This window comes from Hyla sarda, chromosome 3 (genome assembly GCF_029499605.1).
Source record: "Hyla sarda isolate aHylSar1 chromosome 3, aHylSar1.hap1, whole genome shotgun sequence".
Taxonomy (NCBI): domain Eukaryota; kingdom Metazoa; phylum Chordata; class Amphibia; order Anura; family Hylidae; genus Hyla; species Hyla sarda.
The window spans coordinates 215392241-215536419 of NC_079191.1; positions in this window are offsets into that span (position 1 = coordinate 215392241).

The window sequence follows — 144179 nt, forward strand, 5'->3', positions numbered from 1 at the left end:
CAGCATGAGGAGCACATAAGCACATATGGTGGCAGAATGAGACAGTCTGGAGCTGGCATCATCATGAGGAGAACATATGGTGGCAGGATAAGACAGCCTAGAGATGGCATCAGCATTAGGAGAACATATGGTGGCAGTATGAGACAGCCTGGAGGTGGCATCAGCATGAGAACATATGGTGGCAGAAGGAGACAGCCTGGAGCTGGCATCAGCATCGGGAGAACATATGGTGGAAAAATGAGACTGCCTGGATCTGGCATCAGCATGAGGAGAGCATATGGTGACAGAATGAGACAGCCTGGAGGTGGCATCAGCATGAGAACATGTAGTGGCATGGCAGAATGAGACAGCCTGGAGGTGGCATCAGCATGAGAACATATGGTGGCAGGATGAGACAGCCTGAAGGTGGCATAAGCAGTTCTGAAAGGTGACAGAGTGGGCCAGTGGCTGGCAATACCAGTACCAGGTGACGAGGTGGGTGAAAGAAGGAGAACTTGGCATCAGATGTGTGGCAGGATCATGAAGGCATAAGAAAACGGTCTCTTTTGGAAAAATGTTAGTGTGCACAAGTCAGTATTGAGGATATGCATTACGTAAAACGTAACTTTTAATAATATTCCTAGGATAAAATATATGTACCCCAATTTTTTTTTATTTAACAAAAGGAAAGGTGTGCAAAAAACGCCATGTGCCACCTACGCCACCAAGGAATGATGTGATGCAAAGACCTCTAAAAGGATGAAGGGAACAACGTATGGTCCATTGTAACAGGTGAGGGTAAAAACTTCCCCTGTAAGGCCCTACTCTCGCACTATTAATTCCCTTCTTGGCAAGTGTCCCTAAAAAGGGCGGCCCCACACAGCAACCTCTCCCCTGCAAGGCCCTACTCTCACCCTATTAATTCCCTTTTTGGCAAGTGTTACTCACCCTAAAAAGGGCAACCCCATGCCCTAAATGGCAGTGTTTTTAGGTGGAAATAGGGAGAGGTTCCTGTGTGGGGCTGCCCTTTTTAGGATGACTAACACTTGCCAAGAAGGGAATCAATAGTGCAAAAGTAGGACCTTATCTTTTCTTAGATATAAAAAAAAAATTGGGGTCCATATAATATATATATTAAGTTTTAGTTAATGCATATCCTCAATACTGATGAGGAGGAATTTCTGTAACTGGGTAGCAGCTCTGTTTTGCACTATCCATATTTGTGAAGTGTTGGTGTGGCACCATGGTCAATCTACTTTGATGCATCAGGCATTGGCGGGTGGAAATCCTGGCTGATCCATGCCTGATTCATCTTCACAAAGGTCAGTCTCTCCACCTTTTTGGTGCACATACAAGTTCTCATTGGGGTTACTATGGCACCCACTGCACTAAACACCCGCTCTGATGGCACACTACCGGACGGGCAGGACAGCTTTTCCAGGGCAAACTCTGCTAGTTGCGATCACAAATGAAGTTTGGCTGCCCAGAAGTCCAGCGGATCTTCAAGGTGTGTTAGCATGGGCATGTCAAGGTATGCCACCACCTGCTGGTTCAGGTCCTGCTCCAGGTCTACCTGCTGCTGATGAGTTGTTTCACTATGCGGGTGAAGAAAGTTACTCATCAGCGACTGTAGACTCAGGCTGCTGCTGATGGAGCTGGTACTGCTCCTGCCACCCCACCCCTCCCCAGTGGCCATGGCAGTGGAAGGTGAGCGCAGAGGCCCCACAAGTCAGTCCTGCGAGAGGATGGACGATGGTGCAGATAGACATCGGCCAACTAACTACGTAGAATGTCTCTGTATTAGGTCAGTTTGTCCTCCCTGTCAGTGGGTGTAAAAAAGGCCCCCATTTTGTGCAGGTAGCGAGGGTCCAATAAGGTGGAGAGCCAGAAGTCATCCCGCTGCCGAATGGTGACAATTCAGCGGTCACTACGGAAGCAAGTGAGCATGCACCTTTTGTGCAAGTGACTCGGAGGGACTACCTGTCTCCATCTCCACTGCATACTGCCACGGTGTGTCTGGGTTCTCTATCCCGTCTTCCTCATCACCCTGTAGCTCCTCTGGCTGCTCCTGCTCCTCCTCCCCTGTCAGATGACTAGAAAAACCACCCATTTGGCAATGTGGTCGTGAGATGTAGGCACCATGTCTCCAGTGCCCTGACCAGCCATCGTTTCCGACACGTGTTGTAGCAAATTAAGCAGTGGAATGACGTCGTTCATCTCTTAATCCTGGCGACTGACTAATAATGTGGCTTCCTCAATGGTTGACATTGAAGTTACACAGGGTAGTCCACCTATCCGCTTGGATCATCAAGAAATCGGTAATGGCTTTTCTCTGTTCGTATAGTCTGTCCAACATATGGAGGGTGAAATTCCAACGTGTGGAAACGTCGCAAATCAGATTATGTTGGGAAGATGTTCTTCCCGTTGTCATTCACCATGGTTTCCATTTCCAGTTTTCTTGGTACTGCCTTTTTCGCAAAGAAATTACAACTTGCCGCTTTATGGTGACGCTGCATATGGTGACGCTGCATATGTTTACGCAGGGCCGTGCTGCCAACAGGTTAACAGTGTTGAGCGGCATAGGCCCTATTCGAATTCGCGAATATATGGACGAATATTCGTCATATATTCGCGAATATTCGCATATTCGTAATATTATCGTTTTATTTTCGCATAAGCGAAAATTCGCGAATGCGAAAATTAACATATGCGAAAATTAGCATATACAAAATTAGCATATGCGAAAATTCGCACACACAGTAGTGTTAGAGCCTTCTTTACACCACACAAGCTGGAAGCAGAGAGGGATGATCACTGGGATGTGTACTGTGAAAAAAAAATAAAAAATATGAATATTCGTAATTACAAATATATAGTGCTATATTCACGAATATTCGCGAATTCGCAAATATGCGATATTCGCGAATAAAATTCGCATTGTGAATATTCGCGAGCAACACTAGTTAACATCCTCTGGATGCTTTATGAACAACTTTTATACCGCCGAGTAGCTGATTTCCCCCCCAAAAGTCTGCACTGATTGACTGCTACTGCCGCCGTCTCCAGGAATCCATGTTCCACTACCTCCCGGGATGGTAGGCTGCCATGAAGCAGGTGGTCTACCCCGGGCACCAGACTTCCCACTTCTGCCGCCATGCTGACTGCCAACCATGCTACCACCTTGCTGGCTCAGCTGCTGCCTCACGGGCAACCTGCAACCCTCTTCTCCTGATGATGATGTAGCCCCTTCTGCACCCAGCTCCAAAGTGCGATCGGCTTCATAATCATCGAGTTGTGTCTGCACGTCACTGATGTCCTCCGTGTGATCTGTAGTTTTTATCAGTACCACTTTTGCTTAGGTATTATTTTTAATTAATTCTTTATACTTTTTTTCGGAAGAAAATGTGACAAAAAAAGCGGCAATTTAGTATTTTTGTAATTTTTTTATGTTTACGCCATTCACCGTACGGGATAATTAACAATGTATTTTGATAGTTGAGACTTTTAATAATTTTTTTACGCTTTTTGGGGGGCAAAATGGGAAAAACAGATGATTTACATTTTTATTGGGGGAGGGGATTTTTTTTCTACACTTTAATAGTCTCCATAGGGGACTATTTATAGCAACCATTTGATTGCTAATACTGTTCAGTGCTATGCATAGGGCATAGCACTGATCAGTGTTATCGGCTATCCTCTGCTCTGGTCTACTCGATCTCAGACCAGAGCAAAAGACCCCTGGAGACGGACGGAGGCAGGTGGGGGGACCTCCGTCCGCCATTATGGATGATCGGATCCCCGCGGCAGGCGATCCGATCATCCATTTAAAGTATCGTACTGCCACAGATGCCGCGATCTGTATTGATCATGGCATCTGAGGGGTTAATAGCGGATGTCCGCCATTACCGGCGGGTCCCTGCCGTGCATGACCGGACCGGTGCTCGCAGTCATGGCGGAGCGTAAATGTAAGTCATGGTGCGTTAAGTACTATGGCACCACTACGTACATTTACGTCCATTGTTGTTTAGGGGTTAAACTTATGAGAGGAGGACTATGCGCCCTACTTCAAACTGTATAAGGCTACAGAAAAACGTGGGTAGCGTTGGCTGGCCTTTCACAGTAACTAGGCCCAAATTAGTTTTTCATGGAAAAAAAACGTAAACCACGTAGGTGTATGTACCGTTTAATCTTTTGAGAGGAGGACTATGCGCTCCACTACAAACTGTATAAGGCAACAGAAACAAGTGGGTAGTTTTGGCTGGCCTTTCACAGTAACTAGGCCCAAATTAGTTTTACAGGAAAATATATAAATGACACCACGTAGGTGTTTGTACAGTATAAACTTATGAGAGGAGGACTATGCACTCCACTACAAACTGTATAAGGCTACAGAAACAAGTGGGTACCTTTGGCTGGCCTTTCACAGTAACTAGGCCCAAATTAGTTTTACAGGAAAAAAAAACGTACAACATCTATGTACGCACTGGCTACACTTATGAGAGATGGACAATACGCTCCACTTAAAACTGTATTAGACTACAAAAACAAAGGTGTAGCCTTGGCTTTCCTTTCACAGTAACTAGGCCCAAATGAGTTTTACAGGGAAAAAAGAAAACGTACACCACCTATGTACGCACTATGTATTTTTTTACAGTACCCACTCTGGGCAAGGAACGTATTACCATATTTACTTATAGTAAAATCAAGCATTCATATGCCAATAACTGCGGCCTGTGTGGAGGGATGTATCTATTTTTCATCTGTATTATCCATCTTAGACTCTGCATCATCGTGCAGCTATTACACTTATGTATCACGTGTGCCTCACTTCTTTTTTACTACAATTGCTGTATATAGTGTTTTGTTTATTGTTTATTATTTGTAGTGGTATGTTGACTGCTCCTCCGAGCCCTGATGAACCCTAAACTATATGTTGGGGTGAAACGCGTAGGTTATTAGGAGTAAGAGTATATACATATTATGTTATTCTACTGTATATTTCTTATGTATGGTTAACTTTTTATATGTATATTGCTTGTATCCCTAATCCCTGTCCACACGTATTGTAGTGAGGGCAAGGGGTTAGACCAGGTAGGGTTGGTCAGGTCAGGTTACTCACCTGTATCCTACACCCCTCCCCTGGATTTGTGTTCATTATTTAGTGTTATTTATGATTTGACACTGTTTGAGCACTTTTTTTGTGAGGCATTGTCTTCCTTTTATTGTAATCTTTAATAAAAGTAAACATTTTAGCCTAGTGTGTATATATTTGTGGCCTCATTGGTAGATTTCAGTTGATTTACTATGTACGCACTGGTTACACTTATGAGAGGACAATAAGCTCCGCCACAAACCTGTATTAGGCACTGTAATCAGGTGACTATGGCTTTTTGTGCTCACCCTAACTGTCCCCTATAGCTTTAGAGTTGCGGTTCCTCACTGCAACAGTAGAGTCGCTGTATATTACACCCAAAAGTGTACTTTCTCTCCCCCTTCCATGTCAGTGCTTTTCTGCAGTGATTTGGGCTTGTGCTTAATCTCTGCTGTCAAGCTGTTTTTCTGTGCAACGAACACTCTGCTCTATCTCTCTCTGCAATGAAACGCTCTCTCTGAAATTTAACACTGCAATGCCTGGCCACAAGATGGTTGCTGATGATGTAGGGCTGTGACATCACAGGGGGGGGGGGGGGGGCTTGCTGCTGATAGGCTGCATGCTGCATATGATTCAGGGTCATCCCGCCTACCCGCCTTGCTGCCTTCCCAGAGTTCCTTGCCCCATGTCCTCACATGTGGATCCGCCATTTTAGATGCCCTGGAGCCTGGACCGCACTAAATGCAGTTTAATGAAGCGATTCGTGCAATCAAATCGCAGCAATATTCGGATTCGTTGCAAAGCAAATTTTTCCTAAAGTTCATAAAGAATTCGGATTCGTCAGATTCGATTCGCTCATCCCTGATTGTGTTGTCTGACATACAAGGGGATCAGGGCAAGACCGAAGGCCACTTGGAAGAAGGAACCCATAGGGGGACATTTATCATTGTCTTCAGATCCTTTTTTTAGCCTATATCTGATCAAAGCACTTTTCTGCGACTTTTGGTCATACGCAAAAAGCAACAAATGATCTTGCAAGAGTCAATTTCAGTTCTCACTTTGCAGTGGTGACTGATTTATTGAGCAAGAATGTCGCACAAAAGGTCTGAAACCCCTTAAAAACACCACAAATCTACCCCCAGCCCAAACCTGGCTTACAAAACTGCCTTTAGAAGGGACTTTTAAAAAATCACACAAAAAGTAGAAGAGAAGAAAATGAATAATACGAAATGGTGTTCTGAAGCAATTTACTATTTTTTTTATAAAGTGCGCCAAATTTATCAACCCCCCTGTTATAGTGTAATAAATATGTCACACATAAGCAAAACCAAAGCAACATTAAATTACTTCAAAACTCACTTTCAACAATGATAAATTTCCCCATAGTCTCTGAGCTTAAGTTGAAAATGAAATGTCTATAAAACTAAATAAAAAACAAAAACACATCGATCGGACCGATAATAAAACCGTTTTAAAACGCAACCTTTTGAAACAGCTGAAGTCTCTTCTTCAGGCAAACTTAGTCAAGATGAAATAATTTTGAGAAAGTCACTGTCTGTTCTTTAGGCAATATGTTGTTACTAAGAGTAAGGTTACATGCTTCAATTCTTGAGAACAATAAGTGAGGTATTCTCTAAATATTCTTGTTTGCCTGGTCTTAAACAAAGAATTTTAAGCCCTTATGCCCGGGCTGCTGGAGTGAAAATAATAAATATTAACTTATCTTCTACTGCTCTCCTGGTGCCGCCAATATTGCCATCCTGCTGTCCAGCTCCAGCCTTCTTCCAGATTTTGGTGCCGGACACATAAATAGCTCACTTGAGCTGTTTATTGGCTAAGCGCCAGTTTCATGTTACAGGTCTGGGCCCAACCTTCCTCCTGGTGCCTGGGCCCATTAGATGACACTGCAGCCCAGCCTATGACTGGCCAAGACGGGACATCACTGCAACCGGCGACTAGCTGAGCCACAGTATTTCATGTCAGGCACCAAAAGCTGGAAGAGGATTGGGTCTGGAGGGTAGGATTTTGATATCGGCAGCACCAGGGAAGCGGCAGAGGGTAAGTTATTGTTTATTGTTTAAACAATAACTTACCCTCTGCCGGCAGACTGGGCATAAGGGATAAAAAAACAATTTCCTGGATTGAAGACACTAAAAGCACAAACAAAAGGAACACTCCCTTATGTGGAATCCCAGAACTTTATGAGCGCGTTTTAAGAGGTACAAAAAATGCACTCACCTGGAAAGGTTGTGCAAATGAAGGCACAACACCTAGATGGCATAAAACAATAGACAAGAATCTGGCTGCTGCAGCTTTCCACGTTGACTCACAAACGTGTAGACATAAAAGGAACGGCTGAAAATGGAAGATGAAAGTTGGAATTGCGTTGTTGGTGGATATTGACATGGTCAAACCAAACAGAATACATTATTTAGTTCACACAACAGGTTTCAAGGCTGGTATAGCCAGATGAAAAGGCTGTATCAGCCTTGAAACGCGTTGCATGAACTAATGCTTCCTGTTTGGATTATACATCCGTTTGTCCATATCAATATCCACCAGCAACACGATTTCAACTTCCGTCTTCCATTTTTAGCTCCTTTGATATTCTGAAGTCTAGATGGATAGTACTGTACATACCAGACCATTTGGTGATTGCATTTAACTGCAAAGATTTGATCTTCCGTTGAAAAATTGTTTGTTCTTCTGAAGATTCACAATCGCAGTTTTGATTTTCTTGTACAAATATGTGCACAATTGTGAGCAGCAATTAAAACCAATCTAATGGTAATATTGAAGAGTGCAAAGGCTCTAAAATAATCAGCTGAAATCTTTTGTTTGGGCATTAGGTGATCACCATATATATTCAGCAACGCCACTATGCAAAATTTAGAAACATAAAAAGCAAAAAATAAAATAAAAATGACAGTGTACAATAATAAAATAAAATACAATAATATATAAACATTCAAACAAATATTTATTATTGTATAATAAATAGAAAATGTACCCAATGCTATCTTTCCTTGTCAGTGTTCATACACTAGTACAGTGATTCCTCAACATCCAATGGTAATCCGTTCCAAACGGACCATCGTTTGTTGAAACCATCGTATGTTGAGGGATCCGTGCAATGTAAAGTATAGGACAGTGGTCTACAACCTGCGGACCTCCAGATGTTGCAAAACTACAACACCCAGCATGCCCGGACAGCCAACGGCTGTCCGGGCATGCTGGGTGTTGTAGTTTTGCAACATCTGGAGGTCCGCAGGTTGTAGACCACTGTTAGACGAAGTTGTCCCCCTCACCTGTCCCCGCCGCTCCGGACCATCACCGCTGCCCTGGATGTCGCCTTCCATTGCTGTCCCCGGGTTTGCCCGACCCTCCGGCAAGGCCTCTGCTTCCCCGGCATCCTTGCTCTCCGTTGCCGCCATCACGTCGCTACGCATGCCGCTCCTATTGGATGACGGGAGGGTGTGCGCAGCGACCTAATGATGACGATAGAGAGCGCCGACGATGCAGGGGATCCCGAAGAGGACGGTCCGGAGCCCCGAGGACAGGTAAGTGATCGTCAGCAGACCACATGGGGCATCGTAAACAGCTATCCGGTGGCAGCTGAAACAGTCTGTCCTGCCGGATAGCCGTTTATGTGATGGCCCCAATATACAAAAGAATCGTATGTTGATGCTGCCTTCAACATGCGATGGCCTCTGAGAGGCCATTGTATGTTCAAATGATCGCATGTCGGGGCCATCGTAGGTCGGGGAGTCACTGTACATGGTAACCATGCCAAAACTCATTAAATGGATGTGAAATCTGGTAGAATTGGGAGAAATGTAAAAATGTAAACTTCCTTTTCTGTTGCTGTGTTTTTGTCTTAGACTTATTGACTGGTTTAGATTATTTCATGTTTTTTTTATGTATCTTTCTGGCTCTTAGGCAGGAAGACACTTGAAGCCATTTGTATTATTGTTAAATGTCACATGTAATTCATAGAATTGTTAAATGTGACAAGGTTCTTGAAGGAAAAAATAGCTCACAAGTCACATAGAATTGTAAAAGTCATAGCTTCAATAGTCACTGGATTAAATCAGACCTCTGCCTCACCGAGATAGGATCTCCTATTTATACCAGAGCTTACTGCAACTTTTGCCTGCTGGCAATGATAAGGTAAAATGTTGAATTGGCCGACAATATCTTAAGACTATTTTTCATCCTGTTATATGTTTAATAGTGTTAGAGGAAAGTAAAAAAAGAAATGAGACTGTGATATATATATCAGTCAGCTGTTTCACATATCAGATTGGTTCTTTATTGACTAGTATGATATTTAGGGATTAATGGGCACCTACATTTTAAAGGGGCCATGCATGAGTATGAAATAGGATTGTTTGAGTGTGAGTGCTTCAAATACTTGCACTTTTGTAGTTTCCAGTGTTCATTCAAATGTTGCCAGTTTGTACGTGTTGTATGTGTATTGTATGTAATTAAAAAACATTTTTTGGGGGAAGAAAATTAGTACTCACAGAAGCAGGGACTTCTCGGGGGTGTGATTGAGGTAGTTTGTACACTTTGGCACAGGATCCCATGTCAACAGTGTTGCCTTTACTGAGACCTCTTCCACCTGGCGCATCCTGATAGGTATCCCTCGAATCAGAAATCAATACTGCTAATAGGACAAGGACCTTGAGGCAAGTGATGCCTGGTTTTCATCCGTGTGCTATCAGGTATTCTGCAACTTCTCCTGAATACTCCCTCTTGAATGTAGTGGACAATGGATATCCTGTAAGGTGACAGACTTGGTCTCTCTCTCTAGTTCTCCTTATGTATCTCTCTGTCACAACATGTGCTTAGCTAAGAACAGGTAGGAAGGTACTTTAATACCCTTTGCCTCACGTGTTCCTGATGTGTGCTTTGGCTCTAAAAGGAAAAACACTAAACACACACCACACACACACACACACACACATATATATGCCACGATTCGGCAGGCTGGAGGTGGATCCTCTGTGCCAGAGAGGGATTGGCGTGGACCGTGTTGGTGGACCGGTTCTAAGTTGCTACTGGTATTCACCAGAGCCCGCCGCAAAGCGGGATGGTCTTGCAGCGGCGGTAGCAACCAGGTCGTATCCACCAGCAACGGCTCAACCTCTCTGACTGCTGAATATAAGCGCGGTACAAGGGAGTAGACAAGAGCAAGGTCGGACGTAGCAGAAGGTCAGGGCAGGCAGCAAAGATCGTAGTCAGGGGCAACGGCAGGAGGTCTGGAACACAGGCTAGGAACACACAAGGGAACGCTTTCACTGGCACAATGGCAACAAGATCCGGCAGGGAAGTGCAGGGGAAGTGAGGTGATATAGCCAGGGAGCAGGTGGAAGCCAATTAGGCTAATTGGGCCAGGCACCAATCATTGGTGCACTGGCCCTTTAAGTCTCAGAGAGCTGGCGCGCGCCCTAGAGAGCGTAGCCGCGCGCGCCAGCACATGACAGCCGGGGACCGGGACGGGTAAGTGACTTGGGATGCGATTCGCGAGCGGGCGCGTCCCGCTGTGCGAATCGCATCCCCGCCGGCAATGTCAGTACAGCGCTCCCGGTCAGCGGGTCTGACCGGGGCGCTGCAGGGAGAGAGACGCCGAGAGCGCTCCGGGGAGGAGCAGGGACCCGGAGCGCTCGGCGTAACAATATATATATATATATATATATACATTTCTATGTCCTTTGTGGGACATTAAAGGGGTACTCCACTGGAAAACATTTTTTTAACCCCTTAAGGACCGGAGGTTTTTCCGTTTTTGCATTTTCGTTTTTTGCTCCTTGCCTTTAAAAAATCATAACTCTTTCAAATTTACACCTAAAAATCCATATGATGGCTTATTTTTTGCGCCACCAATTCTACTTTGTAATGACGTCAGTCATTTTGCCCAAAAATCTATGGTGAAGCGGGAAAAAAAATCATTGTGCGACAAAATTTAAAAAAAAAACGCTGTTTTGTAACTTTTGGGGGCTTCCGTTTCTACGTAGTACATTTTTCGGTAAAAATGACACCTGAGATGTATTCTGTAGGTCCATACGATTAAAATGATACCCTACTTATATAGGTTTGATTTTGTCGGACTTCTGGAAAAAATCATAACTACATGCAGGAAAATTAATACGTTTAAAATTGTCATCTTCTGACCCCTATAACTTTTTTATTTTTCCGTGTATGGGGCGGTATGAGGGCTCATTTTTTGCGCCGTGATCTGAAGTTTTTAACGGTACCATTTTTGCATTGATAGGACTTATTGATCGCTTTTTATTCATTTTTTCATGATATAAAAAGTGACCAAAAATGCACTATTTTGGACTTTGGAATTTTTTTGCGCGCACGCCATTGACCGTGCGGTTTAATTAACGATATATTTTTATAATTCGGACATTTCCGCACGTGGCGATACCATTTATGTTTATTTTTATTTACACTGTGTTTTTTCTTTTCTGGGAAAAGGGGGGTGATTCAAACTTTTAATAGGGAAGGGGTTAAATGATGTTTATTCACTTTTTTTTTGCACTTTTTTTTTGCAGTGTTATAGGTCCCATAGGGACCTATAACACTGCACACACTGATCTTTTACATTGATCACTGGTTTCTCATAAGAAACCAGTGATCGATGATTCTGCCGCATGACTGCTCATGCCTGGATCTCAGGCACTGAGCAGTCATTCGGCGATCGGACAGCGAGGAGGCAGGTAGGGACCCTCCCGCTGTCCTGTCAGCTGTTCGGGATGCCGCGATTTCACCGCGGCTATCCCGAACAGCCCACTGAGCTAGCCGGCATGCTTTCGGTTTCACTTTAGACGCGGCGTTCAACTTTGAACGCCGCGTCTAAAGGGTTAATAGCGCGCGGCACAGCGATCAATGCCGCGCGCTATTAGCCACGGGTCCCGGCCGTTGTTAGAGGCCGGGCCCGACCCGCTATGATGCGGGGCCACGCCGTGGCCCCGCGTTATAGATCGGGAGTAGACACATGACGTTCCAGTACGTCATGTGTCCTTAAGGGGTTAAATGAACTGGTGCCAGAAAGTTAAACAGATTTGTAAATTACTTCTATTTAAAAATATCAATCCCTCCAGTACTTATCTACAGAGGAAGTTCTTTTCTTTTTGAATTTCCTTTCTGTCTGTCCACAGTGTTCTTCTGACACCTCTGCCAATGTCAGGAACTGTCCAGAGCAGGATGGGTTTGCTATGGGGATTTGCTCCTACTCTGGAAAGTTCCTAAAATGGACAGAAGTGTCAGCAGAGAGCACTGTGGACAGACAGAAAGGAAATTCAAAATGAAAAGAGCTTCCTGTTGAGCATGAAGCAGCTGATAAGTACCGAAAGTAATACAATACAGGAATATGGGTGCACTACTGTGGTAGATGTACACAATGACATTGGCTATCCCTCAACACTGATGTTAAAATTGAGACATTCGCCAGTGTATCCTTATATGAAGGACACATCAGAGCCCGCACACCAACGCCAAGGTTTCTCAAATTGGTGCGAGACCTAACGCTAATCCTACCTGTGCTTGATAAGCAAAACAGGGGCCAGTGGGCAATTACGGCAGCATTCGGTTGACTCACAACTTCCTCCCAGATACCCTCCAGCGTGACTGAGCACACATACAATGGGAGGAGGGAGGCAAGCTGAAAGCCCCACCTGAGTTGGCTAATATGGGTGCCTGGCCTCACAGGTGCTACCTTAATGCTGCCTTGTAGATATTCAAGGCGCATTAATTTTGGAGTTTACACACCTCCAAATATAAAATTTAAACAAACAACAAAAAACGTGGTCTCAAATGGCTGGAGGTGCTCAACCCCAAATGCGGTTGTGCATTTATACTGGGGGAGCAGATCCTGCCCTTGTAGTCCGTTGCTAAGGGCGATCCCCAGCATAAAAATGCATACAATGGAGGATGCCTGCAGCGGACTACAAGTGCCACAATAGAATCCTACACCAGATAAACGGTGTGGATGTGTAACAATTAGAATACAATACAGGAATATGGGTGCACTACTGTGGTAGATGTACACAATGACATTGGCTATCCCTCAACACTGATGTTAAAATTGAGACATTCGCCAGTGTATCCTTATATGAAGGACACACCAGAGCCCGCACACCAACGCCAAGGTTTCTCAAATTGGTGCGAGACCTAACGCTAATCCTACCTGTGCTTGATAAGCAAAACAGGGGCCAGTGGGCAATTACGGCAGCATTCGGTTGACTCACAACTTCCTCCCAGATACCCTCCAGCGTGACTGAGCACACATACAATGGGAGGAGGGAGGCAAGCTGAAAGCCCCACCTGAGTTGGCTAATATGGGTGCCTGGCCTCACAGGTGCTACCTTAATGCTGCCTTGTAGATATTCAAGGCGCATTAATTTTGGAGTTTACACACCTCCAAATATAAAATTTAAACAAACAACAAAAAACGTGGTCTCAAATGGCTGGAGGTGCTCAACCCCAAATGCGGTTGTGCATTTATACTGGGGGAGCAGATCCTGCCCTTGTAGTCCGTTGCTAAGGGCGATCCCCAGCATAAAAATGCATACAATGGAGGATGCCTGCAGCGGACTACAAGTGCCACAATAGAATCCTACACCAAATAAACGGTGTGGATGTGTAACAATTAGAATACAATACAGGAATATGGGTGCACTACTGTGGTAGATGTACACAATGACATTGGCTATCCCTCAACACTGATGTTAAAATTGAGACATTCGCCAGTGTATCCTTATATGAAGGACACACCAGAGCCCGCACACCAACGCCAAGGTTTCTCAAATTGGTGCGAGACCTAACGCTAATCCTACCTGTGCTTGATAAGCAAAACAGGGGCCAGTGGGCAATTACGGCAGCATTCGGTTGACTCACAACTTCCTCCCAGATACCCTCCAGCGTGACTGAGCACACATACAATGGGAGGAGGGAGGCAAGCTGAAAGCCCCACCTGAGTTGGCTAATATGGGTGCCTGGCCTCACAGGTGCTACCTTAATGCTGCCTTGTAGATATTCAAGGCGCATTAATTTTGGAGTTTACACACCTCCAAATATAAAATTTAAACAAACAACAAAAAACGTGGTCTCAAATGGCTGGAGGTGCTCAACCCCAAATGCGGTTGTGCATTTATACTGGGGGAGCGCCTTGAATATCTACAAGGCAGCATTAAGGTAGCACCTGTGAGGCCAGTGACCCATATTAGCCAACTCAGGTGGGGCTTTCAGCTTGCCTCCCTCCTCCCATTGTATGTGTGCTCAGTCACGCTGGAGGGTATCTGGGAGGAAGTTGTGAGTCAACCGAATGCTGCCGTAATTGCCCACTGGCCCCTGTTTTGCTTATCAAGCACAGGTAGGATTAGCGTTAGGTCTCGCACCAATTTGAGAAACCTTGGCGTTGGTGTGCGGGCTCTGGTGTGTCCTTCATATAAGGATACACTGGCGAATGTCTCAATTTTAACATCAGTGTTGAGGGATAGCCAATGTCATTGTGTACATCTACCACAGTAGTGCACCCATATTCCTGTATTGTATTCTAATTGTTACACATCCACACCGTTTATCTGGTGTAGGATTCTATTGTGGCACTTGTAGTCCGCTGCAGGCATCCTCCATTGTATGCATTTTTATGCTGGGGATCGCCCTTAGCAACGGACTACAAGGGCAGGATCTGCTCCCCCAGTATAAATGCACAACCGCATTTGGGGTTGAGCACCTCCAGCCATTTGAGACCACGTTTTTTGTTGTTTGTTTAAATTTTATATTTGGAGGTGTGTAAACTCCAAAATTAATGCGCCTTGAATATCTACAAGGCAGCATTAAGGTAGCACCTGTGAGGCCAGGCACCCATATTAGCCAAGTCAGGTGGGGCTTTCAGCTTGCCTCCCTCCTCCCATTGTATGTGTGCTCAGTCACGCTGGAGGGTATCTGGGAGGAAGTTGTGAGTCAACCGAATGCTGCCTTAATTGCCCACTGGCCCCTGTTTTGCTTATCAAGCACAGGTAGGATTAGCGTTAGGTCTCGCACCAATTTGAGAAACCTTGGCGTTGGTGTGCGGGCTCTGGTGTGTCCTTCATATAAGGATACACTGGCGAATGTCTCAATTTTAACATCAGTGTTGAGGGATAGCCAATGTCATTGTGTACATCTACCACAGTAGTGCACCCATATTCCTGTATTGTATTCTAATTGTTACACATCCACACCGTTTATCTGGTGTAGGATTCTATTGTGGCACTTGTAGTCCGCTGCATTCATCCTCCATTGTATGCATTTTTATGCTGGGGATCGCCCTTAGCAATGGACTACAAGGGCAGGATCTGCTCCCCCAGTATAAATGCACAACCGCATTTGGGGTTGAGCACCTCCAGCCATTTGAGACCACGTTTTTTGTTGTTTGTTTAAATTTTATATTTGGAGGTGTGTAAACTCCAAAATTAATGCGCCTTGAATATCTACAAGGCAGCATTAAGGTAGCACCTGTGAGGCCAGGCACCCATATTAGCCAACTCAGGTGGGGCTTTCAGCTTGCCTCCCTCCTCCCATTGTATGTGTGCTCAGTCACGCTGGAGGGTATCTGGGAGGAAGTTGTGAGTCAACCGAATGCTGCCGTAATTGCCCACTGGCCCCTGTTTTGCTTATCAAGCACAGGTAGGATTAGCGTTAGGTCTCGCACCAATTTGAGAAACCTTGGCGTTGGTGTGCGGGCTCTGGTGTGTCCTTCATATAAGGATACACTGGCGAATGTCTCAATTTTAACATCAGTGTTGAGGGATAGCCAATGTCATTGTGTACATCTACCACAGTAGTGCACCCATATTCCTGTATTGTATTCTAATTGTTACACATCCACACCGTTTATCTGGTGTAGGATTCTATTGTGGCACTTGTAGTCCGCTGCAGGCATCCTCCATTGTATGCATTTTTATGCTGGGGATCGCCCTTAGCAACGGACTACAAGGGCAGGATCTGCTCCCCCAGTATAAATGCACAACCGCATTTGGGGTTGAGCACCTCCAGCCATTTGAGACCACGTTTTTTGTTGTTTGTTTAAATTTTATATTTGGAGGTGTGTAAACTCCAAAATTAATGCGCCTTGAATATCTACAAGGCAGCATTAAGGTAGCACCTGTGAGGCCAGGCACCCATATTAGCCAACTCAGGTGGGGCTTTCAGCTTGCCTCCCTCCTCCCATTGTATGTGTGCTCAGTCACGCTGGAGGGTATCTGGGAGGAAGTTGTGAGTCAACCGAATGCTGCCGTAATTGCCCACTGGCCCCTGTTTTGCTTATCAAGCACAGGTAGGATTAGCGTTAGGTCTCGCACCAATTTGAGAAACCTTGGCGTTGGTGTGCGGGCTCTGGTGTGTCCTTCATATAAGGATACACTGGCGAATGTCTCAATTTTAACATCAGTGTTGAGGGATAGCCAATGTCATTGTGTACATCTACCACAGTAGTGCACCCATATTCCTGTATTGTATTCTAATTGTTACACATCCACACCGTTTATCTGGTGTAGGATTCTATTGTGGCACTTGTAGTCCGCTGCAGGCATCCTCCATTGTATGCATTTTTATGCTGGGGATCGCCCTTAGCAACGGACTACAAGGGCAGGATCTGCTCCCCCAGTATAAATGCACAACCGCATTTGGGGTTGAGCACCTCCAGCCATTTGAGACCACGTTTTTTGTTGTTTGTTTAAATTTTATATTTGGAGGTGTGTAAACTCCAAAATTAATGCGCCTTGAATATCTACAAGGCAGCATTAAGGTAGCACCTGTGAGGCCAGGCACCCATATTAGCCAACTCAGGTGGGGCTTTCAGCTTGCCTCCCTCCTCCCATTGTATGTGTGCTCAGTCACGCTGGAGGGTATCTGGGAGGAAGTTGTGAGTCAACCGAATGCTGCCGTAATTGCCCACTGGCCCCTGTTTTGCTTATCAAGCACAGGTAGGATTAGCGTTAGGTCTCGCACCAATTTGAGAAACCTTGGCGTTGGTGTGCGGGCTCTGGTGTGTCCTTCATATAAGGATACACTGGCGAATGTCTCAATTTTAACATCAGTGTTGAGGGATAGCCAATGTCATTGTGTACATCTACCACAGTAGTGCACCCATATTCCTGTATTGCATTCTAATTGTTACACATCCACACCGTTTATCTGGTGTAGGATTCTATTGTGGCACTTGTAGTCCGCTGCAGGCATCCTCCATTGTATGCATTTTTATGCTGGGGACCGCCCTTAGCAACGGACTACAAGGGCAGGATCTGCTCCCCCAGTATAAATGCACAACCGCATTTGGGGTTGAGCACCTCCAGCCATTTGAGACCACGTTTTTTGTTGTTTGTTTAAGTACCGAAAGTAACTTTCTGTCACGAGTTGATTTAAAGAAAAATGTTTTCCAGTGGAGTACCCCTTTAAGTTCTAAGAATCCTTTTTAGAGTACCTCCATAATATATGGAGTGTGGTACCATTATTTCTAACTGTTACTTTGTTTGTGAGTACCATGAAACTTGCTTAAATTCTTTCTCGATTTAACTTTATTTACACTATGCCTGCTGCTTTTGATGGTAAGAATTGCACCTATATGTTCATAACTGTGCATTGGGAGGCTAAGCTTCCTGCTCTATTTCCATAGCACCCATAGCAAGTGCGAGACTCAATACCGTAGAATCACTTTACACCAGTATTTCCCAGCCAGGGTTCCTCCAGGTGTTGCAAAACTACAACTCCCAGAATGCCTGGATAGCCAAAGGCTGCCAATAGCTGTCCAGGCATGCTGGGAGTTGTAGTTTTGCAACATCTGGAGGCACCCTGGTTGGGAAACATTGCTTTACACTGTGACACTCTGTGATGCCATTTTGCATAAAACTTTACAGGTGTACCATAAATCTTACTTAATGCTTCTCTTTTCATGTTCTGAGTAGCATGATGGCTCGCTGCATTTATTCTTTTTTTCTTTTGTTTTAATAAGAAAGAAGACATTATTTGAAATTACAGAACATATTTTCAGCAAAGTTAATTCCCCCTACCCCCCCAATAGCCCCCCAGACCAGAGAAGGAGAGGAAGAAAAAGAACACAAACATCTCACTTTTCACTTTTTTGTTTTTTATCTTTTCTGTCATCCAGGCCACCCAAATTCATGTAACCTCTTTTCCCCTCTTTCGATGTCCCTTAGCAGAGAGAATTTCATAATTCTTTATCTTCTCTATCATCTTCAACTATTCTTCAACCCTAGGGAGTTTATCTGACAACCAGGTCCTCAAAACATTGGAACAAAATAACACTTTCAATAAAAGTACATTGTTTTTAATCTTCTCTACTAGGCCCCTAAAATGACCTGCGTAAAGGGGATTTAACCTCTTGACCTAGGATAACATTTAAGTACAGAAATATCACCCTCCAATAAAAAGCGATTTACAGGCAATTGCATATAATGTGCAAAAAGTCAGCGGGCCATTTGAATATGAAGTGCAGAGCTTCAAAATTACATAGCTGGGAAGCGGAGCAGCACAACATGCCACCCGCTCCATTGGTTAATAACTAATGATTGCAGGGGTTCTCAGAATTAAGAACCGATGTGATCAATCCATCAGCCCCTGTACTACTACTCCCAACATGGAACAGACTCTGTTCCAGCGCTAATGTTTCCTGCAGCCGGGGAAACTACTACTCCTATAATGAAAAAGAGTATTTTCCATGATGGGAATAGTAGTAGTCCCGCAGCACTGCAGGAGTCCCCCGCTGCATAGAAAGAAAAAAAAGTACAGAACCGTGCACAAAACTGTGGTAGACTGCGGTTTTGTGCATGAAAAAACTAAAAACGTACACATACAAAAACTTACATAACCAGATACATTTAGTTGTGTAAGTTTTTGTATAGTAAGTCAATGTATACATTTTTCAATACGAGTGCATCCAGTTTCCAAATTGAAAACATACGCTGCAACAATATAGGAAAATCGAGATGTGAATGCACCTAAGTAATTTGTAAACGTGCACCATTGGATGGCTCACTGTTTAGCATTGTTGATGTGCAGTGCTGAGGTACTGGGTGCAACCATGTGCAACATCTAAATGGAGTTTTTATGTTCACCCCATATTTGGGTGGGTTTTCCCCTATTCTCCAGACACATACTGAAAGACCATATTTTTAGAGAGCTGTGTTATCTGTTGGCGCTATATAAATGAATTCAGCAATAATAAGGTCCTTCCAAACTCATGCTCTCTATTCTAACATTTCCTCAATATATGTATTTTGGAGAAATAAGTGTATTTTATTTACGGTAAGTAAACCAGCGCATTTTTCAGCTTAGCGATTTTAAAATATGCTAAATGCACTAAACAACATTGTTGTCCTTAATAAAATAATAGCATAAATGGACCATTATTTTCATCTATTATAATCCTTGTTTGATTCCATCAAAGGAAAATCTCAGTAATGTCAAATATTTCAGCTCCCAGAGACCCTTTCATGTTTCATTTTTGCAAATCAAATTCTCTAAATTCTTTCTTCTAAATGTCACACTACTTCCTTCTGATGTAAAGCAACTTACTGAGCTTTATGGTTGTATTTCAAATGCAAAGTTTATGGGCAAGTAATATTATAAGTAGAAAACACTGGAAAATGGAATTGTCACGATGCCGGCTGGCAGGTAGTGGATCCTCTGTGCCAGAGAGGGATTGGCGTGGACCGTGCTAGTGGATCGGTTCTAAGTCACTACTGGTTTTCACCAGAGCCCGCCGCAAAGCGGGATGGTCTTGCTGCGGCGGTAGTGACCAGGTCGTATTCACTAGCAACGGCTCAACCTCTCTGACTGCTGAAGATAGGCGCGGTACAAGGGAGTAGACAGAAGCAAGGTCGGACGTAGCAGAAGGTCGGGGCAGGCAGCAAGGATCGTAGTCAGGGGCAACGGCAGGAGGTCTGGAACACAGGCTAGGAACACACAAGGAACGCTTTCACTGGCACAATGGCAACAAGATCCGGCGAGGGAGTGCAGGGGAAGTGAGGATAAATAGGGAGTGCACAGGTGAACACACTAATTAGAACCACTGCGCCAATCAGCGGCGCAGTGGCCCTTTAAATCGCAGAGACCCGGCGCGCGCGCGCCCTAGGGAGCGGGGCCGCGCGCGCCGGGACAGGACCGACGGAGAGCGAGTCAGGTACGGGAGCCGGGGTGCGCATCGCGAGCGGGCGCCACCCGCATCGCGAATCGCATCCCGGCTGGAGGTGGTATCGCAGCGCCCCGGGTCAGTGGATCTGACCGGAGCGCTGCAGTATCGAGAGTGTAGCGAGCGCTCCGGGGAGGAGCGGGGACCCGGAGCGCTCGGCGTAACAGTACCCCCCCCCCTTGGGTCTCCCCCTCTTCTTAGAGCCTGAGAACCTGAGGAGCAGACTTTTGTCTAGGATATTCTCCTCAGGTTCCCAGGATCTCTCTTCTGGACCACAACCCTCCCAATCAACTAAAAAAAAAGTTTTACCCCTGACCTTTTTGGATGCCAGTATCTCTTTAACGGAGAAGATGTCCGAGGAGCCGGAAACAGGAGTGGGGGAAACAAGTTTGGGAGAGAAACGGTTGATAATGAGTGGTTTAAGAAGAGAAACGTGAAAGGCATTAGGGATACGAAGAGAAGGAGGAAGAAGAAGTTTGTAAGAGACAGGATTAATCTGGCACAAAATTTTGAAAGGACCAAGATAGCGTGGTCCCAACTTGTAGCTAGGGACACGGAAGCGGACATATTTAGCGGAGAGCCATACCTTGTCTCCAGGAGAAAAAATGGGGGGAGCTCTTCTTTTCTTATCAGCAAACTTCTTCATGCGTGATGAAGCCTGTAAGAGAGAATTTTGGGTCTCTTTCCATATGGTGGAAAGATCACGAGATATTTCATCCACAGCGGGCAAACCAGAGGGCAAGGGGGTAGGGAGGGGGGGAAGAGGGTGACGGCCGTACACCACGAAAAATGGGGATTTGGAGGAAGATTCAGAGACTCTGAAGTTATACGAGAATTCGGCCCATGGTAGAAGATCTGCCCAGTCATCCTGGCGGGAGGAAACAAAATGTCGTAAATAATCACCTAAGACCTGGTTAATTCTTTCTACTTGCCCATTGGATTGAGGATGATATGCAGAAGAAAAGTTTAATTTAATCTTGAGTTGTTTACAGAGAGCCCTCCAAAATTTTGACACAAATTGGACGCCTCGATCCGAGACGATCTGCGTGGGCAACCCGTGAAGACGAAAAATGTGTACAAAAAATTGTTTTGCCAACTGAGGCGCTGAAGGGAGACCAGGAAGAGGGATGAAATGTGCCATTTTGGAGAATCGATCAACGACTACCCAAACAACAGTGTTGCCACGGGATGGGGGTAGGTCTGTAATAAAGTCCATACCAATCAGAGACCAAGGCTGTTCGGGGACAGGCAGAGGATGAAGAAGACCAGCGGGCTTCTGGCGAGGAATCTTATCCCGGGGCACAGACAGTGCAGGCTCGCACAAAGTCCACGACATCCGTCTCCAGAGTCGGCCACCAATAGAAGCGAGAGATGAGTTGCACGGATTTCTTGATGCCCGCATGACCTGCGAGATGGGAGGAGTGACCCCATTTGAGGATTCCGAGGCGTTGGCGTGGAGAGACGAAGGTCTTCCCTGGAGGAGTTTGCCTGATGGAGGCTGGAGAAAAGGAGATCAGGCAGTCAGGAGGAATGATGTGTTGCGGAGAGAGTTCTACTTCCGAGGCATCCGAGGAACGAGAGAGAGCATCGGCCCTAATGTTCTTATCGGCAGGCCGAAAATGAATTTCAAAATTAAATCGGGCAAAGAACAGAGACCACCTGGCCTGGCGAGGATTCAGCCGTTGGGCAGACTGGAGATAGGAGAGGTTCTTGTGATCGGTGTAAATAATAACTGGAAATCTTGATCCCTTCAGCAGATGCCTCCATTCCTCAAGTGCTAATTTAATGGCTAGAAGCTCTCGATCCCCGATGGAGTAGTTCCTCTCCGCCGGAGAGAAGGTCCTAGAAAAAAAACCACAAGTAACAGCATGCCCAGAAGAATTTTTTTGTAGAAGGACAGCTCCAGCTCCTACTGAGGAGGCATCAACCTCCAATAGGAAGGGTTTAGATGGGTCAGGTCTGGAGAGCACGGGAGCCGAAGAAAAGGCAGACTTGAGCCGTTTAAAGGCGTCTTCCGCTTGAGGAGGCCATGACTTAGGATTGGCATTTTTTTTGGTTAAAGCCACGATAGGAGCCACAATGGTAGAAAAATGTGGAATAAATTGTCTGTAATAATTGGCAAACCCCAAAAAACGTTGGATAGCACGGAGTCCGGAGGGGCGTGGCCAATCTAAGACGGCAGAGAGTTTGTCTGGATCCATTTGTAGTCCCTGGCCAGAGACCAAGTATCCTAGGAAAGGAAGAGATTGGCATTCAAACAGACATTTCTCCATCTTGGCATAAAGTTGATTGTCACGAAGTCTCTGAAGAACCATACGGACATGCTGGCGGTGTTCTTCTAGATTGGCAGAAAAAATCAGGATATCGTCCAAATATACAACAACACAGGAGTATAAGAGGTCACGAAAAATTTCATTAACAAAGTCTTGGAAGACGGCAGGGGCGTTGCACAGGCCAAAGGGCATGACCAGATACTCAAAGTGTCCATCTCTAGTGTTAAATGCCGTTTTCCATTCATCCCCCTCTCTGATGCGGATGAGATTATAAGCACCTCTTAAGTCTAGTTTGGTAAAGATGTGGGCACCTTGGAGGCGATCAAAGAGTTCAGAGATGAGAGGTAGGGGGTAGCGGTTCTTTATCGTGATTTTATTAAGACCGCGGTAGTCAATGCAAGGACGTAGAGAGCCATCTTTTTTGGACACACAGAAAAATCCGGCTCCGGCAGGAGAGGAGGATTTACGGATAAAGCCCTTTTTTAAATTTTCCTGGATGTACTCAGACATAGCAAGAGTCTCTGGGGCGGACAGAGGATAAATTCTGCCCCGGGGTGGAGTAGTGCCCGGGAGGAGGTCAATAGGACAATCATAAGGCCTGTGAGGAGGTAGAGTCTCAGCTTGTTTTTTGCAAAAAACATCCGCAAAGTCCATATAGGCCTTAGGGAGACCGGTTACAGGGGGAACCACAGAGTCACGGCAAGGGGTACTGGGAACCGGTTTTAGGCAGTCCTTGAAACAAGAGGACCCCCAACTCTTGATCTCCCCAGTGTACCAATCCAGGGTTGGGGAATGGAGTTGAAGCCAGGGTAGTCCAAGGAGAATTTCGGAAGTGCAATTGGGGAGGACCAAAAATTCAATTTTCTCGTGATGAGATCCGATGCACATTAGAAGGGGCTCCGTGCGGAAACGTATGGTACAGTCCAATCTTTCATTGTTTACACAATTGATGTAGAGGGGTCTGGCGAGACTGGTCACCGGGATGTTGAACCTGTTGACGAGAGAGGCCAAAATAAAATTTCCTGCAGATCCGGAATCCAAGAAGGCCTTAGTAGAGAAGGAGAAGGCAGAGGCAGATATCCGCACAGGCACAGTAAGACGTGGAGAAGCAGAGTTGACATCAAGGACTGTCTCACCTTTGTGCGGAGTCAGCGTACGTCTTTCCAGGCGGGGAGGACGGATAGGACAATCCTTCAGGAAGTGTTCGGTACTGGCACAGTACAGGCAGAGATTCTCCATGCGGCGTCGTGTCCTCTCTTGAGGTGTCAGGCGAGACCGGTCGACCTGCATAGCCTCCACGGCGGGAGGCACAGGAACGGATTGCAGGGGACCAGAGGAGAGAGGAGCCGGGGAGAAAAAACGCCTCGTGCGAACAAAGTCCATATCCTGGCGGAGCTCCTGACGCCTTTCGGAAAAACGCATGTCAATGCGAGTGGCTAGATGAATGAGTTCATGTAGGTTAGCAGGGATTTCTCGTGCGGCCAGAACATCTTTAATGTTGCTGGATAGGCCTTTTTTAAAGGTCGCGCAGAGGGCCTCATTATTCCAGGATAGTTCTGAAGCAAGAGTACGGAATTGTACGGCGTACTCGCCAACGGAAGAATTACCCTGGACCAGGTTCAACAGGGCAGTCTCAGCAGAAGAGGCTCGGGCAGGTTCCTCAAAGACACTTCGAATTTCCGAGAAGAAGGAGTGTATAGAGGCAGTGACGGGGTCATTGCGGTCCCAGAGCGGTGTGGCCCATGACAGAGCTTTTCCAGACAGAAGGCTGACTACGAAAGCCACCTTAGACCTTTCAGTAGGAAACTGGTCCGACATCATCTCCAAGTGCAGGGAACATTGGGAAAGAAAGCCACGGCAGAATTTAGAGTCCCCATCAAATTTATCCGGCAAGGATAGTCGTAGACCAGAAGCGGCCACTCGCTGCGGAGGAGGTGCAGGAGCTGGCGGAGGAGATGATTGCTGAAGCTGTGGTAGTAGCTGCTGTAGCATCACGGTCAGTTGAGACAGCTGTTGGCCTTGTTGCGCTATCTGTTGTGACTGCTGGGCGACCACCGTGGTGAGGTCGGCGACAACTGGCAGAGGAACTTCAGCGGGATCCATGGCCGGATCTACTGTCACGATGCCGGCTGGCAGGTAGTGGATCCTCTGTGCCAGAGAGGGATTGGCGTGGACCGTGCTAGTGGATCGGTTCTAAGTCACTACTGGTTTTCACCAGAGCCCGCCGCAAAGCAGGATGGTCTTGCTGCGGCGGTAGTGACCAGGTCGTATCCACTAGCAACGGCTCAACCTCTCTGACTGCTGAAGATAGGCGCGGTACAAGGGAGTAGACAGAAGCAAGGTCGGACGTAGCAGAAGGTCGGGGCAGGCAGCAAGGATCGTAGTCAGGGGCAACGGCAGGAGGTCTGGAACACAGGCTAGGAACACACAAGGAACGCTTTCACTGGCACAATGGCAACAAGATCCGGCGAGGGAGTGCAGGGGAAGTGAGGATAAATAGGGAGTGCACAGGTGAACACACTAATTAGAACCACTGCGCCAATCAGCGGCGCAGTGGCCCTTTAAATCGCAGAGACCCGGCGCGCGCGCGCCCTAGGGAGTGGGGCCGCGCGCGCCGGGACAGGACCGACGGAGAGCGAGTCAGGTACGGGAGCCGGGGTGCGCATCGCGAGCGGGCGCCACCCGCATCGCGAATCGCATCCCGGCTGGAGGTGGTATCGCAGCGCCCCGGGTCAGTGGATCTGACCGGAGCGCTGCAGTAGCGAGAGTGTAGCGAGCGCTCCGGGGAGGAGCGGGGACCCGGAGCGCTCGGCGTAACAGGAATGTTGTCATATTGCTTTTTCTAGACATAATATACCGTATTTTTCGCCCTATAAGACGCACCGGCATATAAGATGCACCCAATTTTAAAGGTGCAAAATCTAGAAAAAAAAGGATTCTGAACCCAACAGTGATCTTCAACCTGCGGACCTCCAGATGTTGCAAAACTACAACTCCCAGCATGCTCGGACAGCCGTTGGCTGTCCAGGCATGCTGGAAGTTGTAGTTTTGCAACATCTAGAGGTCCGCAGGTTGAAGACCACTGGATAGGAGGTAATACTCACGTGTCCCCGCCGCTCCGGACCGGTCACCGCTGCCCTGGATGTCGCTCCATCGCTGTCGCCTCGTCCCTGGGGTGTCCCCGACGCTCTGGACGTCTTCTTCCCCGGGATCCACTCTCTCCGTCATCACGTCGCTACGCACGCCGCTCCTATTAGATGACGGGACAGCGTGCGCGACGACGTGATGACGTTGAAGGAGAGCGCCGGCCATGCAGGGGATCCCGGCATGGAGCAGACACCGAGGAGGCAGGTAAGGTCCCTCCCGGAGTCCTGTAAGCTGTTCGGGACACCGCAATTTCACCGCGGCGGTCCCGAACAGCCCGACTGATCAGCCGGGTTAGTGTCACTTTCGCTTCATACGCGGCGGTCAGCTTTGATCGGCGCGTCTGAAGGGTTAATACAGGGCATCACCGCGATCGGTGATATCCTGTATTAGACGCGGGTCCCGGCCGTTGATGGCAGCAGGGACCGACCCCATAGGTGTGTATTCGCCGTATAAGACGCACCAGTTTCCCCCCCAGTTTTGGGGAAGAAAAAGTGCGTCTTATAAGGCGAAAAATACGGTAGTTGACAAGAATCATATGTAAGCAAAGTACAGTGCAATTCCTGTAACCTTGCATAATCCAACATTTCTAATAATTAAGCATTGAAACATAATCTTATAGGAACAGATTTAGCATTAACATTTGTTGGCTGTCATCCAGAATGTTCTCTATTTATACTGTATAGGTTTCATATACTTTTCTATTCTATTTGCAAGATAATGGCCCTGATTTACAGAGTGGAGGGAAGTTTTCTTCATGTGTTTTTTTTCCTCTGACAGGTATTTTTCCATGGTATTTACAAATCTTTCCCTACGTTTTGCTTTTTTTTTTTTTACAACTGCTCTGAGCTGTCATAAGGGACACATCCCATTTCCCATCAAGATTTTTGAGTAAAACGTAGAGTTGGTTGGGTTTTTTGAATTTTTTGGACGTAAATACTGGCGCACGAAAAAACCCAAATATTGGGAACACATTAGTAAATAACCCCTAATGTCTTAAAAGAGTACTTCAGTGAGAAACACACAAGTATGTAATATACTTGTGTTGCCGATTCTGATTCCCTTCATGTCAATGCCAGTGAACCCCTTCTTTTAAGTCAAAGTTGGTAATTTTCCACTGCCAGAAAATGGTTAAAAAATTTAATAATCCCCTCATAAATGTTTCTTTACGTTTAACCACAATATTTATAAGACTTATGGTAGCACTGAATGATGTGAACTCCGTCTCACCATGTTCCTTGCAATATCCTTTATAATGACAATAACTTGAAATGCTATGAAGCAAGTTAATAACACTAAAGATGGTCTGGCGTGTCCCCAGGAAACAGTTAAAGGAGAAATCCAACAAAAGTAAACGTATCCCCTATCCACAGGAGGTCCTGACCCGAACCCCAACTCTCAGTGTGGATGGTTTTTCTCCATTCATTTCTATGGGAGCACCAATGACGCCCGAGTGCTGTACTCGGGTCTTTTCCATGCTCCCATAGAAATTAACGGAGCGTGCACCATCTACCAGTAGACAACACATGCTCCTCACTGAAAGAGCCAGGGTCCTGTCCCAGAGATCGCTGAATTTCTCCTTTAAAAATGGCATACTTCCCATAAAGTTGTAGGTTTTGTCATCTGGCTCTGAACAAAGCTAATAGCCTCAGTAAGTTCACATGGATTTGCTATGTATATTAGAATTCTTGGCATCTTATATAGAACTGTCTCCTCTAACAAACACAGCCTGAATTTATATGGAATGGTTTTATTATTTGCAGAGCATTGTTCCCTGGGAACCGAAGGAGGAATAATAGTTGTCAGTCATATTATTTGCACACATAGTTGGCCACAGTAACAAAAAGTGATTATTTACACCACACTGTCCACCATCGTAATATATTGATGTGAGAATTTCTAATAGAATTCATGGTATACAAATATGTTCTGTTTTAAAAAGGCAGTACATTTTGTCAGTAGACTATTGCATAATAAATATTTTTCTTATTATAACCACTGTTTTTATACAAAGCTTTTCTCAGTCTGCTTTCAAGGAGTACATAGAAATGTGAGTTTTTGTGATCTGTTCGCTTAGGTGTGGTATTGTCTGTGGGGGAGCAGTGTCTGGGAGCAGTGGTGTTGCCAGTCTACTGAGTTGCCACCTTATGGACACTGGTGTTGTGTTTTTCCATGCTGAGCTCCTGTCAAGCCAAAGGTGCAGGGAACTGCAACCAACCTTATTTGCTTGATGTCAGCACTGCACCCGAATTTTCCCAAAAAGTTTGTTCCGATCCGAATTTGTTCGTGGCGAATCGATATTAAAAAAGGCTATTTCTAGCCTACATACAGCCTCTATAGGGGTATAGAACACTTTGCTGTGTCCTAAAATGCATATGGAGTGTGCTGGGGTAGTGAAATAATACTGTTATTCAGAATAGCATGCAGATTACCGGCATCGCTCTTAGAATCACTGCCGCACAGAAGCACAATGACATAGCGTGGAGCTGTTGGCAGCATGAGAAGACCATTTAGTGACTGAATGGCAGAGCGTGGAGTTGGCTGATGCACTAGTACACTACACACCAGGGCTTCACAATCCCCCCCCCCCCCAAAAAAAAAAACAACACAATATATTACATTTTTGACAAAGATTTCTCATTGGTAGCACCCGCTATCCAAAAATTAGAAATTTCCAGACCCAGGCCCCACCTCTGCGGCATCAGGAACCCATATATTGCCTGAAGGACACAGCCTGGAGTTGGCTGATGTACCAGTACACACCCGGGCTTCACAATCCCCTCCAAAAAACAACCACATTTTAGATATTTTTTAAAGAAATACCTTTGTGTAAGAACAAGCGCATATCCAACAGTTCACAAGACTCTATAATGCAGGACTGTGGAGCACCCAAAGACATTCTTCTCAAAAATAATAAACCACACAATGTTTGAAATTTTTTTACAAAAACTAATTCAATATGTGTGTAAGTCCATCTGTCTCCAAAAGATCAGATCACCAAAGGACTTTTTTCGCCCAAAATGATGAAGCAGAGTTAATCCCTGTCCGTTTTTTTTTTTTCATGAAAAAATCACATGCAATAAGCGTTCCGTTGTGTAACGATTAGCATTCTGGAAAATTCAATTTTATTACAGATAAAATTATCAGTAAATAAAAAAAAAAACACTACCCAAGAGTGTTTAATTACCTCAGGAGTACGCCTCAGCAGTACCAAGAGGCTTTAATAACCCCCTACCTTTGCACGATCAATTGCGAGATCGAGTAATACCAGGTGTGTTATCCCCCCAGATTTCCGGGGCCGCAGGCGCGTTCCACTGAACGAATTAGTGTGTCTCTATCTTTCATCGACCGGTGCTGGTAACCCGCTAACTCCCGGAAAGGTAAGCTGCCGCAAAGCAGGTGGTCTCCCCCGGGCACGTTTGGCTCCAGAATTTCCACTACTGCCACACCACGCTGACTGCCAACCGTGCTACCGCCTTGCTGACTCAAGGGCAACCTGCAACTCTCTTCTCCCGATGATGAACCCCCCTTCTCCTGAGATCAAGCAATAACAGGTGTGTTATGCCCTCAGATGTCCGGGGCCACAGGCGCGCTCCACTGAACGGATTAGGGTGTGTCCATCTTTTTTGGTAACACCCGCAATCCCAAAAATGTTTATTCCCAGACCCAGGCCCCTCCTCTCCGACATCAGGAACCCATATATTGCCTGAAAGACACATCCTGGAGTTGGCTGATGCACGAGTACACACCCGGGCTTCACAATCCACCACAAAAAAAACACAACATTTTATTGAAATTGTCTGACAAAATACCTGTTTTTTAAAAACAAGCGCATATACAGCAGTTCAGAAGACTCTATAATGCAGGATGGTGGACCACCAAAAGACATGCTTCTCAAAAACAATAAACCACACAATGTTTGAAATATGGTTAAAAAAATTATTACATGTGTGAAAGCGCATCTGTCTCCAAAAAAATCAGATGACAAAAAGATTCTAATTGCCAAAAATGATTAAGCAGAGTTAATCCCTCTCCATCTATTTACCGTATTTATCAGGGTATACCACGCACTGGCCTATAACACGCACCGTCATTTTATCAAGGATATTTGGGTAAAAAAAGTTTTTTACCCAAATATCCTTGATAAAATGAGGGTGCGTGTGTGTGCATGTGTATACCCCGATACACCCTCAGGAAAGGCAGGGGGAGAGAGGCCGTCGCTGCCCGCTTCTCTCCCCTTGCCTTTCCTGGGGTCTAGAGCCCTGCTGCCGCCGCTTCTCTCCCGCTGGCTATCTGCACCGCTGCCCGTTCTCTCCCCCTGACTATCGGTGCCGCTGCCCGTTCTCTCCCCCTGACTATAGGTGCCGCTGCCCGTTCTCTCCCCCTGACTATCGGCACTGGCGCCCCATTGCCGGCGCCGGCAATGGGGCAGCGACGCCGACAGACAGGGGGAGAGAGGGGACAGCGGCACCCATTGCCGTGCCACTGCCCCGTTGCCTCCTCCATCCCCGGTTGTATAATTACCTGTTGCCTGGGTCGGGTCCGCGCTGCTTCAGGCCTCCGGTGTGCGTCCCATTCGTTTTTTGCTCCATGCTTTTAAAAAATCATAACTCTTTCAATTTTGCACCTAAAAATCCATATGATGGCTTATGTTTTGCGCCACCAATTCTACTTTGTAATGACATCAGTCATTTTGGCCAAAAATCTACAGTGAAACGGAAAAAAAAATCATTGTGCGACAAAATTGAAAAAAAAACGCAGTTTTGTAACTTTTGGGGGCTTCCGTTTCTACGTAGTACATTTTTCGGTAAAAATGACACTTTATCTTTATTCTGTAGGTCCATAAGATTAAAATTATACCCTACTTATATAGGTTTGATTTTGTCGGACTTCTGGACAAAATCATAACTACATGCAGGAAAATTAATACGTTTAAAATTGTCATCTTCTGACCCCTATAACTTTTTTATTTTTCCGTGTGTGGGGCGGTATGAGGGCTCACTTTTTGCGCCGTGATCTGAAGGTTTTAACGGTACCATTTTTGCATTGATAGGACTTATTGATCGCACGCCATTGACCGAGCGGTTTAATTAATGATATATTTTTGTAATTCAGACATTTCCGCACGCGGTGATACCATATCTGTTTATTTTTATTTTTACTTACACTGTGGTTTTTTTTTTATTGGAAAAGGGGGGTGATTCAAACTTTTAATAGGGGAGGAGTTAAATGATCTTTATTCACTTTTTTTTTTCCACTTTTTTTTTGCAGTGTTATAGGTCCCATAGGGACCTATAACACTGCACACACTGATCTTCATCATTGATCACTGGTTTCTCATAAGAAACCAGTGATCAACGATTCTGCCGCATGACTGCTCATGCCTGGATCTCAGGCACTGAGCAGTCATTCGGCGATCGGACAGCGAGGAGGCAGGTAGGGGCCCTCCCGCTGTCCTGTCAGCTGTTCGGGATGCCGCGATTAGCCGCGGCTATCCCGAACAGCCCGACTGAGCTAGCCGGCAACTTTCACTTTCGCTTTTAGCCGCGCGGCTCAGCTCTGAGCGCGCGGCTAAAGGGTTAATAGCGCGCGGCGCCGCGATCGGCGCTGCGCGCTATTAGAGGCGGGTCCCGGCTTCACTATGATGCCGGATTACTGTGTAACCCCGCGTTATATCAGGAGAGCAGGACCAAGGACGTACCAGTACGTCCTTGGTCCTTAAGGGATTAATTAGTGAGGTCCTCGGATCGGCCAAGGCGGGGTAGGAGAAGGCCCTGGCAGAGCGCCGAGAATTTAACGATCATTGTTGAAATTTGCATTAAGCATGTATTTAGCTACTGCTAAACATACAACAATTTAAGGCCCAAGGCCAGAGGCACCAGGGAGGCAAGTAGTTCCTGAAAGACACGGAATTAGTCTGGAGCATGCATTTGCAGTACCCAAGAGGTTTTCATAAACCCTTACATTTAAAGATCAATGTTTACATTTGCATTAAGCATGTATTTAGCTACTGCTAAACTTCAAAAAATTATAGGCCCAAGGCCTGAGGCACCAGGGAGGCAAGTCGTTTGTGAAAGACGCAAAATGAGTCTGGAGCAGTCATTCACAGTACCCAAGAGGGTTTCATAACCCCTTACATTTAAAGATCAATGTTGACATTTGTATTAAGCATGTATTTAGCTACTGCTAAACTTCAAAAAATTATAGGCCCAAGGCCAGAAGCATCAGTTTTCCCCATATTAGGAGCATAGTTGTCCCCCAGATTAGGCAGCATAGATGTCCCCCAGATAAGGAGCATACTTGTCCCCCAGATTAGGCATCATAGATGTCCCCCAGATTAGGAGCATAGTTGTCCCCCAGATTAGGCAGCATAGATGTCACCCAGATTAGGCAGCATAGATGTCCCCAAGATTAGGATCTTACTTGTCCCCCAGAGTAGGCAGCATAGATGTCACCCAGATTAGGCAGCATAGATGTCCCCCAGATTAGGAGCATACTTGTCCCCCAGAGTAAGCAGCATAGATGTCCCCCAGATTAGGAGCATACTTGTCCCCCAGATTAGGCAGCATAGATGTCCCCCAGATTAGGAGCATAGTTGTCCCCCAGATTAGGCAGCATAGATGTCACCCAGATTAGGCAGCATAGATGTCCCCCAGATTAGGAGCATACATGTCCCCCAGAGTAGGCATCATAGATGTCCACCAGATTAGGAACATAGTTGTCCCCCAGATTAGGAGCATAGTTGTCCCCCAGATAAGGAGCATAGTTGTCCCCCAGATTAGGCAGCATAGATGTCACCCAGATTAGGCAGCATAGATGTCCCCCAGATTAGGCAGCATAGTTGTCCCCCAATCAGCGCGGGCCGGTCAGAGCCAATTAAAGGGCCGTATGTGACAAGCGGGCCGTACAATGCCCAGGTCTGCCCCAGAGGGTTTCATAACCAACCACAATAGAGAAAATTTTGTTGTAGGAGCATGGTCAATCTACTCAGACCCATCTGTCATTGGTGGCTGGAAATCCTGGCTGATCCATCCCTGATTCATCTTGACAAACGTCAGTCTCTCCACTTTTTTAGTGGACAGATGAGTTCGCCTTGGGGTGACTATGGCCCCGGCTGCACTAAACACCCACTCTGATGGCACACTACTGGCTGGGCAGGACAGCTTTTCCAGGGCAAACTCCGCTAGTTGCGGCCATAAATCGAGTTTGGCTGCCCAGAAGTCCAGCGGATCTTCAACGGTTGTTGGCAGGGTCATGTCGAGGTAAGCCACCACCTGCTGGTTCAGGTCCTGCTCCATGTCCACCTGCTGCTGATGAGTAGCTTCACTATGCGGCTGAAGGAAGCTACTCATCAGCAACTGTAGACTCAGGCTGCTGCTGATTGAGCCGGTACTGCTCCTGCCACCCCTCCCCTCCCCAGCAGCCGTGGCAGTGGAAGGTGAGCGCAGAGGGCCCCCCGAGTCAGACCTGCGAGTGGATGGACCGTGTGGCCGATAGGCATCGGGCAACCGACTACGTAGAAGCTCCCTGAAGTAGGTCAGTTTGTCCTCCCTCTCAGTGGGTGTAAAAAAGGCCCCCATTCTGGGCCGGTAGCGAGGGTCTAATAAGGTGGAGATCCAGAAGTCATTGCGCTGACGAATTTTGACAATTCGGGGGTCACTACGCAAGCAATTCAGCATATAGTTACATAGTTACATAGTTAGTACGGTCGAAAAAAGACATATGTCCATCAAGTTCAACCAGGGAATTAAGGGGTAGGGGTGTGGCGCGATATTGGTGAAGGGATGAGATTTTATATTTCTTCATAAGCATTAATCTTATTTTGTTCCAGGAATGTATCTAATCCTGTTTTAAAGCTGTTAATTGTTCCTGCTGTGACCAGTTCCTGAGGTAGACTGTTCCATAAGTTCACAGTTCTCATGGTAAAGAAGGCGTGTCGCCCCTTGAGACTAAACTTTTTCTTTTCCAGCATGCATCGTGCCATTTGTGACAGTGACTCGCTGGGACTACCTGCCTCCATCTCCACTGCATACTGCCACAGTGTGTCTGGGTCCTCTGTCTCGCCTCCCTCGTAATAACCCTCCAGCTCCTCTGGCTGCTCATGCTCCTCCTCTCCTGTCCAATGACCAGAAACACCGGCGATCTCATCCACCGTAAACTGTGCTCCGCTCTTCCCCTCATCATCCTCCTCCAGTTCATCCCCCACATGACTCATGTAGCCTTCTGATGTAGGCGCAACATCTCCATTGCCGTGACCAGCCATGTTTTCAATCATTTTTTGGAGTAAATGTAGGAGTGGAATTACGTAATTCATGGCGTAATTCGAGCGACTAACAAAAAATGTGGCTTCATCAAAGGGCCTCAGCAAACGGCAGGTGTCACGTACGAGCTGCCACTCGTTCACATTGAAGTCACACAGGGGAGTACTCCTATCTGCTTGTATCATCAAAAAATCTGTGATGGCTTTTCTTTGTTCGTATAGTCTGTCCAACATATGGAGGGTAGAATTCCAATGTGTGGCAACGTCACAAATGAGACTATGTTGTGGGATACCGTTCTGACGCTGCAGCTCAAGCAAAATGTGCTTGGCGGTGTACGAGTGGCTGAAGTGCATGCACAGTTTCCTTGCCATTGTCAGGACGTCTTGCAAATGAGGTGAAGACTTGATGAACTTCTTGACAACCAGGTTCAACACGTGTGCCATGCAGGGCGAATGGTTCACACTTCCTTGTCGCAGCGCGGCCACAATGTTCTTCCCATTGTCGGTCACCATGGTTCCCATTTCCACATTTCATGGAGTAAGCCATACTCGGATTTCTTCCCTAATGAACTTTAGCAGTTCCTCCCCTGTGTGACTCCGTTCGCCAAGGCAAACCATGTGAAGGACGGCTTGACACCGCTGTGCCCTACACACATGGTACGATGAAGGGCCACCGAGATTTGGACGTGCAGTGGAGGCCGAGGACACGGGGGAGGAGGAGGAGGCGCACACTGTAAAAGGACCAACTGCCTGGGAGCCAGAGCGTGGAGGAGGAAGCGGTGTGACCTGTCCAAGTTGCTGTTGTGGCTGTGCAGGAACAACATTTACCCAGTGGGCCGTAAAAGACATGTATTGTCCCTTCCCGTAGTTACAGCTCCACACGTCGGCATTGCCGTGCACTTTTGAACACACCGACAGGCTCAAAGACTGGCCCACCTTCTCTTGTGCAAACTTATGCAGGGCTGGTACTGCCTTCTTCGCAAAGAAATGACGGCTTGGGACTCTCCACCTCGGCTCGGTACAAGCCATCAATTCCCTGAAAGCTGCAGAGTCCACCAGTTGGAAAGGGAGGGACTGCAACACCAGCAACTTGGACAGGAGCACATTCAACTTCTGCGCCGTTGGATGAGTGGGCGCATACTGTTGTCTCTTGGACATGGCTTCGCCGATCGATTGTTGGCGGAATGGCTGACTACGAGCGGAAGAAGCTGGAGCGCAAGAAGGAGGGTTTGACACAATGCACCCTTCGGCTGAGGTGGTGGAGCCTTGGCTGAATGACGGAGGGAGCGGATGGCCACTGGGTGATGCGGCAGGCTGGACCACTACCTCGGAGCCACGGTTATCCCAAGCCGCTTCATGGTGGCGAATCATGTGTTGACGCAGGGCCGTGGTGCCGAGATTGGGACCCTGGCCACGCTTCACTTTCTGCCGACAGTTTTGCATGTGACCACGCTAAGGTCCTCCGGATTCTTTATGAAGAACAACCACACCGCAGAGTAGCTGATTTTCCCACCCGCAGTCCGCACTATTTCACTGCTATTGGCGCAGTCTCCAGGAACCCCTGTTCCACTACCTCCCTGAATGGTAGCTTGCCGCGAAGCAGGTGGTCTCCCCCTGGCACGTTTGGCTCCTGAATTTCCACTACTGCCACCACCACGCTGATTGCCATCCGTGCTACCGGTTGGCAAAGAGCAAATCTCTTCTCCTGATGATGATGAAGCCCCGGCTTCTGCACCCGGCTCCCAATTGCGATCGGCTTCATCATCATCAAAAGATGTGTGCACGTCACTGATGTCCTCCTCGTGTTCCACAACAGTGTCTGCCTCAGGACCCTGAACAATTGAAACACCGCCTCCCACGTCACTCTCCGCATCGCTACTTGCCTGCCTTGCGGAGCAAGCGATGCATGTCTCCTCACATTCTTGGCTGCCCATTAGCTGCTGACTGTCCTCTATTGGATCGTCCTTTACTATCGTAAATAGTGGAGCTGAACCCAAAGCATGAGATACTTCTTTGGTAGAGGGAACAGCATAGGACAAAGGCAATGGGATTACGGGGACTGCTACCGGGCCATGCCAACTGAGGGTTGTGTCTGAGGAACCCACCAACTCTTGACTGGGGTTGTGAGATGTCGCTTGTGATGATGGGGATAAGTGTGCAAACCAATCGACGAGGAGAGATGGGTCGACGACACGACCGCTGGGTGTTAACGGGAGCTCAGGCCTATTGCTGCGACTCCTGCTGCCACTCGCCCCAAGTCTGCTGCCAACTCTACCTGACGTATGTAGGCCTCTGCCCCTTCTCTGTGCACGTCCTGGCACTTCCCTGCCTGACATACTTAGTGCGTTTATGAGGGTATAGAACAGCAGCAGGCGATTACTTACGGCTGTCCTTTCAAAGTATATAGGCCCTAGACAGAATAACAGTTACTAAATAGTACACTCCTTTGTTGTATGTATGCCCTTTGCAATGATGAGCGCACTGGTATGCGTATTTCTACGCAGAAAAAACACTTTTTTTTTTAAATACACCAGCAGGTATATACTAATGTGTGGAATAGCACTGAATTTAGCACATAGACAGAATAACAGGTAGTAATTAGTACACTACATGGTTCTATGTATGCCCTTTGCAATGATGAGCGCACTGTTAAGCATATTTATATGCAGAAAAAAAACACTTTTTTTGTTGTATACACCAGCCGGTGTATACTAATGTGTGGAATAGCACTGAATTTAGCACTGAGACAGAAATACAGGTACTAAATAGTACACTACTTGGTTGTATGTATGCCCTTTGCAATGATGAGCGCACTGTTAAGCGTATTTGTACGCAGGAAAAACGGCAGGTGTATAACGTGTGGTATAACATTGAATTTAGCGCAGAGACAGAAAAAAAGGTAGTATATGGTACGCTATTTGCTTGTATGTAGGCCCTTTGCAATGAGAAGGCCACTGTTAAGCGTATTTGTACGCAGGAAAACCTCTTTTTTCTTTAATACACCGGCAGGTGTATAACGTGTGGTATAACACTTAATTTAGCACAGAGACAGAAAAAAAGGTAGTATATGGTACTCTATTTGCTTGTATTTAGGCCCTTTGCAATGATAAGGCCACTGTTAAGCGTATTTGTACGTAGGAAAAAAATTTTTTTTCTTTAATACACCGGCAGGTGTATAACGTGTGGTATAACACTGAATTTAGCACAGAGAAAGAGTAACAGGTGAAAAATGGTAAAAAGGCACTAAAGTCCACACTAATATGACTTATTTCTGAACAGCAGCAGGACCCAACAGTGCAGCACCACCAAAAAAAAAATCCAGGGATTAAACCCTAAATTGCACTCTGTCACACAATTCTGAGCAGCAGAAGATTTGTGGAGCAAAAAAAACTCAATTGGGCTGAAAAATGAGGAGATAAGATGCTGCAGAAAGTTCAGGCAGCTTGGAGATCTGTATGAGGCAGCTGACAGCTATCTGCCCCTCTCTGCTGCAGTGCTCAATAACGTGAATAGGAGGTTTAGCTATCAATGATCCTTCTCAGAGTAATAGCACAGCACTCTGCACTCCTGCCTTTCCCTAATGCTGATGTGACTAGCAGTTGCAGTGTAACGCTGTGGTATGAGCTATTCACACACACGCAGTCCCATCCTCTCCATCTGAGTGCATAGATGAAATGAAGAAAGGCAAGATGGCCGCCGATTATATAGAGGCTGTGAAATCACAGGGGTCAGTGAACACTGATAGGCTGCATCTCATATGTGGTTCAGGGTCAGCCCGCCTACCTTCATTCTCGCCGCTGTTTCCCACCCTCCCATAATCCCCTGCACCATGTACTCACATGTGGATCCGCCATTTTTGGTCTCCAATAGCCTGGAACGCTGTAAAATGGAGTTTAATGAAGCGATTCGTGAGATAGAATCACGGTGATATTCGTATTCGTTGCGAATCAAATTTTTCATGAAATTCGTAACGAATTCGGGTTTGTCAACTTCGATTCGCTCATCTCTATTTATGAGATAGGAAAATCATTATTTCACAATGCAATGCTGTATCTAGGGGTAGGGGTAAAGGGGAGATTGTGTGGCACTTACCTGAAGTGCAGTTAGGTAAAAATAAGAAGATGGTACAAGATGTCATTCTTAAGTTTCCTCTTCACTTACAGAACCCTTCCTTTTTAGCCGTTGGTGCAGACATTTACAATAACTAGAGCTTCTGGTCTGTATGCATCTGAGCAGTATGAACAGGAGAGGGAGGGGGAGAAGAGAGTTGTGTGTAATTTGTGAATACACTGAACAGCAACTACTTTAAAACCACTGATAGGTGAAGTATTTATCCTCTATTATCTTGTGACAGTGACGCCTGTCAAGTCATGGAATACATTAGGGAAGATGCTGGAAGTTGATGTGTTGGAAGCGGAAAAAATGGTGCAAATAAAGATTTGAGTGACTTTGACAAAGGCTAGACTGTAATGGCTAGAAAACAGGGTCAGGGCAATATCAAACAGGCAAATCTTGTGTTACAGGTGTGCAGTGGTTAGTACCGGGGGTCTAAGTACCAGGGTAACCCCCCTGTGACCACGACCAGACCTGAAGGAAAAATTAAAAGTGTATGCCAAGAATTTTTTTTTATTTGACTATGCTACAGGGGCTGTAAAGTTAGTGTAATTCATAATCTAGTGTCTGTACCTGTGTGTGACTGTTTTCTCACAATTCTTATGTGATTTTCACCCCAATATTTATTTTTACCAGCATACAAAACGACTGTTGTCTCAGATTTTTCCTAGGTTGCAATGCAGCCGAGACCTGACTCACTAGTCAGCTGATGACAGGGAGCCTGTCTGCTTCAATGGGTGGAGTGATCGCTTGGTGGGAGATTGATCCATCTGAAACTAATGCAACAGCTGTAGGCACCCTGATTGAAAACCACAGGTCTTTTGAATGGATGCAGCTCATTTATGGAGTGGCTGATGTGTGGGAGGGAGGAAAATGGAATTATGAGATTTGTAGGAAAAAAAAAAAGTCAAACAGGAAATACCAGTTCACAAAAAGCTAGTGACAGTGTTATGGTAATCTCACAACATCTTCTCACTAGTGCTTCTCATTCTTGGAAACCCATGCCATGAAGCTTCTGGAGGGGGCACAGTTTTTGAGCTGATTTTAATGTCAGATGAAGTTTGGAACTCTGCAGCTGTTAAAATAGCAGAGCGATAGTGACTTTTATGCACTGTGAACCTCAGTATTTGGTGGTCCCCGCTATATATTTTATGTGGTGTGCCACTTTATGGATGAGTTTCTGTGGTTCTTAAATGCTTTAGTTTCACAAACAATAATACCACTCATAGTTGATTGTAATTATCCTATTACAGTTCTACTTTAACATTCTGGGAGCTCTTTAGAATAGCCCAAGCTGCTTGATTTTAGAAAATTTTAGAATATATTATTTTAGATGTTTTTGTTTCTGCCTGACATAAGACAAATTTTGTAATGAACATGTGCCATAATAGTAAATCTGTGCAGGCTTTTTGGGCAAAAAGGGCAAAAAAATTCCACTTTTACACAGCCCTTTGTTCTCTCGTGAATTAAGTCGCATATGTTTTAAGATCCAAAAACATTTTATATGTTGTTACTGGGGAAAATAAAAGACCCTTTGTAATATGGTTGTTTAAAATTTTTGTAATATTTAATAAAGAAAACCTATTAAGAAAATCCCACCTATTGATACAAGAGATAACTCAAGGACAAGGCTGCATGAGCAGACACACCAATCACCTCCCACCACGACAGGGGAGGGACACGCCCCTTCTACCACACACCAATCACCTCCCACCACCACAGGGGAGGGACACACCCCTTCCACCACACACCAATCACCTCCCACCACAACAGGGGAGGGACACGCCCCTTCCACCACACACCAATCACCTCCCACCACCACAGGGGAGGGACACACCCCTTCCACCACACACCAATCACCTCCCACCTCCACAAGACAGGGACATGCCCCCTTAGAGGAGTGTTAGAGGATTTTTAAAACTGTGAGCTAATGTAAAGAGGTATTTTTTTATAATTAATATAGGTGATAGAGGCATAAACATTTGATGTACATAGTCAGGATTAGGTACTAAGTAACTTGTTAATTTTTCTTTTTGTAGGATCTGGCAGGTACGCTTTACATAATGGCTAAAACAAATTGGCATGAAAAATGTTTCTTTTTATGCTAAAAATGAAACCTGAAAGACTTGTTGTGAACATAGCCTTAGACTTTCTATCTAAAAGATAGACAGTTCAAAGATGGACAGTTTTAGTAAATTTCCCCCAATGTTTAGTTTATTTTTTTTATTGAAATAGACTCTGATCACTGCAAGTGGTGGGAAGATCTCCCTATTAACCCTTATTGACAAACAATAAATAAATAAAGCACCCAGACTGCTGCAACACCTGGAATACAATTATGTCTCAGACATATATTTAAATAATTACAGGTGTGGTCTGACACTGACACTGGATACTCAAATATGTAAAAAAAGAAACAGAGAAAAAGCGCACTAATGTGCCATGATTCTGTTTGAGCAGTAGTGTAACGATGAAAAGGAAAGGTGTTGCGCTCACCTGAGCGTGTTGTGTCCCAGGCACAACAACGTAATCAGCTTTGGTCCCAGGTCTCTGGGGGACACGTGGTCTCGAAAGGGCTGCTGGCACCTCACCGTCCCGGGAACCGGTCCTGGGCGTCTGGTCGATAGAAGCAAAGGGTGAGGATCAAAGATCCTCGGAAGAACACGGTGCTCCAAAAGCGCTCCTTTTCAAGGTAAATAATAACCGTAGGTCTGGTATTCAATAAAGCAGTGAATACTTTATTCATGCAAGAAGGTGCAGGGATAACGCGTTTAGAGGGGTGGAGACCCCCTCTTCGTCAGATCCAATGCTCTGGATCTGACGAAGAGGGGGTCTCCATCCCTCGAAACGCGTTATCCCTGCACCTTCTTGCATGAATAAAGTATTCACTGCTTTATTGAATACCAGACCTACGGTTATTATTTACCTTGAAAAGGAGCGCTTTTGGAGCACCGTGTTCTTCCGAGGTTCTTTGATCCTCACCCTTTGCTTCTACTGATTAGACACTGAGCATTGCCACAAGAGGGCATACATGTGCTTCCCCTCTGCAGTATAAAAAGACTCTCAGAAGCTACTTTTGGGTAATGTACCACTTGATAAGAGATTGTTGACTGCTAGACATGCCCTTATGACACACTCTAAGACATTTTGCCCAGTTAATACTATGGTCATTCTGAAGAATTGCCTGCCACCTAGGCCATTCTAACTAAGCTGATAGGTGGTGTTGGGAGCAGTGATTACATATTGTACAGGCACCAGTCCTGTTTGATCCACCAACAAGCACAAGTAGCTTTCACAGTTTCCTTGTCTCCTTGTCCACATCTAGTTCCAACTGACACCTTTATTACACACCCATCTCCCCAGGACCATTTTTCAGACACTTGGCAGAAGCAAACTTGGTGTTGCGGTGCCTATGACATGTTTTGCCCTTGACAGCCAACCACTGTTGCTTTTGTTTTCTGTGGTGTTGTGAAAGAAAAACCTGAACAACTTTGGACTGGAACTGTATTGTTTTTAGCAATAAATCCAGATTCTCTTTGACATTTTTTGACAAGATAATGCTCCCAATTACAGCAAGGGTTTCCTTGGAATGTCTCACTTGCAACACTTTCTTGGCCGGCCAAATCGCAACACCTCCTTGGCCTGCCTTGTCGCTAGATTTAGCACTAATTGAAAATTTATAGTAAGTCATCTTCGGCAACCTACAAATGTGCAGTAGGATGGCTCCTTTTACTTGACACCCATAAGGGCAACTCACGGGCAAAATTAATTCTGATTGGACAATATCTTTTGTCTCCACTACAAGCTTCATGTTATAGTTAAGAAACGTGCCTTGAATTGTGCCTTGAATTATAATGGAATAATTATCTAGGATAATCCATATTTCACCATCACAGTCCCTTTGTGTTGTGATGTGTATTAAACAAACAAACAACTAATAGACAAGTCTTGCCTGACCGATAGCACAGTCAGGATAACACAGGGTGATCTTTCAGTAAATACCTATGTCATACCGTGCCAGTGGAGAGGACTATGAAATTGTGACACTATATCATCAAATGGGCGAGGAGCTGCATAAGAACAATTTATCACACACTTAGAGGGTCATTTGCCATTTGAAACATGAAGCTCGTAGTGAAGACAGGACATATTGTCCAGTTAGAACAAAATTTTGGACGTGAGTTGCCCTTATGGGCGAGCAACTTTAGCTGGGCATAAGGATTCGATCTTCGGAAAAAGTTGAAAAACGAGACACCTCAGTGTGCAGGATCTACAGGGCCAGCTGCAACATCTGGAGACAAATGTGCTGCAGGATGCTATATAGAACCTGTATGCCTCCATGCCCAACCGTATTCTATCTGGTATCTACTGTATGCTAGAGGCAGCCCGACAGGGTACTAGAGCCTGCTTTAAATTGTACCATTTTTCCTAATAAACTTATCTTTTTTTACTTTAATATTGTTTCATTTGATTCCAACAACTTCTTGGTACTTTATTATTTTTTGATAAATAAATAAATAGACAGATAGATGGATAGCAAACAAATGAACAACGGCACTCCGATAAGGTAAAAAAAGTGGTGTGGTCTTTATGCACGCAAAATGTGCAGCAACCTTTCAGCTGGCTCACCCAGCCATTTTTAAGCAGTGAATGATACAACAGAGAGGGGTTTATTTACTAAGAGGGGAGTGGAGTTTTCCCACGGTATTTACTAATGTTTCCCTACATTTTGCACTTTTCCCTAGGTTTTCCCAGCTCAAATCCACCCCACTTTCTGTGGGAACCTTGTGTAAATATGTTGGGATTTTTCAAAACTTTCGGGACAGGCCCCTTTTGTCTGGACCATGCCTCTTTCTCCCAATGGCCACGCCCTTTTTTTTTTCTTGTAAAATGGAGGGTTTTGTTTTTTTTTGGTCGCAAATTGTGTTGCACAGAACATGCGCCACAATTTGGGTGCAAAACCTAAGAAATATCAGTATCACGTTAGTAAATAAACCTGTCACATATAGGCAGGGAACATTTCAGCCCTAACTCACCCACAGCCACTACCTATTGCCTATCCACCCTAAGTGACGGATCGACAACCACACTGACAAACCCTCCCTGCTAAGTGCTGGGGCAACGTTGTCAAAATAATAAAATGAAAAAACAGTAGGAGTCGGAAAACAGCTGAAGGAACACAAACTAACAGAGAAACACCAAGACACACACATGGTCAAATCAATGTCAGTCTAGCCGAGGTCGGTACCAGGAAATAGCAGAGTACAGGAACGCATAGCAAGAGAAGAATCAAAAGATCAATAAACAAGCAGGTATGCAGTAAGCAGGAGGTGTCAGCTAAGGTATAACCTTTTACAGACAATGAAATGCTCACTTCTCCTAGCTTATATAGGCAGGTGATCAGCGATACACCTTCCTGATAGGTAGCAGAGATAAGAACCACACCCAGACGACACAGGTGAGCTCCAAGCAGCTCCAGCCCAACTAGGGTCATTTAACTCTTCGTGTTTGGCCAGAACCAGAAGTTACAAAACCCCAGTGAGTTTATATGGCCACGCATAAACTCACTGGGCCTCATTTACTAAGCTGAAACCAACCAGTTTTTGTCTGGTTATTTTGTCTGAGACATGTCTGCGCCAGTGTGCGACAGTGTGCGACAGTGTGCGCCTGAAAAATCCGCCAAAAACCCGAAAAGGGGCGTGGTCTGTCACAAAAGGGGGCGTGGCTGCCCCCCCCCCCCCCCCCCCAAAAAAAAAAAACGTGGTTTCACAACCCGACCGATTTACTACGGAATTCACAGAAAATCCTGTGGATAAATGGCTGGAAATATCGACCTAGAAAAAGCTGGTCAGAAAATGTTCCTGACTTTTCCCACTAGTGAACTGAGAGGAATCCTGCAAGTCTGAAACAACTTTTCCCACTAGTAAAAACCCGAAACTCTTAGTAAATGAGGCCCACTCTGTTGTATCATTCACTGTTTGAAAATGGCTGGGTGAGCCAGCCAAAACGTCACTGCACATTTTAGGGAATATTTATCAAAACCTGTGTAGAGGAAGAATTGTGCAGTTGCCCGTGGCAACCAATCAGTTTGCTTATTTCATTTTTCACATGTCTCTTTAAAAATGAAAGAAGTGATCTGATTGGTTGCCATGGGCAACGGCACCACTCTTCGTCTGCACAGTTTTTGATAAATGTCCCCCTTTGTGTGAATAAGGACCACACCACTTTTTTCACCGTATCAGAGTGCTGTTGTTCATTCATTTGCTGTATATGGTGAATCCTTGACCTGAATTTATACATATATGTACCCATGCATTCACCTCATTGGAGTGCTGCTTTCCTTGGGATTTGTAGATAAATAGATATAGATAAGTTTTGCTGGGATTGATTTGTATCGAAAAGTGTAGTCAACAACAATTGCCAATGGCAATGTAATTTAAGTAATAAAAATCGTATGCCATTGTATGTTGCCCAAACCTATGCCCTAATGACACTCTTATGACTCTGACTTCTAGCCCCTCATAAACTATGGATGCATTTGGTATATATAGTGGACAAACAGAAGTCTTGACATCTAATCTATATATATATATATATATATATATATATATATATATATATATATACATTGATATATTCTATAATTTGCAGGGCATGTAGAGTACTGGCTCAAAAACTGAAAAATTGAAAAACAAACATACAATTTGGTAGGTGAGAAAAATAACAAACTGCTTCATTTACCACCACCGTAGTCAGACAGAAATCAATAAAAAAGGACAGCTTGTCAAGAAATCATTGTGCAGTCTGCAGTCGTAGGGAAAATTAAATAAGGGAATTGCTTATCATTCTCTGCTCAATGATAAGCGCAGTAAAAGCAAGTGAGAAATTTTTTATTCATTTCACATCTTTTTCATGTTAATCTCTGAAATAATTATGCGGAACAGTTCAAAAGAAGCACTGTAATTATATTCAATTAACTCATATGAACTAATACTGTCTGGAGGGATTTGACACTTTTGCTATGACAGGTCTGCCATATCTTTACCTTAGGTGAACATTTAAGACTGGCTATAGATGTGACAAAAGTAGAACCAAAATGTAAAAAGTTATATGCAAAATGGTGCTAATCCTTGCATACATGGCTTATGTTTGCAAAAATAATTTTGTAAATGGACCTTGTCAGAATTTTTTTTTCCGTCAACCAGGCCGCGGATACAGGAATGGCCTTTGGCCATTCCTGTATCCGCGGCCTGGTTGACGAAAAATAAATGTGAAACTGCTTTGAACGTGAGTGCCATCTAAGGGTCTCTTTATCTGGATTCAATTTGTTTCAAGATATAGCACCACGAGTGGTAGAATTGCATGGACTTTGGGAAAGTGGTGTACGCTGCAGTTCACACTCGCCGGACGGAGGTACGTGGCAGTGCCAACTTTGCTATTACTCTTTAAGTGATACTTGTTAGAAAAACCCCTACCCCTGGTGCTTCAAAATAAAATCAAGGGGGGTGGGTACTAAACCATTGGTCCCCGGATAAATATATGGTGGTAACTACCGTTATATTTGGCGTAAATGGCCACATACCTGCATATTTATTTTCATTGTGTGCCAAAATATCCTACTGTTTCCGAATTTTTTGTCTACATCTAAAAAAGTAGACGTTCCCGCTCATGAGTTCTAGTATCCACACATAACTGTAAAAAAAAAACTGTAATTTTTTTTTTTTTATGGTATACTTAAATAATATACTAAAACAGAATTATTGGAAATGTAGTATTTACCTGTTCTTGGCATGGACAAATTTTGGAGCACAACTCAGTGGAGCATATTTACTAATGGATATTCAGCTACATCACAACTTTGTCTGAAATTAGGTAATTTTGAACACCACCAATGGCGAATAAGACAGTATTGGTTAGATCTATCCCATACTTTCTGAGCATAACCTTATACATGTTTCTTTTTGGACTGAATCGGAAAAAAAAAGCATGTATAAAGTTATGAGACAGATTTATTGCAGAAATGTTTTTGAGTCTCATTCATCTGAATAAAGTCTATAGAAATCCGTGCACCTGCTGTAGAGACAACTCAATAGAGTGGAATGGATTTACAATTGCAAAAAAATTATGTGGAAAAAAACCTTCTATATGTGAACATTAACTTCATACATAGTTAACAATTTCTGTTTTTGGATAGAAATCTACCTGCTAAAATGGTAGGCTTATACTTCTGTGCCAAAACTAGAATTTTATCCTGATGTGGTGTGACACCGATGGGGTGAAAGAGTTAAAGGGGTACTCCGGTGGAAACATTTTCTCTTTAAATCAACTGGTGTCAAAAAGTTACAGATTTGTAAATTACTTCTATTAAAAAATCTTAATCCTTCCAGTACTTATTAGTGACTGTATACTACATGGGAAATTATTTTCTTTTTGGATTTCTTTTCTGTCTGCCCACAGTGCTCCCTGCTAACACCTCTGTCCATGTCAGGAACTGTCCATAGCAGGAGAAAATCCCCATAGCAAACATATGCTGCTCTGGACAGTTCCTAAAATGGACAGAGGTGTCAGCAGAGAGTACCGTGGATAGGCAGAAAAGAAATCCAAAAAGAAAGGAACTTCCTCTGTAGCATACAGCAGCTAATAAATACTGGAAGGATTACGATTTTTTAATAGAAGTAATTTAAAAAATCTGTAACTTTTTGGCACTAGTCGATTTAAAAATAAAAAATAAAAAATGTTTTCCACCGGAGTACCCCTTTAAGTAGTTTCCTCTTGGTAGAACTATGCTTGTATCAATGTGCTTCCTTATAACTTATGGATCTTATCTATCATACATGTTCTGTTAATTTACAATTGTGTTTTGATAGTTTTTAATGTGTGTATATATATATATATATATATATATATATATATTTATTTATTAAAGATTATTTAATATAGGCCAAGTTTGGGAGGGGGTATTGTCTTGAAATGGCTGGATTAAAGCAGGCAAAGAATACTTCTTCACTACGTCAAGAGTTGTCCAGGATTTTGATAGCCTGTCCTTAGTTTAGCCTAATATTGGTGGGGGTCTATATCCCAGCACCCCTATTGATCAAGGGATGAGGTGCTCCAGTGAGCACTGGGGCCTCTTCATTCCCAATACATGTTGTAGCAACTGTGCTTAGTACTACACATAGCTCACCCTCAGCTCTCCAAAGCTATAGTACTAAGCACAGTCACTATGAAATTATTATTATTCTTTGCCTGGTAAGCAGTGGAAAGACTGTAGTACTTGCCTGAATGCAGGGACCCTTTAAAATAGCTGATGAATGCATGTGCAGGGAGGTGGACCCCCACTGATTTAATATTGATAGCTCATCCTAAGAAATTCAGGTCATCTAAAATTAGTTTGACTTCTGGATATATTATACTAGCTCTTGTAGTCTTATTATTTAGCACCCCTACTTGTTGATCGAGTGCTCGTTTTCGCTTCCTAATAATCCAGTAATTTGGAGGTTATACTAGAGATCAAATGGCTTGATATTCAACACTTGTGATTCAAAGTATATCCTTGGTGATCGAGTGGACCTTTACTCATCTTTTTTTACTCAGCAGTTATCTTTACTGATTACATTTTTTTTTACAGTTTCCATCTATATGATCCAGTGGTCATCCCAGGTGCTTACCCTGCTATGCAAACCCCTCCCCCCCCCCAACCCCACCACAATCACTTGCCATCCCTATGTCCTCTGTTCTGTCCTCATCCGTCCATGTCCTTTGTTTTGCCCCTATCTACCCAGCTTTGTGCCCATCTGCCCATGTCCCTGTTCCCGTCTCTCACTGTCCTTTCCTTATTTGCTCTGCCTTTATTTCACCATGTCCACTGAAGTCCTCATCTCCCCTGCATTGTCCTTATCTCACTATGCCCATCAGCTCATGTCCCTTGCTCTCTCCCCATCTATCCTGCTCTGACTGTTCCATCTCAGTTGCTCTGTCCCCATTTTACTGTGTCCTCTGTTCTTTCTCCCTCTCCCCTCCTCTGATTGTCCCCTGACTGTTCCCATCTCTCCTGCTATGTCCTAATCTCACCATGTCACCTGCGCTGTTGCCATCTCTCCTACTCTAACTTCCCCAATTTCCCTGCTCTGTCCCCTAACTGGGGTAACCTGTCAAATCACAGAAAAAAATATTGCTTATGAGGTCAAGCAGATTCTTTACATGTGTTTTATGTGTGTAGCTTCTGTATTTAGCTCCTCTGTTCTGATGCTTACTTAGTCTTACATCCACTTCTCAGGAACAGGCTTATCCTAGGTAAGCACTGAGCTAACCCTCACTTACCATGCATTCACTTCCTCCCTGAGTCTGCTGTGTTGGGTCTCCTTATTCAATTATAGCAGGCTCCTCTCTGTTTTCATGCTGCAGTCTGTTTTCATGCTGCAGTCCCAGCCTGTGTTTTAGCTAGGGCAAAGATGATGCTACAGCCAAACCACCTGTAGTTACCCCTATGTTTTTATAGGCCATGATTACTATAAAAAGTAGATAACATTTTTTTTATTAAGTATATTAGAAAGGTTAATATTTTCTCAAAATTTACAGCATAAAAAAGTTTTTGAATCTGACAGTGCTCATTTAAACATCTGAATCCCCAGTTTAGGATGCAGATGTTGAAACTTGCATTACTGGCAAGGCACTTAAAGGGGTATTCCAGGAATTTTTTTATTTGACTATGCTACAGGAGTTTTAAAGTTAGTAAAGTTCATAATATAGTGTCTGTACCTGTATATGACGGTTTTCTCACAATTCTGTGATTTTCACTCCAATATTTATTTTTATCAGCAGACAAAATTACTTTTGTCTCAGATTTTTCCCAGGTTGCAATGCGGCCAAGACCTGACACACTAGTCAGCTGATAACAGGGAGCCTGTCTGCTTTAATGGTTGGAGGGATCGCTTGGTGGGAGAGAGATCAATCTACAACTAATGCAACAGCTGTAGGCACCCTGATTGAAAACCACTGGTCTTTTGAATGAATGAAGCTCATTTATGTTTCAATGGTTAGGGTGGCTGATGTGTGGGAGGGAGGAAAATGGATTTGTGGGATTTGTGTGACTATGCTACAGGGGCTGTAAAGTTAGGGTAGTTCATAATATAGTGTCTGTACCTGTGTGTGACGGTTTTCTCACAATTCTTCTGTGATTTTCACTCCAATATTTATTTTTTAACAGCATACAAAATGACTGACTCACTTGTCAGCTGATGGCAGGGAGCCTGTCTGCTTCAATGGGTGGAGGGATCGCTTGGTGGGAGAGAGATCAATCTGCAACAACTGTATGCACCCTGATTGAAAACCACAGGTATTTTGAATGGATGCAGCTCATTTATGTTTCAATGGGTGGGGTGGCTGATGTGTGGGAGGGAGGAAGATGGAATTGTGGGACTTGTAGTAAAAAAAAATAAAAGTCAAACAGGAAATACCAGTTCACAAAAAGCTAGCCACAGTGTTATGGTAATCTCACAACATAGCCATTTAGCCCCAAGACAAGCGCAGATCCTTCCTAAGCATGTCCAGTATGGAATACTGCATGATGCAAGGAGGTAGGGTTAAAACATCCTTATCCCTTGCCAGTGGGGTTAAAACACCTAAATCCCCTCTCAGTTTACCTTTAAGGCATCATTAGCACATGATCAAAAATATAAAAGGTCACACAGGTAAACTAGAGATAACAAGATAACTGAATAAAGCACAAAAAAATACAGTAAGATATCATTTATAATAGCAATAATAGTAACATTAGTAAAAGTAAACCATTGAAGTTGCATTCAAAAATATATTACCAGCCATACTTAAAAACATTAGAGGGCACTGTTGACTAGCAGAAAATGACTACATGCAGAATATAGATGCTCATCCTATCCACTTTAAAGTTTTTTTGTTTGACATATATTGCATTAATTTAAATAGGCACTGTCAAATACAGAAACTTTTTACATGTTGTACATTTTGGCAAAACATTTACCTTTCTAATATACTTCATAAGTAAATGTTATTTGCTTTTTACAGAAATCATGGCTTATAAAATCATGGCTTTGTCCAAGCTGAAGCACAGGAATGAACAAAGTCCAGTAAATGAGGGTGGGCTAGCACTCCTCTGTGCTCTCTCCTGTCTGATAGTACTCCTCTGTGCTCACTCCTGTCTGATAGCACTCCTCTGTGCTCTCTCCTGTCTGATATGACTCCTCTGTGCTCTCTCCTGTCTGATAGGACTCCTCTGTGCTCACTCCTGTCTGATAGCACTCCTCTGTGCTCTCTCCTGTCTGATAGTACTCCTCTGTGCTCTCTCCTGTCTGATAGGACTCCTCTGTGCTCTATCCTGTCTGATAGCACTCCTCTGTACTCTCTCCTGCCTAATAACACTCCTCTGTGCTCTCTCCTGTCTGATAGCACTCCTCTGTGCTCTCTCCTGTCTGATAATACTCCTCTGTGCTCTCTCCTGTCTGATAGGACTCCTCTGTGCTCTCTCCTGTCTGATAGGACTTCTCTGTGCTCTGTCCTGTCTGATAGCACTCCTCTGTGTTTTCTCCTGTCTGAGAGTACTCCTCTGTGCTCTCTCCTGTCTGATAGCACTCCTCTGTGATCTCTCCTGTCTGATAGAACTCCTCTGTGCTCTCTCCTGTCTGATAGGACTCCTCTGTGCTCTGTCCTGTCTGATAGTACTCCTCTGTGCTCTCTCCTGTCTGACACATGACACGTGTCAATCAAATTTAACCAAAAGGGGAGGAGAAAGGTGAAGACAAGGGTATGGATGGATACATGGGAGGGGATGTGATACTATATTTCTATATATGTATTAATGTTATTTTGTTCTAAGAATATATTGAAACCTTCAACAATTTTTGCCGTGACCAGTTCCTGAGGTAGACTGTTAGATAAATTTCCATTTCTTATAGTACCCCATTGCCATATTTTTTTAATCTTTCCTCATAACTAAGATGCTCTATACTTTATTAGTTTAGTTTTGTTCTTTTGTAACTTTACCAGATCAAGGACATCCCTTTCATGAACTGGTGCCATAACTTGAACATCATATTCCAGGTGAGGCAGCACCAATGCTTTATAATGCAGTAATATTGGGCCTCATTTACTAAGCTGAAACCGACCAGTTTTTGTCTGGTTATTTTGTCTGAGAAATGTCTGCGCCAGTATGCGACAGTGTGCGCCTGAAAAATCCGACAAACCCGAAAGGGGCGTGGTCTGTCACAAAAGGGGGCGTGACCAGCCAAAAAGGGCGTGATTTCACAACCCGACCGATTTACTATGGAATTCACAGAAAATCCTGTGGGTAAATGGCTGGAAATATCGACCTAGAAAAAGCTGGTCAGAAAATGTTCCCGACTTTTCCCAATAGTGAATAGAGAGGAATCCTGCCTGTCTGAAACAACTTTTCCCACTAGTAAAAACCCGAAACTCTTAGTAAATGAGGCCCATTATGTCCCTCTCCTGCGGGTCTATGCCTATTTTAATACATGACGATATCCTGCTGGCCTTAGAATCAGTTGCTTGACATTACAGGCTGTTTTGTAGTCTATGATCTACAAATACACCCAGATCTTTCTCTACTAGTGACTCAGTTTTACTCCCCGTAGGACATATGCTGCATGCAGGTTATTAATAACCATATGCATAACTTTACATTAATTCACATTGAACCTTATTTGCCAAGTAGATGCCCAAAATACTAAGTGGGGGAGATTTATCAAAACCTGTGTAAAGAAACAGTTGCCCAGTTGCCCATAGCAACCAGTCAGATCGCTTCTTTTATTTTTCAGAGGCCCTTTTCAAAATTAACTCCTTAACGACGAAGGACGTATATTTAAATCCTGTGCCGGCTCCCGCGATATTCCGCGTGGTCATGCGGTGACCCCGCATCATATCGGGTCGGTCCTGGCGGCCATCAATGGCCGGGACCCGTGGCTAATACACGACATCACCGATCGCGGTGATGCACTGTATTAACCCTTCAGACCGCTGCGTCTGAAGCGAAATTGAAACTATCCCAGCTGCTTAGTCGGGCTGTTCGGGACCATCGCGGTGTCCCGAACAGCTTACAGGACACCGGTAGGGACCCTACCTGCCTCCTCAGTGTCCGATCAGCGAATGACTGCTCCGTGCCTGAGATCCAGGCAGGAGCAGTCAAACGCCGATAACACTGATCACAGGCGTGTTAATACATGCCAGTGATCTGTGTAAAAGATCAGTGTATGTAATATTATGGCCCCTATGGAGACTATAACATTTCAGAAAAAAAGTTAAAAAAAAAAGAGTTAATAAAGATCATTTAACCCCTTCCCTAATAAAAGTTTGAATCACCCCCCTTTTCCCATTAAAAAAATAAAACTGTGTAAATATAAATAAAAATAAACATATGTGGTATCGCCGCATGCGTAATTGTCCAAACTATAAAAATATATAGTTAATTAAACCGCACGGTCAATGGCGTACGCGCAAAAAAATTACATAAAAAAATGAATAAAAAGTGATCAAAAAGTCAGATCAAAACAAAAATGATACCGATAAAAACTTCAGATCACATCACAAAAAATTAGTCCTCATACCGCCCTGTACGTGGAAAAATAAAAAAGGTTATATGGGTCAGAAGATGACATTTTTAAACGTATACATTTTCCTGCATGTAGTTATGATTTTTTCCAGAAGTACGACAAAATCAAACCAATATAAGTAGGGTACCATTTAACCATATGGATCTACAAAATAATGATAAGGTGTCATTTTTACCGAAATATGCACTGCGTAGAAACGGAAGCCCCCAAAAGTTACAAAATGGCGTTTTTTCTTTGATTTTGTCGCACAATGATTTTTTTTCCATTTCGCCATGGATTTTTGGGCACAATTACTAATGTCACTGCAAAGTAGAATTCGTGACGCAAAAAATAAGCCATAATATGGATTTTTTGGTGGAAAATTGAAAGGGTTATGATCTTTAAAAGGTATGGAGGAAAAAACTAAAACGCAAAAACTGAAAAACCGTGCATCCTTAAGGGGTTAAAGAAGCAATCTGATTGGTTGCTATGGGCAACTGGTCAACTTTTCCTCAGCACAGGTTTTGATAAAATCTCTCCCAGTATGTCCAAGTTGCTCGTAACTTTTGCTTGTCTTTCATAGTCTGCACTATGATACAAAGATTGGTGTCTTCTGCAAGGATAGAAACAGTTGTCAATCCCATCCTCTATATCATTTATCAATAAGCTAAACAAAAGGGAACCCAATACCGAACCTTGGGATACGCCACCGCCACTTATAACTAGGGAGCGATCAGAATAGGAATCATTGACCACCACTCTCTGGGTAAGGTTCTTAAGGGGTTTAGCCAGTTACCAATCTAGTTACAAACTAAGCTTTTTAAGCCTAAAGACCCTAGTTTACCAAATGATGTTGCAAAAAAACAAAACAGAACAAACGTGTACCAATATTTGTTTATTTATTAAACAGTTCAAAATAGGTTTCATTGTTGGACAACCCCTTTAAAGTTTCACAATCATTTGTCTGGCATTGATCCTAGCTCTGCCCAATGCCAATCCATGAGACTCCATGTCTTATAGGCACTCCATGTCCCACCACACAAAGTTCAAACACATAAAATGCCATATGCAATATGCCATATTAAATTTGTTTTAAATAATATTGGGCTACATATTAGAGGAATCTTGTATGAACACACTGAATTTCTGGGTTGCCCTATACAGAGGAGAACATAATTGAAAATGATCTTCTTATATTTTATTAATCTCACGTTATAGTAAATCTAAAGTAAGGTATCAGTGGCATGCAGTAAGATTAAGTGTATAAAAAGCTCATCTAAAAGCCAGTCATTTGACATTTATCTAGCACAGTCACTTGAAATATGTGTCTACCTGCTACATAGGATAGATGTCTCTGGAACAAAAGGTTGTGTTCTGAAAATAGTGAAGGAAATAAAGTGGTAAACATATATATAAAGTTATAAAGTTCAAAAGCAGAAGAACAGTATGTACTGTACCATATTGTCCTGGAATGATGATATGACAATTCTGGCATATTAAAGTCAATGTCCGGTTTTGGTCTAAACATAATTATATTAGCTTTGATCTATTTTTTTTTTAGCTCTTTATTATAGATGAGCAAGTCAAGCCCAGTAAACCTGGTCTCGCTTAGAACGTTGGGTAAAATGAGGTTCACCTTGGAGAAATTCACATCACTGATTCATATTTGCCACCCAGATTGGTGATTGGCTGGATGGTGCCAGCCAATCACCACTCTCAGCGGGAAATATGAATCAGTGATGTAAATTTCTAATCACTGGCTGGCCCAGAGGATAGTGCATAGATGCAGAGCGCGGGAGAAAGCCTCTCTGCATCTGAGAAGGATGATCGCAGATGGTGTCAGGAGTGACACCTGCTGTGATCTGACCTTAACTGCAGGTACTACTGCTCCTAACAATGAGCACACTCTGCTCCATGCTGAACAGAGGGGGCGTGGTGTTATATCACGTATCCAGTCCTGGAAACACGGAGGTTTACGAAACTGGAGACGCATAGAATGCAGGTGCAGCAGGGAGATCTTCGGGGGTCCCAGCGGCGGGCCCCCCATGATCAGACATCTTATCCCCTATCCTTTTTATAGGGGATAAGATGTTTTCGCATGGAATACCACTTTAAAGCCTGACCTATATGACAGCTCCAAAAGGAGACTACAGTTAATTGTGACTGGCACATTTGTACCAGGTGAACACATATTTGTGTTCAAACTCTGGTTTAGAGTCATATCAATCTCAAAACACAGTGATTCCAAACCGGAGTTCCCTGGGGTTCCATTGAGAACTGCCAGGTTTTCCATGGTCTCCAGCAGGTAATTTTCTTTCTTTAAAATCTCCCGCCCCGGGCTGCGCACCTGTGAATCACGGCAGCGCAGGGGGGAAGGGAAGCCTGCATGCGCATTTCGTGTATGTGCGCACTGCGCACACAGCGTCCCCCTCCTCCCTGTGGTGCCATGAGCGAGTCACAGGTGCACAGGCCGGGAAGGGGAGAAATGCAGGGGATGGTGCGCCAGCCCCCTGATTATCTTTCCGTCGCCCCCCCGGACTATCTTCCCGCCGCCCCCCCCCCCCCCCCCCGAATGATCTTCCCGCCAACACCCAGATTATCTTCCCGCTGGCCTCCTGGACTATCTTCCTGGCCCCCTGGATTATCTTCCCGCCCCCCGGATTATCTTCCCAGCCCACCTGATTTTACCTGGCCCACTAGATTCTTCTCGGCTCTCCTTTCACCCTTTCACCCTTTTCCACTTTTCTGTCCTCCATGTCCACCTTGTCCGCCCCTGTCACCCATGTTCACCACCCCACTGACCACCCCCCAGTCTACCCCTATCACCAATGTCCAACCCCCACTATTTACCCCTCTCCACCCCTCTTTTACCACCTTGTCACTCCTGTTCACCCTTCTTTCAGCCCCTACGCCCCCCCTGTCACCCATGTACACTCTTCTACACCCATCTGTCACCCATGTACACCCCTCTGTCACCCATGTACACGCCTCTTCTACCCTGTCACCCATGTACACCCATCTGTCACCCATGCACACATTCAACACCCCTCTGTCCCCCATGTACACCCCTCTGTCACCCCTGTACACTCCTCCACACACACATGCATATATATATATATATATATATATACATGTGACATTTTTTTCACAGCTGCAACTTGAGGTGGGGTTGCAAATTGTTGTTCTAAAGTCGTTTATTGGTTTTTGCTTATGTGTACTAAAAAAAAATGGTGTTCAAAAGTGATTTATTGTTTTTTTTTGCTTTTGTAAGCCAAATTTATCAACCCCCTGTGATAGTTTAATAAATATGTCACACATGAGCAAAACCAAAGCAAGAAAAAAATGCCTACAGAACGCGCTTACCAAAGTAAATGATAAATGTCGTTCTATATGATTAAAACATGACAAATTCATGATCTCTTTTTTTCTTTTTACCCAGCATTTTTGCTGCAGTTGAAGGTCTATTCACACGTACAGTATTCTGTGCAGATTTGCTATGCAGGATTTCAAGCTGTGCTCAGTCAATCAGTTTACATTGTCATCTGCAGCAGAAAATCCTGCGCATCAAATCTGCGCAGAATACTGTACGTGTGAATGGACCAAGAATGTTCTTTTTTTACCCACCAGTATGTAAATCTCTCTGCTTATTTTATCTCTCTATCTATCTAGCAAAACAGATTTGTGGAGCAACGCCCAATTCAAAGTGCAGGTTGTGCAGGCAGCAAAAAAGGTACCGGTCAAGGCACGTCACACATCCAAAAAATAGCTGCAGCACTCGGGATTATAAACGTAACAAAAGGTGTTTATTCCATATCAATACAGCAAGCAACGTTTCTGCTGCCAATGCAGCCTTTTTCAAGCAACAAACAGTGATCACATGGGTGATATATATATATATATATATGCAAATGTACAAACACTTCAACTAAACATACAATCAAGTAATTAAGAGGTATATACCATGTATAGTGTTATAAGATATAGGGCATAAGCTGCCACTATAATGGTAAAGTGCATCAGTGAATGGTGTTGGTTAAAAATATTAAAAACACTTTGCAAAGGTTACATTTTGCAGCAAAAAATGTCTTATTCCAGTCATTACATAGTTAATCCAAACATGTGTTGTATAATTAATGTCGCTACAGGAGGCAGGAAGGATCAATTGCACTCACCCTATTTAGTAGTATTCAGAAATACAGTGTATCCTCCGGTGCGGTATGGAGGATCGTACGCGCGGTCACGTGACACGCCAAGTCACATGATTCCCCTCCATCATCATGTTACGCGACCGCGACCACTTCCGACCATGTGCACTACTATGTAAACAATAGGAGCTGTGCAAGAGCAATTGCACATACTGCCCATATCCAGCATGGGTGACTCTAGAAGCGGTTCACAGAAAACCGCAATAAGAATGTGTATAAGGTCCAATAGGCATAGATATAGTGTAGCCAAAGGTAGGTATAAGGATAAAATGAGAATAGAGGAATAGAATGTAGGATAAAGTGAAACAAATAAAGATACACATTAGATGATAATAATAGTAGTAATAATAATAAACAAATTAAAAAAAAAAATGAATAAAAAAATAATAAAAAATAATAATAAAAATAATAATAAAAATATCATAAATATGAAATTGGTAACAAAAGTAATAAATGCACCACATTGGCACACTTCAGTCTGTTATCCAAGCGCATATTTGCAATCAAGCAGGGCTCCTTACACTGAGGACAAGCAGGGCTCCGTACACCGAGGACAAGCAGGCCTCTGTACACTGAGGACAAGCAGGGCTCTGTGCAGTGAGGACAAGCAGGCCTCTGTACACTGAGGACAAGCAGGGCTCTGTGCAGTGAGGACAAGCAGGGCTCTGTGCAGTGAGGACAAGCAGGGCTCTGTGCAGTGAGGACAAGCAGGGCTCTGTGCACTGAGGACAAGCAGGGCTCCATATATTGAGGACAAGCAGGGCTCTGTACACTGAGGACAAGCAGGGCTCTGTACACTGAGGACAAGCAGGGCTCTGTGCAGTGAGGCTCTGTGACATTCTACAGGCTCACACATGAGGATGATTGACAAGTCAGGAGCCTGCACAGATCCCTGCTTGCCCTGCCCTCACTTCCTGTATTTGGACTCCTCACAGGCAATAGCTGCAGGGACAGCACTTTTTCACCCATAAATATAATTTTTTTTAACCAATGTATATTACAAATATACATATAATTGCATTATCTACGTTATTTAAAAACTTTTTGTTAATAACAGGTACACTTTAATATCGATATGGGAATTCAACCCATGTTTTTGACCATCATCCAGGACATAGTCCTATACAGTACCTCCATAGGCTATATCCAATTGGTAAAGATTAAGTATTTGCTCTTTTTATAAAATGATTATTGAACAACTATACACTACTGTTAAGTGTAAATTTTCTTAAAACCTGCAAATCCTGTATGCCAACTGCAATTAGAAACATCGATTTATTCCAATGTTGCACATGTGCAGATGGACTAGTATTGTTGTCTTATGCTGAGAATGGTGGACAATACTTTTCTCTCTTTTTATTGATTTTTTTTCTTTAAAAATGTAAAAAAACTCAATAAATAAACAGTTATATAAAAAATGTTCTGATAAAATTTACAGATTATGGCACAAAAAAGGATTTACAAATTTACAGACTGTGACCCGTCATATATCCCCATATATTTGAAAATAGAAGAGTTAGGCTGGGTTCACATATGTGTGGCGTCCGGCACACTTTCCCTGTGGTGTGCAACAGAGAGAAACTGATGCTAGAATGGGACAGTTCACAATCACCAAGCACCTCAATTTTGATGCCGGATGGTTGGACATGCCAGAGGGCACTGGACAGGGGAATGCAGCTTGCTGTGTTCCCCTGTACGTTGCCCAGAAACAATGGATGCCGGATGCCATACAACTGAAGACAAGTTGTCATCAGTTGTGGCATCAGTTGTTTCGAGATTTTGGCTGAGTTCACCAATGCTGGATGCCGGACACATGTGAACCCAGCTTTATAGGGGTCAGAATTGGACAATTTTAAGCATATTGGGGGAGATTTATGGTGGCCAGAGGTCTTTTACCCTCTTCTGTGTGATTCAATTGTCACTCCACAAACAGTTATTTTTTTGGCTTTACTATATATTTTGTAGTAAAATGAGTAAAGTACAAGTGTAGAATAAAGTACAATTGGTCCCACATAAAACAAGCCTCATATGGACCTGTAGGTGGAAAATTTAAAGACTTATGGCTATTGAAAGGGGAGGAGGCAAAAACAATTATAATATTTATTTATATAAATGAAAAATCTCTGTATCCTCAAGGGGTTAATTATAACTTGGGTGAGCGGTTCATGTACGGGTTTCGCCTAAGGCATCAAAAATCTAGAGCCGCCTCTGGGACCTGCAGCCAAATAAGGCTTTAAACTCCCTCAATATTGTCTCTGACTTGGTGAGAGCCAGCCTCACCATCACAAATCAGATCTGGAGATTCCCTGGCGCCAGCATCAGCCAATGAGGAGAGAGAGATCTGATTTTTTTTCTCGGGCTGACAGGGTGACAGAAGTGGGATTCCCATGATAGGAGTATGGTTGCAGGGATCCCACTACTGTCACTCTCAGTCAGCCTGAACAAAGCTGGACAATCTTTTTTCTAATAATCCATGTCTGTGTAACTTTGTGGAGATTATTTCTATTAATTACAATGCTAGTTGCAAGTTAGTCGTCATTGCTGCTCAACTTTCTAACAGAACACTTCATCCACTCAGTCGTGCCTCACCCTTCAGATTTACACTTCACACTCCTGTCACTCTCAGTCAGCCTGTACACGCTGAGATCATCATCAGTGAGATCCCAGCATGTTTAGTCTGTCTGGCAGTGAAAGGAAGCACTATATGAAGTAGTTACCACTTCAATATGTATAAGTAACAGAAGGAACATAAACCTACTCATTAAAGGGAACCTGTCATCAGTATCACTACACTAACCTGCTGGTACAGGCTTATAGTGCAGGTGACACTGATGAATATTAGTGTTGGGCCCGAATATTCGCATTTCTAATTTTTATCGCGAATATCGCAAATATATTCACTATATATTCGAAATTACGAATATTCACTTTTTTCCGCATATACGCATATGCGAATATTCGCATATTCGCATATGTGAATATTCTCATATTCCTTCTTTTCACTTGTAGGCCTATTAGAATAATGCAAATACACTTGTCAGAGGTTATCAACAACATCCCTAGCAACCAATAGTAAAGTTGCCCACCCCCTCACTGTTTTTTCTTCGAATATGCGAATATTGCCATATGCGAATATTTGCATATGCGAATATGCAAATATAATGAATACGCGAAATTCGCGATTATATAGGACGAATATTCGTCTATATGTTTGTGAAATATCGCGAATTCGAATATGGGCAATGCCACTCATCACTAATGATTATCATACTTACCACCAATCTATCCATTGGTTAGTTTCACTTTTTATGCTTCTTATTAGGTTGATGGTAATCAGCAGCTTAGTACACGAGCGGCGCTGCATGAACATGCTGACATCACAGATTCAGCTTCCTCTCTCGGCCTCAAGAAACAGCAGCTGTGACGTCAGCGTTCTACTGGAGCACTGCTCTATTAATCTAGTAAGAAGCATAATGGGCAAAACTAACCAACGGATAGGTCGGCCGTAAGTACGATTGTCATCAGTGTCACCCACACTACAAGTCTGTACCAACAGGTTAGTGTGGGTAATATTGATGAAAGATTCCCTTTTAAGTTGTGGACCAGTTTAAATCCTTTCTATCTCTCCTCACATCTGAGTCTGAATCAGTATACAGGGTGGGCCATTTATATGGATACAGCTTAATAAAATGAGAATGGTTGGTGATATTAACTTCCTGTTTGTGGCACATTAGTATGTGAGGGGGGGGGGGGGGACTTTTCAAGATGGATGGTGACCATGGCAGCCATTTTGAAGTCAGACATTTTGAATCCAACTTTTGTTTATTCAATAGGAAGAGGGTCATGTGACACATCAAACTTATTGGGAATTTCACAAGATGTGCTTGGTTTTAACATAACTTTATTCTTTCATGAGTTATTTACAAGTTTCTGACCACTTATAAAATGTGTTCAATGTGCTGCCCATTGTGTTGGATTGTCAATGCAACCCTCTTCTCCCACTCTCCACACACTGATAGCAACACCGCAGGAGAAATGCTAGCACAGGCTTCCAGTATCCGTAGTTTCAGGTGCTGCACATCTTGTATCGTCACAGCCAATTACTCTCCAAGGCAGCACATCACTGCAACCAGCCATTTGGTAAACTGGAGTGTGACGCGTCGGGCTCCAGAAGCAGGAAGAAGATCGCACAAGGGGAGCGCTGGAGGCGAGTAGAGATTTATTTATTTTTATATATCACACAATGGGAATCGTTTTAAACACCACCCCCTCCTGCCAGATTACCAGTTTGAAGTTTTTTTTATTGCATGGGACAAGGCATATTTAATGCTTTTTTTTTTTAACACCAGTTACAAGAATATTGACAATGTCTGGATTTGGAACTTATAAGCACAAAAGTGGTGCCCAAAAAAGGAAGCAAAGGAAAGAAAATGAGGCATCCACTAGCAAAATGGATTCATTCTTTGTTAAAAAATGATGAAGTTACACTGGAAGAGTCTCCTATTGAGGTCACTGAAGAACCAATGGAAACGGTGACAAAAGATGTTATAGGTCATTAAGTGGAGTCTTCAAATGTTGAAATTGACCTATATACTGAAGATAATACACTTGAACACATGCCTGCCAAAATGCCATCTGGACTGGAGAGCTCACCATTAAAAGAAGATGACTTCCTCTTTTCTCATGACTTGAAAAAATCTGGAATTACCATGGAAATGTTTTGGGACTTCCACCCTAATCAGTCCACAGAAAGCATACCATTTAATGGTAATGCTATTTATTACCGAAAAGGACTACAAGGGCCCAATGTTCAAAGAAAATGTGTCACCTTTAATGAGACAAGAACACGTTTGCATTGTTCCATCTGCTTATTTTTTGGTGCTGTTTTATGCTAAATCATTGATATTGTTTTTTTCATTGGTCCAAGGATTAGCCTACAGAACCAGTAATTCAGAGTCTGTAGCAAATGTGTTTGATGAGGACCATCTTGAAAATCATGGTAATTTCCTTGAAGCTGTGAAACTTCTTTCTGACTACAGTCCAGTCTTAAAGGCGCATAATCCAATGAAAAAGAGAAGAGGAAAGTTTGTAACTTTTCTAAGTAAATCTACCATTACAAAGTTATTGGTGAAATGATGAAGGAGAAAATTGTAAATGAAGTAGAGAATTCTGGACTATTTTCAATTCAAATGGACTCAATACAAGACGTGCCAGCTCATGATCAGTGTGCATTGTTAGATATGTTGCTGGTGATAAAATAAAAAGGAAAGATTATTATGTATTATTATGGTTGAAGATTAAAGCAGTAGAAGCTTATGTGCCTTACTTGGTGAATCACTGTCAATTATTGGGCTTAAACTTGAAAAGTGTGTCGGTGATTCCTTTGAATGTGCAGCTAATATGAGTGGGACTTAGGGTATGCTCACATGGGCGGATCCACAACGTATATTACCCTGCAGATCTGCCGCTGAAGGACCCCTACAGGGTGCCTTTAGATCTGCCTGCTCTGAGCAGCTATCAGTCGCTACGTTCAGACACTGCTGCGATGTGCGAGTTGCTGCGCATGCGCGGTGTACTCGCGCACATCACGGCCGCTCCCCGAGCTAGGCAAAAGAGCAGCCGCCATGTGTGAGTATACTGTGCATGCGCACAGCGACTCGCACATCACAGTGTGTCTGCGGATTGCCGCTCCTAGCAGGCACCTGTAAAGGCAGCGTACATCGGTCCATCAGCAGTGGATCTACAGCGCAATACGTGCTGAGGATCCGCTCGTTTGAATGTACCCTTATACAGGTTTGTAAGCATTAATGAAGGAAGTTTGACCTACGCACATTTACACATGGAGTAAAGGGGTACTACCGTGGAAAACTTTTTTTTTAATCAACCGGTGCCAGAAGGTTAAATAGCTTTGTAAATGACATCTATTTAAAAAAAATGTAATCCTTCCAGTACTTTTTAGGGGCTGTATACTACAGAGGCAATGTTTATCTTTTTGGATTTCTCTTATGTCACAACCACGGTGCTCTCTACTGACCTCTGCTGTTCATTTTAGGAACTGTTCAGAGCAGGAGAAAATTCTCATAGCAAACATATGCTGTTCTGGACAGTTCCTAAAATAGACAGCAGAGGTCAGAAGAGAGCACTGTGGTTGTGACAGTACCCCTTTAAGCACATGTTCTCAACCTGGTTATTGGAGATGCAAGTGCTGTATGTATTCTAGCAGTCAGTCTATTTGGCCTTCTTAGTAACCTGTCATCTTTCTTCAATAAATCATACAAAGGATGAAACTCCGGGAAGACCAGATGAAAAGAAATTCTAAACTTAAAAAGTGGGAACATATTGGAAAAAGAAGGGGGTCAAGCAAAGTTCAAGGGGTTCTCCGGTGCTTAGACATCTTATCCCCCATCAAAAGGATTGGGGATAAGATGCCTGATCGCGGGAGTCCCACCGCTGGGGACCCCCGTGATCTTGCAAGCGGCACCCCATTTGTAATAGCTGTCACGCCCCCTCCCGTAGGCTTGCATTGAGGGGCGGAGTGTGACATCACATGGGGCGGAGACGTGATGTCACACGCCGCCAGCCGCGTGGTCGCTGGTAATCAGACCTGGAGCGAACACGCTCCGGGGACTGATTACAAATGGGGTGCCGCGTGCAAGATTCCGGGGGTCCCCAGCGGCCTGACTCCCGCGATCAGGCATCTTATACCCTATCCTTTGGATAGGGGATAAGATGTCTAAGCCCCGGAGTACCCCTTTAAAGATATTTGGCACTTACAATGATCATTCTAAAGAAACGTGTTCAGACCTCTTACTGATTTTGAAATAAGTAAGCGAGTTACCTGATTTTCAAACCTCTGTTCGCCATGAAGCTCTAAAATTAAGAGAGAATCTTTGCAAGTGTGAAACCATTCCGGTAGCTTTTACCTTTGTTAACATTTTTCAACAAGGCCCTGACTTCATCCAGGCATGGAGAATGGTGGCTGATGCTGTAAAGCGTCTAAATAACATATCTAGAGACTTTGTTGGGGTATTAAAGTGTAGAAATGCATTTATAGATTTCATGAATAAAAAGTCGACAAGTGACAACATCTGTATAAATAGGATATTTTCTGAGATCATCAAGAACTGCAGAAGGCACCGATACCAAGAAAAACTTAAAAAATTCCTGCTACAACACCATCCTTGACACTTTTGTAGAAAGCATGAAGTCAAGATTTTCCACTTATGGAGAACTTTACAAGCAAAATTCTTGCTTTGATCAAAATAGCTTTGAAGAAATACTGGCCTCTTCAGAAAAAATTCAGTTAGATTTTATATCTGAAGCAATTCCAGAAATAGACCCTGTTGCTCTATGTGAGGAATTAACCTCCCTGGCGGTATGATTCTGTCTGGAAATGTGTACCAAAAGCGGTACAATTTTTTTAAACTGAATTTCACATCTCCCTCTGCCCATTTCACATCTCCCCCGTCACATTCCCCTCTCCCTTGTCACATCCCCCGTCACATCCCCCGTCACATTCTCCCCCCTCCTTGTCACATTCTCCCCCCTCCTTGTCACATTCTCCCCCCTCCTTGTCACATTCTCCCCCCTCCTTGTCACATTCTTCCCCCCTTGTCACATTCTCCCCCTTCAGGTTACATTCCCCTCCCCCTGTCACATCCCCCCCCCCTTGTCACATCCCCCCTTCATGTCACATTCCCCTCCCCCCCTGTCACATCCCCCCTTCATGTCACATTCCCCTCCCCCCCTGTCACATCCCCCCTTCATGTCACATTCCCCTCCCCCCCTGTCACATCCCCCCTTCATGTCACATTCCCCTCCCCCTGTCACATCCCCCCTTCATGTCACATTCCCCTCCCCCCTGTCACATCCCCCCTTCATGTCACATTCCCCTCCCCCCCTGTCACATCCCCCCTTCATGTCACATTCCCCTCCCCCCCTGTCACATTCCCCCCCTGTCACCTTCATCCCCCCTTCTCACCTTCATCCCCCCTTCTCACCTTGTCACCTTGTCCTGCAGCAGTACACACTAGGTTTGCCGGGCAGATTTCAAACCTAGTGTATTTGCTGCAGAACAAGTCCTTTCCCCTTCAGCCAATCACAGGCTTTACACCACTGCGGCCTGTGATTGGCTGAAAAGTGAAAGGTCCTAGAAGATGAATAGTGAAGAGAGGACACCCCGGACCGCACGGAGGGGAACGACATCTGCAGGGACCGGGACTAGGTGAGCAAAAAGTTTTTTTATTTTACTACTTCTTCCTTTTACACTTAGCTCAGTGTTTTTCTACCAGGGGGCCTCCAGCTGTTGTGAAACTACTACTCCCAGCATGCCCGGACAGCCTTTGGCTGTTCGGGCATGCTGAGAGTTGTAGTTTTGTAACAGCTGGAGGCCCCCTGGTAGGGAAACACTGACTTTTAGTATTTTTCTTTACCTGCTCTGGCCGGCCCCCGCAACGGGAGCCGACCAGAGCAGATAATCGCATGTTTTCCCGGGGGCCGCATCGCTATATCGCATTGCTTTTGCGATATATCGTGCAGCCCGGCCGGGAACTCTGCAATTCTACCCCGAGCGTGACTCGGGGTTACCGATCCTGGCAGGAAAAATTAACCCCGAGTCACGCTCGGGAATACCGCTCAGGAGGTTAATCTTATTTCCTTCCAGTTCCAAAAAGATTCGCAGAGGCCTGTTGGGTGAAAGTGATAGTGAAGAGAATGAAGCATGGGATTCAGATATGGAAGAGCAACACACTAGCTCTGAGCCATCAACTCCTACAACTTCTACAAAAGGACTCCTGCAAAAACTGTGCATCCCGTGCTTTCAAATTACTACACTGCTCAAAAAAAAATAAAGGGAACACTTAAACAACACAATGTGACTCCAAGTCAATGACACTTCTGTGAAATCACACTGTCCACTCAGGAAACAACACTGATTGACAATCAATTTCACATGCTGTTGCGCAAATGGAACAGACAACAGGGGGAAATTGTAGGCAATTAGCAAGACACCCCCAATAAAGGAGTGGTTCTGCAGGTGTGACCACAGACCACTCCTCAGTTCCTATGCTTCCTGGCTGATGTTTTGGTCACTTTTGAATGCAAGTGGTGCTTTCACTCTAGTGGTAGCATGAAGCGGAGTCTACAACCCACACAAGTGGCTCAGGTAGTGCAGCTCATCCAGGATGGCACATCAAGGCGAGCTGTGGCAAGAAGGTATGCTGTGTCTGTCAGCATAGTGTCCAGAGCATGGAGGCGCTACCAGGAGACAGGCCATTACATCAGGAGACGTGGAGGAGGCCGTAGTAGGCCAACAACCCAGCAGAAGGCCCGCTACCTCCAACTTTGTGCAAGGAGGAGCAGGAGGAGCACTGCCATAGACCTGCAAAATTACCTCCAGCAGGGCACAAATGTGCATGTGTCTACTCAAATGGTCAGAAACAGACTCCATGAGGGTGTATGAGGGCCTGACATCCACAGGTGGGGATTGTGTTTACAGACCAACACCGTGCAGGACGTTTGGCATTTGCCAGAGAACACCAAGATTGGCAAATTTGCCACTGGCGCCCTGTGCTCTTCCCAAATGACAGCAGGTTCACACCGAGCACATGTGAGGGACATGACAGAGTCTGGAGACTGCCTGCAACATCCTCCAGCATGACCGGTTTGGCGGTGGGTCAGTAATGGTGTGGGGTGGCATTTCTTTGGGGGGCCGCATAGCCCTCCATGTGCTTGCCAGAGGTAGCCTGACTGCCATTAGGTACCGAGATGAGATCCTCAGACCCCTTTTGAGACTATATGCTGGTGCAGTTGGCCCTGGGTTCTTCCTAATGCAAGACAATGTTAGACCTCATGTGGCTGGAGTGTGTCAGCAGTTCCTGCCAGAGGAAGGCATTGATGCTATGGACTGGCCCGCCCATTCCCCGACCTTAATCTGATTCAGCGCATCTGGGACATCATGTCTCGCTCCACCATCCACGTTTCACCATAGACTGTCCCGGAGTTGACAGATGCTTTAGTCCAGGTCTGGGAGGACATCCCTCAGGAGACCATCCACCACCTCATCAGGAGCATGCCCAGGCATTGTAGGGAGGCCATACAGGCACGTGGAGGCCACATACACTACTGAGCTTCATTTTGACTTGTTTTAAGGACATTACATCAAAGTTGGATCAGCCTGTAGTGGGGTTTTACATCCAGACCTCCATGGGTTGATAAATTTTATTTCAATTGATCATTTTTGTGTGATTTTGTTGTCAGCACATTCAACTATGTAAAACCAAAAGTATTTCATTTGATTCGTTCATTCATTTAGATCTAGGATTTGTTATCTTAATGTTCCCTTTATTTTTTGAGCAGTGTATATCAGTACAGACTGTGTTCATCGGCCTTTGAGAATCTGTTCTCGGCATATAAATATTTAATGAGACTGAGCGCTACACAGTGTACATGTGAAAGAAGCTTCTCCAAGTTGAACATTTTGAAGTCCAGACTAAGATCATCACTTTCACAACAAAACCTGGAACCATTGATGTTCACTGTAGTTGAAAAGCAAGTTGCGCTAAACATGAAGAGTGACAAGGACAAAATCATAGACAGATTTACCAATACATCACCTGAGCTGAGCTCTTTTCTGTTAAGAGTGGGTCAGAGGCAGAATTTTTTTAGATTTATTGTTTAAGTGTTTATTTTTGGAGAATAAATAACTTGTTTTGTTATTTGACAATTTTTTTTTCAATTTTTTAATGTTCTATACAAGATTTGTTCTACAAAGTATAACCAGTTCAAAAATATTAAATGTTATATTTTTTTGGAACATACATTCAGATGTTTACATATTTTACTATGTTTATTTATTTATTTTTTATGATGCACTTAAGCTGCACTATTATTATGTGTTGAAATTGCTGCTAACAGTTAAAGGGCAATTCACTAGTAATAATATAAAGTGTGTTTCCAATTTAGAATCATCCATAATAGCTGAACTTAAAGCATAGCTGACATAAAAACATTTTTGTTCCAAAGCGGTATTCCGATGTGTGACAACTTATCCACTATCCAAATGATAAGGGATATGTGTCTGATCAAGGGAGAGGGGTCCGACCAATGGGACCCCTTTGAGATCCGGAATGGTGCTCTACTGTCCCTGTGCATACAGGACGGGGTCAACACACCCCCTTCATGCATTTCATTGGGAGCACTGGAATTATATGAGTACACTGCTCATGTATCTGCAGCGCTCCCATAGAGAAGCATGGTGGAGGCACGTCGACCCTGCGCTCCATGCACAGGGAAAGTTGAGCACCACTCTGGAGCTTGAGGGGGTCCCCGTGGTCACATCCCTAAACCCCCCCCACCCCACCCTGCAATCAGACACCTATCCCCTATTATTTTATGATAAGTTGTCAAATGCGGAGTACCAATTTAAGTTACTTTGACTTTACATTTGAAATTCACTTTGAACTCTCACTTTGAAAATAGTGTGCAAAGGACAATGAGATAGAGGGCTATGAAAGCTTTACTGGATTACACATTTTGGGCACAGTGATTCAAAAGTCACAGTGCCCAAATATAGGCCTTCTCCACACCGTCAGCCTATCTGTCCATCTCCCAATTGGTGCCATGACCAATTCTTTGCTGTACTCATTTTAAGTGGCAATAAACAGGAAAATTCCCATAGCCCAGAATCTCATAATCTGACAATCCTGATACAATAAGTCTCGTACCAACATGTAGAACATAAGTCATTATACATTGGTATAGGGGATTGATATCTGGTGACTACTTTTCCTTATTTTAAATCCCACTGGAATTCATTGTTTGGAGAACTTAAAAACCAACACTTTTTTGGGTGAAGAAAAGGGAGATTGTGTATGTATATTCATTTTTTATATTTTATTTATTTATTATTTATTTACTGTATTTTTTTTAACCTTATTTTACAGCTTTTTTTTTTTTTCTGTCCCACTGGGGCACTTAACACTCATAATACATCACAGTACAGAACTGTACTCCAATGCATTATGCCTATTAATGTAAAACTGACAGCTGTCAGTGTTTCATTGATAAGCATAGCAGATCAGAATCTACCTCGGGCAGAGCCTGATTGGCATCCATAGTCAGGTAATCAGAGGCCAGGTAACAAAAGCACAACCAATTTCCTACTACCCTTGGAATTTCACTCCAAAGCTATGACTACAAAACACCAAATGACCATCGGCACAATATGCAAAGGACAATGAGATAGAGGGCTATGAGAGCTTTACTGGATTACACATTTTGGGCACAGTGATTCAGATGTCACGGTGCACAAATATAGGCCTCCTCTACCCCTGCAGCCTTACTGTCCATCTCCCAATTGCGGTCAAGACCAATTCTTTACCTTACTTATATTAAGTGGCAATAAACAGGAAAAATCCCATAGCCCAGAATTTTATAATCTGGCAATCCTGATACAGTAAATCTCGTACCAACATGCATTACATATTTGTATAAAGGATTGATATCTGTCGACTACTTTTCCTTATTTAAAATCCCACTGGAATTCCATATTTCAAGAACTTAAAAGTGTTCAGCACCAACACATTTTGGGCACAGTGATTCAAATGTCACGGTGCACAAATATAGGCCTTTTCCACCCCTGCAGCCTTCCTGTCCATCTCCCAATTGGTGCCATCACCAATTCTTTATTCTTTACCTTACTCATTTTAAGTGGCAATAAACAGTAAAATTCCCATAGCCCTGAATCTCAAAATTGGGCAATCCTGATACAATAAGTCTCGTACCAACATGTAGTACATGTTACGCCGAGCGCTCCAGGCCCCCCTCCTCCTCTGGAGCATTCGCGGTGTCTTCTGCCCTGCAGCGCTCCGGTCAGCAGTGCTGATGGGAGACGCTGCTCTGTTGTGCCCGGCGGGGATGCGATCCGCCTAGCGGGACGTACCCGTCCGCGGATCGCATCCCGTCCCACTCACCTGTCCCGATCTCCTGTTGGGTCCTGGTGCGTGCGGCCCCACTCTCTAGGGCGCACGCGTGCCGGGGCTCTCAGATTTAAAGGGCCAGCGCACTGCTAATTGGTGCCTGGCCCAATCAGTCTAATTAGCTTCCATCTGCTCCATGTGTATTAAAGTCTGTTTCCCCTTCTATTCCCTGCCGGATCTTGTTGCCTGGTGCCCTGTGAAAGCGTTACAGTGTGTTCCCAAGCCTGTGTACCCAGACCTTCTGCTGTTGCCCCTGACTACGAATCTCGCTGCCTGCCCTGACCTTCTGCTACGTCTGACCTCGCCTCTGTCTAGTCCTTGTGTACGGCGCCTGTCTCAGCTGTCAGTGAGGTTGAGTCGCTATCGGGTGGAACGACCTGGGGGTTACCTATCGCTGCAAGTCCATCCCGCTTTGCGGCGGGCTCGGGTGAAAACCAGTAACCCCTTAGATTCCATTCCCCTGGTACGGCCCACGCCATCACCTCACTGACACAGAGGATCCACCACCAGTGTCCTCTCCGCATACCAGTCCGGTTCCTGACAGCAGATCTGGCCATGGATCCCGCTGAGGTCCCGCTGCCCAGTGTCGCTGACCTAACCTCCGTGGTCGCCCAACAATCACAGCAGATCGCGCTACAAGGACAGCAGTTGACTCAGTTGACTGCTATGCTGCAACAGCTTCTGCTGCAACAACAGCAACCATCTCCTCCGCCAGCTCCTGCATCTCCTCCGCAGCGAGTGGCGGCTCCCAGCTTCCGCCTGTCTTTACCAGACAAGTTTGATGGGGACTCTAAACAGTGCCGTGGATTCCTGTCCCAGTGTTCCCTGCACCTGGAGATGATGTCAGATCAATTCCCTACAGAACGGTCTAAGGTGGCGTTCGTGGTCAGCCTCCTGTCTGGAAAGGCCTTGTCATGGGCCACACCGCTTTGGGACCGCAACGATCCTGCCACTGCTACAATCCAGTCCTTCTTCTCTGAAGTACGTAGTATATTTGAGGAGCCAACCCGGGCTTCCTCAGCCGAGACTGCTTTGCTGAATCTTGTCCAAGAGAGTTCTTCTGTGGGTGAATACGCCATCCAGTTCCGCACCCTTGCCTCAGAGCAAAGATGTCCTGGCCGCACAAGAAATTCCTGCTAATCTGTCTGAACTCATCCATTTGGCCACCCGCGTCGACATGCCTTTCTCGGAAAGACGCCAGGAACTTCGTCAGGAAAAGGATCTTGTTCGCACCAGGCGGTTTCCCTCCCAGGCTCCACTCTTACAACGTCCTTTGCAATCTGTTCCTGTGCCTTCCGCTGAGGAGGCTATGCAAGTGGATCGGTCTCGCCTGACCCAACAAGAGAGGACTCGCCGCCGAAACGAGAATTTGTGCCTGTACTGTGCTAGTACCGAACATTTCCTAAAAGACTGTCCTATCCGCCCTCCGCGTCAGGAGAAACGCACGCACCTAGTTCACGTGGGTGAAACGACACTTGGTGTGAATTCTGCCTCTCCACGTCTGACTGTACCTGTGCGGATTTCTCCTTCCGCCAACTCCTCCTTCTCAGCAGTGGCCTTCTTGGACTCTGGTTCTGCAGGAAACTTTATCTTGGCCTCCTTCGTTAATAGGTTCAGTATTACATTAACCCGTCTTGTCAAGCCGCTCTTCATCTCTTCAGTAAACGGAGAGAAATTGGTCTGCACTGTGCGCTACCGCACTGAACCCCTGCCCATGAGCATTGGGCTTCACCATGAAAAAATAGAATTTTTCGTTCTGCCTAACTGCACCTCTGAAGTTCTTCTCGGCTTGCCGTGGCTCCAGCGTCATGCTCCTACCTTCGACTGGACCACCGGGGAGATCAAAAGTTGGGGTCCTTCTTGTCACAAGCGATGTCTCACGTCTGCTTCCACTAGTCAAACCCCTGCGGCTTCTTCTTTACCGGGCCTTCCCAAGGCTTACCAGGACTATTCAGATGTATTCAAAAAGCAAGCAGAAGTCTTACCTCCACATAGACCTTATGATTGCCCTATTGACCTTCTTCCTGGAACCACTCTGCCCCGTGGCAGGATTTACCCTCTTTCAGCCCCAGAGACTCAAGCCATGACGGAGTACATCCAAGAGAACTTAAAGAGGGGTTTTATTCGGAAATCCTCATCCCCTGCTGGAGCGGGGTTCTTCTTTGTTTCTAAAAAGGAAGGATCTATACGCCCATGTATTGACTACCGCGGTTTAAACAATATTACCATCAAAAGCCACTATCCCCTGCCTTTGATCTCCGAACTCTTTGACCATCTACGCGGAGCAAGTATCTTCACCAAACTGGATCTAAGGGGCGCGTATAATCTTATTCGCATCCGTAAAGGTGATGAGTGGAAAACCGCTTTCAATACCAGAGATGGACATTTTGAATATCGAGTCATGCCCTTCGGGCTCTGCAACGCCCCTGCAGTCTTCCAGGACATTGTTAATGAGATCTTTTGGGACTTATTGTATACCTGTGTTATGGTCTACTTGGATGACATCTTGATTTTTTCCTCTAACTTAGAGGAACACCGTCGTCATGTCCGTCAGGTGCTCCAAAGACTCCGTGAAAACCACCTATATGCTAAATTTGAAAAATGTCTCTTTGAATGCAACAGTCTTCCTTTCCTAGGTTATCTAGTCTCTGGCCAAGGGCTACAGATGGATCCAGATAAACTGTCGGCGGTTTTGGATTGGCCACGCCCTTCTGGACTCCGTGCTATCCAACGCTTCCGGGGATTCCCCAACTATTATCGACAGTTTATTCCCCACTTCTCCACCTTTGTGGCTCCTATTGTGGCTCTGACTAAGAAGAATGCTAATCCAAAGTCTTGGCCTCCACAAGCGGATGAAGCCTTCAAACGTCTCAAAGCTGCCTTCGCCTCTGCTCCAGTTTTGTCCAGACCTGATCCGTTGAAACCATTCTTCCTGGAAGTAGATGCTTCCTCAGTCGGAGCCAGAGCCATTTTTCGACAAAAAAAAACTACTGGACGGAACATTACTTGTGGTTTTTCTCAAAGACTTTCTCTCCGGCAGAAAAGAATTACTCTATTTGAGATCGTGAACTCCTGGCCATTAAGTTAGCACTCGAGGAGTGGAAACATCTTTTGGAGGGTTCCAAACACCCCATTGTCATTTACACTTACCACAAGAATTTTTCTTACCTCCAGTCCGCTCAGCGTTTGAATCCTCGCCAGGCTAGATGGTCGTTGTTTTTTGCCCGCTTCAATTTCGAGATACACTTCCGTCCCGCTGACAAGAATGTTAGAGCTGATGCCCTATCTCGTTCCTCTGATGCCTCCGAGTCTGAAGCCCCTCTGCAGCATATTATACCACTTGAGTCCCTGGTCTCCTCTGCTCCAGCTTCACTGGGGCAAACCCGCCCTGGAAAGACTTTTGTTCCTCCACGCCTTCGCCTCAGGATCCTCAAATGGGGGCATTCTTCTCACCTGGCTGGTCATGTTGGCATTAAAAAGTCCATTCAGCTAATCTCCCGTCTGTATTGGTGGCCTACACTGGAGAGTGACATTACTGATTTTGTTCGGGCTTGTACTGTTTGTGCCCGGGATAAAACTCCTCGCCAGAAGACTGCTGGACTCATCTATCCTTTGCCCGTCCCTGAGCAACCATGGTCCCAAATTGCCATGGATTTCATTACAGATCTTCCTGATTCACATGGTAACACAGTCATTTGGGTGGTCGTTGATCATTTCTCCAAGATGGCCCACTTTGTTCCTCTGCCTGGTCTTCCTTCCGCACCTCAGTTGGCTAAACATTCTTTCCTCCAAATTTTTCGCCTCCACGGACTTCCCAAGCATATTGTTTCTGACAGAGGCGTGCAATTTGTTTCTAAATTCTGGAGGGCTCTTTGCACCCAGTTGAGTATTAAACTAAATTTTTCATCTGCCTACCATCCACAATCTAATGGACAAGTGGAAAGAGTGAACCAGGTTGTTAGGATTCGGCTAGCTGGATGTGGATCCTCTGTGTCAGCGAGGGATTGGCGTGGACCGTGTCGGTGGACCGGTTTTAGGGTTGCTACTGGTTTTCACCAGAGCCCGCCGCAAAGCGGGATGGTCTTGCTGCGGCGGTAGCAACCAGGTTGTATCCACCGGCAACGGCTCAACCTCGATGACTGCTGAGAAGGCGTGGGACAGAAGGACTAGGCAGAGGCAAGGTCAGACGTAGCAGAAGGTCGGGGCAGGCGGCAAGGTTCGTAGTCAATGAGGATAGCAGGAGATCTGGAACACAGGCTTTGGACAACACTAAATGCTTTCTCTGGCACAAGGCAACAAGATCCGGCAAGGAAGGGAAGGGGAAGTGAGGTTATATGGACAGGGAGCAGGTGGAAGCTAATTTAGACTGGTGCACTGGCCCTTTAAATCTTAGAGAGCTGGCGCACGCGCGCCCTAGAGAGCGGAGCCGCACGCGCCAGAACATGACAGCCGGGGACCGGGACGGGTAAGTGGCTTGGGATGCGATTCGCGAGCGGGCGCTCCCCGCTATGCGAATCGCATCCCCATCGCGAATGTCAGTGCAGCACTCCCGGTCAGCGGGTCTGACCGGGGCGCTGCAGAGAGGAGAATGCCGCGAGCGCTCCGGGGAGGAGCAGGGACCCGGAGCGCTCGGCGTAACAGTACCCCCCCTTAGGTCTCCCCCTCTTTTTGTCTCCTTGTCCCTTCAAAAGAGACGAGAACACGGGGGACGCCTTTTGAGTCTCCTTCTGGAAAAAGAAGTCCTGGGTAGCTACATCAGCGGCCGGTAGTCCAGAAGAAGTGGGAATGGGGAGGGGGGGGGCAGAGGGTGAAGCTTGTCACAGGGCAGAGTGTCACCAGGACGGGGGCTATGAGGAGGCACGGCACAGTCCTGATAGGCCTTGGGGAGACCAGGCACAGGAGGAGACACTGAGGCCCGACAGACGGGACTGGGAGCAGACGTGAGGCATTTCTTGCGTCAAGCAGAACCCCAATTCTTGATCTCCCCGGTGGTCCAGTCAAGGGTGGGAGACTGATGCTGGAGCCATGGCAGACCGAGAAGGACTTCAGAGGTGCAGTTGGGCAGGACGAAAAATTCAATTTTCTCGTGATGCAGTCCAATGCTCATAGGCAAGGGCTCTGTGCGGTAACGCACAGTGCAGTCCAACTTCACTCCGTTGACCGAAGAAACGTAGAGCGGCTTGACGAGACGGGTCACCTGGATGCAGAACCTATTCACCAAAGAGGCCAGAATAAAATTTCCAGAAGAACCAGAGTCCCAAGAAGGCCGCGGCTGAGAAGGAGGAGTTCGCAGAAGGAGAAATCCGCACGGGCACAGTGAGAGGTGGAGAAGCAGACTTCGTACCAAGAGACGCCACACCCACGTGAGCTGGGTGCGTGCGTTTCCAAGACGTGGAGGACGAATAGGGCAATCCACCAAGAAATGTTCGGTACTAGCGCAGTACAGACATAAATTTTTATCCCTACGCCGAGTCCCCTCTTCATGGGTCAGGCGAGACCGATCCACTTGCATAGCCTCCTCGGCGGGAGGCACAGGGGTAGATTGCAAAGGATACTGTGAGAGAGGTGCCCAGAGATCAAGGTCTTTTTCCTGGCGGAGCTCCTGGTGTCTTTCAGAAAAACGCATGTCAATGCGGGTGGCCAAATGGATAAGTTCTTGCAGGTTGGCAGGAATCTCTCGTGCGGCCAGCACATCCTTAATGTTACTGGATAGGCCTTTTTTAAAGGTCGCGCAGAGAGCCTCCTTATTCCAAGATAATTCTGAGGTGAGAGTAGGAAATTGGATGGCGTACTCGCCTACTGAAGAATTACTCTGGACCAGGTTCAGCAGGGCAGTCTCGGCAGAAGAAGCTCGGGCTGGTTCCTCGAAGACACTACGGACTTCAGCGAAGAAGGACTGGACTGTGGCTGTGGCAGGATCATTGCGGTCCCAGAGCGGTGTGGCCCAAGACAAGGCCTTTCCAGACAGAAGACTCACTACGAACGCCACCTTAGACCGTTCTGTAGGAAATTGGTCCAACAACATCTCCATATGTAGGGAACATTGAGACAGGAAGCCACGGCAGAGTCTAGTCCCCATCAAATTTGTCCGGCAGGGACAAGCGGAGGCTAGGAGCGGCCACTCGCTGCGGAGGAGGTGCAGGAGCTGGCGGAGGAGATGGTTGCTGCTGTAGCAGTGGCAGAAGTTGCTGTAACGCGGCGGTCAACTGCGACAGCTGCTGTCCTTGTTGGGCAATTTGCTGCGATTGCTGGGCAACCACCATGGGCAGGTCAGCAAGACTTGGCAGTGGCACCTCAGCGGGATCTATGGCCGGATCTACTGTTAGGATTCGGCTAGCTGGATGTGGATCCTCTGTGTCAGCGAGGGATTGGCGTGGAACGTGTCAGTGGACCGGTTCTAGGGTTGCTACTGGTTTTCACCAGAGCCCGCCGCAAAGCGGGATGGTCTTGCTGTGGCGATAGCAACCAGGTCGTATCCACCGGCAACGGCTCAACCTCGCTGACTGCTGAGAAGGCGTGGGACAGAAGGACTAGGCAGAGGCAAGGTCAGACGTAGCAGAAGGTCGGGGCAGGCGGCAAGGTTCGTAGTCAATGAGGATAGCAGGAGATCTGGAACACAGGCTTTGGACAACACTAAACGCTTTCTCTGGCACAAGGCAACAAGATTCCGTAAAGAAGGGAAGGGGAAGTGAGGTTATATGGACAGGGAGCAGGTGGAAGCTAATTTAGACTGATTGGGCCTGGCACCAATCACTGGTGCACTGGCCCTTTAAATCTTAGAGAGCTGGCGCGCGCGCCCTAGAGAGCGGAGGCACACGCGCCAGTACATGACAGCCGGGGACCGGGACGGGTAAGTGGCTTGGGATGTGATTCGCGAGCGGGCGCATCCCGCTATGCGAATCGCATCCCCATTGCGAATGTCAGTGCAGCGCTCCCAGTCAGCGGGTCTGACAAGGGCGCTGCAGAGAGGAGAACGCCGCGAGCGCTCCAGGGAGGATAAGGGACCCGGAGCGCTCAGCGTAACACAGGTTTTGGGCGATTATCTTCGGCACTTTGTTTCTTCTCGCCAAGACGATTGGGTCGACCTCCTGCTCTGGGCCGAATTTTCTTATAATTTAAAAAATTCTGAATCCTCCGCTAAATCTCCGTTTTTTGTGATGTACGGCCATCACCCTCTTCCCCCCCTCCCACTTCTTCTGGTGTTCCTGCTGTGAATGAGCTGACTCAGGATTTCCCCTCCATCTGGCGTGACACCCATGATTCTCTCCAATTGGCTTCCTCCCGGATGAAGAAACATGCTGACAAGAGCAGAAGGGCTCCTCCCGTTTTTTCTCCGGGTGACAGAGTATGGCTCTCCGCCAAATATATTCGTTTCCGGATCCCGAGCTACAAGTTGGGCCGCGGTTCTTAGGCCCATTCAAAGTCCTTAAACAGATTAACCCTATGTCCTGTCAGCTCCACCTTCCTCCCTCTCTCCGCATTCCTAACTCTTTTCATGTCTCGTTACTTAAACCTGTTATCCTTAATCGTTTTTCTCCTAAGGTTCCGGTTCCTGGCCCTGTCTCCGGTTCCTCTGATGTCTTTTCTGTCAAACAGATCCTCGCCTCCAAGGTGGTCAGAGGTAAAAATTATTTTTGGGTGGATTGGGAGAATTGTGGTCCTGAGGAGAGATCCTGGGAGCCTGAAGCCAACACCTTAGACAAGGACCTCATTGCCAGGTTTCTTAGCTCCAAAAAGAGGGGGAGACCAAAGGGGGGGGGGTACTGTTATGCCGAGCGCTCCGGGTCCCCCTCCTCCTCCGGAGTGCTCGCGGCGTCTTCTGTCCTGCAGCGCTCCGGTCAGCGGTGCTGACCGGAGACGCTGCTTTGCTGTGCCCGGCGGGGATACGATCCGCCTAGCTGGACGTGCCCGTCCGCGGATCGCATCCCGTCCCACTCACCTATCCCGATCTCCTGCTGGGTCCCAGCAGGGCGCCGGGGCTCTCAGATTTAAAGGGCCAGCGCACCGCTAATTGGTGCCTGGCCCAATCAGTCTAATTAGCTTCCATCTGCTCCATGTGTATTAAAGTCTGTTTCCCCTTCCATTCCCTGCCGGATCTTGTTGCCTTGTGCCCTGTGAAAGAGTTATAGTGTGTTCCCAAGCCTGTGTACCCAGACCTTCTGCTGTTGCCCCTGACTACGAATCTCGCTGCCTGCCCTGACCTTCTGCTACGTCTGACCTCGCCTCTGTCTAGTCCTTGTGTACCGCGCTTGTCTCAGCTGTCAGTGAGGTTGAGTCGCTATCGAGTGGAACGACCTGGGGGTTACCTGCCGCTGCAAGTCCATCCCGCTTTGCGGCGGGCTCTGGTGAAAACCAGTAACCCCTTAGATTCCGTTCCCCTGGTACGGCCCACGCCATCACCTCACTGACACAGAGGATCCACCACCAGTGTCCTCTCCGCATACCAGTCCAGTTCCTGACAGTACATATGTCATTATACATCGATATAAGGGATTGACATCTGGTTACCACTTTTCCTTATTTTAAATCCCACTGGAATTCATTGTTTCAAGAACTTGAAAGTGTTCAACACTTTATTAAAAAAAAAAAAAAAACTTTTGTGGGGAGGAAAAGGGAGATTGTGTATGTTTATTAAGTTTTTTATATTTTATTTATTTATTCTTTATTTACTATATTTTTTTAAACTTTATTTTACTTTCTTTTAACCGTCCCACTAGGGGACTTGACACTCATCAAAATACATCACAGTGCAGATATGTACTGCAATGCATTATGCCTATCAATGTAAAACTGACAGCTGTCAGTGTTTCATTGACATGCATAACAGATCAGACTCTCCCTCGGGCACACACCTGGCCGGAAGAAGCATCAGCTGATGTGAAACTAGTTGCCACCAGTGATGTGCCCCTGCATCTGAGAGCTGCTGCTCTCACTCCCCGCTCCATGGATCTATTGTTCCTGTAAAAGCTGAATCATATTCCATGGAATAAAGGATTTTATTACCTGGGACATCTAACGTGGAGAATGCGATCAGTTTCCATCTTCTAGCTTTCCTGTTGTATTACACATTGGTATAAGGGATTGACATCTGGCGACTACTTTTCCTTATCTAAAATCCCACTGGAATTCCTTGTTTCAAGAACTTAAAAGTGTTCAACACTTAATAAAAATCAAAATTTTTGGGCGGATGAAAAGGGAGATTGTGTATGTTTATTAATTTTTTTATATTTTATTTATTTATTATTTATTTACTGTATTTTTTGCATTACTTTTTTTTTATTTACTGTCCCACTACAGGGACTTGACACTCATAATATATCGCAGTACAGATCTGTACGGCAATGCATTATGCCTACCAATGTAAAACTGACTGCTGTCAGTGTTTCATTGACATGCATAGCAGATAAGTCTCTGCCTTGGGCAGAGCCTGATTGGCATCCGTAGCCAGTTAATCAGTGGCCAGGTAACAAAAGCACAACCAATTTCCCACTACCCTGGGAATTTCCCTCCAAAACTATGACTACAAAACACCAAATGACCCTCGACACAAAATGCAAAGGACAATGAGATAGAGGGCTGTGTGTGGGCTTTTTATTAAGTAGCGATTTTGGATAGTACTATTTTGGGGTATGTCTGACATTTTGATCACTTTTTAATACATTTTTAGTGATGCAGGATTACCAAAATGCAGTAATTTTGGCAAAATTATTATTATTATTATTATTTTTAGAGTGTTCACCTTGCAGTATCAATGACATGGTAATTTTATTCTGCAGGTCCATATGGTTATGGTAAGGTACGATTATTCCTGTATTTTATTTGATGGTTTATTACTTTTACACTATAAAAACTATTTTTGATTAAAAAAAAATATTATTAGTGCACCGCTATTTTTTGAGAGCTGTATTTTTTTGAAATTTTTATACCGACTATCCGGGTACTGACCAGTCAGTGGAGGCTGGATGAAGCACCTTCTGGTGTGAAACTGTTGCCGGACTATGATCCCCGTTCCCCTCTCATGTCTCCCTCCATGTCTATATGTACGTTTTTTTACAATAAACGTAGATTAAACTCCATCTTATATTTCCTTGATAAAGACTGTAACAACGCGACTCACTTTCTAAGAAGTTGAGCACCACTCAGCTGTTTTATATTACCAATTGCCTGAGAATTTGCCATACATGCTTTGAATGTGATTCCTATACTGGGAGCAAGGTGCTCCGGGCTGCAATAAAGCTATTTCTCTCTTGTTGAATTATTTCTCTGCCTTTAGTGTCTTGACTTCCCAGCACATCACCGGCAGTGTGTGAAGAAAGAAGAGGAGAATGGGAACTGTTCTATTGGAGGCAACAAGAGTGAACCCTTCTTTAGCGCACCATGTGCTTAAGAAAAGACTCTGACAGCCCATGTGCTGAGAACCTGTCTGTCAATCACACAGCAGGCCAAGCATTGACATAAAGGAGTGGGGAATGAAGACACCAGAGAATTTTGGACCCCTGGCCACATCTACCCAATTGTTGCTGACTCTGTACAAAAATGTTTTTTATCACTACAAAGGCACAGATTAACCCCTTAAGGCAGGAGTGTCAAACACCCGGCCCGCCAGACCTTTTCATGTGGCCCGCCGCCGGCCTCCAGCCTTCACCTTTAATCTCGCTTTAAAAAAAAAAAAAAGAAGGTCGCCTCTTCAGCGCTTGCTCGGCGATACTCCTTCGGTCCTCCTGGTCCTCCGCCTCTATGGTTGTACGTCAGTGACTTCCCGTGCGTACAACCATAGAGACGCGGGAGGAACAGGAGGACGGCAGGATCATCGCATGGAGGATGCGCGCAGGCCCTAGTAAGTGACCTGCGGCGCGTTATCTTCTTCAGCATTCCGGTCACCACTTGACCGGTCCTGGCACCTACTGCTATGGTCCATAGGTCATAGCAGTAGATATGACCCCCAACCGGAGGAGCGGTGACCGGATCCCAGTGGGGGCAGCACACAGACATACAGCCTCCAGCCATACACTGTATATGGCTGGAGGCTGTATGTCTGTGGGGACGGAGGGGGGGGGGGGGGGGTGCTGCCAATCTAATGTGGGGGAACTATACTGCCAACTAATGTGGGGGAACATGCTGGCAACTAATGTGGGGGAACATGCTGCCTACCTAATGTGGGGGAACTATACTGCCAACCTAATGTGGGGGAACACACTGCCAACCTAATGTGGGGGGAACTATACTGCCAACCTAATGTTGGGGAACATGCTGCCAACTAATGTGAGGGAACATGCTGCCTACCTAATGTGCGGGGAAATATACTGCCTACCTAATGTGGGGGGAACTATACTGCCTACCTAATGTGGGGGGAACTATACTGCCTACCAAAGTGGGGGGAACTATACTGCCAACCTAATGTGGGGGGAACTATACTGCCAACTAATGTGGGGGAACATGCTGCCAACTAATGTGGGGGAATATGCTGCCTAACTAATGTGGGGGGAATTATACTGCCTACCTAATGTGGGGGGAACTATACTGCCAACCTAATGTGGGGGGAACTATACTGCCAACCTAATGTGGGGGGAACTATACTGCCAACCTAATGTGGGGGGAACTATACTGCCTACCTAATGTGGGGGGAACTATACTGCCTACCAAAGTGGGGGGAACTATACTGCCAACCTAATGTGGGGGGAACTATACTGCCAACTAATGTGGGGGAACATGCTGCCAACTAATGTGGGGGAATATGCTGCCTAACTAATGTGGGGGGAACTATACTGCCAACCTAATGTGGGGGGAACTATACTGCCAAATAATGTGGGGGAACATGCTGCCAACTAATGTGGGGGAATATGCTGCCTACCTAATGTGGGGGGAACTATACTGCCTACCTAATGTGGGGGGAACTATACTGCCAACCTAATGTGGGGGGGAACTATACTGCCAACCTAATGTGGGGGAACATGCTGACAACCTAATGTGGGGGGAACTATACTGCCAACCTAATTTGGGGGGAACATGCTGCCAACTAATGTGGGGGAACATGCTGTCTACCTAATGTGGGGGGAACTATACTGCCAACTAATGTGGGGGAACAAGCTGGCAACTAATGTGGGGGAACATGCTGCCTACCTAATGTGGGGGGAACTATACTGCCTAATAATGTGGGGGAACATGCTGCCAACTAATGTGGGGGAATATGCTGCCAACCTAATGTGGGGGGAACTATACTGCCAACCTAATGTGGGGGGAACTATACTGCCAACCTAATTTGGGGGGGACATGCTGCCAACTAATGTGGGGGAACATGCTGTCTACCTAATGTGGGGGGAACTATACTGCCAACTAATGTGGGGGAACATGCTGGCAACTAATGTGGGGGAACATGCTGCCTACCTAATGTGGGGGGAACTATACTGCCTAATAATGTGGGGGAACATGCTGCCAACTAATGTGGGGGAATATGCTGCCTACCTAATGTGGGGGAACTATACTGCCTACCTAATGTGGGGGGAACTATACTGCCAACCTAATGTGGGGGGAACTATACTGCCAACCTAATGTGAGGGAACATGCTGCCAACCTAATGTGGGGGGAACTATACTGCCAACCTAATTTGGGGGGGGGAACTATACTGCCAACCTAATGTGGGGGAACATGCTGACAACCTAATGTGGGGGGAACTATACTGCCAACTAATGTGGGGGAACATGCTGGCAACTAATGTGGGGGAACATGCTGCCTACCTAATGTGGGGGGAACTATACTGCCTAATAATGTGGGGGAACATGCTGCCAACTAATGTGGGGGAATATGCTGCCTACCTAATGTGGGGGTGTCACGATGCCGGCTGGCAGGAGGTGGATCCTCTGTGCCAGAGAGGGATTGGCGTGGACCGTGCTAGTGGACCGGTTCTAAGTCACATACACAGTATGGACAAACACAGTAACGCTTTCACTAGGCTCTAAGGCAACAAGATCCGGCAGGGGAGTGCAGGGGCAGTGATCGGATATAGTCTGGGAGCAGGTGGAAGCCAATTAAGCTAATTGGGCCAGGCACCAATCATTGGTGCACTGGCCCTTTAAGTCTCAGGGAGCTGGCGCGCGCGCCCTAGAGAGCGGAGCCGCGCGCGCCAGCACATGACAGCAGGGGACCGGGACGGGTAAGTGACCTGGGATGCGATTCGCGAGCGGGCGCGTCCCGCTGTGCGAATCGCATCCCCGACGGCCATGACAGTGCAGCGCTCCCGGTCAGCGGGACCGACCGGGGCGCTGCGGAGAGAGAGACGCCGTAAGCGCTCCGGGGAGGAGCGGGGACCCGGAGCGCTAGGCGTAACAGTACCCCCCCCCCTTAGGTCTCCCCTTCTCTTTGTCCGGTAACTGCCTCCCCTGGGATGAGGACACCGGGAAAGAATGGAGGGTTTCCTCAACGGCAGGCAGTACAGCAGGAGTGGGAATGGGGAGGGAGGGCAGAGGGCGAGGCCTGGCACGGGGCAGTGTGACACCAGGATGGGGGCCATGAGGAGGCACCGAGGCTTGCCTGACTGGACTGGGAGGGGGGGAGAGGCACTTCTTATGGCAGGCAGAGTCCATAAAGACCTTAGGGAGGCCGGTTACAGGGGGAACCACAGGGTCACGGCAGGGAGTACTGGGAACCGGTTTAAGGCAGTCCTTGAAACAAGAGGTACCCCAGCTCTTGATCTCCCCTGTGGACCAATCCAGGGTTGGGGAATGGTGTTGAAGCCAGGGTACTCCAAGGAGAATTTCGGAAGTGCAATTGGAGAGGACCAAAAACTCAATTTTTTCGTGATGAGGTCCGATGCACATTAGGAGGGGCTCCGTGCGGTAACGCACGGTGCAATCCAACCTGACTCCGTTGACCGCGGAAATGTAGAGTGGCTTGACGAGACGGGTCACCGGGATGCGGAATTTATTCACCAAGGAATCCAGAATAAAATTCCCAGAGGCACCGGAGTCCAAGCAGGCCACGGCTGAGAGGGAAGAGTTGGCTGAAGGAGAAATCCGTACGGGCACCGTGAGACGTGGAGAAGCCGACTTAGCATCAAGAGACGCCACACCCACGAGAGCTGGGTGCGAGCGTGCGTTTCCCAGACGTGGAGGACGGATAGGGCAATCCACCAAGAAATGCTCGGTACTGGCACAGTACAGACAAAGATTCTCTTCCCTACGGCGATTCCTCTCTTCCTGGGTCAGGCGAGACCGATCCACTTGCATGGCCTCCTCGGCGGGAGGCCTAGGCGTAGATTGCAATGGAGACTGTGGAAGAGGTGTCCAGAGATCTAAGTCTTTTTCCTGGCGGAGCTCTTGATGCCTCTCAGAAAAACGCATGTCAATGCGAGTGGCTAGATGAATGAGTTCATGCAGGTTAGCAGGAGTTTCTCGTGCGGCCAGAACATCTTTAATGTTGCTGGATAGGCCTTTTTTAAAGGTCGCGCAGAGGGCCTCATTATTCCAGGATAGTTCAGAAGCAAGAGTACGGAATTGTATGGCGTACTCGCCAACGGAAGAATTACCCTGGACCAGGTTCAGCAGGGCAGTCTCAGCAGAAGAGGCTCGGGCAGGTTCCTCAAAGACACTTCGAATTTCCGAGAAGAAGGAGTGTACAGAGACAGTGACGGGGTCATTGCGGTCCCAGAGCGGTGTGGCCCAAGACAGAGCTTTCCCAGACAGAAGGCTGACTACGAAAGCCACCTTAGACCTTTCAGTAGGAAACTGGTCCGACATCATCTCCAAGTGCAGGGAACATTGTGAAAGAAAGCCACGGCAAAACTTAGAGTCCCCATCAAATTTGTCCGGCAGGGACAAGCGGAGGCTAGGAGTGGCCACTCGCTGCGGAGGAGGTGCAGGAGCTGGCGGAGGAGATGGTTGTTGCTGCTGTAGCTGAGACTGAAATTGCTGTAGCTGTGACTGAAGCTGCTGTAGCTGCGACTGGAGTTGCTGTGTCATGGTGGTCAAGTACGACAGCTGGTGATCTTGTTGGGCGATCTGTCGGGCTTGCTGGGCGACCAGTGTAGTGAGGTCGGCGACAACTGGCAGAGGAACTTCAGCGGGATCCATGGCCGGATCTACTGTCACGATGGATGCCGGCTGGCAGGAGGTGGATCCTCTGTGCCAGAGAGGGATTAGCGTGGACCGTGCTAGTGGACCGGTTCTAAGTCACTACTGGTGTTCACCAGAGCCCGCCGCAAAGCGGGATGGTCTTGCTGCGGCGGTAGTGACCAGGTCGTATCCACTAGCAACGGCTCAACCTCTCTGACTGATGAAGATAGGCGCGGTACAAGGGAGTAGACAGAAGCAAGGTCGGACGTAGCAGAAGGTCGGGGCAGGCAGCAAGAATCGTAGTCAATAAGGCAATAGCAGGAGGTCAAGTACACAGTATGGACAAACACAGTAACGCTTTCACTAGGCTCTAAGGCAACAAGATCCGGCAGGGGAGTGCAGGGGCAGTGATCAGATATAGTCTGGGAGCAGGTGGAAGCCAATTAAGCTAATTGGGCCAGGCACCAATCATTGGTGCACTGGCCCTTTAAGTCTCAGGGAGCTGGCACGCGCGCGCCCTAGAGAGCGGAGCCGCGCGCGCCAGCACATGACAGCAGGGGACCGGGACGGGTAAGTGACCTGGGATGCGATTCGCGAGCGGGCGCGTCCCGCTGTGCGAATCGCATCCCCGACGGCCATGACAGTGCAGCGCTCCCGGTCAGCGGGACCGACCGGGGCGCTGCGGAGAGAGAGACGCCGTAAGCGCTCCGGGGAGGAGCGGGGACCCGGAGCGCTAGGCGTAACAGGGGGGAACTATACTGCCTACCTAATGTGGGGGGAACTATACTGCCAACCTAATGTGGGGGGAACTATACTGCCAACCTAATGTGGGGGAACATGCTGCCAACCTAATGTGGGGGGAACTATACTGCCAACCTAATTTGGGGGGGACATGCTGCCAACTAATGTGGGGGAACATGCTGTCTACCTAATGTGGGGGAACTATACTGCCAACTAATGTGGGGGAACATGCTGCCAACTAATGTGGGGGAATATGCTGCCTAACTAATGTGGGGGGAACTATACTGCCAACCTAATGTGGGGGGAACTATACTGCCAAATAATGTGGGGGAACATGCTGCCAACTAATGTGGGGGAATATGCTGCCTACCTAATGTGGGGGGAACTATGCTGCCTACCTAATGTGGGGGGAACTATACTGCCAACCTAATGTGGGGGGAACTTACTGCCAACCTAATGTGGGGGGAACTATACTGCCAACCTAATGTGGGGGAACATGCTGCCAACCTAATGTGGGGGGAACTATACTGCCAACCTAATTTGGGGGGAACATGCTGCCAACTAATGTGGGGGAACATGCTGTCTACCTAATGTGGGGGGAACTATACTGCCAACTAATGTGGGGGAACATGCTGGCAACTAATGTGGGGGAACATGCTGCCTACCTAATGTGGGGGGAACTATACTGCCAACCTAATGTGGGGGGAACTATACTGCCAACTAATGTGGGGGAACATGCTGCCAACTAATGTGGGGGAATATGCTGCCTAACTAATGTGGGGGGAACTATACTGCCAACCTAATGTGGGGGGAACTATACTGCCAAATAATGTGGGGGAACATGCTGCCAACTAATGTGGGGGAATATGCTGCCTACCTAATGTGGGGGGAACTATACTGCCTACCTAATGTGGGGGGGAACTATACTGCCAACCTAATGTGGGGGAACATGCTGCCAACCTAATGTGGGGGGAACTATACTGCCAACCTAATTTGGGGGGAACATGCTGCCAACTAATGTGGGGGAACATGCTGTCTACCTAATGTGGGGGGAACTATACTGCCAACTAATGTGGGGGAACATGCTGGCAACTAATGTGGGGGAACATGCTGCCTACCTAATGTGGGGGGAACTATACTGCCTACCTAATGTGGGGGGAACTATACTGCCTACCTAATGTGGGGGGAACTATACTGCCTACCTAATGTGGGGGGAACTATACTGCCTACCTAATGTGGGGGAATATGCTGCCTACCTAATGTGGGGACATAAAAAGTGTAGAAAAAAGTTTAAAAAAAAAAAGGAAAAAATAAAAGGAAAAAAATTGGAAAAATCCCCTCCCCTAATAAAAATTTAAATTGTCCCTTTTTCCCATTTCACCCCCCAAAAAGTAAAAAAAATAATTAATAAACATATGTGGTATCACCGCGTGCGCAAATGTCTGAACTATCAAAACATAATGTTAATGATCCCGTACAGCGAACGGTGTAAGCATAAAAAAAAGTTCCAAAATGTTCTGCTTTTTTGTCACACCATATTAAACATTTTTTTTTTTATAAAAAATGTATTAAAAGTTTCATACAGTGACCCCCCGACCTACGATGGCCCCGACATACGATCATTTCATGCATGTTGAAGGCAGCATCAACATACAATGCTTTTTTATGTCGGTGCTGCCGGATAGCCGTTTAAGGTGCCTCGTGTGCTCCGGTTGGTGTCACCTGTTCCGGCGCTCCAGACAGTCCTCTTCTGGATCCCCTGCATCGCCGGCGCTCTCCATCATCATCATCACGTCATCACGCACACCATCCCGTCATCCAATAGGAGAGGCGTGTGCAGCGACGTGATGACGGCGATGAAGAGACGCAGCATAGACGGTCCGGGGACACGGCGACTGCGATGGAGGGCGACATCCAGGGCAGCGGTGAGCGGCCGGGACAGGTGAGTTCTGTACAACCTCCTATACCAGTAGTCTTCAACCTGCGGACCTCCAGATGTTGCTAAACTACAACTCCCAGCATGCCCGGACAGCCGTTGGTTTTCCGGGCATGCTGGGAGTTGTAGTTTTGCAACATCTGGAGGTCCGCAGGTTGGAGACCACTATCCTATACTTTACATTGCACGGATCCCTCAACATACGATGGTTTCAACTAACGATCGTTCATTTGGAACGGATTACCATCGTATGCTGAGGGACCATTGTATATACGCAAACATGGTATCAATAAAAATTACAGATCATGGTGCAAAAAATTTGCCCTAATTCCACCACTGATATGGAAAAATGAAAAAGTTATAGGTCGTCAAAATAGAGGGATTTTAAATGTATTAATTTGGGTAAAAAGTTTGAGATTTTTGTAAAGCAGTACAATAATAAAAAAAAGTATGCATTGATGGATATCATTTTAATCGCATTGACCTGGATAAAAGTGATGTTATATTTATTCTGTGGGTCAGGCGATACCCATTTTATATAGCTTTTTAAATTCTTTTTCCTTTTCTGAGCAAAAGTATTTTTTTTCCTTTTTTTGTGTTATTATTTTCCTACAGCTGTAACTTTTTTATTTTTCGTCCGACGCCATTGAGTGAGGGCTTATTTTTTGTGGAACAAGCTGTACTTCTTATTGGTATCATTTTTGCGATACATGCCGTAAAAAGTTGGAAGTCGGAAGCCACCACGAGCTGTGAGGAGTTTTACAGAGGGAGGGGGCTCCCTCTGTCTCTTTCCTGCAGCACTCCATAATGATCACAGGGTGCTGCTAGTTACCTAGCCAGCCAGGGGGGGGGGGGTGTCTTATAAAGTGCTTTAGTAACTGCCTGTCAGGACGTAGCAGAGTCATGTCCTGATATGCTGCCTGCCAGTGTAAAACTGCAGTGTATAACTGCAATGCTTTGGAATCCAAAGCATAAAAAAAAATTGTAAACAAGTGAAAAAAATAAATTTATTAAACAAATAAAATAAATAAATACATAAAACCAAAACATAATGTGCAGGGTCGCATGGAGTGCATCCACAGCATATTAATTGCTGCGGATGCCCACTGGCACAATAGTTAGCTCCCTGCTGCAGCTGGGTTGCTCTGTGTGTCCGCTCATAGTGGCGGATTTCCCGCTGGCAATCACGCCCGGATATACTGAGCTACCCTACCACAGCAGTGATCTCACTCTTGTGACTGCCAGCAGGACATCTGCAGTGTGAAACATGCTGCAGATGCGTCCTGTGTGACCCTACCCTTATCATACATTTCTCCAGTATGTTAGACGTATTCGTCAGAATAACGTCAAGAAAAAGTGATGCCGATGTATACTGTAGCAGCTCCATTAATTTTCGAATGAGACTGCTACAGTATACGCTGGCATCCCTTTTTTGACTCTAACAGACGCTCTAACTCTAACATGCTGCAGAAATGCAGTATAAATAGTGAATCTCCCTCCCCCCCCAGGTTTTTTTTTAACGACCAGTGGATATAGTCGCCATGAGCGGGTGCTTATTCCCACAACATGACGGAAATATCCATCAGGAACTTCAACTTCGTCGGCTATGCATCACTGCTAGCCAACCAAGGAGCGATCCCTGGTCAAGATAATACCTATTTATTTCTGAGACAGAAATTTTGCAGTCCACATGGGGTCACTTGTGGGGGTATCGTTCTGACAGCTCCAATCCTTTTCAGGCATGGATTGGGGTCTATAATGATGTCCTGAAAGCCAAAGGGGGCTCCTCTAGGTTCTCATCTAGGTCCTATCATGGAGTCATGCAACCAGATATGGCTTAAGTTGGGTACTGCACAGTCCAGGATGAACAGCGTAATAAAATATGGGGTGCATTTCCTCCATTTCAGCAGCGATGTACCAAAATGATGTCCCACAACTAAGGCAGTTGTGAGAAAAAAGCAAATTTCAAATTTTTTCAACTTACTTTGAAATAATTCCAGCCACATAATAAGGGCTCAACGTACACACTACTGCCCAAGTGAATACTTTAAGGGGTTCAATATAGAAAATGGGTTCACTTCTGGGTTTGCGGTATGGTTCTGACAGCTCGAATGCTTTGCAAGATGAAGTGCAGACTATCATTTGTATAATGATATCCTGAAAACCAAATGACGCTCCTCTCCTTTTGGGTCCTACCATGTGGCCATGCAACCAAATATGGTCAAAGCGGGGGTACTCCCTAACATGAGACAAGCAGCATATTCATATTTGGGGTGCATTTTCTTCATATCAGAGGCTATCATCCCACAAATGATGCATTTGTGAAAAAAAAGCGATTTTAACCCCTTAAGGAACAGGCCATTTTACACCTTAGGACAAGAGCGTTTTTTTGCACATCTGACCACTGTCACTTTAAACATTAATAACTCTGGAATGCTTTTAGTTATCATTCTGATTCCGAGAATGTTTTTTCGTGACATATTCTACTTTAACATAGTGGTAACATTTTGTGGTAACTGGCATCCTTTCTTGGTGAAAAATCCCAACATTTAATGAAAAATTTGAAAATTTTGCATTTTTCTAACTTTGAAGCTCTCTGCATGTAAGGAAAATGGATATTCCAAATTAAAAATGTTTTGATTCACATATACAATATGTCTACTTTATGTTTGCATCATAAAATTGACGTGTTTTTTGTTTTGAAAGACACCAGAGGGCTTCAAAGTTCAGCAGCAATTTTCCAATTTTTCACAAAATTTTCAAACTCACTATTTTTCAGGGACCAGTTCAGGTTTGAAGTGGATTTGAAGGGTCTTCATCTTAGAAATTTCACACAAATGACCCCATTATAAAAACTGCACCCCCCAAAGTATTCAAAATGCCATTCAGTCAGCGTTTTAACCCTTTAGGTGTTTCACAGGAATAGCAGCAAAGTTAAAGAGAAAATTCACAATCTTAATTTTTTACACTCGCATGTTCTTGTAGACCCAATTTTAAAATTTTTGCAAGTGGTAAAAGGAGAAAATGTATACTTACATTTGTAGCCCAATTTCTCTCGAGTAAGCACATACCTCATATGTCTATGTAAAGTGTTCGGCGGGCGCAGTAGAGGGCTCAGAAGCGAAGGAGCGACAAGGGGATTTTGGAGAGTACTTTTTTCTGAAATGGTTTTTGGGGGGCATGTTGCATTTAGTAAGCCCCTATGGTGCCAGAACAGCAAAAAAAAAAAAAAAAAAAAAAAAAAAAACACAAGCCATACCATTTTGGAAACTAGACCCCTTGAGGAATGTAACAAGGAATTGAGTGAGCCTTAATACCCCACAGGGGTTTCACCACTTTTGCATATGTAAAAAAAACATTTTTTTTCACTAAAATGTGTGTTTTCCCCCTAAATTTCAAATTTTTGCAAGGGTTAATAGCAGAAAATACCCCCCAAAATTTGTAACCCCATCTCTTCTGAGTATGGAGGTACCCCATAAGTTGACCTGAAGTGCACTACGGGCGAACTACAATGCTCAGAAGAGAAGAAGTCATATTTGGCTTTTTGAGAGCAAATTTTGCTCGGGGGGAATGTCGCATTTAGGAAGCCCCTATGGTGCCAGGACAGCAAAAAAAAAAAACACATGGCATACCATTTTGGAAACTAGACCCCTTGAGGAACGTAACAAGGAATAAAGTGAGCCTTAATACCCCACAGGAGTTTCACGACTTTTGCATATGTAAAAAAAAAATAAAAAATTTCACTAAAATGTGTGCTTCCCCCCAAATTTCACATTTTTGCAAGGGTTAATAGCAGAAAAGACCCCCCAAAATTTGTAACTCCATCTCTTTTGAGTATGGAAATACCCCATGTGTGGACGTCAAGTGTTCTGATGGCGCTCTACAATGCTCAGAAGAGAAGGAGCGCCATTGAGCTTTTGGGAAAAAAATTGTTTGGAATGGAAGTCAGGGGCCATGTGCGTTTACAAAGCCCCCCCGTGGTGCCAGAACAGTGGACCCCCCCACATGTGACCCTATTTTGGAAACTACACACCTCACAGAATTTAATAAGGGGTGCAGTGAGAATTTACACCCCACTGGCGTTTGACAGATCTTTGGAACAGTGGGCTGTGCAAATGAAAAATTTAATTTTTCATTTTCACGGACCACTGTTCCAAAAATCTGTCAGACACCTGTGGGGCGTAAATACTCACTTTACCCCTTATTACATTACGTGAGGGGTGTAGTTTCCAAAATGGGATCACATGTGGGTATTTATTTTTTTGCATTTATGTCAGAACCGCTGTAAAATCAATCACCAATTTAGGCCTCAAATGTACATAGTGCGCTCTCACTTTTTTTACGCCTACATATGGGGTATTTCTGTACTCAGGAGAAATTGCATTACAAATTTTGGGGGTCTTTTTTTCCTTTTACCGCTTGTGAAAATAAAAAGTATAGGGCAACACCAGCATGTTAGTGTAATTTTTTTTTTTTTACACTAACAAGCTGGTATAGCCCCAACTTTTCCTTTTCATAAGGGGTAAAAGGAGAAAAAGCCCCCCAAAGTGTTTAGTGCAATTTCTCCCGAGTACGGAGATACAGCAAAATACGGAGTACTGAGATACAGCAAAATCTCTGTCTGAGCTTAAGCATAGAATGGTCCGATAAGTGAGGATGGGACTAGCACTCCTCTGTGCTCACTCCTGTCCTATCAGACTGTAGCAGGAAAACAGAGAGAAGGCGGTTACAGAGCATCCTGCAGTGATTATATGAAAAGACCTGGCATTGCACAGCACAGCAGACTAGGGGAGGAAGATGAGTGATACAGAGTGAGGTCAAAGCACAGGATGAATAACAAAGTGAGCACTAAAAAAAAAGGTATTTGTAAAATATAGATGTTAGATACATAAAAATTATTTTACAGAATCAGAATTAGGTACTGGGTAACATATAACTTTTTTGTGGAATATGATAGAGCTCTTTCATGTGACCTATAATGGTAGAAATTCAATTGTAAAACAAACTGAAATCTTTGAGGGGGGAAGAAAAAAATACACACTATAACCTGTCTGCATAAATCTGCACACCCTCTTATAACTGCACACCATTTTTTCTGTGTTCAGAATTAACCAATCACATTGAAACTCATGTTAAATAGAAGTCATTACACAATTGGAAAATTGATGGAAAAAAAACCTGAATAAAACTGATCAGGGAGGCTTCCAAGAGGCCTACTGCAATATTAAAGGAACTGCAGTAAATTCTGGCAAGTACTGGCTGTGTTCTATATGTGACAGCAATCTACCATATTCTTCATATGAATAGGCTATGGGATAGGATGGCAAGATGGAAGCCCCCAAAAGCACATGGGAAAATGTATTATGGTCTGATGAAACCAAGTTTGAACTTTGTGGCAATAATTCCGAAAGGTATGTTTGTCTTAAAAATAACCCTAAGAACACCATATCAAAAGTGAAGCATGGTTGTCATAGCATCGTGCTTTGGGGATCTTATTATTCATCTGGAACTGGTGCCTTAGTCAGGGTAGAGAGAATTATAAAAAGTCTCAAATACCAGGCAATTTCGGCACAAATGGTTCCGTTAAAAAGCTGAAGATGTCTTGCTTATAGACTCCTACCCAAAAAACCGATTGCTGTAATAAAAACAAAGTATTAGTTTAAGGTTGTGCACACTTATGCAACCCGGTTATAGGTTATAGTGTATTAATCCCCCCCCCCCTACAGATTTTAGTTTGCTTTGCAATTGAATTGTTCATATTATAAGTCACGTTAAAGGTGGAAAAAATTCTGACATGATTTATCTTTGCCTCTTTCTTTAACCATACAAGAATCTGGTATTTTAGAAGGGTGTGTAGACTTTTCATATCCACTCTAGTTAGTTAAACATTGTCAGATTTGTGAAATATTTTCAGGTATTTAAAATCTTGGAGAAGTAAAGCTGCACCTGGAACTATTTCCTTCATCCCACTGTGACATTGCGGCCTGAATACATTACACGAACTTGTCTGACTGTGACTCCCCATCTGAAATGTTGTCATGCATGAATGCAGTGGTAAAATATAACTTACATCAGTACCTTGATGTGATTTCAATTGAGGATTCATTTGAGACAGAACAAAGTTGGCATGTAGAGATGAGCGAATTTTTTAAAAATTCAATTTGGCCAATTTTCAGAATTCCCCCCCCCAAATTTGTTTTGGTCTGAATATTTGCGGCGAAGTGCTATTAAAAACAGCTATTTCTGGACTATAGAGAGCCTCAATAGGGGTGTAGAACACTTTGCCTTGTTGTAACACTCATAGGGAATGTGCTGTGCTAGTGAAATAATACTGTTATTCAGTATGACGGATTACAGGCATTGCTATTAGAATCACTGCCGCAGAGCGTTTGGATGTCCATATGGCGTAAAAATGGAAGATATTAAAGAGATTTTTTAATGTAATTTTTACTTAATTTAATTTGAATTTATTAAAAAATTTTGAGTACCCATTCTGGTGACCATCAAGCTGGAGGTCCGCCGCAAGGCGAGCTACCACCTGTTCCAGCCCTTGCCTCTCAGTGCCCCGCCCCCCCCCACTGTCTTATTCTGTGTGGAACTGCAAATGTTTCGTTCATTGTTATTTCTCCAACCTATTTCATTGGATTCTTGTGGTAATTCCAGAGGTAATATATGAAAACAAGAGAGGAGTGAATTTAAAAAAAATTTGATTTGCCCGATTTGATTCGCTTATCTCTATTGAGGACCCATTGGAGGACAGGTCTAATGCCAGCAGCCGGATTCATTCCTGCTCCAATAGTGTAAAATTTGCTGCAGTGTACAAATTGCTGCAGTGAAAAAGCTTGTACTTGTACCTTAAAAGCGAGCTGGCGGTCCACCGTGAGGCCAGCAAATGCCTCTCAGCGCACCCCCATGCTCATGACTGAGTGTCCACTTCAAAAGGGAGGGACTGCAGCCTCAAAAACTTGGACAGGAGCGCATTCAGCTTCTGTGTCATTGGATAAGTGGGCGCATAAAGTTAGAAGTGGCTGCAGTGAAAAAGCTTGTACTTGTATCTTAAAATCGAGCTGGTGGTCCTCCGCCAGACGAGCTACCGCCTGTTCCAGTACACATATGTTTGTTTTCTTCACGTCTGTAATTAAGTACTATGCTGCCTGAAAATGGTTGATTTATATTATATTACACTGATTATTTGTGCTTTACATGGGGCTGTGTGTTAATTTTTAAAGGAGTACTCCGGGATGGAAAGAAAAAATTCTAACTTTGCCAGGCTGCCAGCATTTAAAAAAAAAAAAAAAAAAGACAACCTGTAAATACCTGCCACAGCTTCCCCACTGCCTCTGATAACCCTCTCCACCCCCCGCAGCGATCCTCTTCCTGATTGCCAGTGGTTGATCCATCACATACTTAGTGAATCATTGGCTGCAGTGATGTCCCACTTCTGCCAGTGATAAGCTGAGCGGCAATGTGATGTATTTGGCCCCAGTCTTCTTCCTGGTGCCGGGGCCGATTACATCACACTGCCTCTTAGCCTATTGCTGGTCGAAGAAGAACATCCTCTTTCCACAGCAGAATTGACCTGTGCAAGCAAAGACAGCAGTAAAATTCAGCAACTTTCAATTGTATACCCTCTATCTGGGAAGACTGCCTGCTTTCTATCCAGTTGTGATGTTTTTCAGTAATGTTAAAAAAAAAAGCATGTCCTGTGGTTGGCCTGCATTCATTGTGTCACACGCTGAACATAAAAATTGTATAGCTCCCCCCCCATGTTCACTTTATATAAAACCTACAATTGTCAACAAAAAAATCAACTACCAATATTCAAAAATAGCCTTCATTATATCAAAAGATGATTACAATACAAATAATCACAAAAGACAATACAGGAAAAAACCCTATCCCATAAAACACATATATCCCAATATTAGCACATGTTCCCCAGCCATTCAATTCATTCAATGAATTCAAGTGATGGCAATATGCCTATACTGTATATCTAATCAAACCTCCATTAGAATCAATAAGAGTAATGAGGAAAACATATAGAAATGTAATATCAGTATTCAGTAACACACATAACCTGCTCCGTGCATATTGTCAGTGGCCATATTGGGACACCGTGCACCCTCAATGGACGTCATTTCGTGGGCAACCCCACATCATCAAGAGGTCGATTTTATAGTGTCTGTGGGGGCATCATTTGAATGTTCTCATCAGGCAGTAGAGAGGCTAGGTGCCCCACAGTATATCAAGAGCAACAGAAAGACTACACTACTTAAAGGGGTACTCCACCCCTTGACATCTTATCCCCTATCCAAAGGATAGGGGATAAGATGTCATATCGCCGCGGTGCCGCTGCTGGGGATCCCCTGGATCCCCGCAGCGGCACTGCGCTATCATTACAGCACAGAGCGAGTTCGCTCTGCACGTAATGATGCGCAATACAGGGGCCGGAGCATCGTTACATCATGGCTCCGCCCCCTCGTGATGTCACGACCCGCCCCTTTCAATACAAGTCTATGGGAGGGGGAGCGGCGGTCATCACGCCCCCTGCCATAGACTTGCATTTAGGGGATGGGCCACGAGGGGCGGAGCCATGACGTCAATCGGCTCCATCCCCTGTATCGCCCGTCATTACACACAGAGCGAACTCGCTCTGTGCTGTAATGATAGCGCGGTGCCGCAGCAGGGATCCCGGGGGTCCCCAGCAGTGGCACCGCGGCTTTCTGACATCTTATCCCCTATGCTTTGGATAGGGGATAAGATGTCTAGGGGCGGAGTACCCCTTTAAAGGGGTTATCCAGGAAGAGAAAAACAGAGATAATTTCTTTCAATAACCCTTCCCCCTCTGTCTCCAGGTTGGATGTGGTTCTGCAGTTTAGTTCCATTGAATGGAGCCAAGTTGTAATACCACACCTAACCTGGAGACAGACGGAGAGCGTTTAAAAAAAAATAAATTAGCTCTGTTTTTCATTTTTCTGGATAACGCCTTTAAAATGCCAGTCCCAGCAACATGCAATGCCAAGAGTGCTTACTTAGGTAAACTCAGCAGTACCGAGAAAAGAGAGAGAAAAAACTGAAAAAAAATGAGAAAAAACAAAAAGTAAGAGGGGAATCAGTAACTGTGCATACAACTGTGATTAAAATCTCTTACACTTTGTGTGTACACATACTAGGTGTTACCATGGCTGCAGACTACAAACCCGGTGTGGATTTTCCCCTTGCCATACCCTATTACATTAAAACTTTGGGGGGGGGGGGGGGGGGGGGGGGTGTTAACAATGGCTATTCTGGTGCACACGCTCTCCTACCAGTGCACAGGATCACCGGAGTCGGACGTCCCGACATACATCCAGAAAATCGGTGCGGGCATGCTGAAATTTAAGTGAAGCTGTGATAAATTTGTTGAGCAAAGACAGGCATGCCACCTTTTCCCCATATCCACACCCTTTTTGCTAGGCCATGCCAAAGTCAAACAATAGCACAATATTCGCACCCACCCTTTTCGCCCCAAGGAAAAAACAATGATACTTTTCAATGATGTTTGATTTGAAATGTGATTTGAAAACGTGAATAAAAAAAACTCTAAAAATGTAATTAAAAATTATTTTACGGGCGCATTTTTGTCTATAAAAAAAACGACCACAATTTTTTATACTCGTTTTTTTTTTGCCTGAAATCCATTAATAAATTAAAATACTTTGGTAAATTTTCCAGTGAGTGAACTTGTTTTTTTTTTTTTTTTTTTTTTCAACTAGATGAAATATAATTGTTGTGCTTGGTATTTCAATTCATGGAAAAGAATTGGCAAACATTGTATGTAAGCATACGTATAGTTGTATTGGGGTTCATTAAGAGTCAGCAAGCAATAGTATGGTTATAAGACTCTATACATTCACCCTAATTAATGAGGACTGTGAGGCTGACTGATTCTCTTTAAAAGGTCAGTCTAATGTAAATCTTTCCTGGAGACCTATATTCTGTTCACCTCCATGTGTAAGCTTATCTTCCTCCATTACCCTATTAGCATATCCATCCTTTGTCCTCCCTCAATATTCTGCACAATGGATTCTTTTCAGTTACGTTTCAAGTAATAACTGGGTCACTCTGTAAATACAACACTAATGGTGGAAGATGTATAATAAAATAAAATATGATTGCACATATAAGAGTGTCTTAAGATATATAAAGTATCACATTAGCGCTAGTTTCCCAGCCATAACAATAAAAAAAAAGTACTCATCTAAATGTGGGAATGTTTTGTGTTCTTGTAAAATAACTTTGAATAACAGCTGGAGTAAATGGAATTGTCACTTCAAAAACAACGGAGTTGAAAGAACTCTGCCGTTGTTCCGTTCCGGTATATTACTCGGTTGATTGCAGGGAAATGCAAATGTTAGTAAGGTCAAGTTTTGCAGCCTCCATAGAAGCTTTTCATGTTTCCTTTTTTGCATATCAAATTCTCTGCCCCCCCCCCCCTTTTTTTTAAATGTCACACAATTTAATGGTGAGATTTTAATGCATCTTACTGTGCTTTTGTGTTTTGTTTGAAATTCCAGTTCTACTGTGTGTGACAAACGATAATGGAATGTAGGAAGTACTGACAATGGGATGTTGGAAAATACAATTCATTTGGCTTCTATACCTAAGAAATGACAGTATTTAACTTAAAAGAAAATAGGGTTTCACTTATTATTAGCAATAAAGAATCCTTCATGCTGTAAAAAATGTGTAAATAGATTACGTGCCGTTCTCTGGATTCACTTCTAAATGGATTAAGTGGTAACTCAGAGAATGACTGGTCTAGCTAAATGACATAACTAGCCATTGCCTACAGTAAACAAAAACATGCAAAAGACACAATACAGATGTAGCAGAGCTTTTTTTTTATCCAACTTAATGATAACTTAATAAACCTGGCCATACACAAAATAGCTGAACCTGTTAAATCCAGTAGAATTGACCAATGAGTTAACCTCTTATGGACCAAGCCCATTTTTGCCTTAAAGGGGTATTCCAGGCAAAAACTTTTTTTAATATATCAACTGGCTCCGGAAAGTTAAACAGATTTGTAAATTACTTCTATTAAAAAATCTTAATCCTTCCAATAGTTATTAGCTTCTGAAGTTGAGTTGTTGTTTTCTGTCTAACTGCTTTCTGATGACTCACGTCCCGGAAGCTGTGCAGTTCCTATGGGGATATTTTCCCATCATGCAAGGGATATTCTCCCATCACGCACAGCTCCCGGGACGTGACATCATCATTGAGCAGTTAGACAGAAAACTTCAGAAGCTAATAACTATTGGAAGGATTAAGATTTTTTAATAGAAGTAATTTACAAATCTGTTTAACTTTCCGGAGCCAGTTGATATATAAAAAAAAGTTTTTGCCTGGAATACCCCTTTAAGGACCAGGCCATTTTTATTTTTGCGTTTTCGTTTTTTCCTTCTTGCATTTTAAAATCCATAACTCTTTTTTATATTTCCATCCACAGACCAATATGAGGGCTTGTTTTTTGCATGACCAATTGTACTTTGTAATGACACCTCTCATTTTATCATTAAATGTACGTCAAACGTTAAAAATTATTATTTGTATGAGGAAATTTTAATGAAAACCGCAATTTTTCAAATTTTGGAGAGTTTCATTTTCACGCTGTACACTTTACGGTAAAAATTACACGTTTTCTTTATTCTGTCAATACAACTAAAATTATAACCATGATTATATACTTTTCTAATATTGTGCTGCTTTAAAAAAATCGCCCTAATTTGACCACCTATAACTTTTTCATTTATGTATACAGGAATGTGTGATGTATACAGGAATGTGTGATGGCTAATTTTTTGCATCATGATCTGTAGTTTTTTTTTAATACCACTTTTATGTGTATGTGACAATTTTATATTTGTTATTTCTTTTTTTTTGTGAATGTGATGTTACCAAAAAGCCTTTTATTTTCACTGTACAGGGTCATTAACATTATATTTTGATAGTTCGGGCATTTATGAACAAGGTGATTCCATATATGTTCAATAATTCTTTTTTTTACACTTTTTTTAATAAAATGGTGAAAAGGGTGATTTCAATCTTTATTGGTGGAGGGGATTTTTAACATTTTATTTACTTTTTTTTAACTTTCTTTTTAACTCATTATGTTCCCATAGGGGACTATCTATAACAATCATTAAATTGCTAATACTGTTCACTGTTATGCATAGGCATAGTACTGATCAGTATTATCAGCGATCGTCTGCTCAGGCAGATGAGGGGACCTCTGGCCACCAACTTAGCTGATCTTATCCAAACAGCAGCGCCAGGGGAGATCAGGTCAGCCATTTCAATAGCTACACTGCTGCAGATGCCGTGATCTGTATTGATCACGACATCTGAGGAGTTAATGGCGGACATCAGTGCGATTGCTGATGTCCACCATTACCGACAGATCCCCAGCAGCTGAGAGCAGCCGGGACCTGCCGTGTATGATGCTAGCACAGCTCCGGTGTTTGGGGTCATGTACAGGATGTAGGTGTATGTCCTAGTGCGCCAAATACCAGCGCATCAGGACGTACATTTACATCCATTGTCCTTAAGGGGTTAAAGTGGATCAGGACCTCCTAACTACATTCCAGAAACAGATTTTGGGAAAAAGAGGGTCAAATAAATCAACCTTTGTTATATATTTTTTTTACCGTATTAACATCTGTTATGTTATATTAACTTGCATCTTTGTTCCAGTGGGAAATAAGCAGTTGCACTTTTTCCTTTCAATGAAACATGCACAGTCCATTGAGCCAGTTGTGCACATTTATGGTCAGATAGAAGTAGCTGTAGCACAACGAAAGATAGCATGGAGTATAACAATCTGAAGCATTTATTAGCTATTTAATATATAAGTGCTAGATCAGTGGGGGTCTTATCAATGGGATAGTGCTTGGCTGTTTCAGTCCATGCCATAGTCTTTAAAGGGAGTGACAGGGTACATACTTACCTGCCATCCTATTCCAATTTCTAACTGTAGTCTTGCAGCTAAGGAATGAATGGATAGGATCCCTCATTTTCGTAATCAGTAGGTGTCCTAGCAGTCAGATCCCCAAGGAATCTAACAGTAAGTGATTGTCAGTTCCTGTGGGAATTACGCATTACAGGATCAAGTAATAGGTGGTAACAAGTAAGAACTGTAGCCATCCAAACAGTAGCTGCTGAGGAATTGGAGGAGGTAAGTATTACTTCTTTCATGTTTTTTTATGCTCCAAGCCCCATATAATTTTTTTACTGCTCATACAATTCCTTCATCATGCAATTGTGCAAGTTTTGTTGGTATAAAGACAATGAAAAAATAGCATTTAACAAAAATAACATAAAATGTATGTGCAGAGCAATCAGCACTTTTTTCTCAACCCCAAATGTTTGTTTGTGTCTGAATAAGGCAAGTGTGGCTTAGGATTTGCCTCTTCCTTTCTACGCAGAAAAATTGAACCAACAATATTCGAGAATAGAAGACTAGTTTTAAGTTATATATCAGTCTTCATACTGTGAAACGCTGACAGGATTGGATATTTCCCCGAGATACCTATTTTATGTTGCTACCACCAGGTCTGTTTTGGAGCCTGAATTTTTCTGGGATGAATGGCAGGTTGGTAGTGGTGCCTTTCATTTCCTTTCTGGGCCAATCCAGGTTTTCAGTATGGCCCAAATCAGCACATGTGCTGAAGACAGCTGCCTGAACCAGAAGCCTTGTTTAACCCCTTAAGGACTCAGGGTTTTTCCGTTTTTGCACTTTCGTTTTTTCCTCCTTACCTTTTAAAAATCATAACCCTTTCAATATTCCACCTAAAAATCCATATTATGGCTTATTTTTTGCGTCGCTAATTCTACTTTGCAGTGACATTAGTCATTTTACCCAAAAATGCACGGCGAAACACAAAAAGGCGTTTTTTTTCCGATTTTGTCCCACAATGATTATTTTTTCTAACTTTTGGGGGCTTCCGTTTCTATGCAGTGCATATTTCGGTAAAAATTACACCTTATCATTATTCTGTAGGTCCATACGGTTAAAATGATATCCTACTTATATAGGTTTGATTTTGTCGCACTTCTGGAAAAAATTATAACTACATGCAGGAAAATGTATACGTTTAAAAATTTCATCTTCTGACCCCTATAACTTTTTTATTTTTCCATTTACAGGGCGGTAGGGGAACTCATTTTTTGCGCTGCGATCTGAAGTTTTTATCGGTATGATTTTTGTTTTGATTGGACTTTTTGATCACTTTTTATTCATTTTTTTAATGGTATAAAAAGTGACCAAAATACGCTTTTTTGGACTTTGGAATTTTTTTGCGCGTACGCCATTGACCGTGAGGTTTAATTAATGATATATTTTTATATTTCAGACATTTACGCACGCGGCGATACCACATATGTTTATTTATTTATTTTTTTTACACGGTTTTATTTTTTTTATGGGAAAAGGGGGGTGATTCAAACTTTTATTAGGGAAGGGATTAAATGACCTTTATTAACACTTTTTTTTTTTTTACATTTTTTTTGCAGTGTTATAGGTCCCATAGGGACCTATAACACTGCACACACTGATCTCCTATGCTGATCACTGGCGTGTATTAACACGCCTGTGATCAGCATTATCGGCGCTTGACTGCTCCTGCCTGGATCTCAGGCACGGAGCAGTCATTCGTCGATCGGACACCGAGGAGGCAGGTAAGGGCCCTCCCGGTGTCCGGTCAGCTGTTCGGGTCACCGCGGCGGTCCCGAACAGCCCGACTGAGCAGCCGGGTCATTTTCAGTTTCACTTTAGAAGCGGCGGTCAGCTTTGACCTCCGCTTCTAAAGGGTTAATACCGCACATCGCCGCAATCGTTGATGTGTGGTATTAGCCGTGGGTCCCGGCCGTTGATGAGCGCGGGGACCGACGTTATCGCGGGAGCCGGTGCAGGACGTAAATATACGTCCTGCGTCGTTAAGGGGTTAAAGGAGTACTCCCGTGGAAAACTTTTTTTTTAAATCAACTGGTGCCAGAAAGTTAAGCAGATTTGTAAATACTTCTATTATAAACTCTCAAGCCTTCCAGTACTTATTAGCTGCTGAATACTACAGAGGAAATGGTTTTCTTTTTGGAACACAGAGCTCTCTGCTGACATCATGACCACAGTGCTCTCTGCTGACATCTCTGTCCATTTTAGGAACTGTCCAGAACAGCATATGTTTTCTATGGGGATTTTCTCCTACTCTGGACAATTCTTTAAATGGACAGAGATGTCAGCAGAGAGCTCTGTGTTCCAAAAAGAAAACCATTTACTCTGTAGTATTCAGCAGCTAATAAGTACTGGAAGGATTAAGATTTTTTAATAGAAGTAATTTACAAATCTGTTTAACTTTCTGGCACCAGTTGATTTAAAAAAAAAAAAGTTTTCCACGGGAGTACCCCTTTAAAACCTTACTTCCAAGCTCCTTTCTTTGACTGCTATTTGCATCTATTTGCCTGGTTTTACAGAGCTAATCTCCCTCAATACATGAATTTAGAAAAGGTAATTTTGCATGACTTACTGCTATACAACAACTTTGTAAAAATGTAATATTGCAGCTAAATATTGTACTACGGTATCAAGTATCATGTAAAACGTTCTTGTAATTATCGCCCTATAGATGTGACTGACAAATAAGAGCATTACCAAACTAATTTGCCTTTGATTGTCATATTTTAATTGGCTAATAAATGTCAATGTGCTCATCTATGTTAATATGCTCTTAGCATTCACTTTAGATATGTCTAACTTAATATATTCATAGAACTTTTGTGAAGCCATTCAGTGTCTAAAGGTTAATTTATAGATATCAACTGATATACAGCACTAAACTCTTCATTTCCCTTGTGTACTGCTGTCACTGTCAGTCAAGGAGTTTGATGATATGTATAAAATTTTCTTCTGAAGTTGATGTCCTTTGCCTCGTTTAATTAATTGAATGAGGGTGCGCGTTGTATAACTTTCCCTATCTGTTCAATAAGGCCACGGGAGGCCAGGAATTTCCTCTGTTGGAGAAACGATAAATACTTTATAAATATTACGTTTATTAATATAGTTTCCAAAGCTTTGCTTCAGTTCCTTAGACCTTTCCATAAACATCCTACCTATCTAAAACCAATATTTGGCCAGAAACCTAATGACAAAATGCATGTGTATGTCGTTAGATCTCATGTATACCTGGTTAATATTCCCTTCCGGATTAGTCCGGATTAGTATAGAAAAAAGACATCCATAAAGACAAAGTTGCTGTAAAATGTAACTTTTACTTGTCAATTCTTGAGTGCTGCAGTGTAAGACACATACCCTATCCGCAGCTGTGCATGGCTAATGCGCGTGTCATCGACCTCACTGAGGTCGACGTCCCCTCCCATACAGCTCTATGGGAGAGGCAGGGGTGCACGAACGCTGTATCTCCTCCTCTCCCATATAAATACAAAGAGGGGGCGTGTTGGCAACAGTGTCATGCTGCGGCCACTATGTTAATTTGGTGTATTTTTTGTAAGAATTTACTAACAAAAGCTTAGTTTTAGGGCACCTTTGTTTTTAAGGATGTTTTTTTTTTCAAATTTGGACCCTGGGGCATGGGTGGAGCTATGAACCGAGCTCTGGACACTCTAACGTAACTTCATTGGGTGGATGCTCCGCCCGGCTCATGCATATTAATAATCCCCATCCCTGCTAGCGCGGCAATGCTACTGTACAGCGCACGCGCCACTTCTTGGTGTACCCAGGAAGCGGCGCATGCGCCATACAGTAATACAGCCACGCTAGCAGGGAAAGGGATTATAAATATGCATGAGCCGGGCAGAGCGCTCGCCCGGTGAAGATTACGTCAGAGTGTCCAGAGCTCGGGTCACAGCTCCGCCCATGCCCCAATGACCTAATTTGAATGTACAGAAAATGAGGAATTACGGTGGAACGCCTGGACGGTTCAGGACGCTCTAAGTATGGTTTTGATCAGTATAACCCGCACTACAAGCAGGTGATACTGATGACAGAAGTGCTTTAAAAATGCAAAATGTATGAAATCATAAACAATTTTTGAACTGAACTATCTTGGTCAACTTTCTAAAAAACCATTGCATAGGATGCAATCAAATGTGTCAACAAGGGATGAGCGAATCAAATCTGACAAATCCAAATTTGTTACAAAGTTCAATTTGATTCGCAACGAATGCGAAATCCTGCAAATCTATCGCGTGAATTGCTTCATTAAACTCCATTTAGTGCGGTCCAGGCTCCAGGGCATCTAAAATGGCAGATCCACATGTCAGGACATGGGGCAAGGAATCATGGGAAGGCGGGAACAAGGGTCGGCAGGATGACCCTGAATCGCATGCAGCCTGTCAGCAGCCACACCCTATATAATCGGCAGCCATCTTCCGGCCACTGACTCCAGCGTTCTATTGCAAAGGAATGAAGAGAGTCCAGCTCACCTCCCGTGTCGTGCTATGCACGGACCGGTGCCCAGCCAGGCGCCCCAGATACTAGAAATGAAGAAGGAGTCCAGCACTGCAGTGAAGGCAGCTTTATTATGTGAGGAGCAAGCATTAAAAGCACACTATTCAGACATGTTTCAAGCGCGAACGCTCTTCCTCGGTGAGGAAGAGCGTTCGCGCTTGAAACATGTCTGACTAGTGTGCTTTTAATGCTTGCTCCTCACATAATAAAGCTGCCTTCACTGCAGTGCTGGACTCCTTCTTCATTTCTAGTATCCAGCGTTCTATTGCAGAGAGAGAGGGACAGAGAGAAACACAGAAAAGCATTTTTACACCAGCGATTCACCTCAAGCCAAATTCCAGCCTACAAGCACTGATAAGGAAGGGAGAGAGATTGAGAGAGAACATTCACCTGTGGGTGTATTAGAGCAGGCTGTCAGCAGCGATTCTCCTCAAGCCCAAGTCCAGCCTATAAGCACTTAAAGGGAAGGAAGCGAGATTGAGAGAGAAAGTGCATTTTTGGGTGTATTACAGCAGTGATTCACCTCAAGCCCAAGTACAGCCTATATGCACTTAAAAGGAAAAGAGTGAGATTGAGAGAGAAAGTACATTTTTGGGTGTATTGCAGCAGTGATGCACCTCAAGCCCAAGTCCAGCCTAAATGCACTGAAAGGGAAGGAAGTGAGATTGAGAGAGAAAGTGCATTTTTGGGTGTATTACAGCAGTGATTCACCTCAAGCCCAAGTACAGCCTATAAGCACTGATATAGAAAAGAGAGAGAGAGTGAGAGGGAAAGTGCATTTTTGGGTGTATTACAGCAGTGATGCACCTCAAGCCCAAGTCCAGCCTAGATGCACTTAAAGGGAAGGAAGCGAGATTGAGAGAGAAAGTGCATTTTTGGGTGTATTACAGCAGTGATTCACCTCAAGCCCAAGTACAGCCTATATGCACTTAAAAGGAAAAGAGTGAGATTGAGAGAGAAAGTACATTTTTGGGTGTATTGCAGCAGTGATGCACCTCAAGCCCAAGTCCAGCCAAGATGCACTGAAAGGGAAGGAAGTGAGATTGAGAGAGAAAGTGCATTTTTGGGTGTATTACAGCAGTGATTCACCTCAAGCCCAAGTACAGCCTATAAGCACTGATATAGAAAAGAGAGAGAGAGTGAGAGGGAAAGTGCATTTTTGGGTGTATTAGAGCAGTGATGCACATCAAGCCCAAGTCCAGCCTAGATGCACTTAAAGGGAAGGAAGTGAGATTGAGAGAGATAGTGCATTTTTGGGTGTACTACAGCAGTGATTCACCTCAAGCCCAAGTACAGCCTAGATGCACTTAAAAGGAAAAGAGTGAGATTGAGAGAGAAAGTACATTTTTGGGTGTATTGCAGCAGTGATTCACCTCAAGCCCAAATCCAACCTAGATTCACTTAAAGGGAAGGAAGTGAGAAACTGTGAAAAGCCAACCAAAAGTACACACCTGCTGGTGTTGTAGACAAATGCTGTTTTAAGTGTAGTGGAGCATATTGTTCTCCCCTCATAAGTGCATACCACATACGTACATCTAAGTGTTGTACCATTTTGTTCCTGTTCAAGTCTTAAGGGCCTAGTTACTGTAAAAGGTCAGCCAAAAGTACACACCTGCTGGTGTTGCAGAAAAATACTGTTTAGGGTAGATTCCCACCTGGCGTATTTTGCAGCGTATTTTCTGCTGCATATTTTCCTATCCATTGACTTGAATGGGAAATAAAATACGCAGCAGCAAATACGCAGCAAAGATGCAGCAAAATACGCCAGGTGGGAACGTACCCTTAAAGTGTACTGGAGTGCATTGAACTCCCCTCATAAGTGCATACCACATACATACATCTAAGTGTTGTGCCATTTTGTTCCTGTTAAAGTCTTAAGGGCCTAGTTACTGTGAAAGGCCAGCCAAAAGTACACACCTGCGGCTGTTCTAGATAAATACTGTTTTAATCGTAGTGAAGCGTATTGTACTCCCCTCATATAAGTATGTCAAGCAGAGATGTGCCAGGATGTGCACAGAGGAGTGGTAGAGGCCTAAATTCATCAGGCGCAGGCAGAGGTTGCAGTAGACTAGGGGCGAGTGGCAGCAGGAGTCGCAGTGAGAGGCCTGAGCTCCTGGTATCAGCTAGCACTTGTGTCTTGACCAGCAACCCTTCTGCTGTAATTGACTGGTTAACTCGGTCATCCACTTGATCACAAGTGACATCTGACACCCCCAGTCAACAGTCGGTGGGTTCCTCAGACACAACCATCAGTTGGCATGGCCCAGGAGCAGTCCCTGTCCTCCAATTGCCTCTTTCCTATGCTGTTCCCACCCCATAGAAGTATCCTATGCTGTGGGTTCAGCTCCACTTTTTAGTCAGGACGATCTACTAGAGGACAGTCAGCAGCCCAACTAAGAAGTGCAGGAGACATCCCCCCCCCTTCCTTCTCTAGGCGGGCAAGTAGTGATGAGGACAGTGGCATGGTAGGTGGTGTTAGGAGCATTCAGGTTCCTGAAGCACACACTGTTGAGGAACCTGAGGAGTTGTGACGTGCTGACACAACTCGATGATGATGAAGCCGATTGCACTTGGGAGCCAGTTGCAGAAAGGGCTTCATCATCAGGAAAAGAGGGTGGCAGGTTGCCCATGAGGCAGCAGTTGAGCCAGCAAGGTGGTAGCATGGTTGGGAGTCAGCATGGTGCAGCAGTGGAAAGTCTGGAGCCAAACTTGCCCGGGGTAGACCACCTGCTTTACGGCAGCCTCCGTGCCCGGAGGGTAGTGGAACAGGGGTCCCTGGAGTCGGTGGCAGTAGCAGTCAGTCAGTGCGGACTGTCGGGGGGAAAATCAGCTACTCTGTGGTGGGGCAGTTTTTCATCAAGTATCCGGAGGAAGATAACATGGCCACATGCAATTTTGAAAAATATATTTAATCTTTTAAATTGTGAAGCCCTTTGGTCTGGTCTGGCTGCCGCCATCTCCAGGCTATATCATTCTGTCTCCATATGGTCTACTCTTGCTGCTGCCACCTTCAAGCTTGGTCATTCGGCCACATTTTGGTCTACCATAAATCTTCAATTTAAATTTGAAAATGTATTTTTTTATATTTTCGATTGTGAGGCCATATGGTCTTGTCAGGCTGCTGCCACCTCTAGTCTCATTGTGCCGCCATGTGACTCCTTGTTAGATTGGGTTTTGTGGTCATACAATATTAGTTCAAAGTAAATGCCGGGACATTAAACTTGGGAATCTAATATAAATCTTATATTTAAATAAAAAAAAATCGATGTATTATTTTCAAGACCGAGGCCTTATGGTCATCGACGTTATATATTACCTGTGGAATTACCACAAGAATCCAATGTAACAGGTTGGAGCAATAACAATGAACCATAACTGATTAAATGAAACATTGACACTTTCACACAGGGGGGCGCTGAGAGACAGGCGCTGGAACACGTTATAGCTCGCCACTGCCAGCTTTATGCTCACCAGAATGGGTACTGAAAAAATGTAAATAAATTCAAATTAAATTAACCCCTTAAGGACCCAGCCATTTTACACCTTAGGACCCAGCCATTTTTTGCACATCTGACCACTGTCACTTTAAACATTAATAACTCTGGAATGCTTTGAGTTATCATTCTGATTCCGAGATTGCTTTTTCGTGACATATTCTACTTTAACATAGTGGTAAAATTTGGTGGTAACTTGCATCCTTTCTTGGTGAAAAATCCCAAAATTTTATGAAAAATTTGAAAATTTAGCATTTTCTAACTTTGAAGCTCTCTGCTTGTAAGGAAAATGGATATTCCAAATAATTTTTTTTATTCACATAAACAATATGTCTACTTTATGTTTGCATCGTAAAATTGACGTGTGTTTACTTTTGGAAGACAACAGAGGGCTTCAAAGTTCAGCAGCAATTTTCTAATTTTTCACACAATTTTCAAACTTACTATTTTTCAGGGACCAGTTCAGGTTTGAAGTCTTCATCTTAGAAATACCCCACAAATGACCCCCATTATAAAGACTGCACCCCCCAAAGTATTCAAAATGACATTCAGTCAGTGTTTTAACCCTTTAGGTGTTTCACAGGAATAGCAGCAAAGTGAAGGAGAAAATTCACAATCTTCATTTTTTACACTTGCATATTCTTGTAGACCCAATTTTTTAATTTTTACAAGGGGTAAAAGGAGAAAATGTATACTTATATTTGTAGCCCACTTTCTCTCGAGTAAGCACATACCTCATATGTCTATGTACATTGTTCGGCGGGTGCAGTAGAGGGCTCAGAAGCGAAGGAGCGACAAGGGGATTTTGGAGAGTACGTTTTTCTGAAAAGGTTTTTGGGGGGCATGTTGCATTTAGGAAGCCCCTATGGTGCCAGAAGCGCAAAAAAAAAAAAAAACACATGCCATACCATTTTTGAAACTAGACCCCTTGAGGAACGTAACAAGGAATAAAGTGAACCTTAATACCCCACAGGGGTTTCACCACTTTTGCATACGTAAAAAAAAACATTTTTTTTCACTAAAATGTGTGTTTCCCCCCAAATTTCACATTTTTGCAAGGGTTAATAGCAGAAAATACCCCCCCCCCCCCAAAATTTGTGACTCCATCTCTTCTGAGTATGGAGGTACCCCATAAGTTGACCTGAAGCGCACTACGGGCGAACTACAATGCTCAGAAGAGAAGGAGTCCTATTTGGCTTTTTGAGAGCAAATTTTGCTCGGGGGGGCATGTCGCATTTAGGAAGCCCCTATGGTGCCAGGACAGCAAAAAAAACACATGGCATACCATTTTGGAAACTAGACCCCTTGAGGAACGTAACAAGGAATAAAGTGAGCCTTAGTACCTCACAGGTGTTTCATGACTTTTGCCTATGTTAAAAAAAAAAATAAAACATTTTCATAAAAATGTGTGTTTCCCCCCAAATTTCACATTTTTGCAAGGGTTAATAGCAGAAAATACCCCCAAAAAATTTGTAACCCCATCTCTTCTGAGTATGGAAGTACCCCATAATTTGACCTGAAGTGCACTATGCGCGAACTACAATGCTCAGAAGAGAAGGAGTCATATTTGGTTTTTTGAGAGCAAATTTTGCTCGGGGGGCAAGTCGCATTTAGGAAGCCCCTATGGTGCCAGGACAGCAAAAAAAAAAAAAAAAAACACATGGCATACCATTTTGGAAACTAGACCCCTTGAGGTACGTAACAAGGAATAAAGTGAGCCTTAATACCCAACAGGGGTTTCACGACTTTTGCATATAAAAAAAATAAAAAATAATTTTTTTCACAAAAATGTGTGTTTTCCCCCCCAAATTTCACATTTTTGCAAGGGTTAATAGCAAAAAATACAACCCCAAATTTGTAACCCCATAAGTGGATGTCAAGTGCACTGCAGGAGCGCCACAATGCTCAGAATAGAAGGAGTCACATTTGCAAACTTTGCTGAAATAGGGGGGAAATGTCGCATTTAGGAAGCCCCTATGGTGCCAGGACAGCAAAAAAGCCCACACATGGCATACCATTTTGGAAACTAGACCCCTTGAGGAACATAAAAAGGGGTAAAGTAAAGTAAGCCTTAATACCCGACAAGGGTTTCACGACTTTTGCATAGGTAAAAAAAAAAAAAAATTTTTCACTAAAATGTGGGTTTTCCCCAAAATTTCACATTTTTACAAGGGTTAATAGCAGAAAAGACCCCCCAAAATTTGTAAATACATTTCTTTGGAGTAAGGACATACCTTATTTTTGGATGATTTTGGCTCCGCGGGTGCACACCAGGTCTTGGAGTGGGAGGTCAGTCAGGGGCCTTGAGCTTTTCATAGCAGCCAGGATGTGGGACCCCCCCTCAAGGAGCGTTAATGGGGGGGGGGAGCACTGAGGGGGGACAACGGGCCGTAACTGGGGTAGACAGGTGGGGTACAGAGGCCCGTAATATGGGGTACAGTGGGGCAGAAAATTATAAAACATAATGAAACAGGATATGTTCCCAGAATGATGACCCAGAGCATAGCCAAAACTAAAAAAAATATGCCCGCCCCAAACCTTATGCTCTGAGTCATCATTATGGGAATGTGATGTGTGTGGCCGTCCCTAACCTGTTGCCTCAAATGCGCACCCCGCTAAGGTGGAGAGAGAGCGCTGCGCATTTGAGGCAACATAGAAAAGTCCCGGATGATAGTGACTCAGTGACCTATGACCCATTTTTGAAAAAACTCTGTTTTTTTGGGGGCAATTTAGTGATTTATGAGGATTATATTTTGGAATGTACTCTGGACATTGGTCAAATCATGGAAAATTCTAATGAAAAGGGAAAATTTAGTGCTCCATGGAAGTGTGATACTCCCTGAAGCAGCCTATGCAGAGGCCCAGATTATCTGGGCAAGTGTCACACTGATACCTGGTGTCCTTCCGCATCCCCTTCCTGTAACACACTCTGCAATTTTTCTGGGATCGTCCCTTCTTTCCACTGGGGGGGATCTCACCTGGAAAGCGTTGGCCTGGGACGATCCTGGTGCCTATAACTCCAGACCCTTGGGAAGTCCGGCCTGCTCTTTCCTGGTCAGCAAAGATCAGGAACCTTTAGGACTTCTTGGTACTGGAGTAATGTCCCTGTGTTGCCAGCGTACTGGGATAGTACAAAAGCGTTGTACATGGCAACCTGTACCAAGTAGACCGCAACTTTTTTGTACCATACCCGTGTTTTCCGCATGGCGTTGTATGGCTTCAGGACTTGATCTGAGAGATCAACTCCCCCCATATACCGATTGTAGTCCAGAATACAATCGGGCTTGAGGACCGATCCCACGGTACCTCGCACAGGGACAGGGGTGCTGCCATTCCCATGAATAGTGGTCAGCATAAGGACATCCCTCTTATCCTTATACTTCACCAACAACAGGTTATCATGGGTCAGGGCACGGGACTCACCCTTGGGGATAGGCGTCTGGACCAAATTTCGAGGGAGGTCTCTCTGGTTTTTCCGCACGGTCCCACAAGCGGACGTGGATCTGGCGGAAAGGGATTTGAACAGAGGGGTGCTGGTATAAAAGTTATCCATGTATACGTGGAAACCCTTATCCAGCAATGGGTGCATAAGGTCCCAAATTATTTTCCCGCTAACACCCAGAGTGGGGGAACAATCTGGGGGTTCAATACGGGAATCTCGTCCCTCATATACTCTAAAAAAAGTGTACCCGGAGGTACTCTTGCAGAGTTTATAGAGCTTCTCGCCATACCGTGCCCGCTTCGAGGGAATATACTGGCGGAAGATGAGTCTCCCCTTAAAACTGATGAGAGACTCATCTACCGAGAGGTCCCTGAGCGGTACGTAGGCCTCCAAAAATTTGGCCCCAAAGTGATCGATGACCGGCCTCACTTTGTAAAGCCGGTCATGGGCGGGATCACCTCGGAGCGGACATGCCACATTATCTGCATAATGCAGGCATTTCCGAATGGCCTCGAAGCGCTTCCGTGTCATTGCCATACTGTAAAGCGGGGTCTGATAGAGGACGTCCCCGCTCCAGTAATGATGAGCACTTGGTTTTTTGTCCAGGCCCATATGCAGCGTGAGGCCCCAAAATGTCCTCATTTCCGCTGCATCAATGGCGCGCCATTCATTGGACCTGGCAAAAAAGGAATCAGGGTGGTGGGCAATGAACTGCTGGGCATACAAGTTCGTTTGCTCCACCATGTGATTGACCAGGCTGTCACTGAAAAAAAACTTTAAAAAGTCCAGATCAGTGAAGCCAGCCATGTCAATCTGGATTCCTGAGTCGCCAACAAACTCAGGAATCCGTGGCTGATAACCCTCTGGGGGGCTCCAGACAGGGTCATCGGAAGGGGGCTCCGATGCACTTGTCTGGGGAGCCGGATTCCTATTACGAGCGGCATTGCCACTCGTACTAATGTCGGCCACTGGGTCACTCTCATGGGGGTGCGTGGCCTCGCGGCGTCTCTGCCGCCATACAGGGGACTCATCATCACTACTAGACGATGAGGAGGGCGAGGAAGAACACAAAAAAGTAGGATCTTCCTCGTCCTCACTGGCAGATTCGGAATCGGAGGCTAAAAAAGCGTAAGCCTCCGCTGCCGAAAATTCTCGGCGGGCCATCGCCTTTTTTCTATGGTGGAGGAGGGGGGGGGGCAGCGGCGGGGGGGGGGGGGAGGGTGTGTGTGTGTGGGGGGGCTTCGAAGTATGTACTGTGTGGTGCTTGGTGTAAAAAGTGTAGGACAGTAATGGAAAAAAAAATAAAAAGCTGCGGCCAAAAAAAAAAAGGGGGTGGCAAACGCAGCTCCCTGAACCCCTAATAGGACCCGGGGTAAGGGATCAGACCCTAATAGGTCCCTGGGGGACCTATTAGGGGGTCAGGGGGGGGGGATTTTTTTTTTATAAAAAAAAAAAGCTGCGGCCAAAAAAAAGGGGATGGCGCACGCAGCTCCCTGAACTCCTAATAGGACCCGGGGTCAGGGATCAGACCCTAATAGGACACTGGGGACCTATTAGGGGGTCGGAGGGGGGGTACTTTTATTTTTTTACTTTTTTTTTACTTTTATTTAACTGATTTACTCCTACCTTTCCCTGCAAACTGCTGTCGCTATTCTAAGGCTCCTGAGGGGGCTCCAGAGCTCTGCTGCACCCGCTGACTGAACGAAGAGAGTGGGTGCAGCAGCGGGAAGGAGCCGTTAACCCCTCCTCTGCCGCTCTGCTATTGGCTGGACGATCGCCAGCCAATAGCAGCGTTGCTGGGGTGGTGACAGTATTGTCACCGCTCCCCAGCAACGGCATGTGATTGGCGGTGAATTGTGCACCGCCGATAACCATTTATTTATGGGTCATCGGGTCGCAAGTGACCCGAATGACCCGAATCGCAGAAGATCGCTTGCGTGATTTCGCAAGCGATCTCCAGCGATTGCCGACATGCGGGGGTCCCGGGGCCCCCCCTCGGCATTTGCATGGCATGCCTGCTGAAGGATATCAGCAGACATGCTGTTCCGATCTCTGCCCGGTGCGCGGCAGGGACCGGAATATGCCAGGATGTCACAGGACATCCTGGGTCCTTAAAGTACAGGGTGTCAGGACGTCCCCTGACGTCCTGGGTCCTTAAGGGGTTAAATTAAATTAAAATTACATTAAAAAATCTCTTTATTCTCTTCAAATTTGATGCCATATGGTCTCCCTTCTGCCACATCCAGATGCTCTTCAGCAGTGCTTCTATTAGCGATGCCTGTAATCTGCATGCCATTCTGAATAACAGTATTATTTCACTAACACAGCACACTCCCTATGCGTGTTAGGACAAGGCAAAGTGTTCTACACCCCTATTGAGGCTCTCTGTTGGCCAGAAATAGCCATAGCGATTCGCCATGGAGAAATTTTTGGAGAAAATTCGGCTAATCGGCCAAATCAAATTTTTCAAAAATTCGCTTATCTCCAGTGTCAACCATCCTAACACATTTTTTGGGAAAATTCGGAGAATCAGCCGAATCAAATTTTTCTAAAATTTCTAGTGTCAACCATCCAAACATATTGGGGTAGGAAGTATCAAGATTCCTTAAACTCATTAAGGGTAGAAAAGTGGGAGTGGCATAAATATAAATGAGAAGTCTAGAACAAGATGATAATTTTTCGAGAAGAAAAAAAAAAGACTAGAGAAGAATTTGGCTACTTCAGTTGCAGTGCTGTTAAGGCCATGTTCACACGAGGGAATTTCTGAGCAGAATCTAGTGGAAAAATTCTTCTTGGAAATTCTGTTGCAACAAAGTTCCATTATTTTCAATGGGATTCTGTTACACCATGCACACGGCAAAATCTGAGGTGAAAATTCCAATTCTGGCATCTGCATTGCTGTCTATAGAGATGATGCATTTCAGAGCAGACCTAGCACTGGCATGTTCTCCAGACACCTGCTGTTTGCAGAATGTCTACCAGAAATTTTCCGGCAGGGCGCTCTGTTAAATATTCGCTGTAAGAACATAGCCTTAGGCTATGTTCCCATACAATAAGAACAAATGTGCAAATGTGTACACACTAAGAGGGAGATTTATGAAAACCTGTGTAGAGGCCGCATGGAGCAGTTTCCCAAAGTAACTTATCACAAGGAAGGTATTCTTACATATGACTAAAGGGAGCTTTAAAAAGTGGTGGCTACTGTCATTTAGAAATGTTTTACTCAGCACAATCACAAGCTGCCGGAACTCATATTCCATTTCAAGTTATTTTCTTTCCAGAATTTCTAGGCAGATGGAAACATGTGTTGGCAGATAAGAACGATTTGGCTATATATTCTGAATACTATGAATAGTCTCTGGCCCTATCTTATATGAGGGATAGCCTTAACCGTATTCCATGCATGCTTAAACTCCTTCACTGTATTTGTAGCTGCTACATCAGCCAGAAGGGTATTCCAAGCATCCACTACTCTCTCAGTAATGTAGTTCCCAATATTACTTTTAATCCTTTGCCCCTCTAATATAAAACTATGTCCTCTTGTGATAGTTTTTCTTCTTTTAAATATCTTTTCCTCCTTTACAATGTTGATTGACTTTATATATTTAAATGTTTCTATCAAATCCCTTCTGTCTCGTCTTTTTTCCAAGCTATACATGTTAAGGTCCTTTAATCTTTCTTGGTAAGTTTTATCCTGCAATCCATGTACTAGTTTAATAGGTATTCTTAGTGCCTCTTCATCTCTTTAGTCACAGCTTTGGTGAAAAATGGGCAGCCCACTCTTCAGCTTACCCCTTTATTTAAACCTGATGGACTGCTTCTGTTTAGTTTTGTAAGTAGCTTTTTGTGGAAACCAGCCACATACAAACCCATCAGTAGCAGTCTGGTACCATCAGGGTGGAAAGAGCCATTAATTTTCCCTCCCCAGCCTAATACTACAAGCCTTTGACCCTTAGAGTCTCTGACCATCATTTTTGAATTTCCGGCTCTTCCCAATACCCCTGGTGCTTGTGGGTTAATAATAGGGGGTCAGCGTTAGTTGTCCTTTGGGTTAGGCAAATTCTGAGTATCAGGCAACTTCTGCTACTAAACTAAAAGCAAGTATGTAAAAAAAAACACAAACAGAGGTTTAAAAAAAAACAAAAAACACCCCAAGTCCTCATGCTAACCCTTTTATCTAGTTGGAAAAAAAAATCTTCTCTCCCTATTTTTTCCTAAAGTAGTCCAGGATTTCTTCCTATGAAAAGTTAGTAAGAAAAAAAAAAATAGCAATTTTTTTTTAAAAACAACCATAATTCTGTGTCTTCTGCCTGCAGCCAAAACGTTTCTGTTGCAGAGCCAGGAAAACTTTCAGCTTCTGGGTAGGAAACCTGTAGCTGTTGGCAATTGGCTTTAGCTTCGGCTAAAGTGAACCAGCCAATATTTGCCATTGCTCCAAAGCTAACATTTCCAAAAGTTCTGACTAAACTTTTTTTTTCAAGTTTGGCTCGGTCAGCACTAGTCATTGGCAATATAATTATATAGTGCATCTATACAGTATATATTAATATATATTTGTGTGTGTTTGTATGATAATGCTTTCGACTTGATAAAGAGAGGACTACCGAAAGGCTATTATTCCAAAATATTGTTAGTCCAATAAAAAAGGTTTCACAAGATTTTGACTTTGCACTTGCATCACTGGACTAATACGGCTATTCCAAATATATTTGTATAGTATATCCAGTGAGCACATAAAAAATGACATTATGAAAGGACCAAACATGCAGCTAATCCATCAGCCCAGAAAAAAGTCCACGAGAAATAACACCCTCGCAAATGTACAAGAATTTTAAAAGGTAAATGGAACTCTTATACTCCTCCTGCCAAAAAATGTCCCATAGTCTGTTTTTATTGAGGGTCAAATCATGTTTCACAGCCAGAACTTTTACCGTCCTTCGTTATTTCTCTGGAGACTTGACATGTTATTATAGAAGCTATTATCTATAAAAAGAGAAAAGCTATGTTTGTGTAAGACTATGCATTAAATATTTAGAGCACTGCTGCATTACGGCATTGCAGCAGCTTTTCTAAATTTGGTCATCGTGTTGAAGCCTTCCCTGAAATAAACAAAAGTACTTCCAATATAAGAAGATGGGTAGGTCTCAATATTAATTCTACAATTAAATCTGAATATTCAGGACATGTGAACTTGTAAAGAAAAAAAAATATTGAAAGAAATACATTGTAATGTATTAGGCTAAGTTTATACTGTAATTTACTATTATGTCAAAACGTATTATATTCTGAAAGCAGACTTCTTAGTTTAACTCCTTGAGGACGGAGCGTGGGTCATAGCGGGGTGGCCCGGAGGCTATCTGCTGCCGGGACCCATGGCTAATGTCGGACATCCCCATTCACGGTGATGCCCGGCATTAACCCCTCAGATGCCACCATCAAAAGTTGAACTCAGCATTTAAAATGTTAAAAAAACATTTCCAGGCTGCTCAGCAGTGCTGATCGGGAGGACCGTTTTTCCCATAAAAAAAAAAAATTATAATATTCAACAAAAATAAAAATATGTGGTATCGCCGCATGTGTAAATGTCCAAACTTTAAAAATGTAACGTTACTTTATCCACGCAGTCAATGGCGTATACATAAAAAAAATTACCATAGTTCAGAATTGCATATTTTTGGTCACTTGGTATACCCTGAGAAAATTTATAAAAAGTAATCAAAAAGTCCCATCAAAACAAAAATGACACTGATAAAAACTACACATCACGGTGCAAAAAATTTGCCCTCATATAGCCCCGTATGTGGAAAAATAAAAAAGTTATAGGGGTCAGAAGAGGACATTTTTAAACATGCTAATTTTCATACAAAAAGTAAAAAATTTTTTAAAGAAATAAAACAAACTCAAACCTATAAAAGGTGTGTATCATTTTAATCGGATGGACCTACAGAATAAAAATAAGGTGACATTTTTACCAAAAAGTGTACTGCGTGGAATGGAAAGCCCCCAAAACTTACAAAATGGAGTTTTTCTTTCAATGTTACCTCACAAATAATTTTTTTTTTGTTTCGCTATAGATTTTGTGGTGAAATAATTGATGTCTCATATGGATCTGTAGGTGGAAAATTGAAAGAGTTAGGAGGAGGAAAAAAACGAAAGTGAAAAAATGAAAAATTGCCTAGTCCTCAAGGGGTTAAAGGAAAACATTAACATTAAAAATGTTGTACAATCTGCAGGCAGCATGTTATAGGGCAGGAAGAGCTGAGCAGATTGATATACAGTTTTGTGGTTAAGGGAAAAGACACATTCCCTTTCATAACTGGTTCATCCTAACGGAAAAAAATAAGCTGCATCCCACCCCTGTGCGGAACACTTAAAGGGAAACTGTTATCAGTGTCACCTGCACTAACCTGTTGATACAAACTGGTAGTGTGAGGGACATTGATGATAACAATACTTACCTACCCCCTATCCACCCCTTATTCTCCTCATTCTGGTATCCTCCTTGTCCTGTTTGGTGCATGGGCGGAGCTTCAGAAGCATGCTTACATCACCACTTGGGGGAAGCAGCAGTGCTGATGTCAGGGTGCTCCATAAGCTCCGCCTGCGCACCAGGCCTGCAGTGCAAATGAAGAGGTTAATGGGCAAATGGGACCACGGATCTGGGGGAAGTTAAGTATCATTATCATCCTGTACCAACAAGTTAGTGCGAGTGAAACTGTTAACAGTTTCCCTTTAATAAATTTAGCCTACAGAAACTACAGAAGCGACATATTTCACATATTCTCACATACAGTGTCACCTTATCATAGTATTGTTAGGTTTAGGGATTGTTATAAAGAGTATATTGTCTAGTAAAAGTGCTAGATGCATACATTAGCATTTTTAAGTACCGTGTCATTCTGGTGTTTTTTTTTTATAATTGAATTCAGAATTTTGGCCAAATTAGTTTAAAATAACTTTGCTATCTTTCATTATATCAATGAAAATAGCAACAAAAGCCTGGGAACAATACATTTCCATATGTATTCTGAGCCAACAGTTGGGCTATTGTAGTAGGTGACTTTTTTCCATATGCTTACATCCCAGGGGTTTGACATACAACAATCAGAATACATTTCATAATTTACTTTGACAGCAGTTCACTGTACTGTGTTTACCAGATGGCTTTGGGTCATCAGAGACATGGGCGCCAGACTTTATTCATCTTTTTATTCATACTTTAGCTTTTTTTATATCAGACATTATGCATCAGATTGCAATCTTAAAAGATTGCAGGGGGATTTACATGCTAATGTAGATTTCCATTTCAGAGACACTTAATGTGTCAAACTTATAGAAGTCTTTTGCAAACATAAGTTTACTTTTGTCATAACCGCGAAAAGTTCAAAAAGAACATAAAATAGAATCATGTAAACCTGAATACGGGATGATTAGAATACAATACTGAACAAAGTGTCTGGAATAGCAATGTCTGTTCTCTTTCCAGATTGCCATGTAAGACATTGATAATCATATTGAGTGGTTACACTTTAGAAAGACCTTGAACTACAGTAGAATGTGGTATGAAGCAAGACAAGCATTCATAAAAGTAAATGTAAAATCCTCATTAACATTGTGAATAGAAAAGACTCACTAAAGATAGATAAATGCAGACATAAACTAGACTCAGACTGAATGTAATATGCTCATTTAGGCTTTATTCACTAAAAGGTCGATGCTTATTGAAGCCAAGATAATTATACTAGAACTCTCACCAATCCCACTAATCTAATTAGGGTGCATCGGGTTCCATTTGGGTATCATTGAACAGAAGAACCACTCTGTAGACTGTTCTTGCTGATCTTGATTTTGGTACATGACAGACATAATGTAGGTTTGACATTGATGAGATTGGTCTACAGTGTGTTTAGCTTAAATAAAAAATGAATAAAAAATAATATACATTAATTTATTGAGAGATGTAGTACACACGAAAAACCGACGTCCTGCACTCACCGTGTAGATTCCTGACCTTCAGCTCCCATCTCGGGCTCCTAATCCGGCATCGGAGATGAGGTAGCGTGGGGCGCTCTGAGCGCCCCATGCTACCTCATCTCCGATGCCGGGTTAGCAACCCGAGATGGGAGCTGAATGTCCAGAATCTACACGGTGAGTGCAGGACGTCGGTTTTTCTTGTGTACTAAATTGCATTTACTACGTCTTTCATTGTCCTAGCACCACCGTTTTCAGAATATTTCTGGCTGGTTTCCCGCATACCTACTTTCTCCATCTCGTGAAGCTGTATAGTAAGGTACCGGTGCCACTAGTTTTTTCTGTATTTGTTGTATCATATATTGAGAGAGGTCAACCTGCTTTTTTTTCAGCAAAGTCATGGACAGCCAAAATGTTTACATTGTGTGGCATTAAAATGTCACTGTCACTTACAAATCTTTTGACTTTCACAGGGACATGTCAACATTTTTTATGGGTGTGGATCTTCTGATCTGTATGCGGGCTTATTGATACAGTACTTAGCTTCTCCACATAGTGACTAGTAAGGGTGACTTTGTCTTAGACAAAAAAAAAATGCTAGTTTTAACATCTTGGCCCCAATGATTTCAAATGTATTAAATATTTAAATTTTAACAAGTTATCTATTTCCATTAGATGTATATGCCTCCTAAAGAACTTTGTAATATGCCATTTAACGGCTACATGGGTTTCTATTATAAAATGTGTGTACACAATGGGGGTTATTTACTAAGAGTGGAGTGTAAATTTCTTTGTGGGTTTTGATTCCCAAGGTATTTACTAATGTTTCCCTACATTTTGCACTTTTCTCTATGTTTTACTTTTTTTTTTACAACTGTTCTGATCTGTCAGGTTTTTCTTGTAAAATGGATGGTTCTGTTTTTATTTCTTCTCGTAAATTGTGTCGCACGGAACACAATTATCGTGCAAAAACTAAGAGTCTGGATCATGTTAGTAAATAACCCCCAATAATTTTCTGTTGCTTTTCTTAGTTATTTTTTTTTTTTTAATGGACAGGATAATTGGATAGGATAATGTATACCTATGCACTATTTTGTCCAACTAAAAGGTGTACACACTAAGTCACCTCTATGTATGAATCAAAGTATAGAAAGGTGAATAGTATGCTGGATTACATCAAATATTATCTGTTTCTGCTGCCCGTTTAATGTAGATTTTTCTTTCAAAGAGATTTTGCAATGCAAAAAGCCCTCCCACTGTCCAACCCCATGAGCCTACTAAATATGTTTCAAAAATAGTATCTATTTTTGCACATTTTTATGATAGATCCAAGAAATAAAAAAGATAACTACTGACAAAAAGTATGGTGCTAAAAAAGTCTAACATTGTTTTCTAAGATCATCACTTCTATGCCCTGAAAACTAGAGTATTCTTTAATAAGCTGATTTTGAGTTTCTCTTGTTATCTATAAATACCTGTCATATCGCACACACAAAAAAAATGCTTATATATGTTACTCTCTAGTTCATGCCGATGCTTTACCTATTTTTTATGTGTCTAGCTTCTGTATTTGGCTCACAAATCCCTGTGTTCTATTGCTTACTTATTATGAGATTCACTACTCAAGAAGAGGCATGTCCAAAGCAAGCAATGAGCTTGCCCTCATTGACCATGCATTCACTTCCTCCCTGAGTCTGCTGTGCTGGATCTCTTCATCCAATCGCTGTAGGATGCTCTGTAACACTTTCTATTTTTTAGACAGGATTCTGAGAAGACAGGAGTGAGTAAAAAAGAGTGCTAATCTGTCCCTCACTTACTGGATTTAGTCCGAGCCTATGCTTCAGCATGGACAAAGATGATGCTGCAGGCTGACAGGATTATGTTATGGATGGTATGTAGACCCCTATTGGTCTTTTTTCTTTAAAATGGAGATAAAAAAGTGTTTATGAAATACATACAAAAGATTAATGTTTTGCCAAGATATAGAATATGTAAAAGGTTTTTGATTATGACAGTGCCCATTTAGCATAGTGGTGGAAAATATTAAATGCAGATTATATGCACAAAATCCATCAACTGTTAATAGGCTTTAGTGTTACTTGAGTCCATTCCATATGGCTATGTGCATGTTTATATGAATTGAATGAACAGCATATTTTTGTTCAGTATTTTACCGTTCTGCTAGACAATTGAACCACAAACTATTATCACAGACTACATTAGCTATTTCCCATAATTTGTTTTAAAGGGTGTAGATATATCTGGGAAATTCCTGGAGGTTACAGAAAGCCAATGAATTTTTAAAGTACAGTATATCATCTTAAAATATGCAAATTGATGTTACATGTATAATTCTGTACATAAAGCAGAAAACAATACCAGTATTAGTCACAATCAATCTACACAAGCATTAAAATGCACATTGAAATGTTGCAGTTGTGCTTCATGGAGACTTTTCCACAAATAGACAAAGTCTTGTAGCAAGTACACATGAAGTAGAAACCATGTGGGACATTTACCATTATATGTCTTTAGAAAGTGTGTTTTGAAGCTATTTATTTTTGCTTTGGTTTTGCTAACATCCAACATATTTATCATACTATCACACAGGGGTTGTTAAATTTGGAGCATGTAGCTAACATCCAACATATGTATCATACTATCACACAGGGGTTGTTAAATTTGGCGCATGTAGCTAATATCCAACATATGTATCATACTATCACACAGGGGTTGTTAAATTTGGTGCATGTAGCTAATATCCAACATATGTATCATACTATCACACAGGGGTTGTTAAATTTGGCGCATGTAAGCAAAAAAAAATAAAATAATAATTATAATAATAATAAATAACTTCAGAACACCATTTTGCATGAATCCTGACCTGGCATCTGCAGACGTTTTCTGTGGTTCCCTCTCAATTGGTCCCTCAGCTGGTCCCACCCTTAATACTGCATTATTTTGCGGCATTACTTCATATTCTCAACTGGGGACCTCTGCCTCTACTATGCATACACAAGAAAGAAAATGTCTCTCTTTCTGTACACTTGTTATGTGTCTGCATTGACTTGGTGGACTCTGATCTTAGTGTCTCCCCTCCTAAATCGACTTCTGAAGAAGGGCCTCTTTAGAATGGGTCGATGTTGCCATTCCATGCAACTATGCCACACCTTTGTTACTAACTAGTGCCAAAGGCCCTTTTTTCTATGGCCCCACCTACTGCCTTTCTGAGCAAGAGAGGTGCTGGTCACATCACTGCTGGCTGTAGTAATGGGAATGACTCTTACGACAAGTGGCAGCTCGACTTTCTTTACACAAGAGCCTGGGAAGCACCTGGCTGTCAGACATGGGTTTGCACCACTTCAGATGGAGTTAAAGCGTACCTGTCAGAGTGTAGTGCAAAAAAAAAAAAAGTGATACGTTACTCAGTACCCAATCCTTATCATGTACATATCATTTTTATGTGTCTAGGACCTATATAGCCTTAACAAATAGCCTTTAGATGAAGCTCACTTGCTTTCTGTTCTTTTCATTTGAGGGGCGTGTCCGTCTCTCTCCCTCACTGTGGATAACTCATCTGCTCTAAATCTGGGAGCAGCCTGGCAGTCTGCAAATCAGTGCACAGTAGTTTATATTCATACATTTTCTATCTGTTCCTAGTAAAGCTGGATGCTAATCAACATGTGTTATTGTGTGTTATTCAGCTTTCACAGACTCCTGACTTCTTTGTCATTCTTTGTAATTCAAGAAAGCTTTGGCTGTTCAAGCATGCTGGGAGTTGTAGTTTTGCATTGCAACTGGTGTAGTTGCAATTTTCATAAAGCATTGTGTTAGAGCAGTGTTACCTCAAGCTGTTGCAAAACTACAACTCCCAGCATGCCCACACATCTTTTGTCTGTAGTTTTGCAAGAACTGGAGGCACACAGCTGGAGAATACACAGCTCTAAAATAGAGTTTTACAAAGATTGTACCCCCATCTGTTGTAAAACTACAATTCCCATCATGGGAGTTGTAGTTTAGGAACATCTGAAGGCTGTAGTGGTGCAATGGTGATCCCCTATACTGGATACCAACATGCTTTACGGTTGTAATCCAGTATGCTGCAAAATACAGAGTAGTCTGTCTGCTATTTTCATTTTAGATTTTGTTTTGTAAAATTAACATTTTTTATAAATAAATGTATATTAAAAAAAGTCATCTTATCAGTAGTACTACAAAATATAAAAAGTTTTTCACAAAGACACTGCTTCTTTAACTGTGGGACTGCAGCAGTGTGCATCACCTTCCATTCCCCCAAACTTTAAATAAGCAATAGGCTATTTAAATATATTTAGTATGGTTGTGCAAGAATTTTGAATTACATAAATATTTCAACAGCTCTAGTGGAAACCATACATCTTTGGTAACTGAAATTATTAATGATCCAAGGCCTCAGACTGCACCAAGTCATCTTTTTACATGTATCTATAACATAATATAAGAATACTTTGACAGCATTCAATGTGGGAATCGTGGGAAATGTTTCATTTGGTTGCTTTGCTAAATCGCCAATGGCCCACCTTAATGTCAGAGCTTGGGGTCTGAAGAAGAACACTTTCTTTCTCAGCTATAGCGAAGAGCTACTTACAGAGGAAGTCTTCTGTGCCGGCACACTCATCCAGAACATTTATAACATGTTTGCCCGTTCCTACACATTGGCACCATGTGATATTATTTCTCTTAACTGAACATTTGGCCAGCTGCACCTTCACATTAGGTATTACTTAACTAGCAAAAATACATTTTTAAAATTTTTGGGGGGAGTAAAGTAAGTAAATTTGAAAAAATAGATAATTTAAGCAAATGTTCTTGGATAGATATATATATGTTTATGTAAAATTTGAAACATAGAAAATATGTACTCTATACAAACCAGCATTCACCTCTTAGGAAAGTCTAATCCTACACAGATAGCCCAGAATTAGGTCTTCAGATAAATAGATAGATTTAATAAAACTAAGAACAGCATCCCTCCAGAATGGACAGACATGGATCTGACGTGTTTCGGTCACAGCTGACCTTGAGGAGGATACAATCATATATACAATGTATATTCTCATTGTAAAACAGAACTAATAGCAAATTATTATGTGATGAATATGCAAACTAGCAGCAGATTGCCGTAAATATGCAAAACTAAATTACCGGTAGTTCTATGCATAAGGTGTGTAATAACAGGTAAAAAACATTTAGCATAATAGAATAACTAAGTACATTGTATTCCAAACTTAAGTGCAGTGGTTGATATGTATGCATGAAAACAGTATAAACTAGACGTGAACATCAATGCAATAGGACACCTAAACAAAATAAACACTAAAATATGCACAAACCCATATGTTCTGATTGGAGTACACTAAACTCATTGAACCACCCATCGATTCCACTGCCACATACACCACTGTACGATCAATGCATGAAGATGATCGTACAGGTGATTGGCATTTCTAGTGTTCAGACATGCCGATTTTCGAGTATTGAGTACAAAAATCCAATAGGTTACTCTATTGGTCATTTACTGGGGCAAATCTCCGCCTTTTGCTCTGGCATACACTCCTTCCATTCCAGACAGACTTTGACTCTCTGGATCTCCACAATGATGGCAAGTGAGAGTAAAAATATAGCCAGAATAATTGTAAATATCAGCTTAATGGCCAAGGAACCTAGTTTTTAAGGCATTACTTGTATGGCCAATGTATTGAACATTAATACATGTTGTAAGACTTACAAATACATGGACAAATGATACATGCAGCTAGGTATACACATTTTTGTGTGTTGCAGTTCTTATTTATTTATTGTTAATTTATTTCAAACTCTTTGTTATTGGTATAAGATTAAAACTTGTTATCTACTTGCAAAAAAGGAGGAGGTAACACATCTCCCATGGCCACAATCACATTTGCATTCTAGCCAAATTGGTGTTTTTGGAATATGAGACTAGAATAGGCTAGGGGACAGCATTTTTAAATTCAACTTTTACTCCATTCTACAACAAAGCTGCAAGGTCTGGGTCTTATTTTACCAAGGGGATGCTGCGAAGGGTGTCATTTTTAGCTAACCTAAATTGACGGCTGTAGGGTGTGACAAAACATTGACGACCAGTGTTCTAGACTGTTCACTAAAGTGGTAGCAGAATAGTGTCCTACTACGTCTCACAAAGCCCAGCTATAGTTGCCCTGACAATCAATTTTTTCTACTATATTAATAGTGTGTAATAGTGTGTAATATTTATAATATGAAGATGCATAATATACCATTTATTTTGTTTTGGTGTCCTCTTGCATTAATGTTCATGGTTAGTTTGTACTATTCTCTTGCATATGTTCTCACTGCACTTTAGTTTGATATGTAATGTACTTCGTAACTCTTGCATGCTTTATGGTTTTTACCTGCTATTACATACCTTATGTGTAGAACTACTTTCTTTCTGAATATTAATAGCAATCTGCTGCTAGTTTGCATACATTATTTATGTATACAAATTCTACATATTATGTTATCCTTCTTACCAACAGTGTCTTAAAAGAACTAGAAAAAAATTGAAAATTTATGGCACCTATCTGCTGGAATATCTACATCTTGCTGGTTCAATGTAAAATTAGGGTGGCATTAGTCTGCTTGTGGGAAAAAAAAACATGGAAATGGCCCCCCTAAATAAAAAATTAAATCTTCTTTTATGAAGTTTTACCTGGCTATCATATAAGACAAAGCCTTTCCATTTGTATTCAGACTCCACCCTAATATAATGAGCTCGATAAGACTGAAACACATCTGTATTTACGATAGTTATCTCTAGTTAATTGAGTTATGTCGTAACACTGCTTTTGGTGCAAGGCTTTAGCTTAGTAAATGGCATTATAGTATTCTTTTTCTGGAGGAGAGTTGCTTATATAAAGTCTAATTCCAATTAATAACTTAATTTTATTACATTCATTTGGTTGCTGGCTAAAACATAGCAAAAATATGTATTTTCTGACTTATATAGTAGCTTTGGTATAACTGAATCATACTTGGTATGACACATCAGATTGCTGCCTTTATTAGTCACAAAGCTTTTCTCTATATTACATTTAGTAATCTAGTGTATAATAAGGCAATTTTGTCATTTTGCTTAGGAAGCAGACGTATTATATTAAAGTTACTGGGCTAGAGAATTGCTCACATTTATACCAGTGAAGACTGGAGATCCTGCCTGGGGTCAGGTCAATTATAAAACATCCGGCAGTGTCATTATTTAAGAAACAAACAAGCAGGGTTCTTTTTTAGAACATGGACCAATTTATTGTAATGTAGTTACTTGGAATTCAGGAACTTCTGTCTGGTCTGCTTTCTACGGTAGAATTGATACAAGGATTCAGCAGGAAACATTGATTGAGATTAGCTGTCTAATACATTTCTCTACTGCTCAACCTTGACAGAGTTCAGAACACACAAGACAAGGCAAGCAAAGTCAATAATCTCTGAAATAAATCCAAGAAAATTCCTTAAAAGAAAATAAAGTAAATGCATAATTTGTATATGCCGTCCAAGGAGTTTCTAGTGGCATCGATAAACAGTAAGATGTTTTAATGTCAAATGTTTCACATGTAGGGATTCTAACCATAAAGGCTCATACTACAGTAGGAACAATGAATTTCTACAATTTTCATTGCCATATCCAATAAAAAAAAGACTGTAACTTAGAGGAGTAGTCCAGTATAAAACAACTTATCCGCTATCCGGATGTGACATCATCTCACGTACAGTGATATACGTAAATTGACTGCTCAAACAATCAGTGGATATGTTGACGTGATATCCCTGTAATAAGTAGGAAGAGGAGACAAACAGAGGGCCTGTAATGTCAGCACAGTGGCTGCTGTGGTTTAGAGTAGGTGGTGTTACCTTTTACATATTTTTCAGCCACCAAGAAGTTGTGAGAATTGAATGTGTAAGTGATTACAATATATTTTAGCTAAAGGATACATTTATTGATAAAAACTTCAAAATTGAAAGGCATAGTTTATTCCAATATGTAATACCCAAGCTGATACTAATGAACAGCTCCTTCTTGTCCTGGCTCCCTACCAATCAGACAGCCCCTTCCCTGCTGGGACTGCGTCTGTCCTTGCATGGTCTCTGATCTCCTAGCATGTTCCTGTTATTCTGGACTATAATTCAGTGTAAGACCTTGGTCTGGGTTAGGTCCATTCTGAATCCTGATCATGGTTCTGAATTTGCTGCTTCAGGTATCTAGGGTATTCCTGAGTACAAACATTGGCTCCTGACTCTGTGTGTGGCCAAGTCCCTGGATTCCGGTATTGTTTGCTATTAATTTTTTTGTATTATTTCAATATGGGTGGGATTTGTTCTGTACTATTATCTCCATCAGGTTTTGTGGTTACTGACATGTATTTATACTACGTGCAAGAAAAAAAGGCAAGGTTTGTTGGCACTACTAACCCTGCTTCCTGTGACCCCCTTACTTCAAACTGTGGAAGGAAAGTGTGCATGAATGGTGGTGCTCTTGTGTAGAAATATAGCTGCATACAACATTGTCCGCAGAAAGAAAGATTCACAGGCGACTTACCATTTCTTCAATGCTTTGTTTTTTTTCTTTGGTTCGTGCAGGTAAAGCGGCTCCACGCCGCACCGGTGTGCTGGACGCTAGTGCGTCTGCTCTCCTGTGCACATGACTTTTATATGTACCACGTCTTGTGATGTCATGAACAGGTGAGGAGAAAAAAATCTAAATAGTGTAATATACAGTACAACAAAACCATATTAAAACAATTAAAAGTGCATAATTACAAGCATAGAACTGTTTGTTACTATTTACTCCAAGCTAGAGAAATACTGCCATATGAATTCGATCATTTAACCCTTTTGTTTCTTGTGTCCCGTCTGTAAAATCCATCTAACTTCTCTTTCTCTTCGTTTTTTCATTACATTTTGCCCGTCTCTTATTTCTACTTTTTGTAAACCCATGAATTTAAGCCGGCTTGTACTTCCTCCATGTTCTGAGTTTATATGCTCGATCAGATGAGGCAATCCTTTTTTTGTTTGAATGGAACGTACATGCTCCCTGAATCTTACATTCATGGGTATAGTACTTCCAATGTAAAATCTTGTACATTCACATATTATTGTGTATACTACGTTCTTTGATCGACAGCACATAAGTTCAGTGAGGTCTTGTTTTACGCCTCCTATTGCTACACTTTTCCCTGTTAGGTAGTGTTCACACCAATTACAATGGCCACATTTTGCGTTTCCTTTTATTTGTGTTTTTCCTGGCCAATTTTCATTTTGTTTTCTTTTTCAGTGAATTTGCTTCTGACCAATATGTCCTTGAGGTTTTTTGTTCGTTTGAAGGTTACTATAGGTTTTTGCAATTTAAGGTTTCCTTAAACCGGATGTCTCTCTATCAATTCCCAATGGGAATAGATGGATTTTTTTTTTATCACTTCATGCATAGGACAAAATTTAAAGGGGTTATGCAGGAAAAAAAATGTTTTTTATATATCAACTGGCTCCAGAAAGTTAAACAGATTTGTAAATTACTTCTATTAAAAAATCTTAATCCTTTCAGTACTTATTAGCTGCTGAAGTTGAGTTATTCCTTTCTGTCAAAGTGCTCTCTGATGACACCTGTCTCGGAAACTGTAGAAGCAAATCCCCCATAGCAAACCTCTTCTACTCTGCACAGTTCCCGAGACAAGCAGAGATGTCAGCAGAGAGCACTGTTGCCAGACAGAAAAGAACAACTCAACTTCAGCAGCTGATATTTATTGGAAGAATTAAGATTTCTTAATGGAAATAATTTACAAATCTGTTTAACTTTCTGGAGCCATATATATAGTTACATAGTAAGTACGGTCGAAAAAAGACATATGTCCATCAAGTTCAACCAGGGAATTGAAGGGTAGGGGTGTGGCGCGATATTGGGGAAGGGATGGGATTTTCTATTTCTTCATAAGCATTAATGTTATTTTGTTCCAGGAATGTATCTAATCCTGTTTTAAAGCTGTTAATTTTTCCTGCTGTGACCAGTTCCTGAGGTAGACTGTTCCATAAGTTCACAGTTCTCATGGGGTATATATATATATATATATATATATATATATAAGTTTTTTCCTGGAATACCCCTTTAAATGTGAATGTGAACCTTTCATTGTTTTCACTTTTATTTTAATGTTTAGTATCTTTTCTGTGTCTTTTTTTCAAAAGAGTACTCCGATCCATTTTAACCTCTTTAGGACATAGGACGTTCTCTAACGTCCCCGCTACCTGGGCTTTAATGCCCAAGGACGTTAGAGAACGTCCTGTTGTATTCACAGCTTCTGCCGCTCGCCGGGCAGAGATCAGAACCGGATGCCTGCTGTAATGCTTCAGCAGGCATCTAGGGCAAACGCCGAGGGGGGCCATGTAGGGCCAGGACAAGATCGCCGCAAATCGCGAAGGAAATCGCCCCTGCGATCTGCGGCGATACCGGGCTGATCGGGTCTCTGGGACCCGACCGCCCGGTAATTTTGCATGATCCCGGTTGTCACAGACAGCCAGGACCATGCTGGAGTATAGGAGCGAGGTTGCAAGCCTGCCACCTCCTCCTATCCCCTGCGATCCGTCGGTTAGCTAACCGACCAATCGCAGGGGGGGGGGGGGTGGTTGCTTCCTCCCGCCCTGCCCGGTCCCTGTGTGTCCGTAGAGGACGGGAGGAAGACCTGAGGATGGGGCTGGGGACGGGGGAGTGCTGGGGACTGGCCCCGGTACTTACCTTGTCCCTAAAGACCCGGATCCCGGCGATGAAGACGGCGGCGGTGACAGGTGAGTTCCTCTTCAGCCGCGGTCGGGCCCTTTACAGCAATGCACGTCGCCATAAAGCGACATGCATTGCTGTAATGGGACCCTGTATACTACAACTCCCAGAATGCCCAGCCAGCCCTTGGCGTCTGGGCATGCTGGGAGTTGCAGTTTTGCAACATCTGGAGGGCCACAGTTTGGAGACCACTGTGCCCTTCCAGATGTTGCAAAACTACACATCCTCAGCATGCCCTTACTGTCCAGGCATGCTGGGAGTTGTAGTTCTGTAACATCTGGCCCTTCAGATGTTGCAGAACTAAAACTCCCAGCATGCCTGGACAGTTTTGGCATACTGGGAGTTGTAGTTTTGCAACATCTGGAAGGGCACAGATTGGGAACCACTGTATTAGTGGTCTGCAAACTGTAGTCCTCCAGATGTTGCAAAACTACAACTCCAAGCATGCTGGGAGTTGTAGTTCGGCAACATCTGGCTCTAAAGATGTTACCGAACTACTACTTCCAGCATGCCTGAGAATGTTTGGGAGTAGTGGTTTTGCAACAAATGGAGGCACACTGGTTGGGAAACATTGTCTGTTTCCTAACTCAGTGTTTCCCAACCCATGTGCCTCCAGCTGTTGCAAAACTATAACTACCAGCATGCACTGATAGACTGTGCATGCTGGGAGTTGTAGTTTTGCAACAGCTGGAGGTTCCCCCCCCCTGTGAATGTACAGGGTACATTCACATGGGCAGGGGGCTTACAGTGAGTATCAGGCTGAAAGTTTGCGATGCAGCAAGTTTTGCGCGGCAGCTCAAACTCGTAGCGGGAAACACATATGGCGTATCGCCGTACTCGGGAGAAATTGGGTTACAAATTTTGTGGGGCTTTTTCTCCTTTAACCCCTTATGAAAAGGTAAAGTTGGGGTCTACAACAGCATGTTATAAATTTTTTACACTATCACGCTGGTGTTGCCCTATACTGTTCATTTTGACAAGAGGTAAAAGGGCAAAAAGCCCCCCAAAATTTGTAATGCAATTTCTCCCGACTACGGAGATACCCCATATGTGGGCGCAAAGTGCTCTGGGGGCGCACAACAAGGCCCAGAAGGGAGAGTGCACCATGTACATTTGAGGTGATTTGCACAGGAGTGGCTGATTGTTACAGCGGTTTTGACAAACGCAAAAAAAAAAAAAAAACACACATGTGACCCCATTTTGGAAATGACACCCCTCACGGAATGTAATGAGGGGTACAGTGATAATTTACACCCCACTGGTGTCTGACAGATCTTTGGAACAGTGGGCTGTGCAAATTAAAAATTTTGTACAGCCCACTGTTCCAAAGATCTGACACACACCAGTGGGGGCTAAATGCTCACTGTACCCCTTGTTATGTTCCTCAAGGGGTCTAGTTTCCAAAATGGTATGCCATGTGGGGGTTATTTTGCTGTCCTGGCACCATAGGGGCTTCCTAAATGCGACATGCCCCCGAGCAAAATTTGCTCTCCAAAAGCCAAACATGATTCCTTCTCTTCTGAGCATTGTAGTTCGCCCGTAGTGCACTTCAGGTCCACTTATGGGGTACCTTCATACTCAGAAGAGATGGGGTTACAAATTTTGGGGGTCTTTTCTGCTATTAACCCTTGCAAAAATGTGAAATTTGGGGGGAAACACACATTTTAGTGAAAACATTTTTTTTTTCACATATGCAAAAGTCGTGAAACCCCTGTGGGGTATTAACCCCTTAAGGACGCAGGACATAAATGTACGTCCTGGTGCGGTGGTACTTAACGCACCAGGACGTACATTTACGTCCTAAGCATAACCGCGGGCATCGGAGCGATGCCCGTGTTATGCGCGGCTGATCCCGGCTGCTGATCGCAGCCAGGGACCCGCCGGCAATGGCCGACGCCCGCGATCTCGCGGGCGTCCGCCATTAACCCCTCAGGTGCCGGGATCAATACAGATCCCGGCATCTGCGGTAGTGCGCGATTTGAATGAATGATCGGATCGCCCGCAGCGCTGCTGCGGGGATCCGATCATTCATAACGCCGCACGGAGGTCCCCTCTCCTTCCTCTGTGCGTCTCCCGGCGTCTCCTGCTCTGGTCTGTGATCGAGCAGACCAGAGCAGGAGATGACCGATAATACTGATCTGTTCTATGTCCTATACATAGAACAGATCAGTATTAGCAATCATGGTATTGCTATGATAGTCCCCTATGGGGACTATTCAAGTGTAAAAAAAAATGTAAAAAAATGTAAAAGTAAAAGTAAAAAAAAAGTGAAAAATCCCCTCCCCCAATAAAAAAGTAAAACGTCCGTTTTTTCCTATTTTACCCCCAAAAAGCGTAAAAAATGTTTTTATAGACATATTCAGTATCGCCGCGTGTGTAAATGTCCGAACTATTAAAATAAAATGTTAATGATCCCGTACGGTTAACGGCGTGAACGAAAAAAAAAAAAAGTCCAAAATTCCTACTTTTTTAATACATTTTATTAAAAAAAAATTATAAAAAAATGTATTAAAAGTTTTTTATATGCAAATGTGGTATCAAAAAAAAGTACAGATCATGGCGCAAAAAATGAGCCCCCAAACCGCCGCTTATACGGAAAAATTAAAAAGTTATAGGTCATCAAAATAAAGGGATTATAAACATACTAATTTGGTTAAAAAGTTTGTGATTTTTTTTAAGCGCAACAATAATATAAAAGTACGTAATAATGGGTATCATTTTAATCATATTGACCGTCAGAATAAAGAACACACGTCATTTTTACTATAAATTGTACGGGGTGAAAATGAAACCTTCCAAAATTAGCAAAATTGCGTTTTTCGTTTTAATTTCCCCACAAAAATAGTGTTTTTTGGTTGCACCATACATTTTATGATATAATGAGTGATGTCGTTACAAAGGACAACTGGTCGCGCAAAAAACAAGACCTCATACTAGTCTGTGGATGAAAATATAAAAGAGTTATGATTTTTAGAAGGCGAGGAGGAAAAAATGAAAACGTAAAAATTAAATTGTCTGAGTCCTTAAGGCCAAAATGGGCTGAGTCCTTAAGGGGTTAAGGCTCACTTTATTCCTCGTTGCGTTCCTCAAGGGGTCTAGTTTCCAAAATGGTATGCCATGTGTGTGTGTGTGGGGGGGGGGGGGGGTTGCTGTTCTGGCACCATAGGGGCTTCCTAAATGCGACATGCCCCCCGGCCAAAATTTGCTCTCAAAAAGCCAAATATGACTCCTTCTCTTCTGAGCATTGTAGTTCGCCCGTAGTGCACTTCAGGTCAACTTATGGGGTACCTCCATACTCAGAAGAGATGGGGTTACAAATTTTGGGGGGTATTTTCTGCTATTAATCCTTGCAAAAATGTGAAATTTTGGGGGAAACACACATTTTAGTGAAATTTTTTTTTATTTTTACATATGCAAAAGTCGTGAAACACCTGTGGGGTATTAAGGTTCACTATACCCCTTGTTACATTCCCCAAAGGGTCTAGTTTCCAAAATGATATGCCCTGTGGGGATTTGTTGCAGTTCTTGCACCATAAGGGGTTCCTAAATGCAACATGCCCCCAAAAACCTTTTCAGAAAAACGTACTCTCCAAAATCCCCTTGTCACTCCTTCGCTTCTGAGCCCTCTACTGCGCCCGCCGAACAATTTACATAGGCATATGAGGTATGTGCTTACTCGAGAGAAATTGGGCTACAAATATAAGTATAAATCTCCTTTCTCCTTCTACCCCTTGTAAAAATTTTAAATTGGGTTTACAAGAACATGCGAGAGTAAAAAATGAAGATTGTGAATTTTCTCCTTCACTTTGCTGCTATTCCTGTGAAACACCTAAAGGGTTAAAACGCTGACTGAATGTCATTTTGAATACTTTGGGGGGTTCAGTTTTTATAATGGGGTGATTTGTGGGGTATTTCTAATATGAAGACCCTTCAAATCCATTTCAAACCTGAACTGGTCCCTGAAAAATAGTGAGTTTGAAAATTTTGTGAAAAATTGGAAAATTGCTGCTGAACTTTGAAGCCCTCTGGTGTCTTCCAAAAGTAAAAACATGTCAATTTTATGATGCAAACATAAAGTAGACATATTGTATATGTGAATAAAAAATTTCTTTTATTTGGAATATCCATTTTCCTCACAAGCAGAGAGCTTCAAAGTTAGAAAAATGCTAAATTTTCAATTTTTTCATCAAATTTTTGAATTTTTCACTAAGAAACGATGCAAGTATTGACAAAATTTTACCAATAACATAAAGTAGAATATGTCACGAAAAAACTATCTCGGAATCAGAATGATAAGTAAAAGCATCCCAGAGTTATTAATGTTCAAAGTGACAGTGGTCAGATGTTCAAAAAAATGCTCTGGTCCTAAGGTGTAAAATGGCCTGGTCCTTAAGAGGTTAAAAAATATTTTCCAGTGTTTGTTTAAATTTTTTTAGGCCCCTTTCACACTATAAAAATACCTCCGTTATAAACATCCGTCATAAAAATCTTGAAAATCGGCCGTTAGAAAATCCCTAACAGCCTTTAGAAAATCCCATTATAGTCTATGGGATTTTTCTAATAGCCGTTTTAACCCGTTATCGCCCGTTATTAATAACGGACATTATTTTGTAACGGGCGATAGTAACGGGAGAAATAGTGCATGAACTATTACTTCCGTTCATTCGCCCATCACTCAAAGAGTCTTATGGCACAACTGCCCTTATCAGCCAATCACTGCATACGAAGAGTATGATCAAGCACCTGAAATAGAAGGACTCACTTTTATTTAACATACCTATTTTTTCACAGACGAAAGGACTTAATACAGTCACTTAATAAAGATGCACCTGCAGCCATTAATTTGTCAGATCTCACTCTAGACGAGGATACTATAAGATTGCTATCCATGGGGCTGAACTACTGTTTAGTGAAAGATTTTAGTCTGGAAGAGTTTAAAATAGATTTGTTCAGATGTATACGTAAACTCAACCTTAAAAGATTATTTTCTTGTAAAGAAAATACAACACTTAGTTTAAAACATAGGAAAGAAGGGGAAATTCCTACTACTATAGGTCCCCTAGGGTTAAATGTGCTGTGAGAAGCAAAAGGTAAAGAAAGGGAATGTGTTCTAGCCCTTGCTGAGTTGTTGAGGGAAGAGACATCCTTTTCTTATGAAAACCCAGAAATAGAAATCCAGGAATTTACAGGAGGGAACAGATCCAGGGGGAAGCCTGGACCTGTTCCAACAAAAAGTATTAGATGACATGAGAGCACTTGTGTACCCTGGAGATGCCCCTAACTTAGATCCAGCAGAACAAAAATCACTAACTTGGCTAAAATCACAAGACAATATAAGAATAAAAAAAAATAATAAAGGGAGAAACACAGTCATCATGACATGTTTAGTAGAGGATACTGAGGTATTTGAAAAACTTAAGAAAACCCCCATCCGTAAACTATGGTCTGAATTACAAACCCTGTTGAGATAACAGGTAGAGAGAGGTATTCTGTCAGAGAAAATGGCTGAAGAATTATTGCCACAAATTGCAAAAAATGCCACTTGGTACTTAGTACCTAAGATTAATTAAACCTTAATCTCCCCCCTGGGGAGACCCATAGTCTCTGGGATGGGTTCTCTGACAGAATCCCTCTCAAAATATGTAGACTGGCTTCTGAGACCCCTCCTTACCAATATACCGGCACTAGTCAAAGACACCAATGAGTTCCTGAATGCACTGGACAACACCTCCTTTATTGAGGGGTACATTCTCACGTCAATCGAAAGGTTCACATTCACATTTAAATTTAGTCCAATTCATGAAGTGATTAAAAAATCCATCTATTCCCATTGGGGATTGATAGAGAGACATCCAGTTTTAGAAAACCTTAAATTGTAAAAACCTACGGTAACCTTCAAACGAACAAAAAACCTCAAGGACATATTGGTCAGAAGCAAATTCACTGAAAAAAGAAAACAAAATGAAAATTGGTTAGGAAAAACACAAATAAAAGAAAATGCAAAATGTGGCCATTGTAGTTAGTGTGAACACTACCTAACAGGGAAAATTGTAGCAATAGGAGGCGTAAAACAAGACCTCACTGAACTTATAATCTGTTGATCAAAGAACGTAGTATACACAATAATATGTGAATGTTCAAGATTTTACATTGGAAGTACTATACCCATGAATGTAAGATTGAGGGAGCATGTAAGTTCCATTCAAACAAAAAAAGGATTGCCTCATCTGATCGAGCACATAAACTCAGAACATGGAGGAAATACAAGCCGGCTTAAATTCATGGGGTTACAAAAAGTAGAAATAAGAGACGGGCAAAATGTTATGAAAAAACTAAGAGAAATAGAAGCTAGATGGATTTTACGGACAGGGGCACAAGAAACAAAAGGGTTAAATGATCGAATTGATATGGCAGTATTTCTCTAGCTTGGGGTAAATAATAACAAATAGTTCTGTGCTTTCAACTATACGCTTTTAATTGTTTTAATATTGTCTTGTTATATATTACACTATTTGTTAGATTTTTTTCTACTCATCTGTTCATGACATCACAAGAGGTGGTACATATAAAAGTCACGTGCACAGGAGAGCAGAAATGTTGAAGTTCCTGAACGGAAAGAAACAGCTGTAATCATCAACGCACTAGCGTCCTGCACGAACCTAAGAATAAAAACGAAACATTGAAGAAATGGTGAGTCGCCTGTGTATCTTTCTTTCTATGGACATTGACATGTATTTATGATTGGTGTGTGTATATATATATATATATATATATATATATATATATATATATATACACATCTATATTTAAACACAAATGTAGGCACAAGCAGGTTCTAGGTTTATTGGGGAGAGCAGGTATGCAGTTACTAAGAATGATAATAAGGCCCATGCTTTGAACCCTTGTCCAGCTCTGTGCCTTCCCACAAGCCTGTCTCTGAGCTCTACAGGCAGTTGTTTCAACCTCATGGCTTGGTTTTTGCTTTGATATGTATTGTAACTGTTAGACCTTATATAGATAGGACTATGTGTGTCCAATTAGGTCCAGTCACATGAATTGACCACAGGTGCAGAAACATCTCAAAGATCATCAAGAGAAATGGAAGCCCCCCTGAGCTAAATTTCCTGGCTAAAGTGTGATAGCAAAGGGTCTGAATACTTATGTCCATCCAAAATTTTAGGTTTAAATTTGGAACAATTTCGTATAAATTTCTTACATTTTATTTTCACATTCCCATGAGAGTGTTCAGTGCAGAATAATTAGGCAAATATATATATATTATTATTATTATTATTTTGTTAGCCCAAGGCCAAAAAATAAGATGTGCAATAAGTGAAAGTATCTGATAACCTACCAAATATATATATATTATAAATGCTGCTTGAAGGAATTTTTTATGAACCTTTTCCATTGGATAGAACTCCATGGAAACAATGCTTTCATGAAATGAGTATATTATTACTGCTTTCTATGAAATTGTGTTGTGTCTTCTAAACTGAGTGTAAGGGACAGCAATGTACAAGCAGAATAATCTTTTTCATGAACTGTCTGGCTACAGGGAGTTCAAAAACAAACAATACATTGCTGTAATTGGTTGACAATTGTTATCAATGTGAATGTCAGCAACCTAAAATTGTGTTGATTTTTTTAATTGGATTTCTTTGTGTTTAAATTGTTATCCAAACTTTAAATGGATAGTTTATCCTAAAGGTTAGGCCATCAATATAAGATTGGTGGGTGGCCGACTTCTGAATACCAGGGATCAGCTGCTGTTTTTTTCTCTATTTTATGTAAGAGAAAATCAGAGTGGATTTTATTAGAATTATTTGACGCTGGAGTGACATTCATAATGAAGGAAATGAAACAAAGGGCATACTGGGAATGGTTCCAAAAACAAAATAAAAGTTATATGTGCCCTTTATATTATCTCTTTCATTATGATCTACACCTGGTTTTATCTTTAAAACTTTATCACAAAATATGAGCAAGTCTAAATAGGTATACCATTAACAACCCATTGAGGGTTAAAGAAGCTGTTAAAGGGGTACTCCACTGGAAAACATTTTTTTAAATCAATCGGTACCAGAAAGTTAGACAGATTTGTAAATTACTTCTATTTAAAAATCTTACTACTTCCAGTACTTATCAGCTGCTGAATGTTCCAGAGGAAGTTCTTTTCTTTTTGAATTTCCTTTCTGTCCGACCACAGTGCTCTCTACTGACACCTCTGTCCATTTTAGGAACTGTCCAGAGTAGGAAAAAATCCCCATAGCAAACCTATCCTGGTCTGGACAGTTCTGATAATGGACAGGGGTGTCAGCAAAGAGCACTGTGGTCAGACAGAAAGGAAATTAAAAAAGAAAAGAACCTCCTCTTGAACATACAGCAAATGATAAGTACTGGAAGGATAAAGATTTTTAAATAGAAGTAATTTACAAATCTGTTTAACTTTCGGGCACCAGTTGATTTAAAAAAAAAAGTTTTCAAAGGGAATACCCCTTCAAAGCGTAAGCAGACCCAACAAGCAGACCCAACAAGCAGACCCAACAAAAATTTTTTTTTTAAATATATCACTCAGTACCTAATCCTGACCATGTACATCAAATTTTTCTGTCTCTAGCACCTTTATTTATTTATTCTTTTATTACACTTTAAATTTAGCTCACTAGTCTGAATTCCTCTCAAAGGGAGGGGGCGTGGCCTCACTGTGCAGGTCTCCGCCTCCTCCCTCAGTATGCTGTCTGCTCACATCTCCCCTAGCATTAGCAAAACTACAACACCCAGCTTGTCCTCACTGACAGTAGCGGGACACAAGCTGACAGTAGGAGGATTTTTCCTCCAGCTGAGAGCCCTGCGCTCACAGCTGTCAATCAAGGAAGTGTGTCCATGACATAGGTGATGACGCATGGACACAGCAGGACTAGTATGTGTCCAAGCAGGCAGGGGGGGCAGTTGTTTGACTGACTGTATTATGAAATACTGGAAATATTCTAATGAAAGCAATTGCAAAACCTATTGGTTATGCATGCTTTACAACATTACAAAAGTTTTTGTATCTGACAGTGCCCATTTAAGGGTGTATGAAGAGAGCTTGTGACTAATAGCCGGCACACAATGACCTCCACTGACAGCTGCTAACCATTTAAATGCTGCTTTCAAAGTTGACAGTGACATCTATATGGTCATTACAATTGTCATTGGTAGTGCATTGACCCAGATCTACTTCCTGAAACATGAATATGAGCAGTATATTAATTCTCATGGCAGTCTGATGTCTTTGCTAGACCTAAGCAGATTCCGGGACTCATATTGATGGAGCCTGCCTATGTATTCATCACATTTCGTACCTAAAAACAAGTATTTAGTAGTTGATCATCCTTGCTAAATTTTGCATAGGATCAGCTGTGCACATTACAATGCTTTCCCTCTTTTTTTTTCAGATGTCTTTAAAATGTATCAAATTGAATGGAGAACATTTGAGATTGTCTATTTTTAACAACATGATCAAATTCCGGATCAGGTTTTGGCTTTGGCTCATGAATAAATTAAAGAAGTACTATAGTGAAGGACAACTTATCCCTATCCAAAGGATAGGCCATAACTTTTTAATCACGGGGTGCTGGCTCAGCTGATCTCCTGCACAACACCCCAGCTTTCCCCAGGGGTGTGTACTCCCCTGCACAAAGTGGCGGCCAACACGCCCCCTCCATGTATCTCTATGGGAGAGATGCAGCATTCAGGTATTTCCAGCTCTTCCATAGAGATACATGGAGGGGGCGTGTTAGCTGCTGCTTCGTGCGGGAGTAGACAAGCTCCATTCCTGGGGACTGCCAGGGTGCCCTGCAGGAGATCCCCAGGATCAGACACTTATGCCCTATCCTTTGGATTGTAATCACAATTATTAGGTTTTTCTGTATAATATTAAACTTTTCAGCAAAAAACAATGACTGAAAACAAATTAAAAGTTCAACAAAACCAATAAAATTAATGGTTTCTCCAAGTCCAACACAAAATGCCACTTGTAATGACTACTAAAGTCCCATGAATATTTAATTTCCTTAACCCCTTAAGGACGCAGGGTTTTTCAGTTTTTGCACTTTCGTTTTTCCTCCTTACCTTTTAAAAATCATAACCCTTTCAATTTTCCACCTAAAAATCCACATTATGGCTTGTTTTTTGCGTCACCAATTCTACTTTGCAGTGACATTAGTAATTTTACCCAAAAATTCACAGCGACACAGGAAAAAAAATCATTGTGCGACAAAATCAAAGAAAAAACGCCATTTTGTAACTTTTGGGGGCTTCCGTTTCTACGCAGTGCATATTTCTGTAAAGATTACACCTTATCATTATTCTATAGGTCCATACGGTTAAAATGATACCCTACTTATATAGGTTGGATATTGTCGTACTTCGGAAAAAAATCATAACTACATGCAGGAAAATTTATACATTTAAAAATATCCTCTTTTGACCCCTATAACTTTTTTATTTTTCCACATACAGGGCGGTTTAAGGACTCATTTTTTGCACTGTGATTGGACGTTTTTATCGGTACCATTTCTGTTTTGATCAGACTTTTTGATCACTTTTTATTCATTTTTAATGGTATAAAAAGTGACCAAAAATAAGCTTTTTGGGACTTTGGAATTTTTTACGTGCACGCCATTGAACGTGCGGTTTAATTAACGATATATTTTTATAGTTCGGACATTTACGCATGCGGCGATACCACATATGTTTATTTTTATTTACACTGTTTTATTTTTTTTATGGGAAAAGGGCACCCCCCTTTTCCCATAAAAAAAATAAAACAGTGTAAATAAAAATAAACATGTGGTATCGCCGCATGCGTAAATGTCCGAACTATAAAAATATATGTTAATAAAGGTCATTTAACCCCGAAAATATGTTAATAAAGGTCATTTAACCCCTTCCCTATTAAAAGTTTGAATCACCCATTCAAACTTTTATTAGGGAAGGGGTTAAATGACCTTTATTAACACTTTTTTTAAAACTTTTTTTTGCAGTGTTATAGCTCCCATAGGGACCTATAACACTGCACACACTGATCTCTCATGCTGATCATTGGCGTGTATTAACATGCCTGTGATCAGTGTTATCGGCGCTTGACTGCTCCTGCCTGGATCTCAGGCACTGAGCAGTCATTCATCGATCAGACACCGAGGAGGCAGGTAAGGGCCCTCTCGGTGTCCTGTAAGCTGTTGGGGATGCCGCAATTTCACCACGGCGGTCCCGAACAGCCAGACTGAGCAGCTGGGTTACTTTCATTTTCATTTCAGATGCGGCGGTCAGCTTTGATCGCTGCGTCTGAAGGGTTAATACAGGGCATCACCGCGATCGGTGATGTCCTGTATTAGCCACGGGTCCCAGCCATTGATAGCTGCCGGGACCGACCTGATATGACGCGGGGACACCGCGTGACCCCGCGGAATATAGTGGGAGCTGGCAGAGGACGTACATATACGTCCTTTGTCGTTAAGGGGTTAATGTATAAATTAGAAGTTGTCTCATGCATCAATGGCTTTATCATTTGCATAAGGGACAGGGACAGGCTTGGGCCTTGTTGACCTTGATGTTTGATATGTTTGAAACATGATTAGGTTAAGAGAGTGGTCTAAAAACCTAAATGGAAATCATAGCTTTGCACATACAAGAAAAATTATCCAAAACAATAGCAAACAATTGAACGTAGCACTGATCACACTCCCTGGACATGTCAAAAAGAGATAGCTGCCACTGGCTGCCACTTGATTCCTGAATAGGTGGGTGATCGAAAACCTTTGAATGACTGCAAAAGACTTTTAGTAAGATTTGGTTTATATTTGCATAGTACGTAACATAATAAATCTTTATGTCCAAACTACAAAACATCCATCAAATGCTAAAAACCATATAAGTAAGCCACATAAGTTTTAAGATTCTGTTCAATGGAGAAACAAAATACAACTGAAACTTTTTGGTCCTATGTATCAGCGGTATGTCAGGAGGAAGAATAATGGAGCATATGTTGAAAAGACCAATAAGCAGGGGTCAAGCCCTGCAGGAACACATGGGAACTGAGTTGCTGCACTTTTTCCACAGCAGGAACACCATTCCCATTAGCAGGAGTCTTGCAGGACCAGCCCTTGAGTGGAAATCATGGTTGAGTTCCTTCACTTTTTTTCCAGGATTTAACCCTTGCCAATAAGCATACAGTGAAGCATGTTGGTGGTTTCATGATGATCTGGGGCTACTTCCTCTGGCACTGGAAACTTAAAGGGTGTAGACAGCAAGGTGGATTTAGTCAAGTATACGGAAATCCTAGAACAAAAACATCATGCCTTCTGGGCATGATTCGATCATCCAAGTGGACATCGATACTAAGCATACCTCAAAATCCCCCAAGGCTTGGTTTCAAAATATGGAGCAGCTGCTACAGTCTCCAGATTCAAACCCCACAGAAAATATTTGGAGGGATTTCAAGAAGAAGGTTGCAGTATGCAAACCCAAGAATAGTAATAAAATTATCATGAAAAAATAACTCTGAGATTGCAGTAGTAGCATTTTGTGTTACATTTAGAAAAAAACACTTGAAACCACCTGTTAAATAGTTCTTGTTCTAGTTTATCATAAAGTATAAAAATATAACAAAACGCAATCACATCTCTAAAGCTTTACATTGGCCTTAATAAACACTTTTAATTCAAGTTTCTACATTTCTTTGTACCAATTGTATGTACATTACTTTCTAAATGTTTGTCAGCATTATATATTTATTTAGCATTTATATTTGAGATGGGCCAGTCATGGCCGCTTACCCAACTAAAGACAACACAGTTTCTTTGCAGATAGCCGTTCTGCACAATTCACTATGGATGCTGGCCTAGAGTAGCTCTTGCTCTTCATAACTTTCTATAACTAGGAGAAAAGGTGCAGTCTTTGTAACAGTAATGAGGACTGTGTGGCACATGTAAGTGGTTGTCTCAAAAGAGGTTACTTTCCTATCATTATCAGCTGAAGAAATGGACATCTCACATAATGAAATGGCTCATTATATGTGCTGATTACCTATACGTCTTTTACAGTGTGTCATTTGCAGTCTTACTTGAGCTACTTTAGCTCTTTTTTAAGATGTTTGTTCAATGAAAATCTTTGAAAAACACTGAACTGACATAATAGATACCCATTTTGCATGTTGCAGCAAATGGGCATTGAGCTCATTTTCCTCATGTAGGGAAAATGTTTAACTGTCTCCTTTTCCAAAGATTCCTAATTACATATTATTTTATGGGTCAATGGCTATAGAATAATAGTAATGGAAAAACAGCTGTTGTATAAAATATATTAGAGTAAGGTAGCATAGGACGTAACA